Genomic DNA, 144,179 nt, shown 5'->3' with positions numbered 1-144,179 from the left:
GAGCCAGATCTGGCCCGTGGGGTGCTTAGGGCCACCCTGGAAACAGCAAAGGACTGGCCTGCGATGCCTCTGCCAGGGAAAATGAAGCTCGGGAGGGCTGCTGGCAGAATGCTCGGGCCACCACAGTAGCCCCCAACATGAATGACGTCAAGCTGGCCATGTCCATGCTGCCCACGTCACCCAGCCCCTGAGGTCAAACACAACCCTGATGTGGCCCTCAATGAAATCGAGTTTGACATCCCTGCAGTAGGGTATGATTTTTTTCCAGAGCATTTCTTTTGATGACAACCAATGTGTCATCCATATAGTGGTGCCAAAATGTAGGTGTGTCGCTTTGAAATTCACAGTGTTCTAATCCACAAAGGATTGCTTCTGCAATGACCTGATGTTACTCTGACTATTGTCCTTCAAGCAAACTTATATATGCTAAGCTTGCTGAACAGGTCACTGAACAATATTGTTTTTGTGCCATTTTGTGGCAGGCCTCTTGAATGCCAAAACTAGACTGCAAAAAAAAAAAAAAACAAGATTACCATAAACTGGCAATTGAAGAGTTATAGCTTTCTGCTACTCTTTGCTACCACTTAATGCTAATCTGGATTTTTCCTTGAGGAAACTGGTAATGTTAACCCAAGCAATTTCCCCTCATCCAGTATATCAGTGGTGGGTTACGACCAGGGCCGGATTTTCCTATAAGCTAACTAGGCTTCAGCCTAGGGCCTCAAGATCAAGAGGGGCCTACATTCAAATTGTTAGCAAAATTAAAATTACACTATTCTAAAAACACTGAACCGAAAATAAGGAGAAATTCTACGCATATGACTAATAAACAAACATAAAAATGTATTGGTTAAGATCGTTCCAGCGCCGCAGCAGTTGGGGAGCCCGCCCACGTTCCCGGCACCGGCGGTCGGGCGAGAGGCACAGCCGCTCCCAGTAGCCGCTCCGTCGACGCGGAGCCCACCAGCGGCCAGGCAGGTGAGGGCGAGGGGGCCGAGCTGGGCAGCTGAGCGCAGCAGGGGAGGCGGCTGGCCTCGCTGCCTTTGCCGCAGAGCAGAGCCGCCCTCCGTCGGGAGGCCAGCTATATATATTGATATATATTGATATATACCACAGTAATGATGTATTTTATTGTCTCTCATGTAATTTACAAACTTAAAAATGGGAGGTGAAAGGGCCTCATAAGTGGAATAGCCTAGGGCCTCTTTTCATCTAAATCCGGCCCTGGTTACGACTGGTATGCCCCAGTACGGGCATACCGGTGCCATTCTGATATGGTGCTCACCAGGGTAGCCATGCTCCTTGAGCTCTTTAGCGCTTTTGCGCACGGAGAATACGGCTCCTGCACGACGCTCTGCCGAACAGCTGGAGCATCGCGGAGGTGCCGTGGAGGCGTTGCAGAGCATCGCAGGAGGTAAAGATGCACGTGCGTGCTGCGCATCTGACCGTGCGCACTGCATGTTTTCATGTGGAGGACGCCGGGCCCCCGTTGCACTGTACCAGTTGCACTGGGATCCAGAACCCACCACTGCAGTATATTCTAAATCTATAAAGCAAGAACAAAAGATCCACTCATAATTACGCTACTTACACACAGGATAGGATTTATGATGGCTTGTTTATATTGGCACTCATTCCAAAGAACTATAGAAGTTATTTGACAAGCAGATCAGGCTTAAATATTAATGTCATCTACAGTCAAGGATAGCATTTCCCCAACCCAGTTGGAATATTCTGTTTGAAAGCCACTCTCTTTTGTGCTTCTGTTGCTGGAAAATTATTAGAAGAAATATATTTACCTTTTTAAAACATACATCAGTGCAATATACTTTGAAATGTTTAATTTATGTTGCACTACTTGCATTAAATATAAATCAGTTGGTTTGAAGATTCTGTCTTTATTTCTCTGCCCTTATGGTAAAAGCTCTTAAATAAAGCTCAGACTTAAGTGAAGAAAAGAAAGGGATCGGGCCAAATGATGCTCACTTGATGTATTTAAGGATTTTATTTTGCTTTTTAGGATCCATCCTTCTGACATATTATTCTTGCCAGATACATGGATATCCAAGTATAAAATACATCTAAATGACATCAGCTGTGAATAGCATATGTGCATTTTAACCTCTTGATCGGTGCATCTGGAGATAATCACGAAAGTGTCCTTTATTGAAAAGATAAACAAAATTCATTTTACGTACAGTATATTAAAAAAAAAAATCTTCTGTGTTTCATTCATTCATCCGATTCCTAAGTGGCGTACAAGAGCCATAAACTCTTTTATTTAGATTAACATATGCAGATGCTTTTTTGTTTAGGCCAACTATAATAAACTATCATTAGCTGATTTGTTAGATATTGAATTTAGATATTAGAGAATGATTAAAATCAACTGAGTCCAATGGAATTTACTCCTAATTAAGTAAATACACAGGGACGCAGTGGCTCAGTGGCTGAGCTTTTTGATAAGAAAAGTCAGCAGTTCGGAGGTTCGAATCCCTAGTGCCATGTAACAGGGTAAGCTCCCGTTACTTGTCTCAGCTTCTGCCAACCTAGCAGTTCGAAAGCATGTAAAAATGCAAGTAGAAAAATAGGGACCACTTTGGTGGGAAGGTAACAACATTCTGTGCGCCTTCAGTATTTAATCATGCCAGCCACATGGCCATGGAGATGTCTTCAGATAGCTCTGGCTCTTCGGCTTTGAAACGGAGATGAGCACCGCGGGGGTGGGTTGCTGTCGACATTACTGCTGGTTAGGTACACCCAAAAATTTTGTGCGGGTGTGGTTGCCAGATGCATGTTCTATGCGCATACACATCTGCACATATCTAGGTCTGTGCATGTGCAAAATGCTAAAAAATGGGAGGGGGGAATAAATGTGTGCAATGAAAATTGTTCTGCGCATGTCCAGAACTGAAAATCAAGATGGCACTGCCGTAGGAGAACCAGTTCAGGGGCGTGGCAGGCCTGGGTCACTGCCAGTCCCAATGACCCATGTCATCAAACCACTACTGGTTCGGCCAAACCGCACCTAACCGGTAGGAACCCACCTCTGGAGCACCGCTCCTAGAGTTGGGAACGACTAGCACATATGTGCGAGGGGAACCATTACCTTTATCTAAGTAAATGCACACTATATGATTACAGCTTACTGTAATAGTAGTTTTGCCTACTTCCTTTCTCTTTTTCCTCTTTACATATTCTCTAAATTTACTGGAAAGAGTTCAGGATCTTCAAGAGCAAGTATAGGGAGTATAGGGACCAAATGAGATAGGAAAACTCTCTGGTAAGAGTCTAATAATGAAATGCCAGATTAAAATTCTAATCCACAGATATGCAACTTGCAGTTCAGAACAAAATAATGGAATATAATGGAATAACAGAGTTGGAAGGCAGCTTGGAGGTCTTCTAACCCTCTGATCAAGTAGGAGACCTTATACCACTTTAGACCAATGTCGGATCTCTTCCCAAAAACCTTCAGTAATGTAGCACCTAAATCTTCTGAAGGCAACTGGTTCCATTGATTAATTGTTTTCACTGTCAGGAAATTTCTTCTTAGTTTTAGGTTGGGTCACTCTTTCATAAGTTTCCATCTGTTACTTGCCTTCGGATACTTTAGAGAACAGGTTGTCCCCAGGGGTGGTGTTGTGGCCCGGCAGGAGCCGTTGGCCACCAGGTGGTGGCAGAGCATTGGATCAGAGGGAGTGTTCAGGGAAACACTTGGGAGTTGTTGCAGGATGCACCCCATCAAAGGGTTACTCGACGGAAGGAGCAACTGAGTATTTACAGGAGATGGTTGCGAGCAGCTGTTGCTCATTGGCATCCTCTCCTGAGTATAAAGAGACTGCTGGTGCCACGCCCTGGTTGCAGAAGTCAACGTTCCGTTCCTGTTCTAGTGATTGTTCTTGTTCGCGTTCACAAACCGAGAGAAGCCAACTTGGATAAGTGGTTTTGAGATAAGAGAAGCCGGGTTTGCATTGTGTTGTGAGTTATAGGACTTTCTGCCGGAGCTATTATCTTTGTTTATTTGGGCTTGCAGCCAACAAGAGCTTGGACTGATTAAAAGAAACCTTTTTAGTTAAGTGGCTTTTGGCTATCATTCCTGGACGGAAAAGGGGGGTCAGAACAGGTGGGTTCCGACATTTGCTACTGCTGGTTCGCTCAGGGATGTGCTTTCGGTGCATGGGCGCGCTTGATGGGCACTTGATGTCCGCTATGCGTGCATGTGCAGTAGTAACTAATGTTTCTACGCATGCACAGAAGCAAAAAACAATAAATGATAGAACCGGTTCAGGGGCGTGGCAGGCCGAGTTACTAACCCACCTCTCATTGTCCCCCTTTTTTTGTGACAGCCCCTCAAATACTGGAACACTGCTATCATGTTACCCCTAGGTGAACTTTATGAAACGACCACCATTCTAATTTCTGGGATTCATCCTTCTTCAGAAGTTTAAAACTGTAATCTAAAAATTTAACAAGATTATTCCCGATGTCACTTTGCAGTAAATTGACAGGGGAGGTTGGGGTTTTGTTTTCGTTTTGCAGCAACATTGATCTGTTAATCAATAGCCAGTGTGGGAACCATCTCAGGATTACACAGTGTCAATTACAACTTGGAAAGAATGCGTTGCAAGCAGCTAAACAACTGCTAAAATTAGAAACTTCTTGGAAAGGCGTTTTCTCCTTCCTGTGCACCAGTGGTGGGATTCACTTACCGTCGCTACCAGTTCATAAACGTGAGCACGCTCAAGGGAGATAGAAGTACAGCAGCTGAAAAGAAAGATGGATAGCGAGCAAGAGAAATTAGACATGTCTTTCACAATTGCAATGCAGACAGGGAAGCAATGGCACAAGCCAAAAAGGTTTGCTGAATATAGATATATTTTATCACAAGTGACTTCAGAGCAGTGGAGGGGAAGACTAACAAAATACCTCTGACTTAAATCAAATAAATATTTCATATATTGTTATTTCCATATTACAATATTACATATTGCTTAGCACTTGGGAAGTGGCCAAACCATAAATGCAGGGATGAAATTCAACAGGTTCTGACAAGTTCTGGAGCCGAGGTGGCGCAGTGGTTAGGGTGCAGTACTGCAGGCCACTTCAGCTGACTGTTATCTGCAGTTCAGCGGTTCTAATCTCACCGGCTCAAGGTTGACTCAGCCTTCCATCCTTCCGAGGTGGGTGAAATGAGGACCCAGACTGTGGGGGCAATATGCTGACTCTGTAAACCGCTTAGAGAGGGCTGAAAGCCCTATGAAGCGGTATATAAGTCTAACTGCTATTGCTATTGCTATTGCTAGAACCGGTAGCAGAAATTTTGAGTAGTTTGGAGAATCGGCAAATATCACCTCTGGCTGGCCCCAGAGTGGGGTGGGCATGGAGATTTTGCAGTATTCTTCCCCTGGAGTGGGGTGAGGATGGAGATTTTACAATAACCTTCCCCTGGAGTGGGGTGGGGATGGAGATTTGGCAGTATCCTTCCCCTGCCACATCCACCAAGCCACGGTAGTAAAAAAAAAATATCGAATTTCACCACTGCATAAATGTACTGTATATACTCAAGTATAAGCCTAGTTTTTCAGCCCACTTTTTGGGCTGAAAAAAGCCACCTCGGCTTATACTCGATTCAGTGAAAAATTTGCCCGAAATGGAGGAGAAAAAGGGGCGGGGCCATGCCGCTGGGTGACACTCGTGAATGGCCCAGTGCCCCTGTGAGTTTCCCCTCCCTCTGTGTCAGTTTGCCGCGCAGCGCGCACCGCACCATCCCCCCTCCTCACGTTCTAATGTAATGCAGGGCTGTCTTACGATTCCCCTTCCTCCCCCTCCTGCCGCTCTGCAACGATGTCCCACCTCCTCCTTGTTATGGCAAGCAGCCACATAGCGATGTCCCACCTCCTCTGGTACAGTGATCCAATGAGAGGAATCACTGTGCCGTGTGTCATAGGAGGCGGGACATCGCTCCCGCGGCTGCACGGGACATCATCATCACAGCGGGACATCAGCATCATGAGGTGAGTGAAGTATTTCATTGAATACACCGCTAGTTTACTGTTTTTCTTTGAAATAAATATTCAAAAACATTATTGGTATCTATTTTTATTTTTGAAATTTACCGGTAGCTGCTGCATTTCCCACCCTAGGCTTATACTCGAGTCAATAACTTTTCCAGTTTTTTGTGGTAAAATTTGGTGCCTCGGCTTATATTCGGGTCGGCCTATACTCGAGTATATACGGTATGTTTTGTCCATCTTTTCTAATAAACCTCATCAATGTTTTCACTGCTTCAGCAGAGGATTCCTGTGATATTTAATACAGGCAGTCCTTGACTTACAACAGTTCATGTAGTGACTGTCCGTTGTTACAACAGCACTAAAAAGGGAGTTGTGACCATTTTTCACACTTATGACCATTGTAGTCATGTGATTTACATTCATATGCTTAACAACTAATTCATATTTATGATATTTGCAGTGTCCTGGGATCATGTGATCCCTGCTTTTGACCTTCTGACAAGGAAAGTTAATGGGGAACCCAGATTCACTTAACAGCTGTGTTACTAATTTAACAACTGCAGTGATTCACTTAAAAGTAGCAAAAATGTTGTAAAACGGGGCAAAACTCACTTAACAAATTTCTCACTTAGCAACATAAATTTTGGGCTCAGTTGTCGTTGTACAGTTGAGGACTACCTGTACTCAATAGATTGTCTCCAGGCAGCCCAAGAGCTTCTCAATTGGACTTTAATATCTGCATTATAATAAAAATGCCATTGTTCTCTTACAATGTGATATCATAAATGTACATAAAAGTAAATCTTACAAAATTTAATGGAGGTGACTCAATGGTGCAGTGTTGCATTTGTAAGTTGGACAAAATCAAACATTAGGCAAAAGAAAGCATCCCTGGTGGAAGCTTTTTGATATATATTGGTGGCATCTTGAAAAATGTTTTATTTATTATATATTTTTTCCATAATTGGTTGGTCACTTTAAGGATCAGACTGGTTTTAGCAACTCCAGCTATTAATAAAATGTCTGAAAAACCTACCGTGTTTCCCCGAAAATACAACTAAGAAACTAAGGCATTGCCACATTTTTCGTGTGGGCAAAAATATAAGCCCCCCCCCAAAAAATAAGCCCCCTGGACAACCCCCCCTGCGGCCAGACAGAGCACCGCTCACTGACCTAGCGGTATCCCGAAGGTGCCAAGCCGCGGGAGGGGGGGAAAGGCGCTCACGTTGCTTGGCGCCTTCGGGATACTCCCTAGGTCAGTGAATGGCGCTCTGCCTGGCTGGAGAGGGGTTTTGCTGGATGGCTGCTCGTGAGCGTGCGTCGCCCCTGAGGCTGTGCCCGACTCTTCAGGAGCCCGCTTGCAAGGGAGCAGCCGCCCGGCAATCCCAAAACAATAAGCCCTCCCCTGATAATAAGAACCAAGCCATATTTTGTGAGTGAAAAGAAAATGAGACCCTGTCTTATTTTTGGGGAAACACAGTAATAATCATTTCTACGTTTAAGGATTGAGCTTATCAAAACAAACTTAGCCTGCTTAAACAATTTTGTATTTTTAAAAAAATTAAAGTACCTTAATTTGTTTCACATGAATGGAAATAGGCCCGATACAAAAAAAGCCTATCATCTTGAACCTCATAATAGAAATTGAAAATAGGTTTCCTAAAACCATACAAATGTGATTTGTCAATTTGGGCTCAGGGTGTTTTTAATCAACACAGAAATTGACTTAAGGCCTTTGAAATCCCTGTGCGTGTATTTCTCATTAAACAGATATTCTGTTCAGTACATTGTTGCTTTGGCATATATGAATGCAAAGTGGACTTTCATATCTATTGCCTTTTTCCACAGCTATTGCCTTTGATTGTAAGGAAACAGGATTTTCAGAAGAAAATAGGTACTAAAAACTTTTGAAATTATTCCTGTAGCTGTAGAGATGTAGATGGTTCAGGGAAAAAGGGCCTTTTGGTGCAGATGACATAAAGCTGAAATCCCCTGCCGTAAAGCTGAAATCCAGTTTCAAACAAACTCGGTTAGGGACATCCCCACTGAAAACTTCAGAATATTTTGCCATATTGCACACTGGATGAAGGGTACCTGCTGATTTTTAAATTGTTCCAAGATGAATAGAATGAAATAGAATGGAATGGAATGGAACGGATCGGAACAGAACAGAACAAAACAGAACAGAAAAGAATTAAAACAAAACAAATAGAATGGAATGGAATAGAATTAAAACAGAAGCAAATAGAATAGAATAGAATGGAATGAAATGGAATAGAATTAAAACAAAATGAATAGAATTGAATGGAACAGAATTAAAACAGAAACAAATTAGAATAGAATAGAATGGCATGGCATGGCATGGCATGGCATGGCACGGCATGGCACGGCATGGCACGGCATGGAACGAAACAGAACGGAAAGAACAGAATTAAAACAAAACGAATAGACTGGAATGGAACAGAATTAAAACAAAACGAATAGACTGGAATGGAACAGAATTAAAACAGAAACAAATAGCATAGCATAGGATAGAATACTTTATTTGTGATAAGACATACAAGGAATTTTTCTCTGCATTCTCTCTGTATGGGATATGGATCGTTCACGATATCCCATATAGAGAGAGTCTTGCTGTATTTTTTCTCTGAAGCTATTCCATAGTTTTAACATTTTCTGGACATTTCACAAAATGTATAATATTAATATGCAGTAAATGAATGCAAATAACAGAAAAATAAAGGGCAATTAAAACACAGATTTTAATTTGAGATAGATATTTTCAGATGGCTCTGAAGAATTATAAAAATGATCCCAAATAAATCTCTCTTGAAAGACTGATTTACTTAATGTTTACCTTCCTCACTTTATTTCAAAGGCATATAGAACAGGATAATCTGCTGAACAGCAGGTAATGCAAAAACAGCTTGAACGTGAAACTCAATTATAGATGCTAGCTTGCAAACCTTGCTCTACATAGCATATTAATAAATTTATGACTACTTTTTTATGAAATGAGGTAGATTTATATATAGTTCTATATCACTGATGGGATTCAAACATTTTTACTACCGGTTCTGTGGGCGTGGCTTGGTGGGCGTGGCAGGGGAAGGATACTGTAAAATTGCCATTCCCTCCCCACTCCAGGGGAAGGTTACTGCAAAATCCCCATTTCCTCCCGATCAGCTGGGACTCGGGAGGCAGAGAATAGATGGGAGCAGGGCCAGTCAGCGGTGATATTTACCGGTTCTCCGAACTATTCAAAATTTCCACTACTGGTTCTCCAGAACTGGTCAGAACCTGCTGAATACTACCTCTGCTCTATATTGCGTAGAATATTATAGAATATAAGAACAATCCTATAGGCTACCTCTGCTTCTATGGCATTCCTCCTCAATGTCTTCCCATAAAGGACACTCAGATTGGTCAGATGGCAATGGACATAAATGGTGCTTCTGTGACTTTAATCTTGGAAATATGGGATTATCTCAAAAGCAAGGAAGCTTTTAAGCTTTTAAGACCTTCAGGGAGCTAATGTGTCTCACTACAGTGCCAACTTCTCTTATATCTCACTGTGAAGACTCCTTGAACTCAAGAGTTGCCTGGATTGTGTGTGGCTTGCAAGCCACACCTGATGTTTTTCAAGACTGGGGAATGCAGGCATCTCAAGCAAAATTTGTGCCAACCCTAAATAATAAAGTTACCATATGTTTGTTTGCTTCCTGCTTGTAGAAATCGAAAGCTCCAGCAAAGCCTCTTAAATATGTAGAGATGACTGTCTGGAAACTAGGGAATTGCAATCAACCAAGGTAGCATTTTGGAGATGATGGGAAGGAGGCTACCTGTCAACTAATCAGGTGTAACAGACGTTTTGTTGTTTTCTCTAAGCCGAAAAATAGAAAAACTAGACAAGCCAAAGCAGTTGAAATATTGTAGCATGAGTCATGAAGCAATCTCCATGCCTATCACATAGTGTATCACGTACGAGTCTTAGAACCTGCTGTTACAGATGTCATAACTGGCAAAAAGAACTCTAAGAATATCTGAAGGCAGCAACTCTTCTTAAGAGAGCAAAATATGAGCAAATATAAACGGCCTTTGTTATCACAGCTTCACAAATCTACCTCCCATGTGTCAAGAAATCTTAATAATTAGTTTTGGCATCAGCTATCCAAATTTCCAGATCCAGCTGCAGCAAGGAGAACTCCTACTTTTTGACTTGATCCTAATGGCGTTCAATAATGTTTTCTGTGAAGGTGTTTCAACGTGGTTGGAAAAATATACATTTGAATCTGGAAGGTTCTCAAAGAAGTATACAGAAGGCAGGATATAGGCCCATGATGGCAAACACATGAGACGGCACATGAGCTGCCACCCAGCTCAGCTCTACCGTGCATACATGCATGCATGGCGCCTCCCGCCAGCCAGCTGTTTTTTGGGGACTCTGCTGCACATGCGCAACTGATGGGGTACATGGGGGCTGTGTGCACATGCACAGGGGAGTGCATGTAGGGGTCAGGGTGCATGCATAGGGGGGTGAGGGAGCATGGGGGGATCATGTGCATATGCACGGGGGGCAGGGGGAGCACAGGAGATCATACGTACATGTGGGGGAGGGGCACATGGGTGTGTGTGTGTCATGTATGCATTGCATTATGGGTGTGCATGGGTGCTTTCGGCACACAACGAAAAGGTTAGCCATCACTGATATAGGCAGAACACACAGATATTAGAAACAGTCACTCTTTTAGTGATAGCATCCAAAATAAATACATTCCAGAAATATGACAGTATTAAATCACCTCTAGACATTGATTCCATTCATACAGCAAAATTTGTTATATATAGCAACCTACAAGCAAAGAAAGAATCTTCTTGAGTATTTGAGTGGACTGGTTAATGACAAACACTGCATCCAACCTGATAGCCTTAATTAAATCTCATTATTTAGATATTTATTTTTGTGTGCAATTAGTGCATTTTGTTTGCTGAATCATATTTGTATATATTTCTTTTCCTTACTTTCTCTCTCTCTCTCTTTTTCTCTCTTTTCTTTTTTGCACCTTTACTTTTTATTCTTCTATTTTTTACTTTGCATTAATCTTTGCTACTCTAATTAGAATCTTTAATTAAATTATTATTAAAAAGAAAGTAGCATCACAAAAGAAATGAGCATTAGAACTTAGAATAGTGTAATAGATCTTCTTTGAAAGATCTATTACACTATTATCAAAGTTCTTTTTTAAAAAAGTGTTCATCTTCACAACAACAGATTTGTGGGAAGCACAAGGACGTTTTCTTCCTCAGCAAGAATGCAAATAATAATAATTTCTTTTTTTTGGACTCCAAAAGGCTCCAGTAAAGCCTATAAACACCAGTAATGGCAGTACTTACAGTACCGTGAGAATTTCAATCAAAAGGATTGTAGAAGTGGGAGAAAGAGAGTTCCCATTCTCCTGGGAGGCAGAAGATCACGGACAAAGAAGCCCCTGATAATTTCCTCTCAAGAATCTCTCCCTCACCTGCACCCGGTTAGCATGACAGCTGCCAGAAATCAGAGAATGTTAGGAAGAATCTCATGGAAACCTCTTATCACTTTAGATTGGGGTGTTTTTGCTGACTTCCATCACTCCTTCCAGTGTAGCCTGCACTAATGGTTAGTAAAATAAATAATAGCTAATGTAAGACAATTTCTACTCTAGTCCTTTGGCAAATATTTTGATGATGAGATTATTAGGTACGAGCACATTACTGCAAATTCCCTTTCTGCCATCCCCGGCATGCAACGTACAGTACATCTTTGCAATAATGCGACGAAGCGTGTCTTTTATCAGTTTCACATCACAATCCTAATTCTCCCATTTTTAGAAGCTTTTAAAAGACCATATTGTATGAAAGCATTGCTTCCAATGTTTTGCCTCGGTCGTTTGGCTGTTGTGTTCATTTGCTTGTTTATCTTCTTGTCAGAGCCAGCTGCCTGGCCCTGTCTGATAATAAACTGAAGGATGGATTTTGTGTGGCTATCAAATTTTAGCTTCCTTGAAATACTATATATCAGCATCTGCCTGCTCTATCATGCTTGAGAACCACAAAGAAAAGACATCTGTATGTAGATTACTCTGGTTTGGATAAATTATTATTCGCCTTGGAACCTGGCCATGTTTGGCTTTGAATAAGTTGACTTTCAGACAAAAATGTGTTACCTAGAATAACCTTTGTCTTAAATACACCAAAGGGAAGCTGTATTTTTAAGTAGAACATAGAATCATATGGTTGGAAGGGACCTCAGAGTTTTTCTAGCCCAACCTCCGACCTAAGGCAGGAGACCTTATACTTTATACTATATTGAATGTTCAGTCTACTTTTGAAAACCTCCAGTGATGAAGCAGTCACAACTTCTAGATTGTATTTCTCTTTAGCAAGTGTCCACCCGTTGCTTCCTGTTCTGCAATCTGGTGCTTTGACAATAGGCAAATCCAATCATCTCTTCTTTGTGACAGCCCCTCAAATACTGGAAGACAGTCATCATGTCCCCTTAATCCTTCTCTTGGATAGGCTAGATGTACTATTTGCCCTCAATTGTTCATAATATGATGTAGCCTCTAGCCCCTTTATCATGTCTTGAGTGCAGCGGTCAGCCAGTTGCAAATCCACCTGGTGGTAGTTCTGTCTATCCCACATTGTTCTACCCTATTAAGAAATAGGCTGTGATCTACTTTGTCAAATGCCTAACTGGAGTCCAAGAATACAATGTCCATAGCATTTTGCAGGTCCAGTAATTTAGTCAACTTATCAAATAAGGCAATAAGGTTTGTCTGATATGATCTGTTTTTAACAAACACGTGCCAGCTTCTAGAAATCACCTTGTTCATTTCTAAGTACTCACAGATCCTCCACGGGATTATTCTCTGATATTTCTTATGCTACAGGAGATTTGAAAGATTGCATTCAATGGCTCTGATATTTCTGCCTGCTACTTCAGAATCCTGGGATGTAAACCATCTGTTCCAAGTGATTTGTGCTTGTCCAGAGTGGATAGGTATTCTCATACTAAATTCTTGCCTGGTTTGACTTCTATTTCTGTTCTATCTCCCTCAGTGCGGCTTTTGATAGCTTGGGCTGTTTCTTCCTTTTGTGTAAAAACAGATGCAAACAAGAAATTAAGCAGTTCTTGAGCTTGTTTGGAGGTTCTAGCAGGGGAGCGCAGCTATCGTATACCCTAGACCGAAGATCGGTACACTCCTTCTATCTGGGATGGTCGTCCTCTTCCACTGAGCGCGCAGCTTCGGGAGGGACGCACATGGAGCGGTGAGGGAGGAAGGGGACCCCCGCCTAGCCAGCCAGATCAGCCGAATCAACCCTGGCGATCAATGGGGTGACAGATGTCGCAGCCAGATTGCCCTCACATCCTGCTCAATTGATTCTGGCCCTTAGCTTTCCTGACTACATCCATGCAGATTTGGGCTATTTGCTAGTATTCTGTTTTAGCTCTTTCCATTTTTTTAATATGTGACATTTTTGTCCCACAATTTGCAGAGATGTCTTTGTGCACCATGCTGGTCTTGTCTGCTATTTTTGGGGTTTTCTTTCTCTCTTGTACTGTTTTTGTTTGGGCCTTCATTACAGGTGAAACTTGAAAAATTAGAATATCGTGCAAAAGTTAATTTATTTCAGTAATGCAACTTAAAAGGTGAAACTAATATATGGGATAGACTCATTACATGCAAAGCAAGATAGTTCAAGCCGTGATTTGTCATAATTGTGATGATTATGGCTTACAGGTCATGAAAACCCCAAATCAACCATCTCAGAAAATTAGAATATTACATGCAATCAATCAAACAAGGATTGTACATAGAACAATATCGGACCTCTGAAAAGGATAAGCATGCATATGTACTCAGTACTTGGTTTGGGCCCCTTTTGCAGCAAGTACTGCCTCAATGTAGCGTGGCATGGAAGCTATCAGCCTGTGGCACTGCTGAGGTGTTATGGAAGACCAGGATGCTTCAATAGCGGCCTTCAGCTCTTCTGCATGGTTTGGACTCATGTCTCTCATCTTTCTCTTAGAAATGCCCCATAGATTCTCTATGGGGTTCAGGTCAGGCAAGTTTGCTGGCCAATCAAGCACAGTAATTCCACGGTCATTGAACCAGGTTTTGGTGCTTTTGGCAGTGTGGGCAGGTGCCAGGTCCTGCTGGAAAATGAAGTCAGCATCCCCATAAAGCTTGTCTGCGGAAGGAAGCAAAAAGTGCTCCAAAATCTCCTGGTAGATGGCTGTGTTGACCCTGGACTTAATGAAGCACAATGGACCAACACCAGCAGATGACATGGCTCCCCAAATCAACGCAGACTAAGGAAACTTCACACTGGACTTCAAGCATCTTGCAATGTGTGCCTCTCCATTCTTCCTCCATACTCTGGGTCCTTGGTTTCCAAATGTGATGCAAAAGTTGCTCTCAGCAGAAAAGAGAAATTTGGACCACTGAGCAACAGACCAGGTCTGTTTTTCTTTAGCCCAGGTAAGATGCTTCTGACATTGTTTGTTGTTCAGGAGGGGCTTGACAAGAGGAATACGACATTTGAAGCCCATGTCCAGGATCTGTCTGTGTGTGGTGGCTCTTGATGCACTGACTCCAGCCTCAGTCCACTTCTTGTGAAAGTCCCCAACACTTTTGAATGGCCTTTTCCTGACAATCCTCTCCAGGCTGCGGTCATCCCTGCTGCTTGTGCACCTTTTTCTTCCACACTTTCCCCTTCCACATAACTTTCTATTAATGTGCTTTGATACAGCACTTTGGAAACATCCAACGTCTTTTTGCAATTACCTTTTGAGGCTTTCCCTCCTTATGGAGGGTATCAATGATGGTTTTCTGCTCAACTGTCAGGTCGGCAGTCTTTCCCATGATTGTGATTCCTACTGAACCAGACTGAGAGACCATTTAAAACCTCAGGAACCCTTTGCAGGTGTTATGGCTTAATTAGCTGATTAGAGTGGGACACTTTGAGCCTAGAATATTGCACCTTTTCACAATATCCTAATTTTCTGAGATTGTGGATTTGGGGTTTTCATGAGCTGTAAGCCATAATCATCACAATTATGACAAATCATGGCTTGAACTATCTTGCTTTGCATGTAATGAGTCTATCACATATATTAGTTTCACCTTTTAAGTTGCATTACTGAAATAAATGAACTTTTGCACAATATTCTATTTTTTTGAGTTTCGCCTGTCTGTCATTTTTCTAGTGTTTCCCAAACGTCTTGCACTGTTTTTGTTTTAGAACTAATCTGATTTGGTTTCATTACCTGGGTGCCTTATAATGAATTCAAGAATGGCATGATCACTCTCACCCCAAATTTCTATATCTTCTACTGCCACAACCATTTCATTTCTATTGGTAAGAATGAAGTCAAGTATAGCAGACCCCCCAGTTCTCTCCTCTATCTTTTATATGATAAAGTTGTCAAGTAGGCACATCAAGAACCTGTTTGATCTTCCACTTGCTGCAGAATTTGTTTTCCAGTTGATGTCAGAATAGTTAAAGTCCCCATTACTGCAGTGGTGTGTGTTCTGCATATGTCAGCTAAATGGTTAACAAAGAATTCATATATTTCCTCTCATTGGTTGGGTAGTCTATAGCAAAGTCATTTCTTTTTCCTCTAATATTTACCCCAATACTTTCAAGAAGACTTCCATCCCTTGTATTGTGTATTCCTCATTTTCCATTGAAAAATGTGGTGTTAAATGTGCCATGTTCATTTAGAGAACAATTGGCTGGAAATTTCTTTTGAACAAATCTCATGGAAACAGTTGAGGGCTGCAACAGAATACCTTGCTGTTATTTCTGGAGAATGTGTTTCTTAATATATACAACATATTAACTTTCTAACTGGAAAAATACACGATTTTGCTTTCGGGGGGGGGGGGGGTGTCTCAAAAGTATATTGTATATTCTGCTCCGTATAATCTGACTTAATCGTTGAAATTTTTCTCTTGCCACCTTGTCAAATTACATTTCTTATAGTTGACTGTAAACATACAGCGACATATTTATAAAATGCATGAAGTCTATTCCCATTTGAAGCATAACTAACAGGTCACTGCAAAACTGCCAAAATTGCTCTGTGCTACAGAGGCCGTGCTGTTGCTTCATTGAGATGCTGTGTTCAACTTTCCCTGAAGAGGCTGATGGACAGCTATTGTTCAGCCTAAAAATGCAGAAATTCAAAGAAACATGGCCATGTTACTGTTGAGTAGTTGCAAGCAACACTGTGCAATTGGTGAATTGGTTTTGAAATCCTTCGCTCCAAAGATCACCAAGCAAAGGCTCTTTTTTCAGAGTTTTGCATAGCTCCAATAGTTCAGCTATTTAAAGTGACCCGAAAGCTACCATGTTGCTAAAAAAATAATAATATCAAAATCTAAGATAAAAGATTCAGAAAGCTCATGACAGACTAGAGATGCAGTTCAGTGGTGAGAAAAGTAAGCTCCTGCACTTAGTCAGGAAGAACCAAATGCACAGGAATAGAATAGGCACAGGAACAGAGTAGTAATTGTGAAAGAGATCTTGGTGTCACCAACCTTTGGGGCCTCAGGGACCACTAAATTCATATTTTTAAATCCCACGGACCACTAATATGATCTACATAATGACCAGCTGGGTGGACGTGGCTAGGTGGCCAAGTGACTCGATGGGCGTGGGCAACTTGATGTCACTCACATCGAGGGGGCACCTTGACGACCTCTCATTGCCCCTCCCTTCCCAGCCACTCCTCGTCTGCCCATCTGGGCTCCAGATAGCAGTTGTTGGAGCTAAGCAGCCACCATGAGAAAGAATTGGCAAAACAGCTGTCTCCGTCCAAATGGGATCTGACCGAGAAGGAAGCTCAGCAGAAGCACCTCACTGAGGACTACGAGCACAGGCTTTCCAAGCAGAGGGAAGACCTGCGGGAACGCAAGGCCAGGTACCGGTGCCTGGAGGTTCAGTGGGCTGAGATGGTCAGCAAGTTCCAAGTCATGATGCAGCCTCAATGGAGCGAGGTTCTTCTAAACTAAACTATAGTCTTAATCTTTAAATTGGAGTCCAACAGAGGTGACCATAGGAGATGGGGGGGAAATCAAGATGGTTGCTGTGATAATGAGACCAAACATTTGCCAGGTTTCGTTATATATCTCAGTGTGCTATGCACATAAAAAACAGACAGGGGAAAAAAAGACATAACTCCTGGATATATCACACAAGATATGAGAGCCAGTAATCCCAGGAGATATTTACTTCACTGTGGTCATATCTGAAGCACCTTGAATTTTGTGTTTCCACGCCTGAGAAAATTATAGTGTAATAGATTATAGACATGCATTCGTTTTTTTATTTTTCTTAATTATCACAATTATTATCAGTAATAGTAACAATAAAAATAGCACTATCTTATTGATGTAGTATTGAATATTTTCTATTATTCATGACCGCCCATACTTCAATTACAGTAATTTCTTTGACAATAAATAGTACAGAACATTACTTCTGCTTCTACAGACAGAGGCAAGCGGTATCTCTCTCTCTCTCTCTCTCTCTGTCTCTCTGTGTGTCTCTTCTACTCCACCCCCATCCCCGTGTGTGTCTGTATGTATGTGTAGAGATATAGCAAGCACATTACCCACATCAAGCCAGAAGAGAGATTAAGCAATCAGGAGACAATTAAAGCCAATTTAGAACAATTTTGCAGCTGTGAAAGGGGGACCTTTTTGTTATAGGGATTTTGAACTTATGTCATTTGTAATGAGAAGCTTGTGACTAAGAAAGGAATTAAGTCCCCCCCGACTACAGAGAAGTACTAAAAATAGACATGTTTTCCCATTTTTCATTCTCATCACATGGTAAAATATTACTGTTTTTAAAAAATTGCAGCTAGGCATTTTAGTCATACATTCTCATTCCATCAGTCACCCAAACACAATAAAATACTCTGTTCACAGTAAGGCAATGCAGTTAAATCTAATTAAACATTCTTTATGAACTAAATTCCAATAGAATATATTAAGTACTTGAATATAGACACACTTAAGCCCACCAAAGTGAATGGACTTAATGCATCTGAATAGGATTGTGGCCACTTTGTCTAGTTAAAGAATGTGGGCTGCAAATCTGTTGTGTACCTTCAAATCTTTCTGTGTCCTTTATTATATGGGTACTTAAACATGCTGAACCAAATATATGATAGTGGTAACATTTAAATAAAAGATCTACTTAGCAGAGAAGTATTTCCATAGAAACATTCACTCAGCTTACTTCCGCGTGGAACTGGATTATAGACTAATTTATGAAATCATTTTCACTCTTGACAATTTCGTTTCCGTAGAATTATCACATGCAAATTTCAGTGATAATATGTAATGCTGACAACTGGACCTTCACAGCTGAGTCTTTCAACCCTCCCACTAGGGCAAACTATATTCTCTTTCTATTGTTGTCTATCATAGTGATCTCTATGATTTCCACTGATACTATGGTAAAGTGGGGTGAAATAAGACACCTCAAAAATGAAATGGTATTTTCTATACAGCTAAGAGGTTCTACAAAAGGGCTGTCAAACTCTCAGCCCGAGGGCCGGATCTGTCGTGCGCTGGCCACGCCCATACTCAGTTTAGCAAAGGGGAAAATAGTCCCGATATGTCACATGATGCCACCATGATAACGTAGTTTGACACCTCTGTTCTCCAAGTAAATAGACCACAGACTGTTTCTTCATAAGATTGAACAATGTGTGATAGACAATATCCCCACCAAATGGATTACAATTGGCTCACCAACTGTACTCAGCATGTAGCACTCAATGGAACTACAGCTACATGGAGGGAAGCATGCAGTGGGGTGATTCAAGATTCTGTCTTGGGCCTAGTGCCCTTCATAAATGATCTTGAGATGATAAGATAAAAGGAGACCCCCACCAAATTTGCAGATGGCACCAAGCTGCAGGGAATGCTTTGCAAAATAGACTTGAGATTCAGAAGGATCTTGACAGACTAGAGTAGGGCTGTCAAACTCAAATTCATTGCGGGATGCATCAGGGCTGTGGTTGACCTTGGGGGCTAGGTGGGTGTGGCTGACTGGGTGGGTGTGGCTAGCTTGAAACCACTCCCCAAACTGGTCCCAGTGTCTTAGACTTTAAAAGAGTTGATTACAGCAAACGTAGATAAATCTTGGAAAGGATTTTATGGGTGAAAATCCAAAAGAGGAAAAGAATTCAAGAAGCTTGGGAAACTCTGGAAAATGTTATTATAAAAGCCCAGTCCAGCACAAGACAACAGAAAAAGAAAAAAATCTAAGAAGAAATCAGCATGGTTGCATAAAGAACTATCCGATAAACTGAAAGATAAAAAGAATAAGTATAAAAAATGTAAAGAGGACACATAACTAAGGCAGAATACCAGCATATAGCCCGAATATGCAAAGGTGAAATCTAAAGTCAGAATGAACTAAGACTTGCAACAAATGTCAAAAATAATACAACAAAGTTTATTTCAACATGTGAAAAGCAAGAAAAAAAGTCTGGCCAGTAATGGGAAAAGATGGCAAAGAAGAACTCATGCAATGAAAATAAAGATTCATCCCCTTAAAAAAATTAAATGAAACTTCAGTAGAAACTGAATAAACTTGGGTTTCCAGAAGTCTTGAATGTTGAATGTCAGGGAGAACTGAAAAAAGTAACAGGGCAGAAGGATGTGACGAAGGGCATGCTTGAATCCCTAATAAACTATAGTATTGTGATCAAGATTTACTCTGACAACTGTAATCCTGAACATAAGCCAAGTGTTCTTTGGGAATTGCCCTGAAAAAAGAAAAAAGAAAAGGCTGCAAGTGGCATTGTGATGAGATAATGACATTCCCCAATGGCACAAGGCTATATTTTTCAGGTATTCAGGGTAAAGGCCAGGTATTTCAGGGTGTATGCATATGAACTTCTCTAATTGCAAAATAGACTTGTGAAGTCTTAACAGGACTGCTTTCATCCTTGTTGTTAGTTGCGAAGTCATGTCCGACCCATCACCACCACACGGACAACGTTCCTCCAGGCCTTCCTATCCTCTACCATCCTCCGGAGTCCATTTAAGCTCACATCCACTGCTTCAGTGACTCCATCCAGCCACCTCATTCTCTCTCGTCCCGTTCTTCTTTTGCGCTCAATCTTTCCCAGCATTAGGCTCTTCTCCAGTGAGTCCTTCCTTCTCATTAAGTGGCCAAAGTATTTGAGTTTCATCTTCAGGATCTGGCCTTCTAAAGAGCAGTCTGGGTTGATCTACTCTAGGGCTGACCGGTTTGATCGCCTTGCAGTCCAAGGGACTCAATGCAGGAGTCTTCTCCAGCACCATAGTTCAAAGGTCCCAATACTTTGGTGCTCAGCCTTTCTTATGGTCCATCTTTCAAGCCATCCATTGCAACTGCGAAAACCATAGCCTTGACTATATACAGTTTTGTTGGCGGGGTGATGTCTCTGCTTTTTAGTATGCTGTCTAGATTTGCCATAGCTTTCCTCCCCAGGAGCAAGCCTCTTTTAATTTCTTGGCTGCAGTCCCTATCTGCGATGATCTTGATCCTTACTGCTACCAAAACCGTGAGTAAAAGCCACACTACTACATTTCAGCAACATCAAGTTGGTGAGCTTTGAAGACTGTGCACCCAGAGCTGGGAGATATAGGCAATCCTCGACGTACGACCACAATTGAGCCCAAAATTTCTATTAAGTGAGACGTTTGTTAAGTGAGTTTTGCCCCATTTTACGAGCTTTCTTGCCACAATTGTTAAGTGAATCACAGCAGTTGTTAAGTTAGTAACCTGGTTGTTAAGTGACTCTGGCTTCCCCATTGACTTTGCTTGTCAGGAGGTCGCAAAAGCGGATCATGTGATCTTTTGGGACACAGCAATGGTCAGATATATGAAAAAATTGCCAAGCATCTGAATTTTGATCACATGATCATGGGGATGCTGCAAAGCTCATCACTGTGAAATACAGTCATAACTCACATTTTTCAGTGCCGTTGTAAAACTTTGAACAGTCACTAAATGAACTGTTGTAAGTCAAGGACTATCTATACCTCTTTTTTTCCCAGGGTTTTTTCTGGAACTTTTCACATGCAGCAAAGGCCCTTCACTTTCAACAACGTGCCAAAAAAGAAGCATAATTGGCAAGAAAACTGCATGTTGTAGATCAATTGCATTGTAGGGAGTCAGGGGAAAACATCCGCTTGGGGATTTTATACTCAAGAGTTAGATCAATTCAATTCAAACCTTTATTGCCAGAGTACAACATGTGTACAATGAGATTGGCTGAGCAGCTGTGGGTAATGGTCTATTAGTGAAGATGTCTGGGCAGGAGTGAGTCAGAAAGATTAATATGTCAGTCATGGATGCATTTCCCCCCCTGTCTTTTTTACGTCAGGGGAAACAGGCAATACTTAAATGCCCATTTAAAAAAAAAACAATATAACCAAAAAAGGCAAATTCCTATTTTCCAGATGTTTGGCGTACACTTTCTGCAGTTCATTGCAGGGGTGAAATTCAGCAGGTTCTGGAGAAATTTTGAGTAGTTAGGAGAACCGGCAAATACCACCTCTGGCTGGCCCCAGAGTGGGGTGGGAACTGAGATTTTGCAATATCCTCCCCCCAGGAGTGGGGTGGGAATGGAGATTTTGCAGTATCCTTCCCCTGCCACGCCCACCAAACCACAGCTAGAGAACAGGTAGTAAAGAAAATTTGAATTTCACCACTGGTCCATTGCTATAGGCAATCTTAGGTGAGACTAACAGAAGTTATTAAAATATCTACATTTGAAAGTAATAAAATTAACCTCAATAGTTAAGTATACGTTTAATAGTTTATTTCATTAACTGAACTTAGGAGCAAATGGAGAGATATCATTACTTTAATGCCATATATGTGAGACAGTAAATTAAGCTTTTTTAAATTTTTGTTGTGCTTCAATTTTAAAGCCCAACGTATTTTGTAATCTATACATGTGTTATACTAATTCAGTTCTATTAGCCTCTTACAAATAATTCTGTTGAATTATAGTTTGTGAGATACAGAAAAGTTTATGGTAAATTTCTTAAAATACCTACTTAGCGTTTATAATATAGGAATGATGTTTCTTTTTAACAAGTCATTGCCATATTTAATAAATAAAAGTTTTGAAGCCATAATATGCTTTATGAATATTCGTATTAGTGGCTGTAATAATTGCTCTTGATTTGCCATGTCTAGACATATTTTGAACTATAGATATCACTTTTGTGAGTAAATTACAAAACTTAAAATATTAACCAGGATTCTTTTAAAAAAAAAGCAGAACAGAATTATCTTTACATTCTCCTTCCATTCCATAAATGGATTTTCCCCCTCTATCTTACCTCTATGTCACTACTCCTTGAAATATGCTATACTAAAAATATTCTAGAAAAAATATACAGAATGAGTTGTGGGAAATGTAGATCAGAGGACATAAAGTATTTTGAAGCTTTCCTGAATATTGTGCTCTGTATAATTCACTTTGGGAACTGAGCAATAAGATATATTTTAAAAAATTGAACTCTGTTTAATACACTGAAATAAGATAACATAACCTTTATTATCACTTTTCTGTGTACACAATGGCACACATTAAAAAGAAATTCTGATGCCCACTCTCAAAAGAAACATATAACCAACTAATTAGTTGATATAGACCAGAGATGGCTAACCTTTTTCTAAAGGTGTGCCAAAACTGTGAGTATGTGTGCCCACCCAACTGCGCATGTGCAATGACTGCCCCGCCTGCGCATGCCTGAGTGACCTCCATTTTTTGCCCTCCCCAGTCTCTGGAGCCCAGGGAGGGTAAAAAACAGGGCCAATGCACCAACTGGAAATTCGTTCCATTGGGCCTGTTTTTCGCCTTCTCTAGACTCTGGAGGCTTTTCTGAAGCCTGGGGAGGGCGAAAATGGCCCTCTGGAAGGCCGAAAATGAGCTGAGAGCTGCCATCCTGGCATATATGGCTCCGTGTGCCACCTGTGGCATGCTTGCCATAGGTTCGCCATCATGGATATAGACACTATCTTCACAATGGATGCAAAAGCTACAAGTGGTGCAAAGGGCCATGGAAAGATACATGCTCAACATTACAAGACAAGATAGAAAGACCTTCGCATGGATTAGAGAATAAACAAAAGTATACAATATCATCAAGAGAATATGGAATGGAAATGGCTGGTCACTTAGCAAGAAGAACTGATGGCAGGTGGACCAAGGTAGTCATAGAATGGATCCCAGTTGATTAAAAAACATCCATGAAAAAGACCTAAAACAAGATGGATCAATGACATCAGCATGTATTGTGGGCCCAATTGGTAAAAGGAAGCTCAGGACCGCATAGGTTGGAAACATGTGAAAGAGGCCTTCATCCTGCAGTGGATAGACAATGGCTAAAATTATATATACATACACATATACTGTATATAGAGTTTAGAGTTTTTAGAGTTTAGAGTTTTATTTCATTTGTATGCCGCCCTTTTCCCTAAGGGGACTCAGGACGGCTCACAACTCAAAAAGGGAAGGGGGGGATACAAACAGTTTAACAAGAACACAAAACTATACATAGTTAAAAAGCACAACAATCATACCATTCGAGATAGGGGCAGCGAATCTTTAGCCCCAGGACTGTCGGAACAGCCAGGTTTTAAGGGCTATGTGGAAGGCCTGGAGGGTGGTGAGGGTACGAATCTCCACGGGGAGTTCGTTCCAGAGGGTCGGAGCAGCCACAGAGAAGGCTCTCCTCCGGGTAGTCGCCAGTCGACACTGGCCGGCGGATGGAATTCGGAGGAGGCCTAGTCTGTGGGATCTAATTGGTCTAGTGGAGGTAATTGGCAGTAGGTGGTCTCTCTCAAGTACTGTATATTGCATATACACATATATACACATGTATAATAAGGTAAAAGTAAAGGTTCCCCTCACACATATGTGCTAGTCATTCCTGACTCTAGGGGGCGGTGCTCATCTCCGTTTTGAAGCCGAAGAGCCAGCATTGTCCGAAGATGACTCCGTGGTCATGTAGCTGGCATGACTAAATGCCGAAGGCGCATTGAATGCTATAATCTTCCCACCAAATATAGTCCCTATTTTTCTACTTGAATTTTTTACCTGCTTTCGAACTGCTAGGTTGGCAGAAGCTGGGACAAATAACAGGAGCTCACTCTGTTACATGGCTCTAGCCTAGGGATTCGAACCTCTGACTTTCTGATTGACAAGCTCAGTGTCTTAGCACTGAGCCACCACAACGTTATTATATTGTATAATATGTATATATTAATCTCAGTCCATTTTAAATACCTAGCAGAAAAAAAGTCTTGAGAGTTAACAAGATTGATATTATACAGCACAGAGCTATTGTAGTTTATTCCTTCATGATTTAGAGTATTGCTCTTATAGTTGATAACAATAAGAATAATAGAAAATTCCAATTATAAGTGGAATTAAACTACTGAATAATAGACCTATGAAAATGTTTTGAACTAATCATTATTTCATCTCTTTAATGTCTGTGTGAAATCAAGAGTTTGGAACTTGTTATTTCCAACATAGCACCTATTTTATGAATAAGCACCCATCGGAACAGCTGTTTTTGTGAATATCTACCACATTTTCTGAAACTGACCATTTGTTGGCCTCTTTTTGATCAGCTACCGCAAGTAATTTTTTTAAAAATAGAAATGGAAACTTGAGATGACCAGAGACTTCTGAGCATTAGCATTATAAAATAATGGAAAAAGCATTCTCCAAATATCACTACAACTTCCTTTTTTGTCTTCTTCCATTAAATAAGTGTTTTGAAGATATTTATGTATTTATTTGGTAGGTAGGTAGATTGGTTAGTTGGTTAGTTATTGGGAGTGCAAAGATTGAGTCATGTAAATTTTCTTTTTCTTGAATTGTACTAATTATTGACCTAGAAGGGGAACCCCGCCCCCCCCAGAGATAGTTAAAAAGGGAATAAGTAATGTTTGAATCCTATGGCAATCAGGTTCAATCTTCAATGTACCAATATTTGATTATAATTTATTTAATGCTATAAATTTTATTTTTCTACACTGAATAGACCGCTTCTAATTTGTACTGAATTAAATTCCTTTTCTTAAACTTTGTGTGACAAATACTAGTAGATTAGTAAGAATGAGTAAGAATGCTTTAAGTTTCAACAGAAGATTAAATATTTCTATCTCATTTGTCATTTCAATTTTGGCTGGAAGCTCTTTCATTATGTTGTGTCACAGCTATTGCTTCACGTTGCAGTTCACGACTCCTTTGTAGGATGAGCTCATGGTATATTAAATAGGGAGGAGCTGCAGTATAGACTGCTCCTACAGTTCCTCTTTCAATAATATAAATTTGCACTTTGCACAAGCTTTTGCAATCGCAGTAGGGCAGCAAAACAAGAAGTTAGTATCATTCTTTACTATTGTAGTCCAGTGTTATGAGGATGTGGATATTTATGTTTTTCAAATAATCACATTCCGTATTCCATCATGTCATGTTTTATAATGCTTTACCATTTTATTTATTTAATAAAGATTTATAATGCCCTTTATAACATTATCTGTAAGTCTTATTTAGTGCACACAACTGGGACCAGCAAGTCAGTTGTTAAGCAAAGTCGCCGCTAAGTGAAACTGCAACTGTGTTTATGATCTTCAGCTTTCCTCTCCTACAAAGCATCTAGGACAACGCTCTGCAGCCAGCTCGGCCACCTCACCGCTGCCAGCTCGCCAAAGCCAAGTCAATTCTGCCAACTCATCATTGCCAAGCTGTTGCAGGAGAACTCAACATGGCCAAGTCAATATGGAGACAACTTGCCCCAGGCAGCTGGAAGGATGGCAGGGCAGGTGGGCAGATGGGCAGACAAGTAAGCAAATGGGCAGAGCGCAGAGTAGCGGTGGTGGTCAGGCACTTCCTGTTTTCAACCCCCCCTCCCCCACTGCCGCTACAATGTCAAGCTTCAGGCTGCTCAGAGTTTGGAATACTTGGCAGCAGTGAAAAGGTGGCAGCAGAGTGCATCACATTTTCACCCCCTGCCTCCGCTATTGAACTCAGCTCCAGGGGCTCTGGGAGCGCCAGGAGCTTGTTGTGGTGGCAGCAGCAGGGATGTGAAAAGGGGACATACCTGGGCGCCCGCCCTGCCTGTTGTTGCCACCAAATGGCCCGAACTCCAAACGGCCTTGAACTCAGTGTGATGGTAGCAATGGCAGTAGGGAATGTGAAAATGGGGTGCACCTGGCCGCTGCCACCTTATATATCTTCAGAGCATAATACAGTAATAAATATGCTCTTAGTTATTAAGAAATAATTAATAGCAAATGATAAGGCTTAATGCTCCATATTTATATTTTATTCAAATATTCATGAAATTGCATTGACTCGTTTCTTCTCACTTGCGTTTAAAATATCCATCATTATATAGGGATCACGTATTAATAAAGGTTCAAAAGGAAAAAGCATCTAAACAATAAAACAATTGCAGCATTTTCAGTTTCCTTTGCATTTTCTATTGACACAACAAACTAAAACTAAAAAATAAAAACATTTTGATGGCCGCAAACCCTTATTTACCACTTTTTAAAATAGTAACTGACATCTGAAATATGTAATGATAAACATTTCTGGAAGCACTGATTTAGACTGTTTGGATTTAATACAGTTGAAACTAGACTTTATTTCTGCATGCAATATTAACAAATGGTAGAACTGATCTTATTTCAGCGTTTTTAAATTAAATCTCTGCAGACAAATCCCCATTATTAATGATTAGAGAGAACAACTGTCTCCTGCAACTGAAGCCCATCAATTATTGGGAGTAATTCCAACCCTGTTAGGCTTGCCAAACTCAAGAAACATGCGGCAATCAAATGCAATAGTTGTAATTATGGGAAAGAGCTAGAGAGGAGGTACTGTAGCTTTGAAATGAATTTGAAATGGCAGCTGGAGATGCTGTGATCTGTGTGGACTTTGGAGAATGTACTGATTTGGCCCACTAAAGGTTCTGTATTTTAGTATTTGCTTCAAAACTATTTCAATTATTGACTCCATTTGTGTGTGTAAAGAAAAAAAATTACAACATGCTATAACTAAGCCCTGCATTCTGGTAGCAGTTCTGCCAACTAGCGCAGCTTGTTTGGGGCTTCTATGTGTGTGAATAAATTGGGATAAATGGGAGTCCTATAATTCCTTATTATGCCATGATTTAACATAATGGTTTCATGAGATTTTTTTTTTACAGTCCAGAGCATGCAGGAATTTGTTTATTCTAATTAGTTACCTACGAAAGTTTTTTGACTCTTGCTTACAATCTTGCAAGGTCTTCTTGTGAAATGAAATACTAGGCAGAAAGCATTAGGTTTACAAGCCTTGGAAAATAATGGTGTTTCATTTGGAATGTAATATTAATGAATGTTAACTCAAGTTTTAAAAGCAAAAGAGGTCCAGCTGATTGCATCCCCTGATGTTGATGGGCTGATCTAATGTGATGGCTTGGTTTTAAGTGCTGAAGGAATTAACAGTTTGCAGTTCCATTTCTATCAGGTTGGAAATATTGTATTCAGTGGTGGGATCCTGCCGATTTAACCACCAGTTCGGTGATCACGCGCTTTGCACGCACGCGTACCTGATGCGCACTGCACACCATTTTAAGAAAACTTACTTTCCGCATTACTGTTGGAGAGTAACACAGCTGAGGTGCGGCAATCTGCTCTGCCACATGAATCAGCTGAGAAGATATAGGTTAGTAAAGCGCAGGGGTGGGCAGGAGGGCCCACCTGATCATTGGAGCAAACTGGTTCGCTTCCAGCTAATCGTCAGAGCTACCGGTTCATCCGAACGGTAGAATCCAACTCCTGATTGTATTGAGTAGGCATAGGACAGGGGGAAAAAATAGTGGACTTAAGGAAACTGTGAGAAAGGAAACCCAAAGACAACAATGAAAGAGCAGACAGTATCAATGAAAAAGGAAATGTAGTGGAAAATGAGATTTTTGGCTAGCCTGTGGAGGTAAAAGTAACTGAAGCAAGGAACAGCTAGTAAATGAACTGAAGAACCTCATGGTGAGAGAGAGACAAGAATGCTACAAAGGCTGCCCCAGAAATAGTTCCCAAAGAAAGCCAATCAAATATAGTGATGACTTGAAGGGAAACAGAGATGAAAGATAAATGGTCTGGGAGCTGCATACTACTGATGTGAGTGGTGGACAAGGAAAGGAGACATACTCTAGGTATCTCAGTAGAGTGTAGCAACTATGGAATGTTGTGGTTGTAGGTTCTTTGCAGCACTGAAGGCAAATCTGGACCCAAAATCTGCACAGAAGTGCATTTAGAGTTTAGAATTGATCAAGTAATATGGCCTGGGCTTTAAGGATAATCGTGAGATCTGAAATAAAAACCTTATAATGTAGAATATCTCCATTCAAGGTTCCAAATAGTCCATAGACCTTATTTTCCTTCACAATTCCTTATTTTGGGCTGGGTAACTCTCAACCAGACAGTCTCTATCAGCCTATTCCATCGAAATGGGAGGGAGGAGAGTTAGATATGTTCAGCTTCTTGAAGAAAAATGATAAAGCTGGGACATATTTCAGATTCTGCAAATCCTTATGCTTCTCTTTTTTGTACATGCATGGTGTTATTTTCGCTACACAAAGATTTGCACTCACATATTCCAGAAAGAATGAGGACAAGCTTCACTCCAGAGTGATGAGAACTGAAGCAGCAATCATATGCACAGTTCCTGGAAAGTATATTATATTGAGCTCAGGAGACTTATTTCTAAGAAGTAATGCACAGAAACGTTATATTTTTGCTGTACACAAGGAGCAGCAGCATTATCCTCTCCAATTCCTATTTCATCAACTCTGTTAAAGGATCAAATGTCAGTCATATGATGAGATATTCATTAACTTGCTCATTTGCTAATGGGATGTGTGCTGCCATCTCAACCCAATCCAAAAGAGGAAAAAGAAAAAGAAATAGACCACTTTCTGGCATCAATATTCAAAAATCAGTAGGGAAGTACTGAATCATCTAGGAAACTCATCACTGATTTACAGATTGCAAAGGCTATTAAGGCTAATTTGTTTGAGAAATAAGCTGGACTGAAATTTTATTAGGAAACTTAATATTTCTCAGAGAATAAAAAAATTCCAAGGTTTCTTATGACATTATCTGGAGTAAATTCGATAATGCAAAATGTCTGTGTGTATCTGTTTTGTAAATGCTAGGTATTGATCAATATCTTTCTCCATGGCTCCATTTCCACTACTCACTCTCTGTTAACATTCAGTGTCTCTGATTAAATAAACTGTAGTCTACAAAAGCTAAAGCTACACTTAAATTTTAGTCTTTAAAAGTCATTTTTTATGATCTCTGCAGGTTGACTCTTCCCAAACTTGGGCTGATTATCTGAGAACATCTGAAGTTTGACCCCTTTGGTGTTTGAGGACTGAAGGGGTTTAGTTTGTTTCAGAAAAGAAAGAGTGAACCCAAGAGCACTTAATAGCATTCTGGGAAGGGTTTTGCAACTAGTGTAAAGGTGTATCCAGCTATTTAAGTAGAGCATGTTGCTCTGTTTCAATGCATTTGAGAAGTCATGCAGCAATTTCCCTTTCCCTCTTTAGGAAGAAATATAAGAATTTGTGTCCATCAAGGAACAAATTACAGTACACTCTTGTCATGGCCATCCCAGGAAACACCTGGGAGTTTTTGTGGGCAATTGCTTCAGAGTTGTCCTGCCATCCAGAGCCAAGAATGTAAGGTTCTTCTCTTTAAAGGTTTGAATACAATTTTCTCCCCTCTTCTTAAAAAAAAAAACTGAATCAAACGACGATGCTAAAAAAGAAAGCAGTAAGGATCCTGATGGCGGTTGTGTATTTATACTTATAACATTTCATGGACTATTTATATACTCTACACTCATTTGGTAAGCCTAAACTGACTCATTCACGTTAGGCGTGGAAGCAACAGTCGTTCCTCCTTTTTTTTCTGGATAGACCTTTTGTGAGTGTCACCGGGGAATGTCACCTCCTTTTTTCCCTGGAAAGAGAAAAGACCCCTTAGCAACTTCCCCACAGCGGAACTTTCCCCACAACTCCGCGGATCCGGAGAAGGGTCGGTTGCCCTTTTGTAGGAGAGCTTTGGAAAAAGGGTCTATTATTGCCGGCGGCGACGTCGGTTCACATCCCGAGTTTATATGCCTCCCTTGTGCTGCATGAAGAGGCGGATGTTTTCCCGAGCAACTCGGACAAGGGAGAGGGTCAGAAGGGGCAGCCGCCGCGGGTTTTCGTTGGGGGCTGCTTCGGATGGCAGCTTCCAATCCGCCGGTCGCGAGGAAATACGTTTCACGGACCCGATTAACTTGTGGTCGTTTTGTCACTTGGAAGCACAGGGCAACCTCTTAAAAGTCATAGGTTCCCTGCTGTGAACCGCCTGGCGGGTTCGCGTCACAAACACTCCCGCCCTCTTTCCGGATTGCACAACGCAGGAATTTCACATCCCACGAACTTTCACCATGTTGTGTGGGGAAGAGAAGGGCCCGGTGCTAACCAGAGCGTCACGGCGGGTCAGGAAAACCACTGACGCGCACACCGTCCAAGATTTCTCGCACCCAACCCACCCGGGGGATCGTGAGGTGGGTGGCTCCCGTCTTGGCTGTCGGCCCATAGGGTTGAGGAAAGCCCAACACCCAGCAGGATCTGAGTGGGGAGAAAAACCCGGCTTAATCACCGCAACCAGGGTGGACTTCGCCTCGTAGCCTAAATAAACCGCAATGACTATGTGAATGTTCACTAGTAATACTAGTTCACTAGTAGCCTTAAGGAAAGCCGCGACGTGGGGATGGGTTGAGAGGTTTGTTAACTCGTTGGTTTCTTGTGACTGTTTTAGGGTTTTTTTTTAATTAAACTTTCCCTCAGTGTCAAGTGCCTCGCTGAGTCACGTCTGCCACGTAGTACAAACAATACTTGAACTTTGCGGGAAACGCGCATCTTCACCTCATCCGGAGATTCCTTCTCTTCCCCCCCCCCCCCCCCCCCCCCCCGCTTCTCGCCGCCTCAAGAAACAGAGCAAAAAACGGCTTCGCGCCAAATTCCAACCGCCAAGTGGGAGACCCCCCCCCCACTCCTCCCGCATACCCAGGGGAAAGAGGGGGGGCACGTTCACGCACGTCTCCCGAAGGCGGTGACGTCACGAACCCACTCCGTTCCCTCGCGCCTGCTGTCCCTTCCAGGCAGTCCGCGTTCGGCGTTCGCAGACCCGCGCGCCTCACCAAGCCGCTCCGTCCCTCCTCCGCCTCCTCCCCGCCCCTCTCCGCAGCTTGCGCTCTGTGCCTGCCCGCTAAATTCCGTTAGCACCACCTTCTCCCCCCCCCACGCCTCGCCCCGCCTTTTGGCCCCACATGTTCGGTCCGGAAAAACTGTTGGGGCAGCTGCCCAAGCTGGAGAGCTACGGGAATATGGCGTCCGTGGGGGATTTTAACGCGGTGAGCGCCAACGTCCCGGCCACCCGGGTGGAGATCTCCGTGTCTTGCAGGTGAGGCGAAGGAGGAGAGGAAAAGGGGGGGTTGTGAGGTGCGTTTCTCTGGAGGCGTTTCATGTTCCTGGACGGGACAAAAGGGTCGGGGGAGTGGACCCACCACGCGTTTCTGTGGGGCGAGCGAACGTGTGAACGGAAAATCTGCTTTTGCCTAGCTGGCCGCTTGGGAGGGTCGCAACCGTCGGAGTAGCGTCTTTTTTTTCCTTTTCCCCTCAGATCCTGCTGGGTGTTGGGCTTTCCTCAACCCCACGACAGCCAAGACGGGAGCCACCCGCCCCACGAATCCCCCGAGTGGGTTGAGTGCGGGAGGTTCCTCGACGCAGACTTTTTTCTGCGTGTGTCGGTGATTTTCCTGACCCGCCGTGACGCTCCGGTTGGCATCGGCCCCTCCCTCCCCACAGAGACACACACAACCTGGTGAAAGTTCGTGGGGTGTGAAATTCCTGCGCTGTACAATCCGGAAAGAGGGTGGGGGTGTATGTAACGCGCACACCCGCCAGGCGGTTCACAGCAGGAGACTTGTGGCTTAAGGGTTTCCCTGTGCTTCTCAGTGTCAAAAGGTCCACAAGGCCACTAACAATCAAATACGGGAGAGTGGAGAGGGGAAAAGGGTGGGGTGCTAAATTTAAAAGGAAGGCTACTCTTGGGCTTGATATCGGGTATTTGGAGTAGGAAATGCTTCTGGCATCCGTCTTTGTTTAGGATTTCCTATTTCGACATCCAGCAAAGGGTTTTACTTCCTTCATGCTGAAAAGTTGTTAAATTTGTTCAGCTCTACCAGGCTGATAACAAATGCACATTTCCATCCTCCTTTTCACTCAGTTGATCTGGTTGGCACTGTACCTGTAACTAAAGTCTGTGTGAACCTTTTCTTGGTAAAATAGAACAGAGTAGAATAGAATTCTTTATTGGCCAAGTGTGATTGGGCACACAAGGAATTTGTCTTTGGTACCTATGCTCACAGTGTACATAAGGAGAATAAAATACATTCCTCAAGAATAAAAAGATACAACACTTAGTGATAGCCAAGGTTACTCTAGCTATCAAATTGTATTAGGAAACAAATAAAAACAATATAAATTGAAAGATACAAGCAACATGGTTATAGTCATAAGTGGGAGAGATAGATACTAGGAAGGAAGAGAAGAATAATAGTAATGCAGTCTTAGTAAATTATTGACAGTGCTGTGGGAATTAGTAGTTAAGCAGAGTGATGGCATTCAGGGAAAAAAACTATTCTTGTGTCTAGTAGTAGTTCTGGCGTGCAGTGCCCTATACCGTCATTTTGAGGGTAGAAGTTGAAACAATTTATATCCAGGATGTGAGGGGTCAAAACATGCAGAAGATATAAAAGCCCCCTTTATCTTAAGCTCCATATTATTGATGTTTACAATGTGCTAACAAGTGGAACATACTGACTTTATTATCTCTGGCCAAACCTGCCAATAGTAATGCATATTCCAATTTTCCTTTGGAGCTCGATCGATCAAACTATATATATATATCTTCTATGTATCTTCAAGAGAATTGTTTGAAATTCTCTTACTAGAAAAGGAGTAATCAGATTTCCCCTCCATTCTACTCACTCTGCTTCTTCCTGCATGGTGATTAAGGAGACGAGAAAATTGGTATTGTGCATTATGAAACCAATATTCATTGCCTTTAATGTTGTTTCCTTCCTTATATTTTATTAGGAAATTTTAGATATACATGTTCTGAAGTTTTAATAAAGAATTGTAACGTGTATTAAAGCTAGCAGTTGAAGGAAGAAAATGGTCACTTCTTATGGTTTAAAAATTTAGAGAAAAGATTTCATATTTTTGTTTCCAGAATGTCTTGGCTTCTTTTAAGATATTATGCCAGTATGGTTATCTCGTTTTCAGAGGCCTTTATAATGAATAAAATTAAATGGGAATTGAATTGTTTTTTTTCTCATTTCTGAATACTTGTAAAAAAATTTGCACTAGTTTCATTTTGCACTAGACACAGAATGGCATTATTCTGCTGTTTGCAATATAGGTAATCAGGTTTGGTTCTTTTGTATAAGCAAGAGAATGCAGCAACCAGTTTATGATGTTGGGAAAATGTGATTCCAGATTTTGGAAAAGCTCTGAAATCAGACTTCATTTGTTGTAGCAGTTAATTTTCAACCATTCTTTCATTATAGATATATAACTTCCTCCAATTGTTTGGGGAAATGGCCTTTCTTTGGAGGAATTCGTGATAGCTATAAATGGAAGAACACAAAACAGAAATTTTACATTCAAGCTTATGTGACATTGAATAAGCTATTCACTATGATGGCATTTCCACATTGGAAATGTGGAAACAATTTCCTTTAATATCTTTAAAACTGGTACAGAAGAATTTGAAGGAATAGTTCATTGTCAATGGCTTTAGTAAATGTTGCTATTTAAAAGATGATGGGACACATGTTAATAAAGAGCATTAGAAATAGACTTATATAGCAAATCAATACCAATTTGGAGGATGTAGAAAAATTATGTGATCCATAATGTTTGATAGATTCAGCATGTTTTAACATTCACATTCTAATTAATTGTCGGATGCATTTCATGGCAGCCTTCTTCTTAGATCAAAATATGATGCCCTTTAAAAACATTATTTGTTCATTTTTATTATTTGGTTTTTCTATTCCTTCCTCCAAGAAAAGATATACATATATAGATAGCCCTTGACTTACGACCAGAATTTATGTTATTAAATGAGACAGTTGAGTTTTGCCCCTTTTTATGTGGAACCTTACTTGTCACAGTTGTTAAGTGAATCACTGTAGTTGTTAAATTAGTAAATGTAGTTTACTAATAGTAACACTGTAGTTGTTACAACTAGTAAAACAGTTGTAAAGTTAACCTGCTTTTCCCACTGATTTTGCTCATTAGAAGATCACAAAAGTGAATGCATGATCTCCAGACACTGCAACTGTCATAAATATAAACCAGTTGCCAAGCATCTGAATTTTAATCATGGAACCATGTGGATGCTGTAATAGTTAAAAGTGTGTTAAAAGGTACAGTAAAAGTCAATGTCACTTTTTTCAGTGCTGTTGCTACTTTGATTGGTTACAAATAAATGGTTGTAAGTCTAGCATAGTATTGTATTTTCTCTGCTTTTGTGTACATAATCTATAGAGTTAACTAATTAGATCAAACTAATCTGTTTGATTTATTAACCCCTTTTGATGAGTTACACCAAAAGCTATCAGTAAATTATCTCTGCCCTCTTTCTATCCCTGGCTTCCGTGATTTCTAATTCTCATTTGAAAGGTTGTGGGATCCTACAAAGGAGATTTTGGTTGTGCCTAAAAGATTCTTACTACACAGGAGCTGATTCTTAGAAAGTGGAAAAGAGCTGATCTGTCTCTGCATGGTAGAACTTTCAGAATTCGCTTGTGTAGCACTTAAGTTTACGTGAAAAATGAAAATTAGAAAACTGTTTTTTTTAAGCTTGTTGTGAGTGGGTATATTCAGAGGATGCAAATGTAATGTCAGAGCTAAAAACCTATCCTTGTGATAGTAATTCCTAGTAAATGTCCCACCATAGCCAATCTGTTTAGAAAAAATTTGTCCAATTGCTGTATTATTGGGGATTGGGGTATCCAAAGAGCTATTAAATGAGGGATTGAATCAGTATTTTATACATAGTGTGATACACCATTCCCTTCTTTTTCTGCGTAGCAAAATGTGGCAACTTGATTGGAAAGAATATACAGGTTGTCCTCGACCACAATTGGGCGCAAAATTTTGGTTGCTAAGTAAGACAGTTGTTAACTGAATTATGCCCCATTTTAGCATAGTTGTTCCATGATTGTTAAGTGAATCACTAGAGTGAATCACATGATTGTTAAGAGAATTAGGTTTCCCTCATTGACTTTGCTTGTCAGAAGCTCCCTAGGACTACAAGATGTTGCAATTATCATAAATACATGCTGGTTGCCAAGTACCTGAAGTTTGATCATGTGACCGGGGATGATGCTGCAACAGTTATAAGTGGTCATAAAGTCACTTTTTTCAATGCCACTGTAACTTTGAGCAATCATTAAACAAATGATTGTAAGTCAAGGACTACATGTAGTGGAATGTTTTTGACCTTTTCTGTTTTGGAGAGAGGAAATCTACATTGTGGGAATGAGTACAGAGCATTTTATACACACTCTGACATTTAGAGTCTCTACATGCTTCTAGATCATTTTGTTTTCAGTAATGCATTTAATAGCAAAGCATGTACCAGGTTTTTTAGCATGTCTCTCTCAAAATAGGAAATGTGAAATATGCTCTAGGAGTGTAAAATATTTTTTGCATCAGATAGAAAGGCAAACATTGGTCTATACACATTTAGAGGTGTCTTGATTTCAAGGAAAGAGATACTTTACCTTTGTTTTTTTAAACTTAGATTTTTCTTATGTTTATAACATAGGAGATGGAATGATACCACTGTGAAATAAAGTCAAAAGATTGTATAGGATGTTGGACAATGGCCATTTCCTGGTTTTTCATGCAGGGTAGTTGAAACAAGTCTAAAGACTGAAAGTAGAGGAGGAAATTTCCAAGTAGTTTTCTGTATGGCTGCAGAAATCAAGTTACATTTATCAGTACACAAGCCTGTGTTGTAGCTCTCTACTTATTGTTAAATATTTAATTTTGTCCAGTGGTTTGTCATTTTACTAATATTGTCTTTGTAGGGGCAGCTGTACTTTGTTTGCAAACAGTTCTAAGTTCCTAAAACTGTAGATTAGACTAGAAAGTAAAAAAGAAGAAAAGTCAGTGACAAACCCCCTTTTTATTGTTACCAAGAATGTTTATGTTATCATCAAAAGTTTAGGTGCTTGCATAATCCTAAAACGGATTAAGACTTTCACTTTAGTATCAAACATAGGTAAAGTTTTATCATGAGTAAATCTTGCTCTGAGATGAGATGGCTAGATTGCTTAACCTATGACAGTATGCTCTCTTTTGTAGTTAAATTGCTGCTTTTATAGTATAATGTGATGGATATTTATTATGTGTATAATTCTGTATTATAAATGATTTGATTCCATTCACATTCATTCACTGTTATAAGTTAACATGATTTTAACATGTCTTTCTGAAAATCATTTGGAGGCTTCCTTGTTGAATTATTTTTATTGCTCACTCAGTAAGCAGGCTGGCCATTATAATGTCTTTATGTGCCCTATTGAATAATCAGTTACGCACTATAAAGCTGAAGTCTGCCTGAGGAAATACTAATATGCTTTGCCTGGTGCTAGGTTTAATAATCTGGCTTTCAGCACCAGCCCTTACTTCTTTAACCTACAGTATCTTGCATGTTTATTATGACTATATATGATTTTATATAATATTTTTGATTTTCACTCTCATTTTCAATTGAAAATCAAATCAATGTGTTGCATCTCAGGTTCTGTGTATATTATATTGAGCTTTCTGCTCTAGAATGTTTTATACACTTGAATATAAGGATTTTGAGAATGTATTATTTCAGTAGAGGGAAAGCATCCTGACCAGTAGAGTCTATGACAGAATCATTAAGTAGTTTGGTTTTCTGATTAAGTGTTCATGAATGAAATAGTTAATAGAACAAATAATATTACCAGTTTTATTGTTCATGTGTACAGATAACTTACAAATTCAGTGACCATTCAAAGTTATAATGGCACTGAAAAAAGTGACTTATGACCATTTTTCATACTTAACAACTGTTACAGCATTCTTATGGTCATGTGATAGAAATTCAGACACTTGGCAACTGGTATGTATTGATAATGGTTGAAATGTCCTGGGTTCATGTAATCTCCCTTTGCAACCTTCTGACAAGCAAAATCAATGGGGAAGCCTTATTTTATTAACAACTATGTTACTGATTTAACAACTGCAGTGATTCGCTTAATAACTAATAGCAAGAAGGGTAATAAAATGGGGCAAAATTTACTTAACAACAGCCTTGTTTAGCAATAGAAATTTGGAGCTCAATTGTGGATGTATGTCAAGAACTATTTCTCCTCCCTGGTGTGTGTGTGTGTGTGTGTGTGTGTGTGCGTGTGTGTACATACGTATACATGTATGTGTGTGTGTTATTCAGATTTAACTTTCAGAGATGAATTAGAGAGGCTGAAATTAGACCTAGGAATATTCATATTTCTGAGTATTTAACATTTTTAACAGAGTAACTCCATAGCAAGATGGGCGGTAAATTAGCAAATCAATAAATAAATGTAGCAAATTAGTATATGAATGCCATAATAAATAGTTCATTGGAATTTTGTTAAACCATGTAGTTAGTATTTATTTATTAAGAATGCATACCTTTTGTTTTTTCTTCTAAAAATCTGTTCCATAGGAACAGCAGAGACAATAAGGCTGATTATTGCTTAGAACATAGAACATAAATAAAAGAGTTGAAATAGATCTTGGAGATTTTGTAGTTCAATCCCCTGCTTGAACAGGAGACTCTATATCATTTCAGACAAATGGCTGTCCAGTCTCTTCTTAAAAGTCTCCAACACCCACAACTCCTGAAGGCAAGCCATTCCACTGGTTAATTGTTCTCACCATTAGGAAATTTCTCCTTAGTTTTAGGTTGCTTCTCTCCTTGTTTAGTTTCCATCCATTGTTTCTTGTGTTTCCTTATGCTGCTTTGAAAAATAAGCTGACCCTCTCCTCTTTGTGGCAGCCCATCAAATATTGAAACAATGCTATCATGTCTCCCCTACACCTTCTTTTCACTAGACATACCTACCATATTTTTCAGAGTATAAAGCACACCTTTTTTCCTCAAAAAAGAGGCTGAAAATCTGGGTGCGTCTTATACACGGAATACAACATTTTTTGCCTCCTGAAGCCCTGCCTCCTTCACCAAAAAGGCCATGCATAGCCTTATGGAGGCTTTCAGAGGGCTCCTGGGGCCTGGGGAAGGCAGAAATGAGTGAAAAACGAGCTGTTTTTTTGCTCAATTCCCCCACCCCCAGGAACACTCCATAAGACTATGCATGCAATTTCTTTTGACAAAACACGGGCTCATTTTAGCAAAAAACAGGGTGGTTTTTTTGCTCATTTGGGGGGGGCACTCCCCCAGGAGTACTCTGCAACCCCCCTCCCCAAGGCTATTCATGCCTTTTTTGGGGGGGAAAAACAGGCCCATTTTTGCGAAAAACTTGCTGTTTTGGGGAGGTTTGAAGAGTGCAAAAACTTTTTTTTTCCCTTTTGGAAAGCTCCTTAGAGTGATTGATGAGAATTACATTGATTAAGTGCTATGCCAGCAGAAACAAAATCTTAGGTGCTGCAGATTGTCAGCGATTTCTTTCATGGATAAATACACCTGGAAACATCTACCTACCTACCTACCTAATCTCTCTCCCTACCTATCTACTGTATTCCTCTCTCTCCCTCTATCTACCTACTTACCTACTCTCCCTATCTAACTGTATTTCTCTCTCTTTCTCTCTTTCTCTCTATCCCTCTACTTACAAACCTGTTCTGACCCCCTCTTCCGTTCAGTAACGAAAGCTGAGACAAGCATAAAATGGAATGTCCTTTAATTAGCAAGCCCAGACTCTCGGTGTCTGAAAGTCAAATAAACAAACCAATAAGGATTTTGGCAGCAAGTCCGAGAAACCTTGGCAGTAATGCAAACAAACTCTGGCAGCAATCCAGCCTGCCAAGTTCGTTTCTCTTTAGTCCCAAACGTTGACTTCTGCAAGGAGGGTGTGGCACAAGCAGTCTCTTTTATAGTCTGGGAGAGGAGCTTAATGACCATCAGCTGAACGTAATTACCTCCTGTAATTACATAGTTGTTCTTGCTGCGAGTAGCCCTTTGACGGCGTGCATCCCGGAACAACTCACAGTTGGTTTCTGGATCACTCTGTCTTGTCTCCTCCCCACTGATTCAAGGCTCAGGCGCCACCTGGTGGCCAACCAATCTCTCTGCGCCCTGCTTGGAGTCGGAACCCTGTCCAGGGTCCTCCACATCCTCCAGGGCTGACTCATAGGGTCCCTCGCTGTCGGAGTCTGGTGGCAGCTCCAACGGCTCCTGCCAGGCCACAACACTAACCTACTTACTTTCTCTCTCCCTACCTATCTACTGTATTTCTCTCTCTCTCTATTTCTCTCTCTCTATCCCTCTACTACCTACCTACTCTCTCTCCCTACCTACCTAGTGTATTTCTCTATCTCTATCTCTCTCTTCCCCTTTATCTACCAATCTACCTAACTACTCTCTCTCTCTCTCCCTATCTACCTACTGTATTTTTCTCTCTTTCGCTCCCTCTCTATCCCTCTATCTACGTTTTTTTAATTTACCTCTTCAAAACCTTGGTGTGTCTTATACTCTGGGGCAACGTATACTCCAAAAAATACGGTAATTCCTGCAACCATTCTTCGTATGTTTTAACCTCCAACCCCCTAATCATCTTTGTTGCTGTTCTCTGCACTCTTTCCAGAATCTCAACATCTTTTTTATATTATGGTGACCAAAACTGGATGCAGTATTCCAAGTGTGGCCTTACCAAGGCTTTATAAAGTGATACTAATACTTTATGTGTTCTTGATTCTACCCCTCTGTAGTGTTGCTTTGGCCTCTGTGACTTCTGCTGCATACTACTGGCTCATATTTAAGTGATTGTCCACTAGGACTCCAAGATCCCTCACATTTATTGCACTTGAGCCAGGTTTCACCTAATCTGTACCCATACAATTGGTTTTTCTTGCCTAAGTGTAAATCTTACTTTTCTCTAAATTGAATTTCATTTTGTTAGATAGGCCCCAGTCTTCAGGTCTGATGAAATCCATCTTGAGCCTATCTTCTGGAGCGTTGGCTATTCCTGCCAGCTTAGTGTCATCTGCAAATTTGATGAGTTCCCCCTTTATTCCCTCATCTAAATCATTTATGAAGATATAAAAGAGTACTGGGCCTAAAATAGAACCTTGGGGTACTCCATTGGTTACTCCTTCCATGTCGATGTAATTCCGTTAAGGGCTACATGTTGTCAGTTACAAATCCATCTGGTGATGGTGTTGCCCATCCCATATTTTTCTATCTTACCAAACAGTAGGTTGTGGTCTTTGTCAAATGCCTTACTGAAATTCAAATATACTATGTCCAGAGCATTTCACTGGTTCACTAGTTTACTCACTTTGTCAAAGAATGAAATAAGATTTGTTTGGCATAATCTGTTTTTGACGAGGCCATGTTGGTTTTCAGTTATAATTTTGCTTGCTTTAGGTGTTTGCAGATTTGTTGCTTGATTAATTTTTCCAGGAACTTTCTAGATATTGTGTCAGATTGATTGATCTGTAGTTTCCTGGTTCTGGGGTCTCCCCCCCCCTTTTTTTTTTTAAGATGGGAACCACATCAGCTCTTTTCCAGTCCTCAGATAAGTTCCCTGGTGCTCCAAGAACTTTGAAAGATATGGTACAATGGTTCTGAGGTCACACATCTCCCCATTCCTTCAGAACTCTGGAATGTAATCCATCAGTACTTGGTGATTTGAATCCATCTAGAGAGGTCAGGTATTCTCTTATCTTTTTCTTGCTCATTTTAATTTGTATTTCTAGTATGTCTTTTATAGCTTTGTTTTGGGTAAGTTGGGTTGTATTTTCTTTTTGTGTGAAGACAGATGCAAATAATTAAGCAGTTCTGCTTTCTCTCTAATACCGATTACTTCCTTGCCATCTTCTCCCATTAGTGGATTGAGTGTTTCCTTGACTTTTTTCCTTGCTTTTTTATGTGTGGAAGGAAACTTTTAAAAATTATTTTTGACATTTGTTGCAACTTCATTCTAAGCCTTAGTTTTCCTGACTTCATCTTTGCAGTTTTGAGCTAGTTGTTGGTATTCTGTCCTAGATATGTGTCCCTCTTTCCATTTACTATTACTATTATTAATTAATAATCACTATTAAATATAGGGATTTTCTCATGTAAAGTGAAATAATTAATTCATGTCTTTGGTTCTTGCTGTGGGTTAAAACCTCTCCCTCAGTATATTCCCATTGCAAACTGTTCTCCATGATATCGACGGAAGAATCCAAGATGGATTATTCTAGCCTGCTAGCTCATTGACTGAATTGAAATTCTGAAGACACGCCTCCCTGGTAATGGTCCCCAGTCTTTAAATTCAGTCTCAGCTCGCAGGACTGGCTATCTTGAGCGCCTGTTCCTCAGCTTTTTTCTTGTGTTCCTAAGATTTATGTAGTTTGATAATAATTCTGACCTTATTTTTTCCCATATCATTGATTTGGACTATTTCTGATAGAAAAATGAATATTAGCATAGGGCTTAGGACTTGAATTTCCAGATTGTAACTTAAGGGCAACAACACACCCTATTTTCATTTTTTTAATTTAAAAATAAATATACTTTAAAAAATTCAAATGCACTCCCTATCCTAAACATTTGCGACACTTGTCCCTAGAAGATAATATGCCATTATACTTAAATTTTTGTTAACCTTAGATGTAATAACCTTAATGTTCAAATACATAGAGTAATTTACTATTTTACTATTTACATCAATGGAGGCTTCCAGATAGGTACAGTGTCATCTTTAAATGAAGGAATTGTATATGGGTTCCAAAATTTATAGGGGATGATATTACAGCAATAGTTTCCTAATCATATAAAATAATTTTTCTGGGCAGTAACTAAAAGGTACAGTATTAACTAGCAAAGGAACATTCGAAATATTCCAAGCTATTTTCAGTCAACCTCATAGAGATTTTCATAGGTGGATTCTAATCATCTCCTGATCTGATTTATTTTTCATGGATGCTCTGAACTTTAATAATGAAGCAATAATGAAAAGAATCAGAAGTGATAATATCAAGGATCCATTTTATATTGTCATTCTATATCAAGACTAAGCCTCACTATAGTTGTTCAGCTTGTCTTTTTGAAAATTACCCCAACGCTTTCAGTAATCTTGTGAATTCTATGTTTCTTAAACTATTTTAATTAACTCCTTACTCCAGCAACTTGGACAACTTGGCTGCTTGTTGAAGTGGTTTAGGGTGACAATGGATTAATAATAGCATCTTTCCCATCTCAACTCCCCTACATTTTTATTGTATTCGCTATCACTTTTCACATTGTGTAGTCAAATGTGAATAAATGTGACTCATGAATAATGTACTTATTTGGCATACAAGCCATGAAGTCACAAACTGGCACTGAGAAATCCCTGGCATAGATTTTATCATGTCTTTATTGTATCAAAACTGATCTTATTTTTCTTTCTTGCAGTTTATATGCATTAGATTGAATATCTATGGCATATTTGTCAGTTTTCCTATTTCACTGAAATTGCAGTTTTACTCAGCATAAATTTGGCAGTTTTCTCTTGAAGCGGAATAGCTGTTGAATATATAGTCAACACAATTTTTAGGTTATCTAAAAATGTGTTATTTAGTGAAGCCAGGTCCCCATTTATAGTATGTATTTGTTAGCCCTTTAATCTAAATCCTTCCTATCTCTTGCAAATTCTAATCTTGTAGTCGTTTAGCCTTCCTAATTACCATCATTTCTGCTCAGTGGGTGAATTTTCAGTCCTTTGAATAAATTTTACCTTACTGATTTTCATTCCCAAGTAAACTCTAAAGCATTTGCATGATCTTGGGTTATTGTGTTTATATTACAAAAAAGGATTTCCATATATATGGCAATATTTTATGGGAGGTATTCATACAATATCCTCATGCAAAATTCTTTTCCTGATGATATTCTTTGTTTCTTAAGCTGCTGTGTAGCAGCCTCAGGGAACTGAGAGAAAAAGCAAAAGCTTGATATGTAAATATGCAGATAGTAGAGGAAGGCTTCTCACAAATGTCATTCTTAGCCATGGAACATTTCTGAATGGCATATTTAAGTGCAACTGGGTTTTTCTGTTCTGCCTATTCCACAGTTTTCTTAAGTAGGTAAGAAAATTATTTTCTTAAATAGTTCTTAACTATTGCTTGAATTGTTAAGCACATTATCTGTCTCTGTTTTTGGTAGAGTATCCTGAGTAAATAGTAAAGGAGGTTAAAAATGAAAGCCTGCATAATGGCACTTTTTCTGAAGCTGCATGTTAATTTGCTATTAGTATATGCAGCACATAAGAAATTTTGTGAAACCTGGCCTGGCCTATTGGCTAAGACACTAAAGACCTATCTGTTTCCATGAGCAGTGAGTGAATATAGTATGCTGGCTGGTGTCCTCAGTTACCAATCTGATATTTGCTTTTGATTAGTATTGTTTTTATAATTGATTTTAAATTTGTAACTTTTAAATTTACATATTTTTGAATTTCTGAGCTGCCTAGAGCGGTTTGCAAGTTGGGTAACTATAGAGGCTGAATAAATAACCAAGCATCTTTATTGCTTAAAATGTTTGCACATGAGATAGTCCTGAGAGGATCGTACCAAAAAATTACAATATAATTACTTAGAAGAAAATTGTATTGTATTGTGTTCAAAGGCTTATGGTTCAAAATGTAAATTGAAAAAAGCATTATACTCCCAGCAGTCTCTCCTTTTCATTAATATAAGTATTATACTTAATTTATTTACTTGCTCTAGGAGATAAATGACATAAAAACACCTAAAGCAATGCTAGTATAATTATAATATATAGTAATTATGGATAAGTATGGATATAAATCAGTATTTACTTTTTTTTTTTAAAGGTTTAATTGGCTGCCCTGGGCAGCTCACAAAAACAATAATAAAAAACAAAGAAAAGTAATAAAACCAATGTCCAAATAAAATAAATAAAATCCCAGCTTCTAAACAACATTCAGTACATCAACATTTACAATCACTCAGCTCCAGCTTCACCCCATCCAATTCTTAGGGGAAGAACCAGAAAAGTAACTAAAAAAGTTACGGCCTGCTGAAACTCAGGTTTGACTATATACTGTGACAGTAAGAGTGACAAGCATCCATATTTTTTATGTTCTTTTCATGACTGCAAAATACCATCCAGTAATACCATGTTTCCCTGAAAATAGGACCTGTCCTGAAACTAAAGCCTTGCCACATTTTTTGCGTGGGCAAAAATATAAGCCCACCCCCCCGAAAATAAGCCCCCTGGACAATCCCCCCCTCCGGCCAGGCAGAGCACCGCTTGCCGACCTAGTGGTATCCCAAAGGCGCCAAGCCATGGGAACGAGGTTGGGGGCAAAGGCGCTTGCTTTGCTTGGTGCTTTCGGGGTACCTCTTAAGTCGGTCAGTGGTGCTGTGCTCAGCTGATGAGTGGGGAGGTTGCCGGGCAGCTGCTCTCTTGTGAGCGGGCTCCTGAAGAGCCGGGCACAACCTCAGGGTTGAATGGCTGTGTTGTGCTGTCGCAGCAGCAACACAGCAGCCATAAGGTGACCACACTTGCAAGCAGCCGCCCGGCAACCCCCCTTTCCAGCCGGGTACAGCACCACTGACCGATATAGCAGTACCCGGAGGGCACCAAGCAATGCGTGCGCCTGTTCACCGCCCTCTGCCTCCCGCGACTCGGCGCCTTCGGAATGCCCCTAGGTGAGTGAATGGGCTCTGCATGGCTGGAGATGGGGATTGCGCAAGCGGCTTTTCCATTCCCTGCATGTGCGACTCGCAGGCTCACGATGCCCTTGGCTAACTCTACAGTACCTGCAGAGCCAGGGCATCTCTGTTGCTAGCGCCGCTCGCCACTTGTTTTTTTTTTTTTTTCCTGGCTTTCAAAGCATGGAGGACGGATGCCGCTTTGGAAGTACGCTCTATGGTAGCGTACAACCATAGAGCGTACTCCCAGAGCAGTAGCCTACCTCCGTGCTTTGGAAGCCGCAACGGAGGACGAATGCCGCTCTGGGAGTACGCTCTATGGTTGTATGCTCTGCAGCCCACAACCATGGAGTGTACTCCCAGAGCAGCATCCATCCTCCGTGCTTTGAAAGCCAAAAAAAAAAAAAAAAAGCAAGCGGTGGGCAGCACCAGCAGCAGAGATGTCCTGGCTCTGCAGGTACTGTAGAGTTAGCCAAGGGCATCGTGAGCCTGCAAGTCACTCAAGAGGGGAGTGGAAAAGCCGCTCACGCACACACACCCCTCTCCAGCCATGCAGAGCCCATTCACTCACCTAGGGGCATTCTGAAGGTGCCAAGCGGCGGGAGGCGGAGGGCAGTGAACAGGCGCTCGCGTTGCTTGATGCCTTCCGGATACTGCTAGATCGATCATCAGCGCTGTTCCTGGCTGGGAAGGGGGGTTGCCAGGTGACTGCTTGCGAGTGCGGTCACCTCATGGCTGCTGTGTTGCTGCTGCGACAGCACAACACAGCCATTCGACCCTGAGGCTGTGCCCGGCTCTTCAGGAGCCCGCTCATAAGGGAGCAGCTGCCCGGCAACCGAAAAACAATAAGCCCTCCCCTTTAATAAGCCTAAGGCCATATTTCGTGGGTCAAAAAAATATAAGAACCAGTCGTATTTTTGGGGAAACACGGTAATAACCCTATTAATGAATGACAAAATGAATCATTGGCTAGCAACTGTGACCTTTTTTACTAGATATTTTATAGAGGAAAATCATTCATAATTTTATCTAAGTTAGATGGTGGTTAGTCAAAGTTCAGTTAAGGGACACATCTTCCAATGAAAGATTTATTTGAGGTGGTAGATTCTGATGAAGTGGGCAGTATTTTATATGAACTGGATTCTTGTCTCTTTTAACCTAATCAAATTGCCAAGAAGGGGATAGAGATTTGATGGGGAAGTGGTGAATTCTTTGAGAAAGGGAAGGAAATGGTTGTATGCCCTGTCCACAAGAGGGAAATTTGAATCTTGAAATCACCAACGACGGACATTTTCCGCCCCATCAAGCAGCTATATCAACTGGGAGATAAACTCTGCACCAATTGGTAGATCAAACAAGATCCTGACATGTCTAGTTGACAATTTTGTCAACCAAAAGGTAGAGAAGGAAATAGAGGATGAGCTATCCTGGACTTCATACTTACTAATAGGGATGTAATGATTGAAAGGGTAGAAGAATTTTGGGGGAAGAGTCACTATGTCATATTAGAATTCAACATAATGTAGGCACAGATAATCTAACAAAGTCAATCCATTGTTTTAGATTTAAAGAAAGCTGGCTTCAACAAACTATGAGATTAGGATGGAAATCTTAAAGGGAAAAACAATTCAGGATGTTTGGGAGACACTGAAAAATGAGATTATAAAAAAACCAATCAAACACAATACCATAGAGGGAAAAAAGAGACACAAGATGAAACCAGCCTGGTTGCACAAAAAACTATCTTAAGAAACTGAGGGACAAAAAGAGCAAGTATAAAAAATAAAATGTGGGGTACATAACTAAAACAGAATACCAACAAATAGTTCAAATCTACAAAGATGATGTCAAGAAAGCTAAGGCTCACCTAGTCTTGCAACAAATGCCAAAAATAACAAAAAAAGTTTCTTTAAGTATGTAAAGAATAAGAAGAAACTCAAAGAAATGATCAGTTCACTAATGTGAGAAAATCGTAAGATGGTAGCAGGCAGCAGGGAGAAAGTGGAACTACTTAATTTCTTCTTTGCATTTGTTACAAAAGAGGGAAAAAGTCCAATCTATCAAAAGTAGCAAAGATAGAACAGGAATGCAGTTCAAAAGAGGCAAAAAAATTAGTAAGATAACATCTATCCACTCTAGACAAATTCAGATCTCCAGGACCAGATGGTTAACATCTCAGGGTTCTGAAGGAGATGGCAGATGTGATCTCTGAATCACTGAACAAAATCTTTCCTGGAGCATGCGGGAACTGACAGAGGATTGGAAACGAGCTGATGTGATTCTCCAATTTTAAAAAAGGAGAACATGTGGAACCAGGAAACCACAGATCAATCAGCTTGACATTAATACCTGGGAAAATCCAAGAAAAGATAATCAGGCACAGGATTTGAATAAGGCAATTACTGGAAGTCAGCAATCGGTTTGTTAAAAACAGATCATGCTAAACAAATCTTATTACCTTCTTCGATAAATGACTAAATTACTGAATCAAGGAAATGCTGTGAATATAGAATACATGGACTCTTCAGTAAGGCATTTATCAAAGTAGATCACAGCCTATATCAGCACCACTACCAGATGAATTCACAGTGTGAATAGAACTACCGTATTTTTTGGACTATAAGAGGTACCAAGACCAGTCTATAAGACGCACCAAGATTTCGACGTTTTTTTCTTCCCCAGCCCCTATGAGCACTCTACAGGTTTGAGCAGAGTTGAGATAAGGCAAAAACTCCCCCATTTTTCACCAAAACAGGGGCATTTTTCCTTTCTCCCAATCCTGCTGAAGCCTGCAGAGTGCTTCTGGGGGGTGGGGAGGAGGCAAAAACACTCCCATTTTGCTGACAAACTGCCGGTTTTTCACAAAAATGGATGCGGGATGGTGCTTCAGGAGGCCAAAAGGGCTGTATTTGGTGTATAAGACGCAACAACATTTCCACGCTCTTTTAGAGGGGAAAAAGATGCATCTTATACTCCGAAAAATACGGTACATCTACAAGGAGGGAAGCATGCAATGGATACCCCAAGGTTCTGTCTTGGCCAAATGCTCATATGCACACTATATAAACATATGCAGTCCTTTAAATTTAAACACAACTGTATTAATTTATGATACTTGTGATACATTTAAGAGTTTTAAGACATTGCTGACTAGACAGTCAAGGTTATGTTTTCTTCCACTGCCTGGAGCCATTATGCCTTGCTTCACTACACTGAATTTAAGCTGGAGGCTATGGCCAGAATTGAAGACCTTCTCTTCAGAAAGGACAGATTAATAAGACTGGTAACACCTAATATGGGGTTCTGAACTTCCTGCTAGCTATTTCATTTCACAACTTCGTTTCATTTAACTGCAATCTGTACTCCCACTAATCTTGATAAAAGTCCACCAATCTTAAAGACTACACTGTTCTATAGCTGTGAGGATTGCCAGACATCAAGTTCATCTACATGGCTAGCATAATACAGTTGTAGACCCTAGCCTCAAGACTGTTGGCAGCCTAATTGACTTTAATATCCTCCCCATGTTGTCTACTTGCCTATTTTTAAGGACGTTGCTTTCCATGCCACAATGAAAGTATAATCTGCTGATTCAGAAGAATCAGCATTCTTCTGCAGGAAAACCATATATAGTTCTGGAGTTAACATCAAATCATTCTGCTATTTCTAATATGCCTCCAGATTTACGTCCGAAATCATTTTCTGTAAAAAGGATTATGAAGAGCATCATTTTGGAGGATTGTGCTCTTGCCTTCTTTTCTAGATATTTTATCTTTCAAGAGCATCCCCCTCCCCTCCCCCAAGAGAGGATGGCATCCTCTCTTCTAGGATTCCAGAAAACCTTGAGACCATTTTATTGATTGAACATCCGGGGGACATAACCAAGTCTTCACTGCCTTGCAAAAGGCCAACAATCATCCTGTTATCTGGAGGGAAGAATATTCCAGGGGTCAGAGGTAACAGTATAGAAGGCAAGTCTCCTGGTTCCCACCCTCTGACATTCCTTGGCTGATGGGCGTACAATGTGGCCAACCTGCCTGCCTGAGTTGAATGTATAGAAATGACTGGCAGAAAGTGGTCTTTTAAGATAACCTTGCCCCAAGCCCTGAAGGACTTTAAAAGTGATCATCAGCTACATGAATTGCACTCAGAAACACTCTGGCATCTAGTGCAACTCATGAGGCAGTGCTGTTACACATGTCAGATTTCTGACACCCTTTTGGATCTATGCAGCTGCATTCTGTACCAGTTGAACATTCTGAATATTCTACAGGGAGGCCCCATATAGAGCACATTGCAGTAGTTTAGACAAGAGGTCACAAGGGTCCAATCCAGGATTGAGCAAAGCTTCCCAATCCAGGAATGGATGTAACTGGCACACCACCCTAAAGTGTGCAAAGGCCCTCCTGGCCACAGTTGCCACATGCTCTTCTAGAAAAGCCATGAGTCCAAGAGCTCCACTAGAGTGAATATGAGCGACTTAATCTGCATGTTCCTAGCACTGAACCTGCATGTGGAAAACAATCTTACTCCCACCGAGGAGGGACTGGGTTACCAAAATAGGGCCGCTAGGCAAATCTTTGTGGATTTATTAATGGCACAGAAATAATCCCCTTTTCGAGGGCGGGGAAGTGAGCTAACGTCGCGATGACACGACGTTCAATCTTGGAGCTCCAAGATCGCAGTTAATATTTCTGCCACTGTACGGTCTTTTGGACCTAAACCATCTCGCAGAGTTGGTGATAGAAAAGAGTACGTCCTGCTGATCTCAGGGACGCTGCAAAGTCCCTGATTGATCCAGGAGAAGCTCTTATTCCGACGACAGAAACACAGCCTTTGAAGCTGCTGAAGTTGTGAAAGCTCCAGAATGGAAAGAAAGCGGAAAGAGAAAGTGTGTCGAATTGGTGAGGAAATTTTATTATTAGAAAAGAGACTATCCCCCCTAAAAAAAGCTAAATTAAAATTGAAGACAGAAGAGAGAAAGCGGCGAAATTAAGCCACATTCAACTAAGTGTGTTATCTTTTTTTATCTTTTTCTTTTCACGGATGGATTTTTTGCAATGTTCCCTATTTTTTAAAACTGAATGGATTAGTTTTTCTTCTATTTTTTATTCTTCTTATATCTATGGATTAAAATTCTCTTTTTCTTTTTTATAAAGATTGATTGGATTGTTTTTCTTTGTCCATTTAAGCATTTTTTTAAATAAGTTTGGCATATAAAGAAGATATAAAGAGGAATATAAAGAGGGCTGTAACAATAGAGGGAAAAGAAGTAACACTGCCACTTAGAGGCTGGAGGCTTGGAAATATTGTTTTTCTTTTACTGCACTATTACTGGAAATCTACAGGCTGATGCAATGCAAACGTATAATTAAAAATTAAGTTAAACAGTTAAATTTAGAGTATTACGTATAAAATGAAGTGATAATAGTTATAGTCAAATAAATGATTAATAATGATAGTAATGCATATATATATATATATATATGCACATATATGCATATATATGCATATATATGCATATATATGCATATATATATATATATATATATATATATATATATATATATATATATATATATATATATATACACATACACGTGTTGTGACTCAGCAGAAGTTTGCTGTGAGTTGAGTCGGGATGCAGGAATAACAATGCAGTTGCGGCTCGTTAGTGTCGTCTTCTGGAGATAAAAGGACTGATGGTGCCACACCCTGGTTGCAGACGTCAACATTCATCGTTCATTCGTGGTTCGTCGTTCGTTTATGGAGAATTCAGTTCCGTTCCTGTTTGAGTTTGTGAGACACTTGGAGAAGTGATTTTGCTTCTTGAAAACTTGGTGCTGTAAGAGTTTTGTTTCTGCATTCTGCCGCGTAACCTTTGTTTGCAAGAGACTTTATCTATGTTTATTTTGGGCTCGCAGCCAGCCTGAGCCGAGACTGATAAAGGCTTTCTTTTGGCAAGCTTTGTGTGACTTTAGTTTTGGAACAGGCTAAGTGGGGGACAGAACATGTATGTATGTATGTATGTATGTATGTATGTATGTATGTATGTATGTTGTGGCCCAGCAGGAGCTGCTGGAGATGCAAACAGACTCTGACAGCGAGGGGCTTTATGAGTTGGCTCTGGAAGAAGAGTGGAGGACCTGGACAAGGTTCCGACTCCGAGCAGCGCGCAGAGAGACTGGTTGGCCACCAGGTGGCGCCTGAGCCTTGAATCAGTGGGGAGGAGACAAGAAAGAGTGATCCAGAAACCAACTGTGAGTTGGCGACCAGGAGGCACCTGAGACATGGAGAAGTGGTGAGAGCCGAAGGGAGTGTGCTCATGACGTCAGGCCTCAGGCCACTTTCCTATCATTGCTATATGCTTCAAGCATATACGTTCTCCTCAACAAGACCCCGTATCATTATCCAACTGCTGGACCATATGGTAGCTGCAATTTAAGTGTATTTTGCCTTTATTTTAACCTTGACAGGCATGATACTTCCACTCTGCTTTTCTGGGTATGGATGTAAAACAGCTCTTTTTCTTTGTAACAGTAACAGAGTTGGAAAGTATCTTGGAGGTCATCTAGTCCAAGCATTTCCAACCCCTGGGCTGTGGTCTGTTCAGAACCAGACCATGCAAGTGGTGAGTGAGCGCACTTGCGCAAGTGGCGCACACACACCTGCCTCTGACATGGAACTATCCCTTCTTCCTCCCTGCCAGTCCACCAAACCAGAAAGGTTGGGAACCGCTGATGTAGTCCAACCCCTTCCCCCCCGGCTCTCAGGAGACCTATACTGTTTCTGATAAAGTGTTATCCAGTCTCTTCTTAAAAGCCTCCAGTCTTAAGCAGTTTGAGTAAAATGTTTTTTTAAAAAATAATATTCAATTTTGTTTTATTAATAGGAACCTTTTGGATAGAGATACATTTTCAAAATCTGATCCAAGTAAGTATTATTTTGGTATTTCACTTTTGGAATAAAGCAATGAAGAAATGAAATTGTAAATTTACTGTTGTTTCCTTATCACATCTGGCTATATTGCTAAGATTATTTTAACTACTAGTTTAGCTATTCTTTGTTTAGTTTGAGTTATTCCAGGAACTAGCTGAAAATCCTTTCTTATGTATACTGTAGTACTCCGGAATAGTGAAAATGAGATACACTACTTTTTTTGCAAGTTTCTCCTTACCCTAATATTATATATTTTAAAAAATCTACAAAACTTTCTATACAACAAATATTCTTGTCCTTATTTTTAAATTTACAAGAAGAATCGGCAGAGAACAAAGTAATGTAACCCCAATTCAAATTTTATTTTATTTACATGACACAAGTAAAATATCAAGATTTTAAAAAATTAAACTCTTTGCATAAAATATGAGTTTCCTCAGCAGCTAATTCAAATTATACTTCCAAATAAGAAGCTAAAGGCTCTTTGTATTATAATAATAGTAATAACAACAACAACAATAATAATAATAATAATAATAATCGCGCAGACTGATTATAAATTGCGGCACAATTCAGTAGCACAAATGATCCATTGGAATTTGTGCAAAAATTATAATATTAAAACAGCAACAAACTGGTGGGAACATCAGCCTGAAAAAGTCACCGAAAATCAGATGGTCAAGATCTTGTGGGATTTTCACATACAGACAAAATACTATCGCATAATACACCAGACATCACATTGGTTGAGAAAAATAAGGTCACAATCATAGACATTGCAATACCAGGTGATAGCAGGGTCGCTGAGAAGGAACATGAAAAAATCGCAAAATACCAAGACTTAAAAATTGAAATTCAACGACTATGGCACAAACCAGCAGTGGTAATTCCAGTGGTAATTGGCACACTGGGTGCTATTCCAAAAGCACTGGAATTACATTTAAAACAGTTAAAAATTGACAAAATCACCATCAGTCAAATGCAAAAAGCCGCACTGCTTGGATCTGCACGCATATTACGAAAATACGTTACGACGTCCTAGGCCCCTGGGTGGGGCCTGACTAGTAACCAATGCCAAATCCGGCGAAACAACTGGCCGCTGTGATACAATTGTATAATAATAATAGTAATAGTTACCACCACCTTGTCGTGATGGAGGGGCTTGCGTGCTCTAATGATCCTAAGGGCTATGCTGAACAGGTGCAACTATATCAGGCAGGTCTCAGGTGAAGGGCCAGACAAAATTTGCTCCACAACCCATTCAAATATGGTGAATACAAAAAAAGAATGAAATTTATGCCGGCTGAACCGTCGCCCGGATTAACAAGGGTTCCATTGGATGCTATGGCTCCTGGGCATTCTGTGCAAAATGAGCTACAGGGCTCAACTCCCTCTGCTAGGCAACCAGGGCATGGAGCTGACAAGCTACTGGAAGAAAAAGCGAAAAATCTGGACTAGGGAAGAAAACATCTCTATTATCAAAGCTTACTATCAGTCTGAGCCAGCAAAATGTGGATTTCAAAAACGAAGGCATCAGATTTGGAAGATGAACCACACGGATTGTGAGATCAGTGAACAAAGGCTAATGGACCAACGATGTGTAATTCGAAGCCACAAATTTTTCACTACAGCAGAATTAATAGGAATTGAAGAGAAAGCAACTAATGGTCTGAATATACCAACAAAGAAGAGTAACATCAAGAATGATCTGCAAACTCAAAAGCAAACTGAGGAAGAAAGGGAGGAAGAGGATGCTGAAATGGATGAAGATAAAGAACAAAGAAACACTAAAGAACAAACACCAACAGATATTGCTCAATTAGCTGAGAAAATAAAGGATCAAATGAAAGAACACGTTTGCCAAAGCTGAACCAAGTGGACCGGAAAGAATTGAGAAAGGTACTAAAAAAGCTCAATGAGGCTATACAAACCTTTCAAATCACTGCATTAGCTGAAACAAACCAGCTGATGTATGCAGCAGCCTTCATACCCATCAAAGAATTGGGTTTGAATATACAAAAGAACCAAAGAGGCAAGAAGAGGAAGCCTAAATGGAAAATTCGGTTGGAATTGAAGATCAAAAAATTTCATGGAGACTTGAGCAGCTTGAAGAACCTAAGGCAAGGTCAGCTAAAGAACAAACAGGTCAAGAGCAGCCTGGAAGTAAGATATGATTTGGAGAATAAGGAGATTGTGGTAGTAATTGAAGAGCTGAAGCAGAAGATTATTGCTGTTGCTGAAAAGATTAAAAGGTATGAAAACCAAGTAACTCAGTTCAAGGAAAACTCACAGTTCAGAGCAAATCAGCACCAGTTTTATAAAAGCTTAGAAAGTGGAGATGGAGTAACAACAAATGAAAAGCCTGATAAAGAGAAAGCTCTGGAATTCTGGAAGAATTGTGGGAAAACAACAAGCACAACAGAAATGCAAAATGGATCAAACAGATTAAAGGGCATAAAATGGAAGATGTGAAAATAACAAAAGAAATGGTGCAAAGATAGTCAAGAAAAGTGAAAAATTGGAGTGCACCTGGACTAGATGAGTTACATGGCTTCTGGTTAAAGGCACTTATAGGTGTGCACAAATGAACCAGAACTTAAAAACACCTGAAAATGATGAATGGATGACAACTGGAAGGACATTTTTGATACAAAAAGATAAAGAAAAAGAAAAGGACCCTGGAAACTATAGGCCAATCACCTGTTTGCCAACAACATATAAGCTCCTTACTGGTATCATTGCAAACCAAATCTATGAATCCTTGGAAAGAAATAACTTGCTTCCTGTAGAGCAGAAAAGATGCTGCAAAAATTCAAGAGAAACAAAGGACCAACTGATGATGGACAAGTTAATCCTAAAGAATTCAAAGAAAAGACAAACCAACCTGTTCATGGCTTGGATAGACTATAAGAAAGCGTTTGATTCAGTTCCCCATAGCTAGATCAAGAAATGCCTGAAAATCTTTGACATCAGCAGCAACATAGAAAAATTCATGGAAACTTCAATGAACCTCTGGAAAACGAAGCTTCTAGCTAATGAAGAAGAACTGTGGTTGAAATTAAATGAGGCATTTTCCAGGGTGATTCCCTTTCACCCCTACTTTTTATACTCTCAATGCTACCACTGACAATCATTTTGAAGAAGATGAACTGTGGATATGAACTTGCAAAGAAAGGACTGGAAATTTCGCACTTGGTGTACATGGATGATTTGAAGCTGTTTGGTAAAACAAAAGCTGAACTTAATTTATTAATTGAAAGCACAAAAGAATTATCCAAGACATTGGTATGCAGTTTGGAATTGACAAATGTGTAACAATGGCAACCAAAGCAGGGAAGGTCATAGAAGATGATGGAATAGAACTTGAGAATGAAGAAATGATAAAGGCAGTAAAACCAGAAGAAGGCTACAAGTACTTGGGGATTTTAGAGCCCTCTGACTTAATGCATAATAAAGTCAAGGAATTAAGTCAAGCCAAATACATTCGATGAATTTGCAAGATATTAAAGTCCAAATTGAATGGAGGAAACATCATAAAAGCCATAAATACCTGGGCTATACCTGTGATTTGATACTCTGCAGGAATAATTGACTGGACCCAGATGGAGTTGGACAATTTGGACAGAAAAACAAGGAAGCTTATGACAATGAATCATGCTTTGCACCCTAAAAGTGATGTTGACCGATTATATCTACCAAGAGCAGAGGGTGGTCGAGGACTCCTACAAGTAAAACAGACTGTGGAAGAAGAAAAACACAGCTTGAATGATTACATCCAGAAAAGTGAAGAACCAATGATTAAGGAAGTAAATAAAGGAGGCCTTTTAAAGACAACTAAGTCAAAAGCTGAATATAAGAAAGAAGTAATTGAGAAGCAAGATGAAAATTGGAAAAAACAAAGCTATGCATAGCCAATACTTGAAAAGTATTGAAGGCAAAGCTGACCAAAAGCTAACTTGGACCTGGTTAAGATCAGGAGCACTGAAAAAAGAAACAGAAGGTTTTATTTTGGCAGCTCAAGAACAAGCCTTAGCCACAAACTACATGAAGGCAAAAATTCAACATGTTACCACCAATAGCAAATGTCGCCTCTGTAATAAGAAAGATGAGACAGTCGACCACTTGATCAGTGGGTGCAGCAAAATTTCACAAACTGACTATCTACAATGGCATGACCGCGTTGCTAAGATCATTCACTGGAAATTGTGTCAAAAGTTTGGATTTGAGTACAGCAAAAACCACTGGAACCATCAGGTTGAGAAGGTTTTAGAGAATGAGAAAGTCAAGATCTTGTGGGACTTCAGAATCCAGATTGACAGGCACTTGGCCCGCAACACACCTGACATAACAATAGTTGAAAAGAAAAAAGTATGGTTCATTGACATTGCAATACCTGGAGATGCACAAATTGAAGATAAACAGCAAGAAAAAAATCACAAAGTACTGGGACTTGCAAATTGAAGTTGAGGAACTGTGGAAAAAGAAATCATATGTTGTCCTGATTGTAATTGGAGCCCTTGGTGCAATACCCAAAGGGCTACCTCGCTATTTGGAAATTTTAAATTTATCAGACTTGAACATTTTGATTCTACAAAAAACCACCCTACTTGGAACAGCTTATATCCTTCGACGTTACCTTAACACTTCCTAGGTCCTTGGTTAGGACTCGAGCTGTTGAACTACCAACTAACCCCAAAGGCTGTGAATCTATCAAAGATTAACCACGCAATAATAATAATGCAATAGCTCCTTTCAAAGCTTCTTCATGATAGGTTTTAGAAACAGAATATAAAAATCTTTAACTAATGCCTTCATAAAGTAGGTAAATTTTTTGGGAACTCTGTTTAGGAGACGTCAGATGTAATGGGCAGAATTGTATCTCAGGCTTTACTCCAAATAGTAAGCAAAGCCTGTTATTTCCAAAGCAGTTCAGACAATTGATATAATTTATGTAATTTGTTTCAATGTATGAAACAATAATACCCCATAATGATGCAGTTGTACAAATAACACATTTATAAAAAATATATTAAAATTAATTGCATCATTATGCAAATACTGTACATAAATATTTACATAAATAATGTAAATTAATTGCATAAATATTGTACATTACAATGGTAGAATTTTAGATACCCCTTTTCCCAAATGTTCTGTTGAATTGAGATGTTACTGTGGGAATTTTAAAGCAAGGTGTTGATCAGTTGAACACTATTTGAATGTAGTTTTGAGGTAGGCTGTGTTTAGAGATATGAAAGCTTGGGGGAAAATGTAGATATTTTGTGCCCGTTTTTCCAAGGCCTATTTTGTCTTTTGTTTCCAAAAATTGATAAACTGGGCTATAAAACATTTTTTTTTATTTTTAATATGTGACATTCAAGATGTTAAAAATAGAGATGCTTGTCAAGAGGCAAATCTCAGTAGAAGCATGAATTCTATTACACTCAGCCTTAAAATTAATATGCCCACTGTTTTCTTCTTTTTTTCTGTTGTACAATAAAATATATTACATTTTTATAATAGGCAATAATTTTTATGGCTGACTGTAGTTGGACATATGTGGTGGGAAAGGGATAAAATAAAAAAGCCAAGATTATGACTTCCCCCTTTATCTCCCAGTGCAATGCACAAATATTGAACTTTGAATTTTTCTGCAATAAAACTATTTCCCGTGAAACTTGGGGTGGGGACCTTGTTCTCTCTGTTTGCTCTTCCTTGGGGGAGGTATACAGCCTGTGTGTTGTATACTCAGATGTAAGTTAATAGGAATGGATTTCTGGTAAATTTGAGTCTTTTTAGTATACATTAAACGCTGACTCAGATGCCTGTTTTTTTAAAATACAATTATCTGTTACATTTTTTAAAAAAATAAACAAACAAAACACCATATACAAATATTCAAATTCCAGATATTAATTCTAGTTCATTAGCTCTTAAATATAATTTGTGTTATATCGCTTTAAAATCTGCCTAATATTATAGCTTAAATATTAGTCTATACTGGAATATTAATTTACATACATTTGTGATATTGATTGCCTTTTTTTTCTCTTCTGCAGTTTGTGTTTTGTATACCCAAGGGATGGGAAATAAAGAATGGAGAGAGGTAATGTTATATATATATAGCAGTTGAGTACTGTCATATAAAAGTAATATGTACTGGTATGAGAATTTTTTGCTTTCTAAGAACTGGCAAGGACCAGCATAGCAAATCTATCCATAAATGCTTTATTACAACTTCCCCAATAATATGCTATTGATTTGGGTTAAGTCTACTCTTCTAAGTTTTGCAAGCTGTTGTTGCCATGTAAATGTCTTGAATCCTTTATATTCAGTCTCTATCACTCAATTCAAATAAAAGACTCAAAATCTATGAAGAAGCATACCACCTTTGCCTTTTTTCCAAATGCTCTTCAACTAGTTGCAATGAGGTGTGGCCCTTTTCTTGTTGCTACCAAGTCCAGGCAAAACTCCAAGCAGGACTCCCACCAGGATATGATGCTCACTGCAGTTTGTGGTCCTGGCATTTGGCTTGCTATTTGAAATAGCTGCCAATAGAACATAGAATCATAGGGCTGGAAGAGACCTTGGGGGTCTTCTAGTCGAACTTGAGCAGGAAACCAGGAGATTAGCCATGCCAGCCAAATGGTTGTCCAATCTATTAGAGAAAACCTGCACAATTCCGGGTGGCAAGTTGCTTAATTGCTCTCACTGTCAGGAAATTTCTCCTTAGCTGTATCTCTCTTTAAGCTTCCACCAATTACTTCTTGTCCTGGACTCTGGTGCTTTGGAGAATAAGTTAATCTCTTCTTTGGGACAAACCTGAAGTACTGGAAGATTATCACATCACACCTAGTGGATACAGTATTGGAAGTGTGAAGTCATCAGTGCAGCAAAAAGTGATACTATCACTTCATATGAAATTGATACTATTTCTCTTGTTGATGCAGCTCAGGACTGCATCAGCATTTTTAGCAGGTGCAGCACACTGCTGGCTCATATTTAAGGGGTAGTCCACTAGGACACCTAGATGTCTTCCGCAGTTACTACTTCTGAACCAGGTATCACCTATTCTGTACCTGTGCATCTGGTTTTTCCTGCCTAAGTGCAGGACAATACATTTCTCACCATGAACTGCATCTTATTGAAAACAACCCAATGCTCAAGTCTGTCAGGATCCTTCTGAATCTTGAATCTTGTCTTCCAAAGTATTAGCTGTGTCCCCCATCCCCACTAGCTTGGTGTTCTTTGCAAATTTGGTACATTTCCCTTCTATCCCCTCATCTAAATCATTCATGAAGATGCTTAAGAGTACTGGGCCCTTTTTGCAATTCCTTTCCTCCTACATCCCTTTTTTCCTATTCTGTCTTAGCATTTCCATTTATAAGCTAAGAGTAGGGTAGGGGATGTCAATCTGCTTCTGGATGTTGGCAAGTCCTTGAAAATGCAGGGTGTGGCTCAGTTATCATAGGCAGTTGGAGCACTAGCTTGTAGGCTTGTGAGTAAAGTTGTCAGTATATGACTGCATGAGGGAAGTAGAGGTGGGAAATATTTCTGCCTGGCAGCAAAGCACAAATCCCAGCCATTCCTCATCACTGGCTCTATTTATATATCCTATACAACAAGATTTGAGCATGAGGTTGAAAGCTGGAAAAAGTTAAGTATTGTACATGTTACCCTACCTTCAGATGCACTTGCCCAGGGGATGCAAAAGGTGTTCTTCTGGCACACCATGCCCAGAAATGTCTTTGGACAATTTTGGCAGGCTTACCAATTGTGCCTAGAAGCTTCAGAATGCAACTGCTTGCTGAATAACGTAAGAACTTATAGAATAAGTTCAACTTATTCTATTAAGTGCTGAACTGATTACTGATAGATTTATGGGACTAATTCAAGGTATCCAGTTCTGTTTACCTTGATACAAAAGGGATGCCAATACCCTAAAAAGTTCACAGAGAAGAGCAACATAGATGCTAAGAGGTCTGTGGGCTAAATCATGAGGAACAATTAAGGGAACTAAGTATATCTAACTTAACAAAGATAAATACTAGGTGTGATGTGCTGTAAATGATTTGGGTCCGGGCTCTCCAGAAGATAGAAATTACCCATGGTGCCTGGGGGGCAATGCTATAGATCTGAACCCCTAGAGAGATCAGAGAGTAGGAACCTAGACAATAGCATTTCTCAAGCAGGAGACCCTATATTATTCTGGAAAAATGGTTGTCCAATCTCTTTTTGAAAACCTCAAGCAATGAGCCACCAGAAGCTGTAGAGGCAAGCCATTCCAACGATTAATTGTTCTCAATGATAGGAAATTTCTCTTTAATTCTAGGTATAATAATTTTCCTTTGGATATGCTTCCATCCATTACTTCTTGTCCCTCCCTCAGTTTCTTTGGAGAATAACTTGACCTCCTATTCTCTGTGACAACCCTACAAATATTGAAAGACTGTTATCATGTTATGTCTAGTCCTTCTCTTTGTTAGACTAGACTTTCCTAGAAAGAAAAAAGGGAAGCTTTTTGCTTTCCTGTTTCATTCTGGATATGGGCTGAAACTCCTTCCAGTTTTGCTGACAAAAAAATGACTTTTTCCTCTCCCAGAAGAAGAGTAGGATATTTATGGAAATGATGTTATGCATATGAGTGTAGGAAGTGATTTTGTTTGTGTACATACTCTATATCCAAACATCTGTAGTGACTGCAGAGCCAAAAATCTTAACCTACTCATGGCTTATATAATAAAGTAGTGATAGACTGGGAAAATGGCTTCTTAATGAAATCTGAGTATATAACGAAAGCATAATTTGAAGCAAATTGGACTACGACTTTTTTTATTATATCCTTTTGTAGTCAATTTTGGATTTATTAAGTAGAATAATAATAACATATTACGTAGATCAGATATTCTGAGAATACTTATGTCTGTAAGGACTGAAAGTTTTTGTACCAGTACTTAATTTTAATTAAAGTGTCTCATTTCTTCCTTTATCTCCTTTAAACTGGCCTATGATTTGTTCACATGTGTTCATATTTTTTAATTTGATATTTTTATTTGATGTGTGTACAGATATTTATATACTGATGCATTTTCTTAAAATATTCTTTTATAGTTTGGAAGAACAGAAGTAATTGACAATACTTTGAACCCAGATTTTGTAAGAAAATTTATAATGGATTACTTTTTTGAGGAGAGACAAAACCTGCGATTTGATTTGTAAGTTTACTAATAAATTTGGATTTTGATAATATAAGTGAATTGATCTTTCATAATAGTACAGATAGATATTTCATCAGTAAACTACTTGCATTAGATCACATATTTTATTATAGCAGTTTAAATTGTAATGAAGTGCTGAATTGGTTTTGAAAAACACTGCAATAAAAATCATAAGTGAAAAAATATTTTCTAAAATCCTATTTTCACTATTTTATAGTCTATTTCCAGGTTAAGACAGTGTAAAAACTGTCCTGTGCTGCAAGCAGGTCAGGATGTATCAATTTATCAGGAATTAACTTAAATAACAGCAGAAATTATTTCTTATATCTCTCAAAAATGTAGCAGATACATACATGAAATCATATTGACACAATCTGTTGTTTCTTCTGCCAGAAGATAAAGATAATTTAAGTAATGAGAGTCAGAAAAGAACTCCATGATCTTATTGCCCAATGCTTACACAGATTTGCAGAATTAAACTCAGAAAAATTTCCAATATCTTTTTTTATAAAATCAGTTTTGGCAGAATATGTTTCCCAAATTGAAAAATTGAATACAATAGTATTATTTGAGGGGATCATGTAGGAGTCGCAGTGGCACAGTGGTTAGAGTGCAATAGTGCAGGCTACTTCTGCTGACAGCCAGCTGTCTGAAATTTGGCATTGATTGCTTTGCCATGAAGAGCTGTGGTGGTGCAGTGGTTAGAATAAAGTATTGCAGGTTAATTCTGCTGATTGCCAACTGCAAGTAGGTGAGTAGTTCGAGTCTCACCAGGGTCGAGTTTGACTCAATCTTCCATCCTTCTGAGGTCAAAATGAGGACCCTGATTGTTGGGGGCAATATGCTGACTCTGTAAACCATATACACAGGGCTGTAAAGCACTGTGAAGTGGTATGTAAGTCTTAAGTGCTTTGCTATTGTTATCTTGTTAATAGTGCCCACCATCTGGAGCAGCATTCCCCCAGTATTTCAAATTGCTCCATGCGTCCTCTTCTTTAATCAAGACTTGAAAATCTGACTATTTCCAATAGGTGTCCAGTGAGGGAGAAGTCAGAATTTTATCTATGCATTTGTGTTTTAGTCCCTGGATTTTTAATATGTTTGGGTTTCTTGCTGTTTTGAAAGCTGTTGTTAACTTGTACACTGTCTAGAGTCACAAAAAGATGCATGGCTTATAAATAAACAATGTTTGTAAGTGACATATGCAATAAATTCTTCAGAGTGATATGCATATTTTTTGTAAATGTATATAAGCATTTTTCAATACAGATGTGCAATAAATACCACATGTGGGCCGTATGTGGCCAGTGATCACCCCTCTCATACATAAAGAGCCCAGGCCCTTTCTCCCGATTCAATAGAATTTTGTTTTGTTTTGGCATTTTGAGGGGTAGTTGAGCAAAATGGGTGGCATAATATTTGTAGAGACAAATTTATAAGGCAACATTTTATCCCTTGTAAAATACTAAAAACTTGAGATCCTAACCCCATCCAGCTTTTTTTTAAGCTTTTATATTTTTTAATGCATTTCCAGTGATTTTGTAATAAAGTTGTGAAGCAACGCTTAAATAGATATTATAATCTTAGAAGAATACAAATCAGAAGACAAAAAATAACTTCATAATTATACCATTTATATTCTGTCAAATGCACTGGAATGCCAGTTAGAATCAGGGATTTCTGCTTACTTCCTATGTGTGCTATGCATGCTGTCTATCATTTTTTGTTTGTTGGCTGGTTTTCCATTTTGGAGATACATAATTGATTTAGCAAAGTTGAGCTAAACTTGAAAAGCAGTTTCCTCACGTAGTAGGTTTTATCTTGTTTATTGTCTCTCTACTAGCTTTAGAAAACAACTCCAAAATGTCCTTGAATATGTTTGCTTGGAAATTTGAAATCTATCATTTCTTTATAGGTACGATGTTGATTCTAAGAGTCCAAACCTTTCAAAGCATGTAAGTGTGTTAATTTAATGTTACAAATTTATCCATACAATATTTTCTATTTGTCAATCTGAGAGCCAGTTGGATATAGTGATTAAGGCACCAGACTACAAATTAGTCTCAACTTAGGCACAAAGGTATCTGGGTAACTTTGAGTCAGTCATCCTCTCTCAGCTACACGAAGAAGACAATGATGAACCACTTCCAAAAATGTTGCCAAGATAACTTGCCCAGGCAGCCTCCAGGAGTCAATACTGAATGAAAACTGGAATGAAGTTCCCAAGAAAGTTTATGAGGTGGGGATGAAGTGAGATATTGGAGCAAGTATTTGTTTAAAGCTTGCCACTTTATGTGTCTTTTTAAAAAGCAGCTATACCTATTTTCTTTTCAGATAAAGTGTAGTAATATGTTCCATTCAAATTAGTAATATCTGTAGCAAATTTCAGAAACATAGTTGGAAAGGATTGAGAGTAATGAGTATGTATAATGAGCTCTTGACTTACCTATGGTCATTCTGTACTCATAAACTAATTCTTGCATCCAGACATAATTTGTCACTCACTTTTGAAGTGATCCTGAGTGGCTTAATTTAATTATTCCTGATTATAATTTGATAACTAAATTGTTCATAAGTATTTCATTTCCTGTGCTGATCAATGTAGCGAATATGGATATAATTCTGCAGGTGGAACAAGGTCTAAGCTCCGTAACTTTGTGTGATTTTCAGGATTTCTTGGGACAAGTGTTCTGTACATTAGGAGAGATCGTTGGATCACAAGGAAGCAGATTAGAAAAACCCGTTATGTAAGCATATTTTAATGATATAAATTTAGTAGCGCTATGTTGTTGCAAGCCCAATGTTGTTTTCATAATATTTTGATAATGTTTATTTGTTGTCACAATGTTGATCTGAAACTGATAGAACATTTTTAGCTCAGGGTTAAATTGTAGAGTCCTTGGTGCTCTCTGAACTTGATGGTTTTCTTGCAGATGTTTTATTACCAAACTAGGCAACATCATCAGCACTGAAAATAACCAAGCTCAGGTAGCACCAAGGACTCCACTGATCTGAAATTACAGGTAATCATTATACCCCAACAAGGTCATTGTTTGAGATAATTGTTTTCTCACTCAAAAAGAAGGGACTTCTTCATTTCCAACCCTTCATTTCCAATATAGAATTTCCTTCCAACATATGTATATATTTTTTCCTCTCCACTTAAATTCAATTGTTGAGTTGTTTTTGAATGTATGATACCTTTGTATTGATTTTTTAAATTATATTGTAAAATAGAAGTGCCTGAAATATACTCACATGAAGAATTTAAATACCTTAAATGAAATCAAACATTTAAAAATAAGTTCTGTTTGTCATATATTACATACACATAGCATTATATAAATGTATATAATGTCAAAAGATCAGAAACCAGAGTACTTCTCCCTAGATAAAAAATACATTCCTATTGCTATGAAATAAGTGTTTTATATGTCCATGAATTGTAAAAATAAGATATCTGTTTGGCAGATCGAAACTTCCTTGGTGGAACCTGGCTGCCAAAGCAAAAATGGCTGATCGAAGTAGCCTGCAGAAGTGTGTATTTGTTGTTGGAGGGAGAGTAGCTGCTGCTGTCTTTTGGAATGACTATTGTTGCATACATTATGCTTTGGTTTGGCATTATACATTGTTGTGAGACTGTGTGTGATACCTTTATTTATTTATTACATTTATATATGCTGCCCATCTCATTCTGCAAAGTGACTCTGATACATATTGCTGCTTATAATGAATGCTTATAATTTATAGTCATTTATAGTGGCTTTTCAAGGGCTGTGCAGATAGTCCTCATTTAGTGATTGACTCATTTAGTGCCCAATGGAATTGTAATCAAAAAGTAACTTTGCAGCCAGACCTTTGCAGATCTCGGTAGAGCAAAGGAGAGCTGAAGTACTGGTAGTCTTGGACTTTATGACCATTGGTACTTCTGGGTGTAGATTATAACTTCCTTCGTTCACCAAATGAAGGGAGTTACAACCTGTGCCCAAAGGTATAGTCTTTGCAACAGCCCCATACACATGTAATTAAAATTTGGGCGCTTGACATTTGTGCCCCACTTAATCAAGCTGCAACTCACCCCACCTGCTTATCTTTCTCCCATCTCAGCCACCCACCAGCATGCATAAAGTTGTTATGTATCTGGAGGCCTCACCATGCTCACTGGCTACTTCTTCCTACCTCATCACGCCTGGGAAGCCAGCCCCTCTCACTGCCCCCCATGCCCTGGAGGCCTGGGCCTTGTCCCCACCCAATCACACCTGGCTCCATTTATGTTTGACTTTTTCTGCAGCTGTGGCTGGGCTCAGCCACTGCAAGGTTAGAAAGCTAGCAGTTGGGATCTTTGTGAAGGCTAAAAAGACACTTTCCTACTCTTTAGCGTCCAAAGAGATCACGTTCACGAGGTTTCTAGCTACACCTCCATTGGCCGGATGCGCCTGTTAGAAGCTGCAGAAAAAAAACAATGTAAGTGGACCTGGTATAGTGAGGTGGGTAAAAGACACTGGTCTCCTCGCATGAAGTAGATTTCTGCATGCTGGTGGATCCCATAGTCAGCCAAGGCCTCCTAGCCCATGCAAGTTTCCACACACCAGTAAGCGCTGGACTTCCCAGGTCTCCCCTACCTCCTGAAGTTGTTGAGTGAAGTCACAGTGTCTTATTTAACAACCACTTCACTCAACAACTGAGATTCCAATCCTAATTGTAGTAATAAATTAAATTAATTAAATCTATAAGATTATAAGCACAGTCTTATAATGACTGACTTGCCAGTCCCAATTGTGGTTGCTAAATGAAGACTATCTATACCGTAATGCCTAGCTTAATGCTTATATGTACTGGGCTCTTGCATGTTGTCAGCATGTAGAAAGTCTTTGTTGGCTATCTGTATTTGCATATACTGCTTACCTGCCCATCCTTATTTCCTATGCTTTCGTGCTACTTTTATGCAGCATGTTTTCATACGGTTGCAGTGTTTGTATATACAACTTATACACAGTGTACATAATAATCTCAATGCAGTTTTCCCTTGTTTACTGCCACATTGTAATCTTAATCTCAATTTGCCTGCGGCATGCTCCTCAATTTTGCTTTGTATATTTTCATAGGATGTTCTTCTCCATTTTATTGTTGTTATTGCTTTTTTTGCTTGTTGTATGCTTGGGATATATCTGAAAGAAGGATTGGACTTGTGTTAATTTTCAGTTTTTGAATGGCACCCCTTTGTGCTGCTTACATCTCTTCTGAGACCACTGCTTATATTCAGTTGCCTTGTAGCCGTTATGATAATAGATTATATGGCAGAGTTACTGAAAATCTCTTCTCAGCCTTAACCACAGAAATGTCTTCGGATAGCTGGCTCAATGGCCTTGAAACGGAGATGAGCACCACCCCTATAGTCAGCAATGACTAGTGGAATAAAATCCTCAGGGACTCCTTTATCTTTACTTTTAATGTATCACACATCTGCTACACATGAGGATGTGTTGTGGTCATTCAAGTTCTCACATCTACTGTGAGTTAAGTGCATTACTATATTTATATATTTGCACTCTTCCTTAATTGAAGAACATTTTCTCTGACTCTGCTTTATGTGAGTAGGAAAGACTGTTTGGTGTAATCACATTATCATTACCTTTGGTTTTGGTTTTATTTAAAATTTTCTTTCATAGTAATTTGAATGTAAATAAGCACTTCTGATATGTTAACACAGTGTAAGTCGTGGACATTGTGAACAGTATTCAACCTAATACATCCTCCCACTTTTAAAAAAATTAGTTGTGTTGTTTTTAAAGAAAAAAATCTTCACTTTAAAGAAAAGACACTTTGTACCCCACAAAGCAAAAAAAAATGGTAAATTAACATCCATTATTTCTCTGCCATATAAGGTGTGGACCTACCCTACTAAGTTTGCTTGCAACTTCTCTGTGAGCCTATCTTAGTTGATTAGCTTCAAATACTCCTTTTTGAAGCCTGGAGAAAAAATTAAATTCAAGGAACTGTAGGTCACTATTGCATTGGCTTTCTGTTTTCTTTCCTATCCTTTCAACTAGGGAAAAAGTGCATGTGTTAGTACTATTGAACCGTGTATGAAAGAGTAAACAAGTGTGATAGAAATTCTATTTGGAAACTTTATATTTATATTTCAGTTACCTATATGATTTTTTTTAACAGAGGAATTCCTGGGAGGAAATGTGGTACCATAATATTGACAGCAGAGGAACTGAACTGTTGCCGGGTAAATTACATTTTTTGGTTCACTATGTAGCATGACCAGTCATTCTCTTATCAGCTCAACCTTACATCACAGGATTGTTGTAGGGAAAAGTAGAAGGAAGTTGCATGGTACACAATTCCTTGAGCTAATAGATGAAAGGTAGGGAGTGAAGGAAAATGTTCTCTAATAGTTAACTGGAATCAATAAAATCACTTTCCCCTTTGACTATAATTCATTACAGAAGCAACCAATTCCCTAAAAAGATGATGGCTCTCTAAAATTGAAAAGATTCAAGAGAGGAGATTAGTAGAACAGGGGTGTCAAACTCAGTTTCATTGAGGGCCACATCAGGTTCCTCTGGCAATGACAACGGTAATGGTAGGATGACCACTGGCTAGTTCAGTGAAGAAGGTTGCAACTTCAGATGCTTTTCTTAAATTAGAATTTTAGGGCATATAGCAACATGTTCACTCCATTTTCAGTATCAAAACACTCCAATGTTTTCCTTCAACTATCTTTATTTCTGAGAATGAACAGGGAATATCATAATTCAGTTTATTATTTGCCAAGCTACTCAAAAGAGAGTTCTGAAATTCAACTCTTGCCCCTCTCAGCTGCCATAGATCCAGAACCACTGACTCTGATATTTTATTTTATTTTTCCATCTCACTTGTAACTTTTCCCTCTTGCTGCTACCTTAAATTTTTCTGCTACAATTTTTATTATAATTAGTGTATTCTCTTAACATCTATTTCCATTCGTAGATGATACCACAGGAGAGCAAGATAAAAACTGAAAAAATAAAATGATACTTTCTAGTGTGGTAAAATGAGTATAATGGTATATATATAAACTGATAGGAGGAAAGGAATCATTTCTCCTCATTAGTAGTTTGGTAGTGAAAATAGTGGCCCTGGGCTTAAAATGTATGATACCATATCCATTTAGTATTAAAAATCCAGGAACTAATAAATGTTTTAAAGACATTTTTCTTTATTAACTTTATTGTTTATTCTAACTTTATTCTAAGCTATTAGAACATTTTAAAAAATGTGCATATTGTATGTAAATTGTCCTCCATGTGATTTATGAATTAATATTTCTATTATCCCTTTATTTTTTAGGAAGCTGTTTTGATGCAATTTTGTGCAAACAAATTAGACAAGAAAGATTTTTTTGGGAAATCTGATCCCTTCCTGGTATTTTTTCGTAGCAATGAAGATGGCAGGTAGATGTTTTCATTTGTTCTGCTAAATATTCAGTCTTAGCTGCTTTAATAGTGATTGCTGAATTATTTTAGTAGTCTATGAAAAGTTTCTCCTTACTTTCATAGCATTATCAGTTTTTCTTTATGGATCAGTGTCCCTCTAAAATATCCATGTAAAACATTGGTGTCCAATGGACCACGACTTCAGTATGAGCAAGCAGTGTGCTGCAGCTGCCAAAAAAGTCAGTGCAGTCTTGGGCTGCATCCACTGAGGTATAGCATCAAGATAATGAGAAGTTATAATACCACTTTATACTACACTATTAAGGCCACACTTGGAATATTGTGCCCAGTTCTGAATTATCACAATACAAAAAAGATGCTGAGACTCTAGAAAATGTGCAGAGAAGAGCAACAAAAACAATAAATTGTCTAGAGACTAAATCATAGGATAGTATGATAGCTAGTATGTCTGGCCTATTAAAGAGAAGGATTAGGGGGACATGATAACTGTCTTCTAGTACTTGGGAGGCTTTCATAAAGAAGGGGGGATTGGCTTATTTGCCAAAGCAATAGAGAGCAGAACAAGAAGTAATGAGTAGAACCTTGTTCAAGAGAGATCCAATCTAGAAGCAATGAGAAATTAATTAATTAATGGGACAGCTTGCTTCCTGGAGTTGTGGGTGCTCTATCGTTGGAGATTTCAGAAATAGACCTGGACAACCATTTGCCCAGAATGGTATATCTCTTTCGATGGGCAGGGGATTGATTAGAAGATTGCTGAGGTCATTTACCAACCTTATAATTCTATGTTCTCTGTAATTTAAACTTGTTGATTATGAAAGAACATGTAATTCTCCAGTGATAAGTTATGATGTTAAGTAGAGGGAACAGTTGTTATTAGATGCCATCTCCAAAGCTATAAAAAACATAAAGTTATCACAATCTTCTGCTCTGCGTGCTTTGACTTCTATTATATTTATCTTCTGCGCTGATCATGGTTTTTTTTAATTTACAAATGTTCATTCAAACTATGAGACATCAGATCTTTCAGAATTTGTTCTCTGATGGCAGACACTGAATAAATACAAAGTAAAAAATACTTTTTTGTTTTAGTTTCACAATCTGCCACAAGACAGAAGTTATAAAGAACACTTTAAATCCAGTATGGCAGGCATTCAAAATATCAATCAGAGCACTTTGTAATGGAGATTATGACCGGTAAGTGAAGCCATTTTTGTTTAAATGTGTCAAAATGCTTATAAGATCATTCATGTTAGTTGAATCCTTTTAAAAACCTTTTAAAATCCTTTTATACGTTTAGAATTCATAATAAATATTAATATTTTATTACATTAAATGTGAATGTTTGATGACCCAGTCTGAGGTACATGTTTACTTAGATGTAAACTCCAATAATCCCATATAATGTTATTAAGTTACTGTTCATAAGACTACAGCCTAAATGAAATAGAGAACATTTTTAGTACAACAATAGGCACTATTCTTTCTACAGATGATTGACAAGCAGATAAAAAGCAAAATGCCAGGAAATAAGAAGTTACTGCTGCTAGTAAACTAAGATATTACTGCTCTGTGTTATTAAAAAGTAAACATTGATGATGATGCTTTCCTCAAGCCAAACTCTTTATTAAATTTTATGGAAATGTCTTCTTGCTTAAAATAGATTGGATAAAAATAAGACTAAGAAGCTTCAACAGAATACATGGTACTCTCATTCATTTCATAACCTCTATCATATCAAGAGATATGAATCTTGAATACATTCAGTGCTTCTTTTAAATAAACTCGATTTAGGTGATTGCCAACATTACTGATACAATCGCTACTTCAACTGATCTATCTTCTCTTCCCCCTTTGCCACCTTCAGTGTGAAACTTCAGGCTACATTATAAGCCACAGAATGGAGGAGGAAAGTTTCAGAGCAGTCTGTCAAGGTATTCTGAACTAAACCAAGTGAAGAAAAAATAGCATTTGCAGTTGACAAAATGAGTTACATGTTTGCATAGAAAATCTGCTGGCTTTCCTTTTCTTCATTTCACTGTCAGCATAAAGAAAGATAAATTAATTATAATATATTTTCAATGCAGAAATGCTGAATTATATAAATTAACCTTAATATTTTTTTAAACAATAACAACAAATACTTAGGAGACTTGTTTAGTCTCACATATATGCCAGACTTCTGATTCCTTAAAAAGACACAGCATTTTCACTAGCCAGTTTTCTTTGCTTTTTATGAATGCCATCCATTGATGGAATGCAAACTATTAATCTAGTGCACAAACAAAAATCACTAATTTGAAATTATGAGTTGTTTGTGTGCATTTTATGAGGTAATACTTATATCAATATTTATCTAGACAAGTACTAATTATTATAAATGATATTATTTAAATAGTCTAGTTTTTGCATGGAAATTAGTTGTGAGCCCCAACCAATTTTCAGGTGAAACAAAACTGAAAAAAGTTATATCTGTAATATAAAGCCATTGATTTTGGAGATCTGATAGCAATGATTATTCTTAACAGACTTAATATATTGCTTAAAATATATAACTTTAAAGAAAATGGAGAACTACAATTTAACTTGCCATGAAATAAGCACTAAAATATTTCTTTTTGAAAGAAGGCACTTTAATTAAAATTATGACTAAGTTCAAATTGACATGGACTAGAAAGAGTATTTTTACCCAAAATGGTAATATATTCTATGATTTGAAATATATAGCTTTCTGCACCGTTAATTTGTGCTACTTTGAATGTTAAATTTATGGATAAATATGGTTAACCATATATATATATATAGACAACATTTAACATTAGTGACTCAAAGTAACTAGACGTAATTCCTCAGAAGCAGCTTCATTAATTTATTGTATATCTAAGCTGCCTTCCTCAGTAAATTCTGAAGAAAGCGACAATAAGTGACTCCAAATGATCTATTGATGTTTAAGAACCCAATCTGGACAAGCTGATAGGCTTCATCTGACTTGGAAATGAGAAAGAGGTAAAAGCAGTTTTTAAAAACATTGATTTCTTTATTCATGATGCAAATTCAATGAAACATTCCTTCAGGAAAACATTCTTTCATCTTATCAAAGTAATAGTAGTAGTATAGGCTACCTCTTATGAAGAGATCTACAAAGCTAAGATCTTTATTAGAATTACAAGATGAATGTAATTTATAAACTGTGGCTTCCCATTAAGCAAGATAGTTAATGTTGTATGATATCCATTCTTGTGAATGATTGCTATCACGAAAAATTTGTTCCTGCCCCCGAAATATTTCTCTGAGAGTAGATCCAACATATTTCCAATAGAATGTTATTTTAGTATTTTCTAAAATATTATACGGATAGTTGTATATACTCTAGCAGCAGTATCTGCCTCTTTGCTACATCTGCCTGTCAGTCATCTATAGAATGAGAAGTTGGGATAACTGGACCTACCCTCAGAGAAATGTGTTTTTCAGGTAGGGAAAAATCTTAATTATTTTCATTTATATTTATAAAAAATATTTTGTTTCATTACATTTATGTAGTTTTGATCATCTGCCATTTTTTTACATTATATATCTGTAGATCCTTTTACATTCTACACATCCTTATCTCTTGATAAGTCATAAAAATAGTAGAATGACTGCTAAAAGTTACCAAATAAATAAGAAGAGATATTGAATGCTTTGTGCCGATGACTGAAAATTTGGTTGTTCCTTATCCATGTATTAAGTTATTTGTTTAATTAAAAAGTTTAGTATTTTAGTTTTTTCAAAATAAAATATGAAATATTTATAGTAGCTCATTTCTTCATGGCAATAAAATCTAATTTACATAGACCAGTTTGGGGGGTGGGGGGGATAGTTATGTTAAAGCCAAGTGTTCATTAAATTTGTATTTATATCAGTCCAGTCAACTGATTTATGTAATTTATGTCATTTGCATCAGTTTACTTCAGTTATTTTTTAACATTTGTATTATATATATAACTTTATGTAAATTATGTGAATTACATAATTATATAAATGGTATAAATAGATGTAAATGACATATATTAAGGCAGTTGCCAAGATTGTTTTGAGAACAGTGGATTTTATTATTTGGAAATTAAGTCTCTGAAATTCTGTCTGTTGTAATCTGAAATCTGCTGAAGATGAGTCTACAAAATTGAGGTTTTACTATATCTTCTTTGCTGTGGAATTTTATATTTGGATACCCACTTTTGGAATATCACACAGGTTAAATAAGATTTATGTTTTTCTCAGTCAAATAAAGAAAAATTGGCTAGAGTTTTGAGTAACTAGTTGGACTTCAAAGGTTTTTATAATGATCTTAAAATTCAGTGTACATCATCTTAATATTTGCTCTTGAAAGGATATCTTGAGACTTCTATAAATGAATTACGTTGCCCTTTAAATTTAAGCAAAATGATTGGCAGTGAAAGCACAGTTTAAATATTTATAGAATATTTTCTTTATTTTTTTACAGAACAATTAAGGTAGAAGTATATGATTGGGATAGAGATGGAAGGTGAGTATTATCTGCACTTCACAAAATGTACAGACAATATAGCATTACTTATATATGGTATCTATGTGGGAGTGTTATGAGGTTTCATTTATCAATTCATTTTACTGAAATCTGGGAATATGCATATTAAGAGAAAAGACATGAATCTTAGCAACTCTTACTGCTTGCCGTTTCCTTACTTTTGGTATCATTTATACACACATACACAAATACAAACACACATGTACATACCCTGTACTTCTACACCGAGCATACTGGTTTATAGAAAAAATTCTGATAAAATGCATTTGCCACTTCACTTTTCAGAGACATGCTTTGTATTTTTATTTCTTCTAGCACATGTAACCCCAACCTTTGAGGCATCAGGGACCAGTTTCATGGAAGACAATTTTTCCACAGACCAGGGGGAGGTGGGAGATAATTTGGCTTTGCTCACTCACCCATCACTTATCTCCATTTGTGTGGCCCAGTTTCTAATAGGCCATGGACCCAGGGTTGGAGATCCCGGTTTTAGCAAAAAAAGAAAAGTTAATTTTTGAAAAGTGCCTGACGTGATATTTTTATCAAGAATCAAACTCTTATTTCTTTGATGCTTTTGACCCTTCTTTAAAGAAAAAATAATGACTTAACAACCAAACGTTTGGCTCCTTCATTTAAATATATATTCACTCCACAGCACTTTGCTTCCCTGTCCAATTAGTTGGCTATTCCCCAAGCTAAGCATTTTATGGGTCACTGCCTTAATTGTTTCTTGGCCAGCAGGCCTCTAAAATTTGTTACTTTAAACATTAGCACTGCATTGCTATACAGAAACTTTAATTTCTGTTAACAGTGTGATGTTAGAGAAGATCAACTAGTGGCCAAGTGCAAACCATTGAGAATACGAACATTGCAAAGAGCTTGCTGTTATTATTAAATTTATAGAAATTTGAAATACTCAAATTGATGTCATTGTATTGCAATGCTTGGTTATACTGATGTGAATATTTCTTTGTTTTTTTTCTAGCCATGATTTTATTGGAGAATTCACCACAAGCTATAGGGAATTGTCTAGAGGACAGTCACAATTTAATGTATATGAGGTAAATTGAAAGAGTTATCTATCTATCTATCTATCTATCTATCTATCTATCTATCTATCTATCTATCTATCTATCTATCTATCTTTCCTTATTTTAAGAAATTAATATTTATTACCTCAAACCTTTACTTAAAGTTTATTAGCGAAATTGAGAAAATGTAAAAACAGTCTTTGGAACCTGACTACTTTTTTCTTCTCCCGTTACTCAGGCATATTAATTTAACTACAAAGATAAATTTGTTCACTACAAAAAATCAGTATTTTATAGAATTAAAATTAATTTCTTTTTAAACCCTTTATACTTCACTAATTAAGACTTATTATTTAAAGTATGATGTATTATCCATTTAATTTTAAACCATAAGAATCTCTTAAATTCAGCATTATATATTGCTCTTATGTTAAATATAACAAGTACTTTTAAATGTCTACACCAGAATCCCCCAAAGTGGTCATTATCAATCCCCAGGACAATGGGGCTATCCATTGTTGGTTTGTTATTATTCTTTGCATTATTATTAGTTAAATACTATTTATTAAATTATTTTTATATAATAAACATTTGGAGTCGGGGAACAATCTAAAACTTCTTGAAGAAGTTTTCTTGTTGAAGAATTGGGGGTGGGGGATGGCCTATAGTTTGAGAGAAATGTTTGGGACAGTGTCCCTTTTTGTCTTGGAATTGCTCTTAACATCTGTCTCAATAATCAACGTGGTGAAAATCTACAGGTGAACTCCACAAAAATGTCCCAAAAGTGCTTTTTCCAAAAGGCAATTGGGCTTCCTTGATTTTTTCTTTGTAAACATTTTTCTTTTTTACCCAAGAAGCTTAGATGAATCTTGCTATTGTGCTACTATGAGTTACTAGTCAACATATTTACATAGTACTAAGATTAAAATAGGAGGTAGCACAGAATCAAAAACAGATTATGTAACAGATCTTATTAGTTGCATTATTTGACAAAGTGATTAAATTAGTGGACCAGCAAAAGTTAGCAGCCAAGGAGCCGTAGCAAATTCATATTTGCTTTTGAAAACCTAGATGTTTGGGGAAGTGTGTATAATGGATGTTAAAGGGATATAGTTGAATTCTAAAGGTGTATGAAGCAAGAAAAAACTTGCATTAATATTGAATGTATTTTATTTACTTCCTAGGTAATAAATCCAAAGAAAAAAGCAAAAAAGAAAAAGTATGTTAATTCAGGAACAGTTAAGTGCCTGGTTTTTATTACTTTATTTCCATCCTTTGTATGTATCCTGAAGTAGGTTATGGGTCATCCAGATGTTCAGACTGGATTTGGCCTTTTTGTTCGCTTAACAAGTCCTTCCCAAGGACCTGGGATAGGCAGATATGGATGTTTTATGGAGTTACAGATATCATTGCAAGATGTAAGCTGTTCTGAGCAATTGTCTGGTGGTGAATTTGTCACTATTATTATTTATTAAATTTGCTTGCCACCCACACCTGCCAGAAGTGACCCAGGGCCGCTTACAACATTAAAATGAAAGCATAAATATATAAAATCTATATAATATATAAATTATATAAAAAAATTTATATAATATATAAATATATTAAAATTATTGCAGTTAAATTCTGGAAGCATTTGCGTAAGGAACCTCCAAAATTTATCATCACTGTTTAAGATTGCTCAAAATATTAAAAAATAGTGAATAGGACTTGGTCTGATACAGTTTTGAGATTTTCACTTAAGACTTAACATAGTCTGGTTAAAATGCTCAGAGATAAATATAAAGCCTGAATAATTTTCTGTTCTAGGAAATAGTGATTAAATTGTCAGTAATAAAAGTCATATGTGAAAGTTTGTAGGTCTTTTAATAAATGTATCATTTAGCAGAGGCCAATAAGTTCTTCCAAAACATTTCAGAAATTAAATATAAATGGCTCAATTATTCTGGGGAAACAAAGACAGATAATTGTACCACTGTTCTTATTCACACATATGAAGTGAAACTAAGAATAATAATCTTGCACTTTGAAAGTTTTGTCTCTCCATGGTTTGTTTCACTATTTACAGAGTTGGAAATCATTAATGCTAGATCAAGCAGTATTTTTAAAACATTAATTTAGGAGGTAATGCCGGTGATTTCTGAGTTGGACAGACAGAAACATTATTTCAGTCATTGACCAATAAAATTAAATTCATTAAAATGAACACTATAAAAAGTATGCCCTAACAAGAACGATTAGCAACCTTTTGTGGACAGAGCTTACACATAAATGTAGTAAAATGTTGCTACTTTTAGGGAACTAAATTTATTTTAATTGTTTAACGGATAGTGCAAACCAAAGATTGAGAACCTTGAAAATTTAAATATTAGAAGCGTAATCTATGATTGTCCCTGTAGAATGTGGCAATACAGAAGAACATGGGCTGTGGTTTCTATGGGGCAATACTGTGTTTCATATGGGATTTTCCTATATTTCCCTTTCAAGACAGCTGGGTGGAGAGTACTAAATCTAGTTAAAATAAGGGTCACCTAAATTTGGGGACAGTAATTGATATAAATATGAGGTTGGTTTAGGTACTCCTTGTGTTATTTGCAATTATATTATTAAAGAAAGTACGGTAGCAATTTCTGTTGACCTTCTGTATCTACCTTTGCCATAGTATTGATCTAGTTTGATCTCACTCTAAGGTTAAGATGGCATCTTTGGAGAAACTATAGAGACTCAGTTTCTTTTGGAACACTATTTCCCAGGAAGTTTGAGGTTTGCCAATATTACATGGATCAGAGGCATACCGTCTGAGTCCCCTTCCTTGCATTATAGGAATTGGGAGGAGAAATCTTCCAAACAGCTGTCAATATGGAAATGACAGGACTTTTCTCAATAGTTGTGGATTTTGTAAAGTGGAGAAAAAAGTCGTTACTGATACATACCAGGATCACACAAAATGTTTCACTTAATGTATAATAGAAAGTTTTAAATAAATATAAACTTTTCTAATTTAAAACAATGTTTCAGTATTCTAAAAATAGATGTTCTTTATATGGCTGTTTTGAAAATTAATGTTCATTACTTCTTACATATTATTTGTTCTCAGGTAACACTGCTTTCCTTCCTAGTGGAAACAGAAGTTTCATTTCTTGACTATATTAAAGGAGGGTAAGTAAATACTCCAGAAAACTGATTAAAAACAAGATTTTATTTGCATTAAGAATAAAATAAGATGAATAGCTATTATTTGTAATAGTTTCTTACAGACCCAGTTTTAGGTATAGTTGTCAGGCCTCTGTTAAATGTCAAGGCATAATACTACTAGAATATGTTTATCAGGACATGAAAAATCAGAAATAACAGTTTTATTATAGCAAACCTATAAAGCCTTTATAAAGAATTTCAATGACTTCTGTATCAAACGAAAATTCTGTATATACTACAAGTGTTCAAATTTCTTCTGCCTCTTTCTCCTACTGCTCTTTATAGAAGGGCTAAAAGCAATTACTTGTGGTACCAGCCTGATGTATGTACCAGTCTTCAAATCATGTGAGACCTAACTTTCAAACAGTATAAAAGAATATCACAACTTAGGAGTTTGGATTGTTATTATAAATATTTTATAATTATATTAAGAATATTAAATAAATAATATAGGCTGTGTGATGCTCTGTGAGCTTTGTTGTTTTCCTGCAGATGTTTCATTATCAAACAAGGTAACATCATCAGTGCTAGAAGGGAGTGGGGTTTATTAAGTTATATTAATACAGGAGAATGCAGTTCAGAAAAGCAACTAAATCAATAAATTATCAGCACCCTGATAGATTTAAATGTTAAAATGTCCGCACACATAAAAATATGTAGCAAAAAACTGAAAAAAGTCAAGGTCTCAAAATTAATTTATAATAAGTAATACTAAGTAAGTAATAGTAAAGCACAGCTTATCATTTTCAGAATATGCTATTATGTCCTAATTGAACTCTTCATATGTGGATCTGGTTCATGCCTAACAGTACTCCATTTTAAATCTTTCAGAAATTTACAAACTACTAGGATTATTATACTGTTGTTTTGTTTTGGTTTCTTTTGCATGATTGTTTAGCATGTAATCTAAACAAGGCTTTTGAAACCTGAAAGCCTGTTTTTGCTTTTTGACATTTAAATTAAAAATATTAGATATTTAGCATATGGTTTGTCTTAATATATGTACTATCCAGGTGAGGATTGATCTGTAATAGGCCTCTACATTTTTTTAGTGAAATAATGTACTTTTCACTTTTGGATTAATTTTTAATAGCTGTATTAAAATATATTTTAATATATACATACCTACAATGTATTTGTCTCAAGTCACGTGGATTAATCCTTTGTAGGGGGGTTATACTTTTAATTGTAATCATCTGCCTAAATTTATATGATCAATGCAGCTTGAAATTTATATATGGGAACATTTGTAATTAACTATATTTTTATTATATTCCTCATATACTAAACCTCAGTCTTAAACAATCTGTATCATTTATGCTTTCTTTCAATAGGACTCAAATCAATTTCACCGTGGCTATTGATTTTACAGCTTCAAATGGTAAGAGTTTATTCACTTAGTTGAGCATACCATTCGGTTTTCTAAACATTTCAATTGTGGGAAATATGTTGATGCTTTATGCTTTCATTTTGGCTTAATGTATTCCAAAAGCTTAATGCAAATAAATTACAGTGGTTTGGAAGCAAAAGTTCTTTTCTCCAAATAGAAAAGTACTAACAATTTCATTCTGCATATTCCCACGTTATGCTAAGGATATCCCAATTTTAATAGGCATTGCTTCAGGAGGCACTGAATGATGAAGCAAGAAGGGAGGAAATAAAGTCCTTTTATTGGAGACATTTCTATCTATAGAAATGTGGATCTAAGCCAGTACATTCAAACTGAGAATGCATTATTAAGCACTTTAGAAAGAGTTCTTTGTTTTGTTTGCTGTGAAAAATGTTGTGCTGTATTTCAGTAACCTAGCATTCACTGCCTAAATTCCTTTCTGATATATTATTAGAAAAAGATGGGAAGCTTTGTTTTTCTGAAAGCTTTTAATTATCTTATCCATGAGGGGCTATTAAAATTCTATTTGTTTTTGGCATTGTATGCTTATATTCATTTTTATTTACAGTAAAAAATCGAGTCTAAATCTAGGTTTGCATATATCTATACAATATTTGTATGCAATTTATGGTACTAATTTATACATACAAACACACAGAGATGGCTCCTTAGGCTTGTTTTATAAAACTATGGTTTGATATGATTAAAAAAGACATGAATGAATCTAGATCTTAGAATCACATGATGCCTCCTTTCTTTCTATCAATATGGCTGGAAGGAATAGTTTTATTAATTACACTTGCCACATACTGTATTATGAAATATTAACTGTACTCAATTTTAATTATTTTTAATTAACTTGAAGGCAGCTTTTATTGCTTATTTTTGTTTTCAAAATCAAATGAGCTCATGAAGCCTAGGAGAAAACTAAAGAAATCAAGTGGTTGGTCCTTTCTAGCCCTATGATTCTATGATTCTTCACATAAACCTAGGAAGTTCAAAATAATCCACAGGATCAAGTGCTTACAGTGAAATATGGACATCTGTTATGGACGTGATTATGTAAAATTTTAGATTCTTTTCATAAAGACATTTTAAAAAGGTTCTCTTAATTTTAGAACCTGAAGCAGGTTTATCTGAAGCCGTTGATTTAGAGATAAGTTAGTCTCTCAATCTCCATTTCTCTATTTTGGTGACTATACTAGACTATTTCTTTAGAATGATTGTTGCACAATTTTCAAATTTAGCAAAATTGAAATTGCCGTGATTGAATATAATTTTAAAAATTACCAAAGCAGTATACCTCTTTGCCCATTTAGCCCATTATATACTTAAATTGAATAAAGTAAAAACATACTTGAAGAAATACTTAACTTTGCTATACCACTTTTTGGAAAAGTTTTCATCACTAACAAATTTATTGTCTAAGTCTGTTTTATTCACTTGGAAAAGAAGGAAGCCTTTGATGAAATAATAGGGATTCAGTTCCGTGTGGGAAGAAGGTAATAAATTTAATAATAAAGGCAGAGATAATCAGAAATATCTATTGATAGTACAAATAATGTCTGTTAAGAAAGTAGAAATTAGAGAGATTTTGCTCATAGAGTCATACCTTGGTCCTTGACTGCTTTGAAACTCGTCACATTTGGTACTCGAACATATTTTGATAAGAAAATTTTGCCTCAGTAGTCCATTTGTTTGGTATTCAACATGCAAGCTACATCTTGTCAGTGATGGTTGCTTCGTAACTTGCTACCCTTTCCAGCCGAAACAAAGGGTCATGCATTAGTCAAACAGTAGCTGTTGCCCCGTCCACATCCCCTGGCGGTCTGGTCTTAGTTTGTGGTCATTTTTGGTATTTTTGTGCTTTTTCTCTCTCACCAGTACAATACAAGTAAAGTGAAATTTTATTTTATTTAATCTAGCTATTTATGTTTAGGTTTATTTTTATGTAAATTAATAATATACAACTCTGTACCACTTTTTAATATTTTGCCTTAAAAGTGTGCATTGTATTTGGTTTGGGAACACATTTAATTTAATTACATTATTTATTCCTTATGGAAAAAAATTATTTTGGTACTTATCATTTTTAGTACTCGCTGTGTCTCCCAGGACCAGTTAATAACAAGTACCAAGGTAGCACTGTATAGAGAACCATATAAACTTACATATAAAGTCATATCTACTAAACATCCTCTACATATTTTTTAAAACAGGTAACCCTGCACATCCAACCTCACTTCACTACATGAATCCATACCAACTGAATGCGTATGGCATGGCATTAAGAGCAGTGGGTGAAATCATTCAAGACTATGATAGTGACAAAATGTTTCCAGCTCTAGGTTTTGGTGCAAAACTGCCCCCGGATGGAAGAATATCTCATGAGTTTGCCTTGGTAAGAAATGTATTTGTTTGTTTGTGGCCATGTTGTCCCCTCCCCTCCAAGCCTCTGATAAAATTGCAGCTTTTAATTTTTGGAATTGTACATCTACTTCAGTTGCTAAACCCATATCCCCGATTTATCAATATCATTCTCATCATGACTTAAAAGCAACATTCCTCCTAACTTAAAACAGCAGTTCCTTTCAGAGACATTACACGGTTACACGGCCCATCTAATAGAAGATGCTGAATTATATTTACTTTACTTTTCCCAAATCATAATGAAATGAAATGCCTCACAAATTACTAAAATAAGCACTTTGGTGAAGGGGGGTGATTATGATTTACAGACTTGTAATTGCAGGTTGCCTTTTAAAAAAATGGTCTTGGGATAACTAAGTGAATTTAAAAAGAAAAAGGCTAGAAGTGAAGGATGTATGACCAAGGAAGCACATGTGGATTATCAAGATTCCTATCATAGTTTCCATAATCTTGTAGCCTCACCTCCTTATCCGGATTTGGAGATTTTGAGTGGATAATGGGCAAAATGGGCAACTTAAGTTTTGCAATTAATTAAGGAACCGCTTCATCCCTTAAAACTCCTGAAGCCTATCTTAAAATATAGTTTGCCTACTTTTTTAAAATCTTAGACAGCCCATGCAATGCTTGGTGTGACCTTTGTCAGTCATAATACTATTTTATAAATAAGATTCTCAGTAATTAATATATTTTCCTGGTTTTAACTTACAGAATGGAAATCCACAAAATCCTTATTGCAATGGCATTGATGGTGTAATGGAAGCATATTATTTGAGTTTAAAATCTGTGCAGCTTTATGGACCAACCAACTTTGCTCCTGTTATTAATCATGTAGCAAGGTAATGAATATGTTTAATATCCAGAACCGAAACTTTATATAATAATAATCAAGATTTTTAATGTAGTCAAACCTAGCAGACAACTTTGTTTTCCAAAAAGTAGAGAAGGGAACAAGGGGATCAGCCATATTGGACTTACTTCTCACTAACAGAGAAGAAATGATAGAAGGTGTTGAAGCCACAGGAACCCTGGCAGCAAGTGACCATGCAATATTGGAATTCAACATTATGCAAACACAAGTAGAAGAACAAATTCAAACTAGAGTCTTGGAGTTTAAGAGAGCTAATTTCAATAAACCTAGAGACAGCTTGGGAAGAATTCCATGGATGAGAATCCTCAAGGGGGAAAACAACTCAAGAAGCTTGGGAAATTTTGAAAAATAAGATTACAAAAGCCCTGTCTAGCACAATATGAATGAAGAAGAAGAAAAATAACAGCTCCCAAAAGAAACCAGCATGGCTGCATAAAGAACTCTCTGAGAAATTGAGAGAGAAAAAAGATAAGTATAAAAAGTGGAAGGGCGGGGACATAACTAAGGCAGAATATCAGCAAATAGCCCGAGTCTGTAAAGATGAAGTGAGAAAAGCTAAGGCTCACAATGAAGAAAGGCTTGCCACAAAAGTAAAAAATAAGAAAAAAAGCTTCTTCCAACATGTTAAAAACAAGAAAAAGGTTAAGAAAACAATTTGTCCATTGCTGGGAGAAAGTGGCAAGAAGATGACAAGTAACAGGGAGAAAGCAGAACTATTTAACTCTTTTTTTGCATCTGTCTTTACACAAAGGGATAAAACAATCCAACCTATCAAAAACAGCACCACAAAAATCAGATTAGGAACACAAGTTGAAATAGGGAAGAAAATGGTAAGTGAACACCTGTCTACCTAGATGAATTCAAATCACCAGGACCTGATGTATTACACCCCAGGGTTCTGAAGGAACTGGCAGACGAGATCTCAGAACCACTGAACTATATCTTTCAGAGATCCTGGAGCACCGGGGAACTGCCAGAGGACTGGAAAAGAGCTGATGTGGTTCCCATCTTCAAAAAAGGGGAAAAAATAGATCCAGGAAACTAAAGACCTATCAGCCTGACCTCAATACCATGAAAGATTCTGGAAAAGATAATCAAGCAACGAATTAGCAAACACCTAGAAGTAAACAAAGTAATAGCCAAATCTATCAAAAACAGATCATGCCAAACTAATCATATTGCATTTTTTAACAAAGTGACAAAATTAGTGGACCAGAGGAATGCCGTCGATATAGTTTACTTGGACTTCAGTAAGGCATTTGATAAGGTAGATCATAACCTACTACTAGATAAAGTAGAAGAATGTGGGTTAGACAGCATCACCACCAGATGGATTCGCAACTGGCTGACCAACCGCACTCAACATGTAGTCCTCAATGGAACTGCATCTGTACATGGAGGGAGGTATGCAATAGAGTACCCCAAGGCTCTGTTTTAGGCCCAGTACTCTTCAACATCTTCATCAATGATTTGGATGAGGGAATAAATGGGGAACTCATCAAATTTGCAGATGACACCAAGCTGGCAGGAATAGCCAACACTCCAGAAGATCGGCTTAAGATACAGAAGGATCTTGACAAACGTGAACATTAGGCACAATCTAATAAAATGAAATCCAATGGTGAAAAGAGTAAGGTTCTACATTTAGGCAAGAAAAACAAAACACACAGGTACAGTATAGATGGTATCTTGCTCAACAGTAGTAACTGTGAGAGGGATCTTGGAGTCCTAGTGGACAAGCATTTAAATATGAGCCAGAGGTATGCAGCAGCTGCCAAAAAAGCCAACATAGTTCCAGGATACATAAACAGAGGGATTGAATCAAGATCACGTGAAGTGTTAATACCACTTTATAATGCCTTGGTAAGGCCACACTTGGAATATTGCATTCAGTTTTGGTCGCCACGATATAGAAAAGATGTGGAGACTCTAGAAAGAGTGCAGAGAAGAACAACAAAGATGATTAGGGGACTGGAGACTAAAACACATGAAGAACGGTTGCAGGAACTGGGTATGTCTAGTTTAATGAAAAGAAGGACTGGGGAGACATGATAGCAGTTTTCCAATATCTCAGGGGTTGCCACAAAGAAGAGGGAGTCATACTATTCTCCAAGGCACCTGAGGGTAGAACAAGAAGCAATGGGTGGAAACTAATCAAGGAGAGAAGCAACTTAGAACTGAGGAGAAATTTCCTGACAGTTAGAACAATTAATCAGTGGAAAGCTTGCCTCCAGAACTTGTAAATGCCCCAACACTGAAAGTCTTTAAGAAGATGTTGGATAGCCATTTGTCTGAAATGGTATAGGGTTTCCTGCCTAGGCAGGGGGTTGGACTAGAAGACCTCCAAGATCCCTTCCCACTCTGCTTTTGTATTGTATTATTACCAATATAAATCACAAATCTCCTATCTTTAGGCAAGCTTTTCCAAGACCAGAACACAAATAGACACAGTTCAGTTCAATTACAAAACAGGAATTAAGGCAAATGCAGCAATTCATTGCCCATTGCCACTGTGGGAATACAAGGCAGTGGTGAAATTCATTTTTTTTTACTACCGGTTCTATGGGTGTGGCTTGGTGGGCGTGGCAGGGGAAGGATACTGCAGAATCCCCATTTCTTCCCTGGGACTTGGGAGGCAGAGAATAGATGGGGGCTGGGCCAGCCAGAGGTGGTGTTTGACGGTTCTCCGAACTACTCAAAATTTCTACTACTGGTTCTCCAGAACCTGCTGAATTTCACCCCTGATACAAGGGCCTCATAAAGCTAGAGTGTTTCAGACCCGTAGCTTTTTCTTCACATAAATTAGCCATCTCTGCACAGCACTGGATGGCCTTGAAGCTGAGTCATTGTTGAGTGTTTACATGACTGCCAACTCTAGCTTGAGAATTGCTAATTTTCTATTTTATAAATATAAAGGATCAGTATAAAAATGGAAAGAGGGACATATAACTAAGGCAGAATACCAGCATATAGGAAGAATCTGCAGAGATGAAGTCCGGAAAGCTAAGGCTCAGAATAAACTAAGACTTGCAAAAAATGTTTTTTTAAAAAGTGTTAAACTTTTTTTTCAACATGTAAAAAACAAGAAAAAAGTCAAAGAAACAATTAGTCCACTAATGGGAGAAGATGACAAGGATGGGCAGCAGGGAGAAAGCAGAGCTGCCTATTCAATCTTCTTCAGGAAGGAAAGAAACCCCAACCTACCAAAAGCAGAACTATAAAAGACAGCCTAGGAATATAAATTAAAACAGGCAAGAAAATGGTAAGAGATCACCTGTCCATCCTAGACAAGTTGAAATCACCAGGACCAGGGGGATTACCGTATATACTCGAGTATAGGCCGACCCGAATATAAGCCGAAGCACCTAATTTTACCACAAAAAACTGGAAAAGTTATTGACTCGAGTATAAGCCTAGGGTGGGAAATGCAGCAGCTACCGGTAAATTTCAAAAATAAAAATAGATACCAATAATGTTTTTGAATATTTATTTCAAAGAAAAACAGTAAACTAGCGGTGTATTCAATGAAATACTTCACTCACCTCATGATGTTGATGTCCCGCTGTGATGATGATGTCCCGTGCAGCCGCGGGAGCGATGTCCCGCCTCCTATGACACACGGCACAGTGATTCCTATCATTGGATCACTGTACCAGAGGAGGTGGGACATCGCTATGTGGCTGCTTGCCATAACAAGGAGGAGGTGGGACATCGTTGCAGAGCGGCAGGAGGGGGAGGAAGGGGAATCGTAAGACAGCCCTGCATTACATTAGAACGTGAGGAGGGGGGATGGTGCAGTGCGCGCTGCGCGGCAAACTGACACAGAGGGAGGGGAAACTCACAGGGGCACTGGGCCATTCACGAGTGTCACCCAGCGGCATGGCCCCGCCCCTTTTTCTCCTCCATTTCGGGCAAATTTTTCACTGACTCGAGTATAAGCCGAGGCGGCTTTTTTCAGCCCAAAAAGTGGGCTGAAAAACTAGGCTTATACTCGAGTATATACAGTACATCCCAGAGTTCTGAAGGAGCTGGCAGACATGATCAAGATAATCAAGCAACAGACCTAAGAACAACTAGAACTCCATGAGTTGTAAGCCGCCCTGAGTCCCCTCAGGGAAAAGGGCGGCCTATAAGTGACAATAAATACAAATACAAATACAAATAGAAGGAAAGTGTGAAATCGAACAGGTTCCTGATCAACTTTGTTATCCAAAAGGTAGAGGAGAGAACTAGAGAGACAGATATATGGAACCTCATTCTTACTAACAGAGAAGTGATAGAGGTGGTTGAAGTTGCCCAAACTTTGTGGGAAGGTGACCATCTCGTCATATTAGAATTCAGTGTAATACAAACACCATCAATAGAATATAATCAAACCAGCATCTTAGACTTTAAAAGAACTGATTTTAACAAACTTAAAGTGAGCTTGGGAAGGACTCCATGGATGAAAATCTTAAAGGAGAATCCAACTAAAGAAGCTTGATAAAACTCTGAAAAACATGGATATGGCCCAGTCCAGATCAATACCACTGAAAAAGAAAAAGAAATCCAGGGAGAAACCATCTTGGTTATGTAAAGAACTCTGATAAACTGAAAGACAAAAAGGATAAGTACAAAAAATGGAAAAAGAGATGCATTATTAAGGTAGAACCCCAACAAATAGCCCAAACTTGTGAAAATGATCAGGAAGCCAAAGGCTCAGAATAAAGTAAAACTTCCAGCAAATGTCAAAAATAATTTTAAAAGTTTCTTTCAACATGTAGAAAACAAGAAAAAAGTCAAGGAAACAATTGGTCCACTGATGAGAAAAGACGGCAAGGAAGTGATGGGCAGTAGAGAGAAAGCAGAGCTACTTAATTCATTATTTGCATCTGTCTTCACGCAAAAAGATAATATAGTCCAACCTACCAAAAACATAACCATAAAAGATAGACTAGGAACACAGAGCCATTTGATTTTTTTTAAAAAAAATAATTGGATGATTGACTGTTTCAGTGTTAATTAAATTCAGATTTAGAAGCATTCCAAATAATGTTTTAATATTAAAGTGTGAGAGCTTCTTTTTTTGTTTTTTAGATATGCTGCCTCAATAAAAGATGGCTCCCAGTATTTTGTTCTTCTCATTGTTACAGATGGAGTCATTTCTGATATGGCTCAGGCAAAGGAATCCATAGTGAATGTAAGTTACGTTTTGTGACAGACTCTTTTTTTTGAAAAATGGTATAGACCACAAACAAGAAGCAAATTTTCTCTTCCTTTGTGAAAGGGGAGGATTTATAGTACTCAAGTAATTTTTTTTCAAACAAAAATGAGCATGTCCTTCCATTTTCTAAATCTTATGTCTCTGTATGTCAGTTCCTAAATCTTAATTACTTGTATCTAATTCTATGGGTCTTTCTTTACATGTATTTATTATTTTGATAAGTTTCCATAAAAATTTCCGCCCCTCTCCCTCTTTTATAGGCTTGCGTGAATTGCCCATGTCTGTATTAATTATTAGGGCTTAGTTAGCCCTTAGCCTCTCTCCCAGGTATGGAATGTGGAAAATGTGGAATAACTTTATTCCCTATTCAGCCTTAGATCTCATCCCATTTTAGTCATCATAGGCTGACTGGCTGACATTTTGTAGGTTTTTTAGACAATTATACTTTGCCTCTGGCCAGAGCTGTTGCTAGGACTTTGGTGTCATATGTTAGTGTGACTGTTGTGCTTCACAATAGTTCTTACCCTTCTTGACTGCAGGCCCTCTGAAAAAATTGCCACCTCATCATGTCTCCAGTTCACCCTCTGGATACTGGCTCTGGTCCTGCATACTTACCAAGCTGGCTTTGTTCTGGGAATCATTTGATTTGCTCAGCTGTGTCCCCCATCTCCTAGTCATTGAGCTGGAGCACAGGCAGGATCTGGCCAATTTTGGCTGCTTCCAAGTCCCTGAGGAGAGGAAAAGAAAAAGGGAAGGAAATGTCCTCACAGATTACAATGAGGCTATCTTCCACATATTGAAATCTAAGTTAATTAACATGTAAGATACAGTTTTTAAATGATGTATGTTGAATCTTTAAAATATCAGAGGTCAACAGAATAATTATAAATGTCATAGAAGTACCCACATTTTGCTATGTTTCAAGAACTAACTGGCCTTTGGAATATATGAGTTTTTATATTTTTACCTTTGAAAATCTGGGTGATGGGAAGCAGTGAGAGAAGACTGAGATTCTAATTTTCCTCTGTGCTTTTAAATAATTTAGTTTTCTTGTATGAAACTATTATTCATTTCCTTATGAAAACTTGAAAATACATTTCAGGTTGGTTAATTGATTCAAAAGTAAATAATGCTTGATGAAAATAAAACAAATATTTTATTTAGCTATTTTACTAATGTGTGCTTTTTAATATTAAGGAATAAAATGTATATTTAAAGTATTTTCCTCTAATATCTAAAAATGATGTAACTTTTCATGTGTTCTTCTTTTGAAGGCCGCAAAACTCCCAATGTCAATAATAATAGTGGGTGTTGGACCTGCAGAATTTGATGGTGAGGACCTCAATGAATATAGCTCCTGTTATCTAAAGAGAAGTCTTATACAAATTAGTAGGACAAATTCTGTACTTTTTTATTTAATAATTTGTTATATCTTTCATGTAATAAATTCTTTGACAAAGTGATTAGTTAGTGGACCAGAAAAATGCTGTGAACATAATACTTTTGTACTTCATTGAGGCATTTGACAAAGTAGACTACAACCTATTACTTGTTAAGATAGAAAAATGTACACCAGATGGATTCACAATGGGCTAAGCAACCACACCCAATCTGTACTGCTTAATGGAACTACATCCATCCTTGCTTTACTTGACTTCTCGGTGACCTTTGTTGACCATCGTATCCTTTTGGGAGTGACTTCAGAGGTTGGTAGTGGGAGCCTCTGTGCTATCCTTCCTTTCTCTGTGGCCACTCTGAGTCCATGTTGATAGGAAGTGAGAGATCCAGCCCTCATTCACTGCTTTTCACATTTTATATCAGGTTGGCTGCATTGATTAATTTCAAATAGTGAAATAATGGGAATATTTTATCTTTTAAGCCATGGAAGAATTGGATGGTGATGAAGTAAGGGTTTCATCAAGAGGAGTTTATGCGGAAAGAGATATAGTACAGGTAAGACAAAAATATTAATGTATAGATTCATTTAAAAGATTTCTATAGCCCCTACCTTAAGCAATATTACCATAGATGGCTCACAAATGACAGTAAAAATAATAAAAACAGTTTTTTTAAAAAAGAGGGAAATTCTCAGTTTCACCAATCACAGCACATCCCCAAAGAGCACAGTGGTTAAATGCAGCACTGCAGGCTACTTCAGCTGACTGCAGTTCTGCAGTTTGGCTGTTCAAACCTCACTGGCTCAGGGTTGACTCAGCCTTCCATCCTTTCGAGGTGGGTAAAATGAGGACCCGGCTTGTTGTTGGGGGCAATATGCTGACTCTGTAAACCGCTTAGAGAGGGCTGAAAGCCCTATGAAGCGGTATATAAGTCTAACTGCTATTGCTATTGCTATTTTTTGGGCTCCATAATCAGATAAGTGAGCATGATAAGTAGAGAAACAAGGCTGGGTTATTTTATGGTATCATGTGAAATCTGTGATCCACATTGTTTTGCTGCTGGTGGTATTTTTGTGTGTGCATTTGATCAGATCTTTGGTGAGAAGTAACTTTTCCCGAATTGTCTTTTAGACATTACGGTTGTGGTTTTGATTATTATTATTTTTATTTGTTTCTTGTTGCTTTTTCCTGCATTTATCTCCAAGTATTTTATTTCCTGTTTTAGATTTCATTCTGTAAGACACCACAAAAGCAACACTTAAACTCCCCCCCCCCTTTCATTTCAGTTTGTACCATTTCGGGATTACATTGACAGATCTGGAAACCACATATTAAGTATGGCCCGACTTGCAAGAGATGTCTTAGCTGAGATCCCAGACCAGTTTCTTTCGTACATGAGGGTCAGAGGAATCAAGCCATCTCCGGCACCACCTCCGTATACGCCACCTAATCACGTGGTGCAGACTCAGATATGAGCACTTTGAATATTGAATACTTTTCAAAATTATACAGTGCTGCCAAGAAAGAGTTCCAGTACAGTGATGCACTTTTAAGAGCCAGCAAGCTCTTTGTATGCAGTATGTAGAATTTTCTAGTGGGCTTGGGAAAAGAAAGAAATAAGTTAATTTCATATACCAAAATGTTCAAACTTGTTGCACGTGCAACTGAACAGCTTTTATTTACAAGAAGCAAAATGGTGAAGTTGTTTCTAAGTGTTACTGTTTCTAACAGAAAATACTTGTTAATATGGGGGTGGGATGAGGGGTGAAGAAAGCACAAGACCACGGGTTCTATTCAAAAGTCTTTGTCTTTCTGACCTAATATGTATATGTATGTGTATATATATTGAATGCAAATCCTCTGTATCACTGTTTACATGTTACTACTTTTGAAATTTAACTACTTTTTATAGTTATTCTTAAACATTTGTCTTCTATCTTGCAATAGTAAAAATCCACAAGAGAAGCAATATCTCTTTGAATGATTGTCCAGACGAATTAGGTGCAAAGCTAAGAATAGAAAGTGGGGACAAATGCATTCATAGGTCTCAATAATGGAAACACCTCACTAAAAACTCAGTAAAGTATCAACCTGATATATCTGAGAATAAGCTTCCAAGATGTGAATAGTGTAAGAAAACATATTTTTGCAAGATACTCCAATCCTGAAATAACTTGTGTTTACATTTTTTTAAGATTGATTATGCTGGCATAATAAATGATAACAACAGTATCATGCACTTCTAAGAACTTTTAAGCCCTGTGTTTCCTCATGTAAGGTGTGAAATCTGTAAAGTACAGTATCTTGCATTGAATAACAGTACACCTTTGGCGTTATATTGCTTTCTGAAGGTGAATATCTTACTATGATTGACAGTTGCTATGAAGTTTGTCTAGATTGGCTATTCAAAAAGGGGAGCGGGGCGGCTGATTTTGAGTTGGCTGAGACACAGTCATATTGCCATGGAGGGCACATAAATCGTGAATCTTATTTAACTTGATTAAAACTGCACAACTGTATTGTTTTGTGCACAACTTTGTGTATAGAACTACTCAAGTGTTTTATGATATGCCTGTTCTTATCTCAATTATCCAGTGTTTTTGCATGTACAGTTTTTACAAGAAATTCACATTTTTCTGGGTATTTGTGTCAAAATTTTACAGTAGAACAAATGGCCTTAAATCTCACAGATATCTTGGAAATGATTGTGAATTGCCTTTTACTTTTCTGTCAAAACTCTGTAATTGCCTTGTAATGTGTAACGCTCTTTTTGGACACATAACTGTTTGGTACTTTCTTTCCATATGGTACTATTCTTACCATATATGTTACACTGAATAATATGAAATTAAGGTGCGTTTTTAAAGCATGAAAGGGATTTCTTCTGGAAAAGCAAATACATATAGCATCAATAGTACATAATCCTATGTAATACAAAATCTTACATTTTAAAATACAGTATATTAAAGGTCCTTAAAGTACTACCTTATTGGAAAATGCTTCTCTGAATAGTATGAAGAACAATTAAATTATTCAAAATATTTTAAATAATACTACAGATAATAACTTCTACTTCAAAAATTGAAATTGCCAACCTAGATACAATTTGATACTATTTAGATAGGTATATTCAGAATTTTGAAACACTTCATAACTTATTTGATTAAACCAAACAGTGAAAAAATATGGTTGTTGTTTTTTTAAAAAAGAAAGTTGCCAAACACTTAAGAACTAAATATTTCTCTTATTTACATTTGCCAAATAACAACTAATGCAGTAATGTTTCCTTATTGCTTATTGTTAAAAAATTTTCCAAAACAGTTTCTTTAGATTCTATTTTTTTCTGTTTTACAGTTGTGTTATATTGAAATAAAAAAGGCAATTTCTGAATGTGTCCATTAGAATTTTTTTCTCTGGTGAGCTGAATGTTAATATAAAATAAAAGCTGCAAAAATTCTCATTTATTCCTTACGCTTTGAATAATTAATTATTTCAAAATTGATCTTATAAAAGCTTCCTTGCTTTAAGTTGCATCTAATTTCTTGTGAAATCTTGTATCCAGTTAATCTAAACCATTTTTTTTCAAACTTGGCAACTTTAAGACATTGCCAATTTCCAGAATGCAGTTTGAAAAGCACTAATATGAAATGTTGCTCATTTTTATCACTTCTTGACCAAATTTAAAATTATTGTAAGATGTCTTTTTCTGGGCAGCAGATTATAAGAGATATAACAAGTAAAATGAAATGCTTTTTAATTCCCTTATTTGATAGATTCTCAGTGGTAAGTATATATGACCCAAACAGAAAATCTTACTCTAGAACTTGAAATGAAAGACATGACAAGACTATAAGGAGGGGAACAAAACAGCAAAAATTTTGGTTAATGGGAGAAGATAACCAGGAAGTGACAGGTCGCAGGGAGAAAGCAGAGCTGCTCTTTGTATCTGTCTTCACACAAAAGGAAAAAAAATAGCCCAATCGACCACAAACAGAAGTGTAAGATTAGGAATACAAATTAAAATAGACAACAAAACAGTAGGAGAACATCTGTCCACCCTAGATGAGTTCAATTCACCAGGACCAGATGGATTACATCCATTACTAATTCTATTGCAGGTAGACCTCAAGTCATGACTGTAAGGGATCCTGTTAATTGGGGTCGGAGTTTGGGACAAACAAATGAACTGCCTCAATTAACAAACAGCCTTCCCTGCTGTCTCCAGTGTATTTATTAAACAAATGTAAATGTTATTAAGGGAAGTATAAGATGTTTCAGGGCTGAATGGGACAATTGGCTGTGGCCACTTCACCCCACCCCAGTTGACTCACCGTGGGTGTTTGTCCCTGATTGCCTCTCTTCTGGTGCTTCTCAGCTGCCAGTATGTCATTCAGGGGGATCCGTGCTCGGTCAGCCCTGCCCTCCACTCTCTTGCTCATGTGAAAGAAAATGGAATTCAAAAGAAATACTCGCTTAGATTTCCGAAAACACTCTACACCTGGGAACAAGTCATACTCCCATCTTTGCTAACTATGTCTAGCATTTAGCTGTGCTGAATGCCATGACAGTTGACAACTAGCTGATGAGAAATCCCCCAGCTAGACAAAATTTCCAGGAGTTCGGAGAGCTGAGTCATTTTTCTAGTCTGTGATAGAAAAATAATAGCATGTTTCTCCTTGCTTTTTTTTTTAAAAAAAAAAAAGGTTTATTTTAAGAACAAGATAAGAATCATCTTCAGAATCCTAAAAACAGAAAGTCTCTCACTGACAATGGCAATTAAATTATTTGAGAGAAGACTTGATGACTTACAGAATGTAGATTAATATTGAACATTGACATATTCCTCCAAAAGAAAGGATCAGCTACGTATCTCCCTTCCCAAATTCCATGAATGCTTGAGCAGCATTGATTTTTATTGCCGCCCTGAGTGTTTTCCTGAAATAAAACTTCCCAAAGATACTTAAAAATTCTGTTGCAACAGTTATGTCACAATAAATCAGAATGATAAATTGTGAGTTATGTACATGGCTTTGGGCCACCTGAATGGATATTACTCGATTCATATACCTTGAATCAGGATGACTCCTCTAAGAGTCTATGGTTAATGCTGATCTACCATGTAGAAAACTGCTGTCAACCACATAATGGTTCTTGGCCCTAAGGATAAATGCCAACAGTTGAAGTCAAGTGTAGTTTTATGGAAACCGGATGTTCCACTTAACATTTGAGGAGGAGGAAAGGTAAGTAGGGAGTTATGCAAAATGAGCAAGACTATTTCTCACACATGGAAGGGGTCACTTTTCCTATTGTTCTGACCTAGGCTTCACAAAATCACGGAACAGACTCCTTGTCCCAACAAAACCCCTTTTTATTAAGCTAATGTGAATTCCTCTCATGCACATCCAGCAAAGTCCCGGCAAACAGTCTTTCAAGGGTGAATTTACAACCACAGACCTTATCAGGCTTGGAGAGCTGCCAATATCTTCCATAGGCAATGCTGGACAAGAAAATAATTGGCATGAACAAACCAATTGACTCCTGCAAACTCCACTCCCCTTTTGCTCCTCTTTATTCCCTATGGGAGGCACCATTCACCCTCCATCTGTGCCTTTACTTCCGAATCATCCCTTGTTCCTTAGCTGTTACCTTCTCCTGGCAGCTCTGTGCATGTGCACATCAGGAACAGGCTCCAGCTGTTCTGCCCCACTGATCTCAACTCTGAAGGGAGCTGATAACTGTTGGACAGCCTTGGCCCCATCTCTGCCTCCGACACAGACCACTGGCCCATGTTCCTCCCCAACCTCCTCTACTGGCCGCTAGCAGGCCACAACACCTATGGTTTGAGAAATAGAAATTCTGTTATAGGATTTAAGCTGCAGGATTCATGTACTTTCCATCCCAAACTAGCAGCAAACACTACCACTTTGGTGCAAAAGTGCTTATAGGGAACTTATATAACTCTTCTAACAACTCTAGAGACTCAAATTGTGCTCTGATTGTGGTGCGAAATTGGCAGTTTCCTAGATCTTTCTCTTGATATATCTTGCAAAGCATTTACATTGCCTTCATTACATAGGGCAAGCATCACGTATGATAACTGTTACCAGAAAGGTATTTTTTTTAAAAAACAGGCATTTTCACGGCTCAAAAGTCAGTTGATGGTGATTAGCCATAATGACCATTATATGCTTAAGTGTGTCTTGGAGATTTCTGGATGATTCCGGTGAAAAGCAAAACATTGTAAATTTATGCTGTAAATTACATCCAGCAATGTTCTTTCCATGGTTAATATTTTTCTGCTTCCTTAGGTTTTGGTATGTCGCTGCTAAGTGTTCTTTGGTTGAGGATTCTGGGAAACGTAATCTAATACATCCAAAGAGTATCAGTTTAAAATAAAAGATTATTCTACTGTGGTTGACCCAGGGACTCTAGGAACAATTAAGGGCCATTCATTCTCAGCCCACCTTCCCTCCAAGAGAGTGAAATAAGGGAAGTCACACACCCTCCTTCCCTGGTGAACTGCCTTCAGTTTTGAGAATATAAATGCTGTAACTAAATAAATAAATAGTACTGACATTTGAGAAGGCTCCTTTTTCCTGTTTTCCTGTGGCATTTGAAGACACCAGGTAATAAGTGCATATCCCTCCCCTCCCCCCCATGGCCTTTAGAAGATCATTGGAGACAGTTTAATTTCACCAAGCCTTCAACCCAAGTTTGTTATTTGCATTCAACGTTGATAACGTTATCATTGTTTTAAATTTGTTTATACGTTGTAACCTCCCCAGAGTCTTTTCCTTCTGGGAACTATGAAAACTGAAATAAATCCACAAATAAATTGTGTATTTATTCAAGAGGAATGATACAAATGTGACCATAACTTGCTCAGGGTTAAAATTCTGACTAGGCTACCTGCCACACTTGGGGAAGGGAGGGGAGGGGACAATTCCACGGAATGGCAGAAGCCTCAAATGGATGGTGCTAAACAATGAAGACTAAAAGAATTGACCCAACGTTTGAAAAAGTTGGCCTTTTGTGGCCTTCTTTGCCGGTTCAAAGGAGAAGGAAGAAGAATAGGTGCTGTTCCAGAAAAGAGCAATCCCCTTTTTCCTGGAAGGCCAATTCAATTCTAATGCCTGCATAGAAAGCAAATTAAAAAGATGGAACTTAATGTCCCTTAGAGGATGGCTTCAAGCAATGATCTGTGGAATATGGAAAATGAATCAATACCACTTTATAATGCCTTGCTAAGGCCACACTTGGAATACTGCATTCAGTTTTGGTCGCCACGATGTAAAAAAGATGTGGAGACTCTAGAAAGAGTGCAGAGAAGAGCAACAAAGATGATTAGGGGACTGGAGGCTAAAACATATGAAGAACGGTTGCAGGAACTGGGTATGTCTAGTTTAACGAAAAGAAAGACTAGGGGAGACATGATAGCAGTCTTCCAATATCTCAGGGGTTGCCACAAAGAGGGAGTCAAGCTATTCTCCAAAGCACCTGAGGTTAGAACAAGAAGCAATGGGTGGAAACTAATCAAGGAGAGAAGCAACTTAGAACTCAGGAGAAATTTCCTGACAGAACAGTTAACCAATGGAACAGCTTGCCTCCAGAAGTTGTGAATGCTCCAAGACTGGAAGCTTTTAAAAAGATATTGGATAACCATTTGCTGAAGTGGTATAGGGTTTCCTACTTAGGCAGGGGGTTGGACTAGAAGACTTCCAAGCTATTCTATTCTACTGCTGAGTGGAGATTCCGTGTGTAGGAGATAGAACCATAGAGTTAGAAGAAGCAGAGGGTTACTAAATTTCTGTTTCTCAATCTTGGCAACTTTAGGTTGTGTGAACTTCAGTTCTCAGAATTCCCCAGCCGAAATGCTGCATTTACAGGGCTGTAAAGCACTGTAAAGTGGTATATAAGTCTAAGTGCTATTGCTATTTAGCAAAATAGAACTCTTCACCTCCCCATGTAAGTGGTTCCACTTTCAATTAGAAAGGATTTTCTCCCCTAAATAAATCAAAATTTGCCTTCCTATAATTTAAATTCTGTGTCCTGAGCACTTACTTGAGGTTTGATACGCTGTTTATTATACTTCGTACAACTTCTATAAGAAAAAAGGGTTTCACTATTAAATTCCAGTAAGTGAGAAAGTTAAGCTGAACTCTGCATATGACCTTCCTTTCTCCCTCCCTTTCTTCCACATTTGCTATAATAATAGAATAGTTTGAAATAACTGGGAAGCATTTGACATGTTCTGTATGGGATTTTAACAGCAGAATTTGTGAAATTGTAATGCCATTCCTAAAGCCTGTTCTTTTGCTGATTATTCTCTTTGCACCAATCTTCATACAGTATGTCTATAATGGTTTCTAAATTCTGACAGTTGAGTATTTTCTAGAAAAAAGATTGCTTTCAGAAAGTAAACATCAACAGATGGATGGGTTTCGTTTCAAAGCTTGATGTGTGAGTTTTGACATTGCCCACTAATTATCAGCTCAGAATAGGAGAAGAACTGTGTTATGCCTATGGAGCCAAAACCACCAGCAAACCACTACTTATTTTTGCAACTAACAATATACTAGTGCAGGGATGGTGAACCTTTTCGGCACCGAGTGCCCAAACCAGAACGTGCATGCATGTGTGTGCATGTGCGTGTGCCCGAGCGCCAAAAGTTGAAGACCAACTGGCTGATGCATGCATGCCTGTTTTTTGGCCGTTTTTCGGGTTGTTTTCAGATGGGTTTTGGGCAATGGTGGGTTTCAAATTTTTTTAGAACCTCTTCTGTGAATGTGGCCTGCTTTGTGGGAGTGGCTTGCTGGCCATGTGACCCAGTAGGAGTGGCTTGCTGGCCATGTGACCAGGCGGGAGTAGCTTGCTGGCCATGTGACCGGGTGGGAGTGGCTTGCCGGCCATGTGACTGGGTGGGCATGGCCAACTTGTAAAATGTGGTGAAACTCACTTAACAATGCTCTTTCTTAGCAACCAAAATGTTGGCTCAGAAACTCTGGCATTTGAAGCACGCAAGTCTTAAAGCTGTCAAGTTACAAGACCTTGCACCCCTAACCCTTTGGGAAAAAAAACCCCAGGGGTGTTCAAACTTGACAGCTTTAAGACTTGTGGACTTCAACTCCCAGAATTCCTCCTCTCACTCTTCATCTTGATGATGTGCAGATGGGCAGGGGGAGGGAGCTGGAACCAGTTCTAAACAGCACTGTAGATTTGTGGAACCTCTTCTATAGAAGAGGTTAGAACTGGCAGGAACCCACCCCTGGCTTTGGGACTGTTTTCAGACTGATTTTCAGTCTGTTTTCAGGCCATTTGGGGGGTGTTTTTCAGCCTGAAAACAGTCTGAAAAACAGGCCAAAAAAGGCCTGAAAACAGCCCCAACAGCCTGTTTTTTTAAACCAGATGAGCAGCGGGCAACAGCACATGTGCCCACAGAGAGGACTCTGGTGCCACCTCTGGCACACGTGCCATAGGTTTGCCATCATGGTACTAGTGGTTTCAACATAAGTAAGAGGGATGAGTCTATTGGAAAGGAAGAAGAGAGTTACCATGTTTAGCTGCATAGGCATGTAAACATATAATGAGCTCTTCTTATTTTTAGCCCTTTTTGCCAATGCAGGAAGTAGCATTTTTCTTCTCCAGATTTGTAACTGCTCCATGTCATTGTTTAGTGAAGTATTGACAAATATTACAAAGGGGGCGTGCATAAGTGCACCAGCGTGCCTACCATCCCTGTCCCACTGTCCCCATTTATTTGTATTCATTTCTTTCGTTCATATCCATGTTTATAACTATACCTGCTATCTTGTATATGTTTGACAAACTAATAAAAACAAATACAAATAAAGAGATTTTTATTTGGGGTCAAAAAATGTTCAGGTACTTTATAGGTGCTTATGATCCCACCACTCTAGAGTATGTTAATATTTGATCAGTGTGTATTTAGAGAATCTCCAGCTTTCCATTCCTTTCTCAGAACAATGTATGGCAATTTTCCAGACCTCAAAGATCAGTAAATAGTTTTTCTTTAAATGTCAGCAGTCATTTATTTTCTTTAAATAACAGTCTTAAAGATGGAGCCCAAGGAAGGTCGAGGAACTTTTTGCCCTCAAAGGTTTCTGAACTACATCTCCACCAACAGTCATGAGGGATGCTTGACGTGATCTTTCAAGTCTTCGAGGGAAATGGATGGTTTAGAAGTATAAATAAATAAGTAAATGAACATTTGCAGAGATTCGAGCTTTCCATTCCAAGTACAGACTCCACACTTTCTTACAAGATAAAATAAATACATTGGAGGCAATGCCTTTTCATTTTCATACATGACCACAGATTTTCAGTTACCTTTTCTTTTATTAAAGGCTCCTGCCATTGCTGCATCTAAGAGCCGAGGTGGCACAGTGGTTAGGGTGCAGTACTGCAGGCCACTTCAGCTGACTGCTAACTGCAGTTCGGCGGTTCAAATCTCACCGGCTCAAGGTTGACTCAGCCTTCCATCCTTCCGAGGTGGGTGAAATGAGGACCCAGACTGTGGGGGCGATATGCTGACTCTGTAAACCGCTTAGAGAGGGCTGAAAGCCCTATGAAGCGGTATATAAGTCTAACTGCTATTGCTATTGCTATTTATTTAAAAGAAAAGAAAAAGAATGTTTTTCTCCTTCCTTTGAAGCAGTGGTAGGTTCCGACTTGTTCGGATTCGTTCGGCCAAACCTGCAGTGGTTTGGAACCGGTAGCAACCCAGGCTTGCCACACCTCCCAAACCGGTTATCTGGGCAGCACCGTAGGCGCCGGCATCTTATTTTTTGCTTCTGCGCATGCGCAGAACAATTTTCATTGTTTGTCTTGTATTTGTGTGTTCCCTTTCCCACTTGAGTTGTTTGCTGCCCTGAATCCCTTTTGGGAATAGGGCGGCATATAAATAAAACAAACCTCAACCTCAACCCCATTGTACTATGCATGAGCGCCCAGCGTGCCCACAAGCAAACCGGCAGCAGTGCCTGCCAGAATTCACCCCTGCTTTGAAAGTGATGGCCTTAAATGATTTTATAGAGTCTATTTTACTGGGTATGTGGCAGTGGTGGGTTTCGGATCCCGTTGCAATTGGTATGGTGTAACGGGGCCTGGTGTCCACCACATGAACGCGTGTAGCATGCACATGTGTACTTACGGCCCGCGTTGCTCTGTGACGCCTCCACGATGCTCCAGCTGCTCGGTGGAGTGTCGTACATGTGCCATGTGCTCCATGCGCGGAAGCCCCGAAAACCTCAAATACCGGTAAGGAGTGCGGGCAGGCAGGTGGGCCCTCTGGAGCACCGTACCAGAACGGTACCTGATGCTCCCGGCAGGCACCGGTATGCCCGTACTGGGGCATACCGGTTGTAACCCACCAATGGTATGTGGAAAATATTTCAACCTCTGAACAGTCTGATTCATGATGATAGTTTTGCCTTCAAAATCAAACACTTGCAAGGAGTCAAGCATTTCCCATCAAGTTCATTTGATTTTCCCTATCTGCTGCTTTATTTGAATAAGAAGTGGCCATTTTGAGGGTGGGGGGAAAAGGATCAAGCAAGGTGAGTCACATTACAGATGAACCTTCTCCTCCACAATCCCTCGTCGAAGGCTGAAAAAGGAAATGCTCCTTCTTGCCATTTCTTCTGCTGCGCTGCACTCTTATTATAGTGACACGGTTGCATCACTGTGATCTGGGCACCCCCTGTGGCTCTGGAGGTTGGGTCAGCCTCAAAGGCCTTTAGTCATCCCACTGAAAAAGAAGCCTAGCAGATCTGTATGTCACAGCTTGTCTGTGTGGGCTGTGAATGCCAAACAAAGGCATTGATACGTATTCTCTTTTGGCCTTAGCATTCTATTTCTCCGCCCCGCAGTGCTCAAATCATTACATAAAGAACTCTATTCATCCTGTGGACAATCTCTTCTAAGAAGTAGAGGAAAACAATGACTCCCTTCCTCTCTCCAACCTGCACACATGAACACATGCACAAATACCTCTCAGTCGAATCCATCAGAGAAAATAAATAAGTAAGGGCAACAACAGAAAGGAGGGGGGGATGAGGAGGGAAAAGAAGAAAGGGTAAAACAGAGAAAGTAAGGGTGGGGAATTAAGAGTAGGAGAGAGGGTAAGAAAGAGAAGGGAGGAGGAGAGGGGAAAGAGAGGGGAAGAAGAAAGGAGGAAGGAGAGGAGGAAAGAAGAAGGCAGAGAAGGGAGGTTGAGAAGATGGAAGGAGTAAGGTTCTTGCAAAATAAAATGGAGGAATGGGGTGGCAAGAAAGTGACCCAAACTGTATTATATACATGTGTGTGTAAAAATGAGTACAGAGACTAATGATGGACAGACAAATGTTAAATAGCAATTATAAGAATCTATATCTATGAAGGAATTTGAAAGGGAAAAATAAGAAACTTTTTTTTTTAAATAAACACCTCTTGGTCTTGGGGAGGAAAAAAAACTTTAGTATAATTGACAGTACTTAAAGGCAAACCCAGCAGGATAATGAACAAGCTGCAGTTGAAATCTATAGTGTAGAATGTATAAGGTAAAGATAAAGATTCCCCTGACATATGTGCTAATCGTTCCCAACTCTAAGGGGCTGTGCTCATCTCCAATTCAAAGCCGAAGAGCCAGTGCTATCCGAAGACGTCTCCGTGGTCATGTGGCCAGCATGACTAAATGCCGAAGGCACATGGAATGCTGTAACCTTCCCAACAAAGGTGGTTCCTATTTTTCTACTTGCATTTTTACATGCTTTCGAACTGCTAGGTTGGCAGAAGCTGGGATAAGTAATGGGAGCTCACTCCATTACGCGGTGCTAGGGATTTGAACCACCGAACTGCCAACCTTTCTGATTGACAAGCTCAGTGTCTTAGCCACTGAGCCACTGTGTCCCTTGAGCCACCTCTCAAATATACCATGTATACAGAAGAGATCAACTAAGAGAAGAGATCAACTAAGTGAAATGGAAGCCCAGAGATTTGGCCCAGATTTACCTCTTTAGAAAACCCCACCATCAAATCAAAATGACTTGGTTTCTTGCTGTTTTACTCATAGCTAAACCAGCCTGAAGAACCAACATGCCAAGAACATAGAAAATAGTCCAGCTGCAGCAGAATGCCCTGTACTGTTTGTTCCCCGATTAACTGCTTTCTTCAGCTGTGGCTCTTGTTCAAAACTCACCCAGAAAATTTGCAAAGTGACTTGCATGCATAATTGGACCAAAGGTCCATTTCATTCAAAAAGTCTGTTTCCAACAGTAGTTAAGAAGACAAATTGGGAATTCACAACAAGAAGACTTTGCCGTTAAGCAGAATAAGTCAATTGCCTCAAGCAGCTAATTCTGACATTAGGAAAGAACAACAAATGTTTGGTTGCAAATTATTTTTATTGTTATTATAAGAATAAGTCACTGGTTGGTTTTTTTAGTTTTTATTTTTGCACAGAGACTCCAGTTGACTTCAAGAAACAGGCACTTGGTCTACTGCGTCAGGTAACTAAATGTTTAGGTTGTTCCTATTCCCATGATCTGCTTCTTTGGGGATTTTGCCTCAGAGTGAATATTTTGCTGAGGTAACGAAAAACTAGTTTGCATGTGCTTAATAGAAATGTGACACCATTTGGGTTAATCAGGAACCTAACTTGTTATAGAAGAGCTTTTTGGGCCATTGGTGATTATGACAATTCTGATTATACTAAATAACAGCATACTAAAAAGCAGAAATATGACCCTGCCAACAAAAGTGTGTATAGCCAAGGCTATGGTTTTCCCAGTTGCAATGTATGTCTATGAAAGCTGGACCATAAGAAAGGCTGAGCGCCAAAGAATTGAGGCCTTTGAACTCAGGTGCTGGAGAAGATTCCTGTAAATCCCTTGGATTGCAAGGCGATCAAACTGGTCAGTCCTAGAGGAGATCAGCCCTGACTGCTCTTTAGAAGACCAGATCCTGAAGATGAAACTCAATTACTTTGGCCACCTAATGAGAAGGAAGGACTCACAGGAGAAGAGCCTCATGCTGGGAACGATTGAGGGCAAAAGAAGGGGCAAGAGTAAGGTGACCAGACGTCCCGCTTTTGGCGGGACACACCCGCTTTCCAATGCACTTTCCCGCGTCCCGCCCGCCTTTTTAAAAGGCACGCTTTTTTTGGCGCTCGCAGCTCCCGCCCATCAGCTGCTAGCTTGCTGGGCTGGCTCATCGTTCTGTTCTCTATCCTACCAGATGAGCCAGCCCAGCAAGCTAGCAGCTGATGGGCGGGAGCTGCGAGCGCCAAAAAAAGCGTGCTTTTAGCCTTTTACCTACTACCTACAAATTTAAGCCAGCCCAGCCTCCCGCTCACTGATTGGATTGGCCTGGACTCCAGCCAATCAGTGAGCTGGCTGGGATGGGAAATTTTCAGCACGCTTGCGCGAGTTTCCATTTCCTTTCTACAAAAGACGAAAGAGGTTGCAGCTGCCCTGACTGGTGAGTAATCTAATTCTAATCGAATTTTCCGCTCGCCGCGGCAGGAGGAGAGGGTGGGGGCAGCTGCAGCCGCCCGCGGCCGGTTCAGGGGCTCCCGCCGCCCGGCAGAAGCCCCTGAACCGCGTGCAGGCGGCTGCCCCCTCCTCCTCCCTGTCCTCCTGCGGCCGCGAGGAGTAGTCCGTTCGTGCAGAAATTGATTGCCCGCCCCGGCTGAGTGAATTGGGATCGCCTGCGGCTGTGAGGAGTCCTCGCGGCCGCAGGCGATCCCAATTGAATTCACTCAGCCGGGGCGGGCAATTTCTGCACGAACGGACTATTCCTCATGGCCGCAGGCGATCCCAATTCACTCAGCCAGGGCGGGCAATTCGTGCAGAAATTGCCCGCCCTGGCTGAGTGAATTGGGATCGCCTGCGGCCGCGAGGAATACTCTGTTTGTGCAGGAGTCCTCGCGGCCGCAGGCGATCCCAATTGAATTCACTCTGTGCGGGCGGCTCGGCTGCCCCCTCCTCCTCCCTGTCCTCCTGCGGCCGCGAGGAGTAGTCCGTTCGTGCAGAAATTGCCCACCCCGGCTGAGTGAATTGGGATCGCCTGCGGCCGCGAGGAGTCCATTTGTGCAGGGGTCCTCGCGGCCGCAGGCGATCCCAATTAAATTCACTCTGTGCGGGCGGCAGGTGCTGCGCCCACGAGGAGCTGCCTCTTCGTGAATGGGATCGCCGCTTCCGAGAGCATGGGCGCAGTGGCTGCCGCCCGCACAGAACGTCGTGCGGGGGTCCCGCCGCCCGGAAAGTTATGGAAAGTTATCTGCGGGCGGCGTCCGTTCGTGATTGGGATTGATCGCCGGGGCAGCCTCTCGCTTCCGGAACTTCCTCTCTCACTTCCGGGGGTCCCGCCGCCCGGCATAAGCCCCTGAACCGCCACGGAATCCGTTCGTGAATCAAAATGGATCCGCGCGGCAGGAGGAGAGGTTGGGGCGCTGCCAGCTGCCCGCAGACAATTTCCTCTCGCTTTCGGGGGTCCCGCCGCCTGGCAAAAGCCCCTGAATCGCGTGGAAGTTATCTGCTGGCGGCGTCCGTTCGTGATTGGGATCCATCGCTGCCTCCGAGAGGGTATACAGAACACTATTTACCTAAAAGTGCATATATACAGTTTAGTATTTTAGCATTTATTTTTGAAAAAAATCAAACTCCTAAATCATGGTGTATAGCTTATTGCTCCTATCTTGGACATATTTTTTCTGATCAAACATTTGTGTTTACTGGGGTAGTGCATAAAGCTGAAAAGAGTTATTGTTTGTAATTTTTCTACATTATTTTGCTGTTAAAGAAGAGTTTTCTTCTTGGGGATAGATATTGATGGAGATTTCTTGTGCCATTAGGAATTGTTGCAAAGAAAAGATAAAGAATCTTATGGTGTGATATTGGTGAATTTTTAAAAAAAATAGTCTGTGTTGTCTTTCTGTCCCAAATAGTTAAATATAATTTCATTATGAACATCTGCAGGGTTTATGGGATTCCCATAATATGGGAGATTCATGCCTTTGTAGGTCATATTTGCCCATTTGTGGTTTTCTGTCTCATCTGTGAAATTCACAACCTTTTATTTGTTATGTTCTGAATTTTTATCTTTTTAGAAAGTGATAAGAAATCTACCTGCAATTTAATCTTGACCAGGCATCCTGACTTTTAAGAAGTCACTGACATGCCAGTTTTAAAATTGTTTTTTTTCTTGATAGTTAAGGTCAAAAATTTAAACTTGCTGTCACAACTTTGAGCAGGATGTGAGATTGTTGATGTCCATTTTACTGTCTTTCAATAACTGTATAATGTTCCAATCAAGCCTCAAATTAAGATGTTACCAACTAGTATGTGAACTACTGGAAAGATTGTGTGCCTATAGAGTTAAGAGTAAGAGTTTCATTTCATGCATCAGAAGGCTGTATAGTGTAGAGAGAAAAATATGTTCAAAACATTACAGTTGTATGTGTTAGCCGCCTGAATCTATATTACTGTCTTTGTTTTAAAAATTTTCTCTCAGGATCCCAAAATGGTATTTGTTTGTATGGGTTATATTTATCAATATGTATTGCATTAAATATTGAAATCTAAGTATTCACTGCTACTGTGGATTCTCACAATTGTTTGATGGGATTTCAACATAGGCTGGCAAATTTGAATTTTGAGTACCCTTGATTGGGTCTGACCCTCTGGACTCCAAGGAGAGATTTTAAGAAACACTGATTTCTTTTGCCAGGTAATATGTAATAGGTTGCCACTGCAAGTGTATTTGAAAAAGATAGCTTACTCTATGGTGTTGTTTTTTTATTTTTATACTGGAATTCTTCATGAAAAAATCCAAAAGGATTTACAAAAGAATAATAAAATATCTCTTCAAGAAAACAATAAAACTAACAGTGTCAGTGAAGATAATATAGAAAAGCAAGGCATAATTCATTTTTAAAAAGCAGTCTAAGAGGGAGGTTGTCCTGAAGCACATGTTACTCTAGAATTGCCTTGGGTGAACAGGCTTGATTTCAGCTGTTCAAACAAACCAATGTGTAGAAAACAGCTACACATTTCCTAATTTATTATTAAATAATTTGTATTCTATCAGGGGCTTTCAGCAGTTTACAGCAACAAAAATGCCAAATAAAATTATATTATTATAAAATCATTGTAACAATTCCACAAAAACAATAAAAAGAAAATCCAGTGATAAAACCATATTAAATCCCAATGGCTCTAGATTCTAGAAGACAGAATAATTTGTACAGCCTTCCTGAATGGACAGCAGGTTAGGGCTCCCTGCTCTGGAGGAGGTTTCCAAAGGATGGGCACAAGCTGAGACCTTCCTCCTGAGAAAGCCCTACCTTTGTCATGAATGGGATTACTAGCAGGGCCTCCCCAGAAGATATTTAAAGCTCTGGTAAGATAGCTTTGAGGGGGGTGGTCTTTAAATATTTGGACTTTAAGCTGATTTTGGAAAATCTGTAAATTTTAAAGCACAAAACTGCTATTGGCTTGTTTCCAGATGAGTCATTTACTGTAAGGAGTATAGGCTCAATGTATTTTAAAATAATATTTTATTTATTGTGCATATGATTTTTTAAAATAGTGGTATTCTGTGTTGATTCTTTTTTTAAATTGTCTTAGACTATTTAAAAAAAGATTCTATCCAAAATAAATTGAAACAAGCCATTTTAAAAATTTCTATGCACAATACTTTGAAATGGACTCAGGAGTCATGATTGACACTGAGTGAATTTGCACTTTTAATAATCAGGAAGATACAATGGCATTGAAAAAAGTGACTGATGACCATTTTTCACACTTAGCGACCATTTTCACACTTAGCGACCGTTGTGGCATCCTCATGGTTACGCGATCAAAATGTTGATGTTTGGCAACAGATTCGTATTTCTGATGGTCGCTAAGTGAGGAGTCTCGAGGAGGGGGAAAACATTTAGTGACCAAAGTTACAATGGCATTGAAAAAAGTGACTGATGACCATTTTTCACACTTAGCGACCGTTGCGACCATTTTTCACACTTAGCGACCGTTGCAGAATCCTCATGGTCACGTGATCAAAATTTTGTTTGGCAACAGATTTGTATTTATGCTGGTTTCAGTGTCCTGGGGTGACCTTTTGACAAAAAAAATTTTTTTTAATCAAGCCCCCCCCCCCCCCCCCCCCCCCGGTCAAGGGTGTCCCTCTTTTCCAATCTGAAAATCTGGTCACCTTAGGCAAGAGAGAATGAGGTGGCTGGTTGGAGTCACTGAAGCAATAGGCATGAGCTTAAATGGACTTCAGAGGATGGAAGAGGACAGGAAGGACTGGAGGAAAGTTGTCCCTGGGGTTCCAATGGGTCGGACCCAACTTTGCAACTAACAACAGCAAAAATTTCTAGTTTGCCTTAACCGTTGACTAAGCTAGCTCTCTCTTCATTGATTAATAGATTAATAGGCACGTTAATCTCATTTAGGTTAATTTAAGACAGCAAAATCAGATCCTTACTGTTTCCCTCTTTTTGACAAAAGAGGAAAACAGTACGGATTTGATTCTGTTGTCTTGAATTAAACTAAATTAATGAACAAAATGATGTGATGATCAAAAGTGCTGAACAAAAAAAAAACCCACCGCCACTCCCTTAATTAAATGCAAATTCAGAATGGCATAAATCAGGTACAACTGCCTTCCTCCAGATGAACCACTGATTTTAAATTTTAACATTTAAAATAGATTGGCCAAATAATCATGATTAACAATTAAGTGGTAATTAAATATTATCCTCTAGTGATAATTCTGTATGAAGGAGGTATTAGTTTCTCCAGAATTCTCCAGGGAATCCCAGGTTACAGTGGCAAGCCCCCTCTATATTCTTCCCAGGAAAAAAAAAATCCACAGATTTTCCTATCAAATTCCCAGAAACTAAGCTCATCTCAGAGTTGTTAATTATTGCAGATTGCTCCTTTGAATTTTTGACTACCTTTCCCTCGTATTTATTTACTTCTTCTACCTTGTTTCCTATTGTAAACCATCATAAGTGACACAGAGGTTAACATGATGAAAATGAAGCTGTTTCCATGAAGAAAAGGTCAGCTGCCTAGAACAAGAGGGGAAAAAATCTAATGTACTCTAGACATATAAATATCACGGCTCAATTATATCTGCAATCAGGTTCAAAAAATAGCTCATGATAATGGATAAAGACGTGGCTAATTCAAATGGAAGGCCAAAAGTTCAGGCCACTAAGTGAAAGAAGGAAGTGAGGCTTCCTCTTCTGCTTGATTGGACAGGTTTAACTTTTTCAAAGCTTTTGCCGATAAAAAACACTAGCAGACTGGTAGCTCAGCGGTTGGATCTGGCCCAGCGTTCTTTTTGGGTCATCTTTTAATTCATGGTTTTGTTTTGTTTTTCATTTTTTAAATAATTTATTATAATTTCATAATTGCTTTTCAACTTCATTTCCTTCTGAACTCTAAACCACAAATGACAATGCTATCATGTCTTTTGTTTATTAGCTTAGGGAGACTTAGAGAGTACCGTAAAGCGCTGTGGAGTGATCTCAATGGTGGGATTCAAATAATTTAACAACCGGTTCTCTGCCCTAATGACCAGCTGGGTAGGTGTGGCTCGGTGGTCATGTGACTGGGTGGGCATGGCCAACTCAACGTCATTCACGTTGATGAGCACTTCACCTTAACTGTTATAATGTAATAAGGGTTAACCGGAGAGGCAGTTTCTGTAAGCAGGGCAATAAAGGTTAGGCTAGAAACAACACCAGAATGTTTCCTTCCTGCCTTCCTTACAGGATTAGCCCTTTAAAGTGGAAAGAAACAAAATGAGATTTCTTCCAACAACCGGTTCTCGGAATTGCTTAGAAAGTTGACAACCAGTTCTCCCAAATAGGTGCGAACCAGCTGAATCCCACCACTGAACGGTCTGTAACTCTAAGTGCTATTGCTATTGAGGAATCTGGTAAGAAAATATCTGTGAAATGATGGATTCTTTGTTGCCTTTATACCATGGGTATCAAACTCGATCATGTCACATAACGCATCATGACGTATCACAACATTCTTTGCCTTTGCGGAACTGGGGTGGGCGTGGCCTGTGCGTGACGCATCCAGTTTGACAGGTCTGCTTTATGTCTTCCTTAAAGCAGAATAGAGAATGGCTTGTATTTTATAAGGTCTTAACGATCTCCTTTTCCCGCTGACCATTGAATCAGAAACATTTCTGACCCCATCCTATATGATTATCTTATTTTTGGTTTTCCTTCAGTGGATGTGGTCTGTTGCTTTAACTTTATGCCATCCTGAGACATTTTTGAAAGATCAGTTATGCAAACTGATCAAATAAAATGAAGGGCTGAGTAGATGGAAATGGATTTCCATACACAACTGCATTACAACACTGACAACTTGATAAAAAGGACAATGGAATTATCGCTAAACAACGTGTACATATATATGACTAATCTGCCTCAATAAAAATATATCTGTACTAGAGAGGTATGACATGACCATTTAAAAACAACTCACATAATTACAACTAGGATGTAAAATCTTAAATATAGAACCAATGACTAAAATGCTTAATTACTGTGGGTGCGATGGGTTGGGTAGGAACTAGCAGTGTTGGGATTTATTCTGGATTTATAATCGTGCTTTAAAAAATGTGCTCACTTTGCATTTATGGTTTGGTATGCTACCAAATAATAAAAAGGCTGATGAATATTATTTTCTGTGGCCAAAGGGTAATTATTTATTAAAAATAAGGCAGAATTAAATATTTTGAATGTGATGGTTAGGGGGTATGACCTTGTTTTTGTTTCTTCTTTGCATAAACATATTACAAATGATTGCTGTAAATATATTATGGGGAACTATGAATTTTGAACATTCAACTACAGCAGCAAGATACAATTTTCTTTTAATAAAAGGAGTTCAATCAAGACTTTTTAAAACATTAATATAAACCACACCAAGACTCAATTACTTGGTCACTTTTAATCATGAGATTAAAAGAGACAAGATTTTATTTCTTTGACAATGAAAATATTTGTATGTATAAACCTCCAAAGTAGGTCATTAAATGCAGTTGAAGTTTCACCTTTTTCAATACGCAACTTGGAGGTCTTCTAGTCCAACCCCCTGATCAAGCAGGAGATCCTATACCATTCCAGACCAGTCATTGTCCAGTCTCTTATTAAGAGCCTTATTAATGCATCATCCACAACTTCTGAAGGCAAGCTATTCCAATGGTTAATTGTTCTCACTGTTAGAAAATTTCCCCTTAGTTCTCGGTTGCTTCTCTCCTTGAGTAGTTTCATCCATTATTTCTTGACTTGCCTTCTGGTGCTTTGAAAAATAAGTTGACACCCCCCCCCCCCCCCCGCCTTTGTGGCGGCCCCTCAAATACTGGAAAAGTGCTATAACATGGTTCACCGACAAATGCACGATAGACATATGCACGCCGACAAAACCGCGATGGACAAATGAGCGCCGTCAAAATCGCTACTCGGTTTTCGACAATAGCATGCCGACAAATGCGCGACAACAAAATCGCGGGCTGGGCCTTTAACATAGTGGAACGCTCTATCAAGACGTCTTGCTGCAATTCTTCCTACATATGATCGTACGGACTATCTGCGTGCCATATGTCATAATATTGACATCTAAATTGATTTAAATTTTTTAGTGACATAATAAATTTTTACTGCTGAGTTTTTAAATTATCTAGTGACATAATAAATTTTTACTGCTCAGTTTTTAAATTATTTACTGACATAAATTTCTACTGCTATTTAAATGGTGTGCTGTTTTCAAACTTCTACTACTTTTAAAATGCGGTTGTCATCATCGCGCTTTTGTCGTCGCGATTTTATCATCGCAAATTTGTCGGCGCCTTTTTGATGTCGCGTTTTAATCGGCACTATTTTGTTGGCACGCAAATGTCTATCGCGCATTTGTCGGGTCACGCTATAACATCACTCCTAGACCTTTTTTTTCACTAGACTAGACAAACCCAAATCCTACAACTGCTCTTCATATGTTTTAGCCTTCAGCCCTCACACCTTCTTTGTTGCTTTTTTCTGCAATCTTTCCAGAGTCTCAACCTCTTTTTTATAATATGGTGACCAAAACTGGATGCAGTATTCTAAGTGTGCTCTTACTAAGGCTTTATAAAGCACTACTAATACTTCACGTGGTCTTGAGTCTATCCTTCTGTTAATGCAGCTTAGGATTGTGCTGGCTTTCTTGGTGGCTGCCACACTCTGCTGTCTCCTATTTAAGTGATTGTCCACTAGGACTCCAAGACCCCTCTCGCACTTACTACTATTGAGCCAAGATTTACCTAATCTGAACTTGTAGATTTGGTTTGTCTTGCCTAAGTGTAGAGCCTTATTTTTTGTCCATTGAATTTCATTTTGTTGGATAGGCCCAGTGTTTAAGGTCATTCTGGATCTTGAGCCTATTTTGGGGGGTATTAGTTATTCCTGACAGCTTAGTGTCACTTGCAAATTTGATGAGTTCCCCTTCTATTCTCTCACCTAGATTGTTTATGAAGATATTGAAGAATACTAGGACTAAAACAGAACCTTGGGGGTACCCCTCTGCTTACTTCCCTCCATGTAGATATACTACCATTAAGGACTACATGTTGAGTACAGTTTGCCAGCCAATTACAAATCCATCTGGTGGTGTTGCTGTCTACCCCTCAATTTTTTAGCTTATCAAGAAGTAGGTTGTGGTCTACTTTGTCAGATGCCTTACTGTCATCCAAGTATGCTATGTCCACAGCATTTCACTGAACTAATTTAGTCACTATGTCAAAAAATGAAATAAGATTTGTTTGGCATGATCTGTTTTGGACAAATCTGTATTGGCTTCTGCTTATAACTTTTCTTGCTTCTAGTTGTTCACAGAACTGTTTTTTGAGTATCATTTCCAGGATCTTCCCAGGTATTGATATGAACCTAATTGGACTGTAGTTTCCTGGGTCTGTTTTTCCCCCTTTTTTTGAAGATGGGAACTATAGCTGCTCTTTCCCAGTCCTCTCATAGTTTCCTGGTGCTCCAGGATCTTTGGAAGATAGGGTTCGATGTTTCCAAGATCACATCTGCCAGCTCAACTACATCCCAACTCTGGGATGTAATCCCTAAAGTCCCAGTTGTTTGAATTCATCTGGAGAGGACAGGTGTTCTCTCACCATTCTCTTGCTTATTTTAATGAGATTGTCACCATGAACAGGACAGAACAATAAACTATGATTATGCAAATATGGATCAATGCAATGTGTAAACCCCATCAGAGAGTCAACCCTAAATGACCCTTTCAAACCTCTCTCTTTTTTAAAAAACTATTTTTATTTGTTTTTAAACAAGGACAAACACACACACACACACACACACACACACACACACACACACACACATATCTTCCATTTCAAATTGTAGAAAGTGCGTCAGTTGGTTACAGTATTTTCATGCATCTCTTCCATAGTCACCACCTGCTTTTCATATCAAATCGCATATTTTAAATTCACCTATATTCATGTATGTCACAATTATTATATCTCAACCTTAATTTGACTATAATTGTTTTTACATCCTTTTATATATAATATTCAAAATCTAGAATAGGATTATATGATAATATTTCATTAAATCATCCTAAAATCATCCAATCACAATACATCTTTATAACAGACCGTTCAGTGGTGGGATTCAGCTGGTTCGCACCTATTTGGGAGAACTGGTTGTCAACTTTCTAAGCAATTCTGAGAACCGGTTGTTGGAAGAAATCTCATTTTCTTTTTTTCCACTTTAAAGGGCTAATCCTGTAAGGAAGGCAGGAAGGAAACATTCTGGTGTTGTTTCTAGCCTAACCTTTATTGCTTTGCTTACAGAAACTGCCTCTCCAGTGTGGGAAGTTATCATCCAGCCCTCTCCCAGAAAAATGAAATATCCTAGGAAATATTGAAAAGGCAGAATATTTCTCTGGATGTGAAAAGAAAGAAACATGTTTTAAAAGACAGAATAGTTGCCTGTAGCTTCCTGCCCATTCCCACTGTTAATGGGCCATTGAGATGGCAAGGCTAGCCCACTTTACATAATAAAGACTTCACCAGCAGCTACAGAAAGGCATGATAATATACTCAACTGACCCCAAGGCATCTGAGAACTCATCACAGCCTAGAGAGTAGCCCCCTGCATGGCCCCATGGGAGTCTGACAACCAATCAGAATACATTTCTTACACAGGAACAGGAAACAGAGAGGTGGGACTAAACAGGGTATAAAAAGCCTAGCAAGCCCCTCCCTCAGCCCTTCTCTTCTTCTCCACCTACATCGAAGCATGTGATCACCTTTTCTGGTCAGGGCTCAAGCCATGTGGCCCTGTCCAACAATAAACCATCTTTCCAAGCAGCCTCCATGTCTCCAGTGTCTTTTTCCCCACTTGGAGCCGAACCCAGAAGGACATTTCTTTCATCAATACATTTTCATTGCAAAACCTTGATTTTAGATCCGTTGAGTGCTATGATTTCTTTTCAATTCACTTGACAGCTACGGTTGTTGCATAAAACGAAGGTGTTTCTTTCAGGAACAGTACTCAGTGTAACATGAAAACAAGGCTTCATTTGCATTAAATATTGGGATGAACACCATGGAGGGACAGAAACACACATAAAGGCCTGTGAAAGGGGAACTCGTTACAATTCCGTAGCAAGGAACATTTTCCTCTCTACATATTCACTTCAATGCTGCTTTAGAGTCTCCCCCCCCCCTGCTCCCCTATCAGCTCTTCAAGCAGCTATTAGCCCCTCTCTTACACCAGCGGAATCACACAAGTTAATTGCAGGTCTGCTGCTCGAGATTTACATGAAAGTGCCACCCACAGACATGATACAACTAAAATGCAATCGCCTTGCGTGATTAAAAATAATATTGCAACTAGTGTGACTTTTAAAAGAACTCTTCCCATTCTCCAGATACCTCCAGACTGGTGCCCACCAGTTGAGATTGTTGTGAATTACGGGAGTGAAGTCCCAAAGGTGATTTTTTGGGAGACTTCCTTGTTTTTCACTCTACAGACTTTTATCTCTACAGACTTTTAGCGATTGGGATGAAGGCCCTTTAAATGGTGTGGGAGTAGGAATGGATTTCCAGAGAGAGGAAAAATTAAGCCTCCAAATCCTTCAATGGCCCTCTAAAAGGATGCAAATGATTGCAAGGAATAATAAATCCTTCCATTTCCCACTATCCTGTCAGAGCTGAAGAAGCTTCTTGGATGAGAAGCAAAATGTCTTCAAAAGAAAAAATGAGCAAGTCCAGTTGCCTCCTGAAAAAGCACCTTTGGGACAGCCATAACCTGAATGACTATGAATCCCAATAGATTTTTATGGGAGTGAAGGCATCAGTTTGAGAAGTGTGTGTGTGTGTGTGTCTGTCTGTCTGTCTGTCTGTCTGTGTGTCCGTGCTTCCACACTCCTCACTTCCTCCATAAAAAAGTACATTAGAATCTAGTGCAAACACACACACACACACACACACACACAGTTCTTAGTTTAGGTTAAATGTATGTGTCTGGTTATACACAAACTAACAAATTAAATGGTTATGCAGAGAACTACCAAACTTTTAAGGCAGGGGTCCCCAACCCCTGGTCTGTGGACTGGCACTGGGCCACAGCATGTCAGGAACTGGGCCCAAGCCCCATCCATGGGATACTGGCAGCATAAGAAACTGCACCCTTCTGATCCGCGTAAAAATATATCTCCACAGAACCGGGCCCTGGTACCCAAAAGGTTGGGGTCTGCTGTGTTAACCCACTTTTGGAAGAAATGTCCATCTGGGTTCAGTTCCAAATGAGGAGAAAGACACTGGAAATATGGAGGCTGCTTGGAAAGATGGTTTTAATGGTGGACAGGACCACATGGTTCGAGATGCTGGGCAAAAAGGGAAGGGATGCTGAGAGTGCCTGGGTTTTATGCCGTCTCTGGGCTTTTGAACTTAAGCTTGTGCTCTGATTGGTTGTCAGACTCCCATGGGGCCATGCAGGGATATAACTTTGTAGGTTGTCTGTGTCCCAGGCTTGGTTGAGCCTTGCTGGATGATGATGTAATAAAGGAGCTTTGGGCAATTCCTCCTATGGCTCTGCTGAAGGGAGTAGATCTTTGATATGTGGAATGTTCCTCAAGACCTTCCTGTCCTCTACCATCCTCTGGAGTCCATTTAAGCTCATGCCTACTGCTTCAGTGACTCCATCCAGCCACCTCATTCTTTGTCATCCCCTTCTTCTTTTGCCTTCCATCTTCCACAGCATCAGGTTCTTCTCCAGTGAGTCCTTCCTTCTCATTAGATGGCCAAAGTATTTGAGTTTCATCTTCAGGATCTGGCCTTCTAAAGAGCAGTCAGGATTGATCTCCTCGAGGACTGACCGGTTGGATTGCCTTGCAGTCCAAGGGACTTGCAGGACATAGCAATAACAATAGCAGTTAGATTTATATATCGCTTCATAGGGTTTTCAGCCCTCTCTAAGTGGTTTACAGAGTCAGCATATTGCCCCCACATTCTGGGTCCTCATTTTACCCACCTCGGAAGGATGGAAGGCTGAGTCCACCTTGGCGCGGTGAGATTTGAACCGCCGAACTGCAGCTTAGCAGTCAGCTGAAGTGGCTGCAGTACTGCACTCTAACCACTGCACCACCTCGGACATCCTGTAGAAGCACTTCTTTTTGCTTAATTACTATTTTTTAAAAATGGACTAAGTCTTTTAAGATTGGGCACATATCAAAAGCAGCTTTCTGAAAGCCAACCCTGTTCTTGCTATCCTGTTTCCCTGAAAATAAGACCTCCCTGGATAATAAGACCAATCGGGCTTTTGAGCACATGCACTAATATAAGCTCTCCCCTGAAAATAAGCCCTACCCAAAAATATTGCAACACCGCAGCAGCCACAAGGTGACCACACTCGCTGCCTTCTGCACCTCAAAAATAATAAGACCTCCCTGGAAATAAGGCTAAGCGCTTATTTCGAGGATGAAAAGAAAATAAGACCCTGTCTTATTTTCAGGGAAGCACAAGACTTCATCTCCATTGTGAGACAGAAGTTTCTAAAAGATGCTGATGGAGCATGACTGGAATCTGCTGGCTCTTTGATCACGATGTGAACAGCTCAGTAGCTATTCTGAAGAAGAAATTGCTTCTGAGGCTGACTGAGCATCCAGCCCCAGGCATTGCGCAAAGGAAAATGACTGCCAAAAGCAACTGGGAAAAAAATAGAATATTCCATTAATTGCTTACCATATAATCTTTCTGATTACTTGTGCAAGTGTCAATAGATGTATGTTTAAAACACTGTTAACAAGAAAAGGTTCTCCCCTGTCTAATCCGATCCTTTAATAATTGGAGCTGAAGCAGATGGAAGAGAAAAGCCAGCTGCAATTATTCCAGTAATTTTGCAGTGTAAGGGTTATCCCAGGCGGGAGGGGGGAATTCAAATTATTTTACTACCGGCTCTCTGAGCATGGCTTGATGGGAGTGATTTGGTTTGGTGGGCGTGGCTTGGTGGGTGTGGCTTGGTGGGTGTGGCAGAGCAATGATACTGTAAAATCTCCATTCCCACCCCACTCTGAATCCAGCCAGAAGTGGCATTTGCTGGTTCTCCAAACTACTCAAAATTTTCGCTACCGGTTCTCCAGAACCTGTGAGAACCTGCTGGATTTCACTCCTGGATTATCCTTATGGCCATAAATCAAAGCAAAGGAAGCTGCTCCTCTTGAGTCTGGGGAGGGAAGTAAACACGCCTAACTCGCTTTAACATTAGTGAACCCAGTGGCCCTTTCCAATAGTAGTAATAGTAATTATAACAACAATAACAATTGGTTTGAACTTCATGTGAAAAATGTTGCAAAATGTACTGTGCAGAAATAAACTCACGAGGCAGAGACTCGGAGACAGATATCCGTAACATGTGGCCTTGATGTGAGGATAGCATCCTTGGCAGGGGTGGTATTCACTTATTTTCCCTACCGGTTCGCAAATGTGAGCGCCCAAGCATCCACGCATGCGCTTGGCCATCAGCGCATGGACTTTGATTGCAGGCCCACCTGCGATTTCCACAACTGGTTTGGGTGAACTGGTCCAAACCGGCTGAACACCACCTCTGATCCTTGGTGGAAAGGCACTGTATTTGTAAGTACAAATACTGCAATGCGCTCTACATGGGGCAGCCTTTGAAGAGTATTCGGAGACTTCAACTCGTCCAGAATGCAGCCGCGCGAGCGATCGTGGGTGCACCTCGGTACACCCACGTTACACCTATCCTCCGCGAGCTGCACTGGCTACCGATCGGTCTCCGGATACGCTTTAAAGTGCTAGTCGTAACTTATAAAGCCCTTCATGGTATTGGACCTGGGTACTTGAGAGACCGCCTGCTGCCAATTACCTCCCAAAGACCCGTCAGATCTCACAGGGTCGGCCTCCTCCGGGTTCCGTCCACCAGCCAATGCCATCTGGCTACTACCCGGGGGAGGGCCTTCTCTGTAGCAGCTCCGGCCCTTTGGAATGAACTCCCCGCGGAGATCCGGACCCTCACCTCTCTCCAGGCATTCCGGAAAGCCGTCAAAACCTGGCTGTGCTGGCAGGCCTGGGATTGATGAGTTCCCCTCCCCTCTCGACTGGTATGGCTGTGTGATTTTTGTGTATTTTAATTATGTGTACTGTTGTTTATGTTCCCTTTCCCCCCTGAGTTGTTCGCTGCCCTGAGTCCCTCCTGGAGAAGGGCGGCATACAAATAAACCAAATACAAAATACAAGTGACATCATCAGGCTTCTATTTCTGGGAGGGCTCAGTTGAGACATCTCTGGTGGAAGACCCGGTGGTATTGGTGTCAAACTATGGTGGAGAAACTAAAGACCCTGGGAAAACTCTGTGAGAAAGCATTACACACTAGAAAGGATAAGTGTAACAGGCAGAGGTGGGCTTCAAAAGTTTCAGCAGTGGGTTCTCTGCCAGTTGCAGGGCAGGCGGGGCCATGGGGTGTGTGGCCTAATCGTCCTTCTGCAACATGGCAGCAGGGCTGTTTTTGCCTTCCCCAGGCTCCGGAGGCTTTCCTTGAGCCTCTGAGAGGGCATAAAGTACCTCCCTCAAGCTCCGGAGGACCTCCGGGCATCAGAAATGGGCCACTTTCTGTCATCCCAGAACTTCTAGGATGCCCGTTTTCCCTCTCCCCAAGAGGGTGCAAGAGTCTAGAAAAGTCATCTTACAATAAAGTTAGAGCTGACTTAGGACTCCTGGTTGTACTCTGATCCAGGGGTGGGTTGCTGCCGGCATTACTGCCAGTTCAGCACGCAAAATTTTTGCTAGCCATTTGCATTAACTATCTCCTTTCCGCCACCGGTCCACGAAGCCGGAAACATTGGGGAACTCTGACATAATGTACAGTGTTTTGGCCCGCCAGTGCCTAGCGGAGCTGGCAGCAGAGTCAGACAGTGAGGAGGTTGGGGGGGAACATGGGCCAGTCCTGGAGTCTGAGGAAGGCTGGGACGAGGGCTCTGCATCAGAGGCAGAGGTGGGGCCAAGACCATCTGGCGGTTTTCAGATGCCTTTGGAGCTAGATAGCAGTGAGGCAGAGGAACAGCTGGAGCCTATTCCCAGTGTGCACATGCTCAGAGTTGCAGGAAGAAAAGAAGAGCTAAGAAATCAGGGTTGACTTGGGAGTAAAGACACAAGTAGACGGAGAATGGCTCCTCCCATAGGAAATAAAAGAAGAGCGAAAGGGGAGTGGGCTTTTGCAGGAAACATTTCGTTTGTTCATTTGTTCGTTCATTTCAGGAGTGTGAAGATCTGTCTGTGAATCTCAGAGACTCTGTGCCAAGTCTTTCCTTGCACTGCACTGCGTTTGGAAAATATTTACATGGCACCTTTCCAAGCTTTGCTGAATGTGAATGAGAGGAATTCACATTCGTTTAATAAAAGGGGTTTTGTCGGGACAAAGAATCTGCTTTGTACTTTTGGGGGAAGTCTAGGTCAGATCATACATGCATTTTTTTTTGTTAAATAATACAATGAATTATATACTCCCAGAATTCTCAGCAGTTGCAATACTGAGTAGGGGAGTCAGGGAATTAAAATCCAGATTGCCGAGATAAGGAAAGTTGCACTTGAAACCTCATAACCTACTAATGCCTATATAACGCAGGTGTGCAAAATGTGGTCTTCACGCTTCCAGACTGGAGCAAGGAGAAAATGAGTGAGCCTGAAAAGCAAAACAATCAGAAAGGAAATGGGAACTTTGTTGTTAATGAATGAAAGGGTATTCCAATGTTTTTCTCCCACCTATTATTTTGCCTGTTTCTCTTTTGTTATCATCATTTGGCTGAACACGACTTGGCCCTTTCTTTGGAAACAAACACAAAATACCCTCAAAATACAGATCTGGGTTTCCAATCCAAGTCCAAGAGCTTCTAGTGGTAATTGCAGAGGTCCTTGTTTAGAAAAGCTTTGCATTTGGGGCTTGTCTTTGTTTTCATTGGCACTCTCTGCCATACCAACTGCCAAATGCAAACTCTTTATTTGATACACAGCTTGTTAGAAATACGGTTGATTTATCAGAAAAGGCAGCTTATGTGTTTATATCAGGGGTGAAATTCAGCAGGTTCTGACAGGTTCAGGAGAACCGGTAGCGGAGAGTTTGAGTAGTTTGGAGAACCGGTAGCGGAAATTTTGAGTAGTTCAGAGAATCGGTATTGGAAATTTTGAGTAGTTCAGAGAATCGGTGTTGGAAATTTTCACTAGTTCAGAGAATCGGTGTTGGAAATTTTCACTAGTTCAGGGAACCAGCAAATGCCACTTCTGGCTGGCCCCAGAGTGGGGTGGAATGGAGATTTTGCAGTATCCTTCCCCTGCCACACCCACCAAGCCATGCCCACAGAACCGGTAGTAAAAAAAAATTGAATTTCACCACTAGTGTATATGCCTTTACTTGCTAGCAATAAGCTTCCGGGTACAATTCTAAAGCTACTTTTAAGATTGCCACATCCAAGTTGCTTGGCATCAGGTTACCCTCAGGACTATGGTCCCGTGTAGAGATGACCTTGGAGAAGTTACATGATGACCACTGGTTGAATTCAATTTTTTTTACTACTGGTTCTGTGGAATTGTAATAGGATATAAATATAGGTAAAGGTAAAGGTTCCCCTTCTGAAAGGCTATCAAAACCTGGCTATTCTGGCAGGCCTGGGGCTGTTGACCTCATGGCTGAGGTCCAGCCCCGACCAGATTGGGTGCATGATGTGGTTTTAATCTGTTTCCTCTGTTTTTTTAATTCTTTTTAAAAATTTACTTCTGTAAGCCGCCCGGAGTCCTTCGGGATTGGGCGGCCTATAAATCTATTAAATACAAATACAATACAAATACAAATGTGCTAGTCATTCCTGACTCTAGGGGACAGTGCTCATCTCCATTTAAAAGCTGAAGAGCTAGCGCAGTCAGAAGACGTCTCCGTGGTCATGTGTCTGGTATGACTAAATGCTGAAGATGCACAGAACACTGTTACCTTCCCACCAAAGGTGGTTCCTCTTTTTCTACTTGCATTTTTTACGTGCTTTCGAACTGCTAGCTTGGCAGAAGCTGGGACAAGTAACAGGAGCTCAATCCATTACACGGCGCTAGGGATTCGAACCGCAGAACTGCCGACCTTTCTGATCAACAAGCTCAGCGTCTTAGCCACTGAGCCACCATGTCCCATAAATATAGTAAATAAATATATGACCAATGATAATATTTTGTTTGTCATAAGAGCCTTATTAATGATTTATAACAACATCAGACCATCACCCAGCAATCACTGAAATTATAAACCTATTTGTATCATTGTTATTTTGGAAAAATGAGTATTGGATAGGCCTTGGAAAAGCCTTTGCTGGTGGAGACCTGACTTTCCCTGCTGCATTGGGACCACAACAATATATTACACAAGTCAGATTTCGGGATTTTATCTTCTAAGCCACGCACATACATGGAGCCAAGATACATAAGATCTAGTTGCAAGCAAGTGTAAGTGAGACAAATGAAAGATATATATTCAGAACTGTGTGTTTTCTTTGACACTTTCGTAGTACTGCTGTGCTGCACGAATCCCAAAACTGCATGCGATCTGGATCACACATTTCCCAAGTTAAGTCTTGTGATTAAGTCTTGTAATTAAGGTTTCTCTGCTGCCTTTCCTCCTGTAGTGGAAGAAATCAATTCTAGGGCTTCCTTAGCAGAAATCATGGAAGGCAGCTCTAGGAGGATCTGGTGAAAAGATGACCATTTCTCTGAATGGTCCAGTGGGTTTTCCTCCCCTCATATACACAGGAATTGGCTTGATCTTTTGAAAGCGATGTCCTGCTATATCACGGGTGTCAAACTTGATTGGATTGAGGGCCACATCAGGGTTGTGTTGCACCTCAGGGGGCTGTGGGGGGGCGTGGCCAGGGGGCATGACCAGCACGACACCATTTGTTGAAGGTCCATTTTCAGCTGCAATGGCCTCCAGCCCTTTGCCAGCAAAAAGCTGGGGGGTGGGCTGTGCGTCGCCCACCCGGGCTCTGTTTTCGGCCGCAATGGCTTTCTGCAGCCCCTTGCCAGCAAAAACGGAGCCCGGGCAGCCACATGCGGCCTCCCCGACTTCCATTTTTGGTGGCAGAGGCACCGCAAGTCAATCCTTCGTTGTTCCCAGGGTGGCCCAACAGGCCGGATTTAAGTATCCCACAGGCCAGATCCAGCTCACAAGCCTTGAGTTTGACACCCCTGTTGTATATCAACAGATTATTATCTTTTTGTGGATAGCGCTATGCTAACTGTATAACTGCTGTTACTTCTGTGTCAATTTATTAACATCTTTTTTTCTTAAGTTTTTTTTAAATTTTTTTGTTCTCTATATACAATTATAAATATACATTCACATAGTTATTATTCTTTTTTACATTTATCATTCTTATACATTTGTCATTCCATTAACAGGGTTATAGCATACTGTTTGGGTTGCTTTGTTTACCATCCCTTCCGCCTGTCGTAATACCACCTTATTTTGCCTTTCTTTTCTCCCTCCCTTCTCTACTTTCTTCCTTCCTCCTCTCCTTTCCCTTCCTTCTTCCCTTACCTCTCCCCTGCTCCTGTCTTCGTCTTCCTCTTCTTACCCTCCCTCCTTCTCTCCTTCTCCCTTCCATCTTCCTCTCCTTCCCTCTATCTTCCTTCCCTCCTCTGAATTTCATCTCTTCTCCTCCTCTCTTCCTTTCCTTCTTTTTCTGTTGTTGTAGGTGTCTCTTTCAAATCTCAGTTTATGTTTTCTCGGGATGGTATTTCCACAAACCCAAATATAATTTTGTATCATTTCTTATTCACTAATTTATCCAACTATATTTTTCACCCTTTATATCTCACTCTTGAATATATACTTGTATATTTAATATTTTCTTTTCTGTTTTCCCCTTCTTCCCTCCCTCCCCTTTTCCGTTTAATAGTACCTCGTCTGAGTTCTGTATCTTCTCCTTACTTTCTTTTCTAGGTTCCTTTCTCTAGCCAGTCATAAAATCTTCCTCATGTCTTGAAGTACACTGATTCCTCTTTCTCCTTTATTTTCAGTATCAACCTATTCATCTCTGCACAATCCAGTATCTTTTGAAAATGTTGAATTTTAAAAAAATACTACAAAAAAGAAAGTGATTTTCTAACTCACAAAGTGGCTTCTGCTGCTGGTGTCCTGGCTCGAATCTGCCTAGTAGAGTCGGGCTTTTGTGCAAAAGTTTTTTAAGAGCCCCAAAAAGCATAGAAGAGAGAAAGAAAAAGAGAGAAGATGGCAATGAAGTGACAGGCAGCAGAGAGAAAGCAGAACTGCTTAACTCATTCTTTGCATCAGTCTTTTTTTTCCTAATATATTTTTATTATTTTTACATTTAAAACAATGCAGTACCGTGAGATCGGAGTGACTATACGTTCACATTATATATAGCTAGTCACAACTATTGACAATTAGCCTACTTAATACATTATCAATCCTTCTGCCCAATCACAATATATACAGTTTGTTCCAGTCTTGTTACCTTGTCTTATACCAGTCATAAAATTTATTCCAGACTTCAAAATATTCTGATTCCCCTTTGTTTTTAAGTTCAAGAGTGAGCCTATCTGCTTCCGCACAGGCTTTTCACTTTTCTGATTATATCTAGCTCTGATGGTGTATTTTCTTTTTTCCAATATTGTGCATAAGTTATGCGCGCCACAGTTAGTACATGAATAATTAAATAAAGTATATCTTTCTTATACCCCTCTGGTATTATACCTAGGACAAAAATTTTGGGTTTTGAGTCAGTCTTCATGTAAAAGGAAACTGTAGCCCAACCTACCAAAAGCATAGCTGTAAAAGACAGATTCAAAATAAAAATTAAAATAAGAAAGAGATTGGTAAGAGAGCACCTATCTGATCTTGACGAATATAAATCACTGGGACCTGACAGGTTATATCCAAGAGTTCTGAAGAAATTGGCAGATGTTATCTCTGATCCATTGTACCATACCTTCCAAAAATCCTGCAGCACCGGGGAACTACCTGAGGATTGAAAAAGAGCGGATGTGATCCCCATCTTCAAAAATGGGGGGAAAACAGATCCTGGAAACTACAGACCAATCAGCCTAGTATCAATACCTGGGAAGATATTGGAAAAGGTAACCAGAAAACAGATCTGCAAACACTTAGAAACAAATAGATTAGATTAGATTAGATTAGATTAGATTAGATTTGTTTTATTTATATGCCGCCCTATTCCCAGGGGGACTCAGGGCAGCGAACAACTCAAGGGGGAAAGGGAACACAAAGTACAATACAAGTAGTTAAAATAGCCAAGAGTCACACAGCCACACAAGTCGAGAGGGGAAGGGAACTCATCAACCCCAGGCCTGCCGGCACAGCCAGGTTTTAACAGCTTTTCGGAAGGCCTGGAGAGAGGTGAGGGTCCGAATCTCCGCAGGGAGTTCGTTCCAAAGGGCCGGAGCTGCCACAGAGAAGGCCCTCCCCCGGGTAGTAGCCAGATGGCATTGGCTGGTAGACGGAACCCGGAGGAGGCCGACCCTGTGTGATCTAATGGGTCTTTGGGAGGTAATTGGCAGCAGGCGGTCTCTCAAGTACCCAGGTCCAATACCATGAAGGGCTTTATAAGTTACGACTAGCACCTTGAAGCGTATCCGGAGACCGATCGGTAACCAGTGCAGCTCGCGAATTATAGCTAGAAATCTAGCTATAATTCTGTTGCATATTCATGAGTCCTGTTGCATATGTAATGTTAGTTCTGAACCTTGCTCAAGGCTGGCAACAGCCTGCTGCTTCCTGATTGGCCAGGACGCAGCAGGAGCTGTTGCTAGCCGACAAGACCTGTTGATTGGCTGAGGGACTTGTCAGAGAGTTACTGCCAAGTCCCGGCTTCCTATTGGTTAGATACTTTGTTACTTTGGAATATAAATACCTTGGCGCGGACAGCACCCTTTTGAATCGCTGTCACCGTTGTTCGATGTCTGTTAATAAAGAAGTTCTTGTTCGGAGACTCTGGCTGTCGCATCCCTCATTCGAGTCTTCAATAAATTCTATAGCTAGAATTATAACTAGAAGCCAGCATGGGTTTGTTAAAAACAGATCATGCCAAACCAAACTTATTTCATTCTTTGACAAAGTGACTAAATTAGTAGACCATAGATATGCCACGGATGTAGGGTTGCAGCCTAGAGACAAAAACACGAAGAACAGTTGCAGGAATTGGATATGGCCAGTCTAGAGAAAAGAATGACTAGGGATGACATGATAGCAGTACTCCAGTATTTGAGGGGGCCACCACAAAGAAGAAAGTGTCAACTTTTTTTTCCAAAGCACTAGAAAGCAAGACAAGAAATAATGGATTGAAACTAATCAAAGAGAGAAGCTGGAATTAAGGAGAAACTACCTAATAGTGAAAACAATTAACCAGTGGAACAGAAGTTGCCTTCAGAAGTTCTGAGTGTTTCATCACTGGAGGTTTTTAAGACTAATTATTTTAAGCAATAATGAAAATGAAATTCTATTGCCCACCTTTTAAGTTACCTCTAACCTAAGAGTAAAATTATTTCCCTATAGATCATTATCAAATAATAGTCTGTGAAAGGAGGCATTTATGTCTGTATGTCATCAACAAATCTTAACAGAGAAAATGTTTAAAAAAGGAAGAAAGGGGAAAAGAGTTACATTAGTAGACTAAAGAGAACAGCAGTAAGATTGTTATTGTTATGTAACTAATTAAGAAATAAAGAAATGATAGTATATTTTAATGGTAGAAAAAATTGAAAATAATGCTCTCTGTGCTTAAATTGAATTAGAGGAGGTATGCTGTTTATAGCAAAATATAGCAATGGAGAAAATAAGAAAGGAAAATTTGGTGTAACTTTGAAGGGACAATTGATGGTATTGTTTATATATTAAGAAAAAATAACTATAAAGATGGGAAATAATGGAAGAGAGTAATTTGGCTGAAAATGAAAACAAAACTTTTAAGTATTGACGGAGGGACGACGCGGCAGCCAGGGTTCAACAAGTAAACTACTTTATTCTAAGCTGACAGCGATTCCAAGAACACAACGCGCGCCAAAGGTATTTATACGAACAGTTTAACCAATCACCGGCCGGGGACTTGGCAGCAACCGCTGACGTCAGTCCCTCAGCCAATCAACTATAACTCTTGGCCGGCAACACCCTCTGTAGCTTTCAGCCAATCAGAAAGCAAGAGGCTGTTGCTGGCATCATGAATATTAATGAATACTTAACACCCCTTCCCCCCAGTTCTGCGCATGCCCGAAACGGAGCATGCGTAGTCTTGAAGGTATGCTGGGCGGCGCCGGACCCGCCCAGATCTTCTCATTGCAGGGGCAGTCGTCGGCGGAGGAGGACCTCCTCGTGGTAGCTCCTCCCCAAAGGGAGTGGAGCTCCGAGGCACGCCATTTTGAAAAGGCCCAGAAGGCGGGCTCAACTGCAAAGGTAGGTTTGGCCGTGGGGGCGCGTCACAAGGCGTAGGAGGAACCCTCTGAAGAGTGTTCTCGGGAAAGTGATTGTAGGCCTGCGAGTTTCCTAGGACGGGTTGAGATGTTGGTTCAGCGTCCCTGCAGGTGGCGCTCTGGTAGGTAGGGCCTGGTGTGGCGAAGGCCCTTGTTTGCGGTCCCTCGGCTTGAGTGTTTTGCGGTTGGCACAGGTGGAGGCCTGGAGTGGCGAAGGCTTCCCAGGGCAACCCCGGTATTGCGGTGTTGTCATTCGGGGACTCGCGGCAACCGGCCTGCGACGGGAGACGCCTCCTTAGCTGATCCAGGTGGCGTCTCCATTGGGATCCGTCAGCCAATCGGATCCTAAAAGAACATGGGCCGGTCAGGGCAACGATAGAAGCTGGAACCCATCTCGGCTCCCCCGCAAAGGAACGGGCCCACACGGAATCCCCTAACTTAAACGAACGGGGAGGGAGGACCCCCAGATTGCTCGGCTGATCCCCTGAATAGAGCGGGTGAAGCCTATCCAGGGGAGTCCGCAGGCGCCGGCCCATCAAGAGCTCCGCGGGGCTTTTGTTGGTGGTTGGGCAGGGGGTGGAATGTTGGCTTAGCAGGTAAGCCGCCACCCTCGCCTGCCAGTCGCCCCGGTCCATGCGGCCCAGCGCCTCCTTCGCTGAGCGGACCGCCCGCTCCGCCCGGCCATTGCTGGCGGGGTGGTACGGGGCTACGGGCGCGTGCCGGATCCCTTGCTCGGCCAAGAATTCCTGGAAAATGGTGGACGTGAACTGGGGCCCGTTGTCCGACACTATCACATCGGGCAACCCATGGGTTGCGAACAACCTCCGTAAGGCCCTAACCGTGCTCTCGGCTGTGGTAGAGCCCATCAGGACCAGCTCCACCCACCGGGAGTAGGCGTCCACCACAACCAGGAAGTTCTGGCCGTGGAAGGGACCAGCGAAGTCGATGTGGAGGCGGGACCATGGGCCTCTCGGAGCCTCCCACTCGCGAGCAGGCCCGGCGGGGGGGTTGGGCCTGGACACTTGACAAGTCGTGCAGCGGCCTACATAGGCCGCTATCTCTGTGTCCAACAAGGGCCACCAGACATAGCTGCGGGCCAATGCCTTCATTCGCGCTATGCCCGGGTGGTCCTTGTGGAGCAGATCCAGAACTTGTGGCCGAAGCGTGGCGGGGATCAGCACCCGATCCCCCCAGACGAGACACCCCCCCGTGGAGAGAGATTTCCGCCTGGCGATTTTTAAAGGGCCGAAAGCCCTCTGCCACTTTGTCTGTTGGCCATCCCCTCAAAACCCAGGAAGCGACCTGGGAGAGGATTGGATCGGCCTTCGTGTGGGCTGCAACGTCTGCTGCCGAGATTGGAAACCCGGAGGAGGCAATGGAGAGGACGGATAGGGCTGGCACGGGGGCAGTGTCCGTCTCCGGCAGCGGGCAACGGCTTAGGGCATCCGCATGCCCCAGCTGTTTGCCAGGACGGTAGAGCAGCGTATAGGAATACGCTGCGAGGAACTCCGTCCAGCGAGTCATTCGGGGGGACAAGATGGCAGGGGTCGGCTTGTCACCCGCCAAAAGCCCAAGGAGTGGCTTATGGTCGGTGACAAGAGTAAAGTGCCGACCGTAGAGATAGTCATGGAACCTTTTAATCCCGGACACTGCAGCCAGAGCCTCCTTGTCGATCTGGCTGTAGTTCCGCTCCGCCGAGGAGAGTGTCCGGGAATAAAAGGCCACAGGGGCCTCTGAGCCATTCGGGAGGACATGGCTCAGGACCGCCCCTAGACCAAATGGGGAGGCGTCACACGCCAATGTCAGAGGCATCCCGTCATGATACTGAATCAGGACTGCCGATGACGTCAGCGTCTCTTTGACAGCCGCGAACGCATGCGCTTCGCGGCCGCCCCAGCGCCAGGCCGCGGATCGGTCGAGCAACCGATGCAGCGGCTCGGCTAGTGACGCCTTGTGAGGAATAAAGGGGGCGTAGAAATTGAGCAGCCCTAGGAACGCCTGTAGCTCCGCCCTGGAGGTGGGAGCGGGGGCGTTCCTAATGGCAGCAATTTTAGACGGTGTAGGGTGAATGCCTTGGGCGTCTATTAAGAAGCCCAAAAATTCCACCCTAGGGACAGCAAATGAGCATTTGCTGCTTTTTAATTTTAATCCCGCGCCCCTGAAACGACTGAGGACCTTCCGCAATACATCGATGAGTTCTGAGCAGCTGGCTGCAGCGATCAGAACATCATCGAAATATGGCACAACCCCCGGTAGCCCGTGGAGCAGGCGCTCCATGAGGCTTTGGAAGATCCCCGGGGCGACGGACACGCCGAATTGCAGGCGGCGGCAACGGAAAGCCCCACGATGGGTGACGATGGTTTGGGCAGCCGCCGCATCGTCATCCACCGGGAGCTGTTGATAGGCCTGCGCCATATCCAGTTTGGCAAATATGCAACCCTGCCCCAAGGAGTGGAGCAGGTGTTGCACGACAGGGACTGGATAGGGGTTTGCCTGAAGGGCCAAGTTGATCGTTGACTTGTAGTCGGCGCAGATTCTCACCGAGCCATCCGGCTTGACCGGAATGACTATGGGAGTCTCCCAGGGAGCGTGATCTACTGGCTCGATGACTCCCTGCGCCAAGAGCTTGTCAAGCTCGGCGTCAACCTTGGCCCTTAAGGCAAAAGGCACCCTGCGGGCTTTCAGCCTAATGGGAGCAATCTGAGGATCTAAACTAAGGGAGATGGGGGTTCCCTTGTAGCACCCGAGCTGGCCATCGAAAACGTCAGCGAAGTCCTTTAAGACGTCTTCCACTGAAGGGGAAATCACCCAGTACACCCCCCCAATGGACAACCCCAGGGCCGGAAACCAGTCAAGGCCGAGAAGGGCCGGCAGGGCGTTTTTTACAATAATGATTGGCAGCTCCCCATTAAAGGTGCCGTAACTAACTGGAATAGGGAAAGACCCCAGGATGGGAATCAATTTCCCCTGGTAGTCCCTCAGAAGCAAACGGGATGGGGCTAACTTCGTTTGGGGCACAGTAGGGCAGAGGCGGGAGAACATGGCCCAGGACAGCAACGAACGGGAGGAACCGGAGTCCACCTCCATTTGGCACGGCTGACCTGCCAGGTGGACATTGGCTGTTATTTTTCGGGCTCCGGCGGAGGCTTGGTTGATTGAACTCTCCACTTCCCGCGGTGAGGACACATTGTGGCAGTCGTCTCCCCTGCGCGTTGGCCGCGGGGGCTGGCGGCGCGGCTGCGATTTGGGTCTTTCGTTGGCTTGGAAGAAGGCAGGGGCCGGCAAGGACGCTCAGCAGACTTGTGCAATGTGCCCCTGCCTCTGGCAACGGCGGCAGATAGCGTTCCGGAACTGACAGGTCTGGCGGTTGTGGCGGCCGCCGCAACTAAGGCAAGACACCTTGGAGGTTTGCGGCGCGGCCGCTGATGTAGGCAGTTGTCTTTGCCGGGGTTGAGCTCGTACTTGGCCGACGTTGTCGGGCCCCGGTTCCTCGGGAGGCGGAAAGTCATCAAAGTCAATGTCATGGATCTGGGAGGCCGGCGGAGTGAATGGAACGTGTCCTTGAGTCTGTGATGACAGTTGTAGCCGCTCCAGATCAGCGGTGGACTGCTCAGAGAGCTCGGCTGCTCTGGCAATTTCCACCGCTTGTAGGAGGGTAATATCGTGGTAGCGGAACATGCGGCTTCTTAGATGGACGTCCCGCACTCCGCACACGAATTGCTCTACTAAATTTTCCTCAAGATTTGAGAAATCACACTGGGACGCTACCGTGCGTAGGGCTTCTAGGAACTGGCTAATTGACTCTCCCGGCTTTTGCACTCGTCGGCGGAACGCAAAGCTGCGGGCAATTTTAGAAGGCGTCGGGGCATAGTGTCCCTTCAGTTTAGCCATCAGGTTGTCCCAACCTAATTTATAAGCGGGTCTGGGAGCAGCCATAGCTCTGGCTGAGGCGAACATGGAAGGTTCGCAGCAGGATAAAAAGAAACTACATTTCTCCTCATCGGTTTGAGCCTGGTTCTTTGTAGCTATGAGGTATGTCTCAAACCGCTCCATGAACCCTTCCCAGGATTCACCGGCGGAGCCGAACGGAGCGAAGGGCGGCAAAGGATTCATGTTGGCCGGAGTTAGTAGCAGGCTGAGGAGAGGAGGTTGTGACAGGAAAATTTTTTCCCTCAGCGTTCGGTGCCGGCGCGACTTGCGGCTTGTGGCAGCTGGCTGATGGAACCTCTCTCTCTACCCTAGGCTACGCGGAATCGCGATCCCACCCTCGTCGCCAGTTTTAAGTATTGACGGAGGGACGACGCGGCAGCCAGGGTTCAACAAGTAAACTACTTTATTCTAAGCTGACAGCGATTCCAAGAACACAACGCGCGCCAAAGGTATTTATACGAACAGTTTAACCAATCACCGGCCGGGGACTTGGCAGCAACCGCTGACGTCAGTCCCTCAGCCAATCAACTATAACTCTTGGCCGGCAACACCCTCTGTAGCTTTCAGCCAATCAGAAAGCAAGAGGCTGTTGCTGGCATCATGAATATTAATGAATACTTAACAAAAACTATGATGTAAAAAGGACTGTGTAATTGAGAGGATGTAAAAGAAAACACCCATACAATTCTTTGTTCCTATAATATGTATAATTTGTATTAAAAAATAAAAAAAACTTGAATGGAAAAAAACCCCCCAAATCTTAACATTTCTGATGCTCTTTACTCTCAAATGCTCTTAAGCCATTTGGGAAATACTTTTGAAAATTGTATTTAAAACACCATGGGGTCCAGAGGTGCCATTGGAACAATTACAGTGATAATAGTTCTTTATACTTTTTCAACTGAAATTATTGTTAAATGCTACTCATTAAAGAGGAGAGTTAAAAAAAAAGGTGTTGATTCCTATATTAAAAATATATCTCCTGTAACTTCATAGCTTATTCCCTGATAAAAACCCTAAATCCAGAAATTGCTTGAAACAATCTTCAGATATGGGTTTTCATGGGAATTTCTCTCCAGATGTATTTTTAAAAACAAACTTTAAAGGAATTTGAAATCAAATAGATGTATTAAATTGCTTTTTGGTTGAACCGCTAAAGAGTTCTGATCTGTCCAAAAGAGATCTTTCCCATAAGATTTAGGAATATTTTTCCTAAACTAGAATAAAATAAGCAAAGTAATAATCTATTGAAATCTGTGGAACGAATCAATGATGTCAGCAGAGGGGATCTAAAATTTTGATCATGTATGTATGTATGTATGTATGTATGTATGTATGTATGTATCTATCTATCTATCTATCTATCTATCTATCTATCTATCTATCTATCTATGTTGGATCAGTGGTGAAATTAAATTTTTTTACTACCGGTTCTGTGGGTGTGGCTTGGGGGGTGTGGCAGGTAAAGGATACTGCAAAATCCCCATTTCCACCCCACTCACGGGGGAAGGATATTGCAAAATCCCCATTTCCACCCCACTCTGGAGTCAGCCAGAGGTGGTATTTGCCAGTTCTCCAACCTACTCAAAATTTCCACTACTGGTTCTCCAGAACCTGTCACAACCTGCTGAATTTCACCCCTGAGTTGGATGTTCATTCAACCCAACTCAACACTGCATGCGTGTTATAAAGCAGGGGTGTCAAACTCGATTTAATTGAGGGCTGCATCAGGATTGTGTTTGACCTCAGGGGGCCGGGGTGGATGTGGCCAGCGTGCCATGGCCAGCTTGATGCCACTCATGTCAGAGGTGCCTGTGATGGCCCAAGCAATCTGCCAGTGAAAACGGGCTCCCGAGCTCCCCTTTTGGCTGCGATAATCTTCTGCAACTCTCTGCCAGCGAAAAAGGAGCTTGGGAGAGCTGACCGTAGCTCTCCCAAGCTCTGTTTTTGCTGGCAGAGGCACCGCAGGCCGGTCCTTCACTGTTTCCAGGGTAACCCTGCGCACCCCATGGGCCGGACCCTTAAGTTTGACACCCCTGTTATAAAGGAAGTGTTTACAGTCCTCATGATAGTATTGATCTCTTAAATACCAGAATTAGATAATGGAATAAAACACTATGTTCGGTCTCCAAAACAAATCCCTAGAATATTTGAAATGTTAAACACTTTTGTTTCGTATCTCAGCAGCATGCCCCTTTAAGCTGCAAGTCTTTGTAATTTTGCAAATAACTCATGGTGTCTCTTTTCTAACTAAATAAATATAGTTTTTCCTCCCTTCCTAGTTCACTGTTACTTGTTGGTATCCCTACCAGTGTTGCTGTCATAATGTATTAATCCCTAGAGTTTAAAAGGAAACGTGTAACATTTCCAATGCTTGCAATGATTCCAGAAGCCAGTGGCTTGCAACCACTTAATATTTCAAGATTTTAAAAAGAACAAATAAGCTAAACTTCAGTGCATTATTTGAAACAAAAACAGTTCTAGGCTGTTCCATTTCCACCTGTTATACTATCAAGCTTCTGTGAGGTCCAGCTTGAAAATAGTTGATAGGACTAAGCACAAATATATATATTTCAAATTAAAGAGACTCCAAATAGGCACTGGGGTGTCCTCCAGAACCTTTGAACTACAATTCTACATTCCTTGACTGTTCTGTCTTACCTGAAGTAAGTTGGTCCCAAACTTCTGCAGAACATGAGCTAGATCCATAGGAGCAATTCTTATTAGAAATAGCCATTCGTTTGCTTCATTTTCTGGATGAGAAGACAAAGTGCCAGATTCATGCTTAAAGCTTCATGAATCCTACCCTGAAATAGCAATAGCAATAGTTAGACTTATATACCGCTTCATAGGGCTTTCAGCCCTCTCTAAGCGGTTTACAGAGTCAGCATATTGCCCCCAACAACAATCCGGGTCCTCATTTTACCCACCTTGGAAGGATGGAAGGCTGAGTCAACCTTGAGCCTGGTGGGATTTGAACAGCCGAACTGCTGAACTGCAGTCAGCTGAAGTAGCCTGCAGTGCTGCATTTAACCACTGTGCCACCTTGGGAAAACATCCTCCTTCTATCTAAATCAGTGATGGCTAACCTTTTTGTTGTTGCATGCCAAAAGCGATGACAAAATGCAATATGTGTGCGACACCTCCCGTGCACCCTTCCTCCCTGCGCATGCGCACATGTCCCCCCTGTGCCCCATTTTCAGCCTAGCAGGCCTCCCTGAAGCTTCCTGGGATCAAAAACAGGGCACTGGGGGACACACCACACCCCCATGCTCCTATCCACCCCATATACATGCATGCGCAAACCTCTGCCCATGCGCATGCACGCACATCTCCCGCATGCACCCCACCCCCGTGCATGCGTGGCAGGGACCTGAAAATCAGCTGGCCGGTGTGAGGCACATGCATATGCACAGTGAAGCTCAGCTGGGGCAATGGCTTGCATGCCCACAGAGAGGGCTCCGTGTGCCACCTGTGGCACGCATGTCAGAGGTTCTCCATGGATTTAGATCATCATACTTTGAAACCACAGCCTATCTGTAACTTGATCATATTAATTTTAACTTCAATAAGTCACAATTCATTGTGCAAGGGGGTCATGAGAAATTGGTTATTTTACAACAAAAATGGATGCTTCGTTCCTGGAGCATTCTGGTCCATTTAAGAAGTAATCCATGTTCTTCTTGAACATGACTCCTGAATTAGAGTACACTCTATGCCCTAGAACAGTGTTTCTCAACTTTGGCAGTTTAAAGTTGTTTGGACTTTAACTCCCAGAATCCCCCATTAGCCAGTCCACACATCTAGATGCTGCCAAGTTTGGGAAATACTGCTCTAGAAAAATAAGAGTAGAGATCAAGTCTAGAAAAAGCAGCAAGAAGGACTATGGAATGATGAAATCCAGATAAGGTAATACTTACCTGAACATTGTTCTGTTTTGTAGGCATACCTCTGAGATTCAAATTCTTTATTTTGCTTTTCACACCTTCACCAAGCCAGTTCTTGTGGCTTGGCTAAGTGAGTTGCAATCTTTAAAACAGAAATCAAATGAATTCATATAAAAATTGGTCTAAGGTACTGTTCCCCCCCCCCCCACACACACACACGAGATCATATTATGTTGTGATAAAGTAAAGGGTTAAATTCACTCGTTCCAAAATAATTAAAACATTTGAAAAATGTATAATTTCCATTTGAGGACCATTTCTTTGCTCTTCTTCATATTGGATTATTATTATCATTTTGCTTTTTATTAATGGAGTAGTTGATTAGAATGGTTGATAACGGAATGTTCTCAAATTTTTAAATGAAAACTGGAAAGTTAGCCATCTAATTTATCTCATAACTGAGAGCTATTGTGCACAGTCATGTAAAATAAATAACTTAAAGCTAAAGTGCAGATTGGAAGTAAGCAATTTAGATTAATGACATTAAAGATTTTTTTCCCCCGACTGACACAGTTGCATAAATCGCTGCTGAATAATGGAAGAAGGCTATCAGAAAAGCAGATATCCAAAATATTTTTCATCAACTGAGATTCAAATTTTTTTACTACCAGTTCTGTAGGCGTGGCTTGGTGGGCATGGCAGGGGAAGGATACTGCAAAATCCCCAGTTCCTCCCCACTCCAGGGGAAGGATACTGCAAAATCCCCATTTCCTCCTGATCAGCTGGGACTCAGGAGGCAGGAGGGACGTGCAGTCAGGGGAGGTGGGGCCTCACCAGTGCCATGAAGAAAAGAAAAGAATTTTTAAAATAATTAAAAAGGCTAAGGTAGTTGCTGCCAGACTCCAGAGTCACAGTGACTTTGAGACTGCTTAGTGCTAACTGTAGAGGGAGGCGAGAGAACTATGGGCCTCCTTTGCATAAGGAATTTTTCGCCTTTTAACCCTTGCTCAGAGTTAAGCAAGGGTTAAAAGGGAAAAATTCCTTATGCAAAGGAGGCATGTGATTCTCCCGCCTCCTGATCTGGGAGCAGCAAATCGTACCTGTTGCTTTTTTATTTAATTTTTTACATTTTCATCATGGCGGGCGGACAATAGGAGGCTTCGGCGGGGCTTTCGCGCTTGCCTCACCGGCCATAAAGCTCACCGCACGTCACTGGGAGGCAGAGAATAGATGGGGGCGGGGCCAGCCAGAGGTGGTATTTACCGGTTCTCTGAACTACTCAAAATTTCTGCTACCAGTTCTCCAGAACTGGTCTGAACCTGCTGAATACCACCTCTGCACTGATTGGGTAAAACCCAAAGCAATGTGAACAATGATTCCAGTTCAGTGATAAAATCATTTAAAATGTAAAGAACTGTTAACCTTTTGTTTTCTATCAAACCGGGCATGGCATGAATAAGAGCAAAATTCTGAAAGGAACTAAATGAATGTGGAGCTGTTTTCTGGCAGGACTCCATATGGGGTTTCAATATGACTAAATTGCGCTACCAAAAAAAAAACAGGATGAAAAGGCTTAGGTCTCCCTGTTGTGTTATTTCTGTATAAAGAAAATGTTGCATTTTAGGGCAAAAATTGATTGAGAGAGAGATCTGAAGTGTATAAAAGAGAGAACTCAATTGGTTTTGACTGACTCTAGAAGAGTGTTTCTCAACCTTGGCGACTTTAAGTCCTGTGGACTTCAACTCCCAGAATCCCCCAGCCAGCACAGCTGGCTGGGGGATTCTGGGAGTTGAAGTCCACAGGACTTAAAGTCGCCAAGGTTGAGAAACACTGCTCTAGAATCAAGAGAAGTCTCCCCACAGATAAATGGGAATGCCATGGAACTAATTGGTGTGGCATTTGGATGTCAGAATAAAAGAATAATGAAGTCAAAGGGATCTTAAAATCCTTCAGTATTGTGGAGCACCCACAACTCTCATCCCTAACATTTTGGGTATCAGTTGGCCATTTTGAAGGCTGCTGAAAGAAGATGATCTGGAAAACATTTTACAGTTATTCAAAAGCTTTCTGATATATGGAAAATAGACTACAGTACCAGACTACACTATAGACTACACTGAGCAGTGGCTCAGTGGCTAAATCGCTCAGCTTGTCGATCAGAAAGATTGGCAGTTTGGTGGTTCGAATCCCTAGTGCCACGTAATGGAGTGAGCTCCCATTATTTATCCCAGCTTCCGCCAATCTAGCAGTTTGAAAGCATGTAAAAAATGCAAGTAGAAAATACAGGAATCACCTTTGGTGGGAAGGTAACAGTGTTCCATGCTCTTTTGGCGTTTAGTCATGCCGGCCACATGACCACAGAGATGTCTTCTGACAGCACTGGCTCTTTGGCTTTGAAACAGAGATGAGCACCGCCCCCTAGAGTTGGGAACAATTTGCACAGATGTGCGAAGGGAATCTTTACCTTTACCTTTTTACCAGACAGGCAAAACTGATAAAGGAAAACTGAGTGACTCATATGTTCACCTTTGAATCACAGAAAGCAATTTACTTGGTATTTCCAAACAGTGGTGGAGAGTGGGAGGGAGATGAAACTTATAATATCGGTTGTTCTTCCATCTTTGTTGATTTTATCTCATTTGAGAAGGCATATTTGAAGAGCTTTGGTGAAATGAAAGAGGATTTCTGTCTGTTTATGTATTGAGAACTTCCTGATTAATTATCCTAACCCCTAATCTCTTCCAATCAATTCTTACTCCAGTAAGTCTATTCCTAAAATGTCCAAGCTATCGTTTATTTCACAAGGATGGCACACACATAGCATTGACAAAGACAATAAAATAAGAAGGTGGAATCTCTCAGAAAGGCATCATTCAGCTTTGATAGTTTGGAGCCAGTTTTATCATCTCCTCAGGTTCCCTGCATCTACGTTCCAGCTGCATCTCCCATACCTAATGAAGCGAGATAGCATGATCAATAACATCCAAACTGCCAACACAGTGGTGGGTTCTGGATCCTGTTGCAACAGGTACGCTGCAATGGAGCCCAGCATCCACCACATGCATGTACGTAGCAATAGCAATAGCAATAGCAATAGCAATAGCAATAGCAATAGCAATAGCAATAGCAATAGCAATAGCAATAGCAATAGCAATAGCAATAGCAATAGCAATAGCAATAGCAGTTAGACTTATATACCGCTTCAGAGGGCTTTCAGCCCTCTCTAAGCGGTTTACAGAGTCAGCATATTGCCCCCAACAACAATCAGGGTTCTCATTTTACCCACCTCGGAAGGATGGAAGGCTGAGTCAACCCTGAGCCGGTGAGATTTGAACAGCCGAACTGCAGAACTGCAGTCAGCTGAAGTGGCTGCAGTACAGCACTCTAACCACTGCGCCACCTCGGCTCAGTAGCATGCGTAGCATGCACGCAGCATGTGAATATGTACTTACCACCCATGATGCTCCAGCTACTCAGCGGAGTGTTGCACAGGTGCCATACACTCTGTGCGCATGCACGAAAGCCCCAATCGGCTCAAATACAGGTAAGGAGGGTGGGCAGGTGGGCCCTCCGGAGCACAGTACTGAAACAGTACCTGGTGCTCCCAGCAGGCACTGGTACGCCCATACTGTGCCAACAAGTCTTATTCTCAAAAGGGGCCATTCATTAGTATGACTAGCACTGTTTCAATGCCCTTTCCTAGACTAAGAGTGTCAAACTCAATTTTATTGAGGGCTGCATCAGGATTATGTTTGACCTTGGGGGGCATGGTGTGTGTGTGTGTGTGTAGCCAGGAAGCGTGGCCAGATCAACATGTAGTGGTCCGAGTGCTCTGCCAGCCAAAACAGGCTCCCGAGCTCCGTTTCCAGCTGCAGAGGCCTCCTGCATCCACTAAAACTCCAATTTCACTAGGAGAAGGTTGCAGGAGGCCTCTGCAGCCGGAAACAGAGCTTGGGAGCCCATTTTCGCTGGCAGAAACACCGTGGGCTGGTCCTTCATTGTTTCCAGGGCGGCTCCGCAGGCCACATCTAAGTACCCCGCGGGTCAGATTTGACTCACGGGCCTTGAGTTTGACAGCCCTCCCATAGACCAAACCTGGATTGAAGTTATAGACCAGCTTTTGATTCAAAGGCTTCAAACCAGGACTATATCTTTCTTCCAGAGGAGATATTTGTGAATCCAGAGAAGATTTGTTTAGTCTTTTTAAGGGATATAATCACATCTCCCTCCTTTGAGTTGGCCACAATCATTCCCTTTCCCAGTGAGGCATCTATAAGCTTGGAGCCTACCTTGTCAGTTCTGTTCAGTTTGTTGAACAAAGAGAGACTGAGTCATAGTCAGAAAATATCTAATGATAAGTTGCTCTTTCAAAATATGTCTTCCTGTTTCTTTCAAGCAAACATTCCAACAAAGGTATGGCTGTAGGTTTTTGTTTAAAAGTTGCTTCTACATTTACCGGTGCATCTTGACAGACATTATATTCATAGGGTTGTGCCCAGTGGTGAACTGCTGGAGGTTTGCAGGGGTTCAGGAGAACCTCTAGCTAAGATTCTGTGCAGTTTGGAGAACCCTCAAATCCCACTCCTGGCTGGCCACACCCACCTTGCCCCTCTGGTCCCAGGAGTCCCCACAGGGCCCGTTTCAGATGCAGGTAAGTGCAGGATGCACATGGAGGTTTGGGGAAGGTGAAAAATGGACCTACTGGAGGTTCTGGAAAGGGGCCTCCAGAGCCTGGGGGAAGAGTTCAGCACCTGGGGTGAGCAAAATACACCGTGGTGCAGGATGCTGACTAGGCCACGCCCACCCAGCAATGGGACAGCAAACCCATTAGGGAACTTTTGAAGCCTACCCCTGCTAGTACGGTATAGTAAAGAAAGATCGTACTGTCAAATGTATGTGAAATGAGTTCTCTATGGGGAAGCTAAATGAAAAGTGGTGGGGTTAATCCCAAACATTTTGGTTTTTTTTTTATAAAGGTGGAAAAAAGATGTGATCTAACAGGGTAAGCTAAGTGTCATTTTTTCTTTCTAATGTAGCCCTCCATGGGGACTCTAATCTGTGAGGAATTTCACCATTTATGCCATTCTAATGATTGGAAAGGATAGCTTTATTATGCTTTCTTCCCACTAGGTTTGCTTAATAAAACGGGCACTTGGGAAGCAATCAATCATTGTCAGACAATGAGCGTGAGCAGTTATAATTTAGGAATCATATTAATCATACAGTAAGTGTTAATGCTAAAAGGAGACAGAGCAAGGAGCTCCCACTGCGTCTTATCAAGCAGCCTCCCAGCACCGAGTTTTGCACCGATTTGCTAAACCGTTGCAAGCGCATTTGTGCTGTGTTGCTTTTTGAGATAAGGTGATGCAATTAGAAGAAGAAAAGGAAAGGAAAATTATTTAATCTTTTAGAGGTTCAGAAGGGAGCCTCCATTCTTACCCAGCCAACATAATGTCATCGCTTTCCCATGATAAAAATATCACATCTGCCGTCTGCCGGTCAATGTCCGCTGGCGACTCCCCGGGGGAGAGCCTTCTCTGTAGCTGCTCCGGCCCTATGGAATGATCTCCCCGTGGAGATCCGAACCCTTACTACCCTTCCGGTCTTCCGCAAAGCGACCAAGACCTGGCTGTTCCGGCAGGCCTGGGGCTGTTGATTTATCCAGCCCCATCCAAAGCTATGAATGTTGTGGAATTTTAATGTTGTTTTCTTATTTTTGTATGTTCCGCCTTCCTTTCTGTCTGTAAGCCGCCCTGAGTCTCTCGAGAGTGGGCGGCATACAAACCCTATAAATAAATAAATAAATAAATAAATAAATAAATAAATAAATACATACATACATACATACATACATGCATACATATATACATACATACATACATACATACATACATACATACATACATACATCAACAGGTTTGAAAGCAATTCAAGGTTTGGACAAGGAAATAGACTTTTGGAACAAACGAGGCACCATCTAGAGCAGGGGTGTCAAACTCATGTCATCACGCCATCATCTCGTGACATATCATGACCTTTTCCCCTTTGCTAAATTGGGTGTGTGCATGGCCAGTGTGTGATGCACCCAGCCCACAGGCTGCAAGTTTGACAGCCCTGATCTACAGCAGGGGTAGGTTCTGGCCACCATTACTACTGGTTTAGTAGTAAAAAAATTACATTTCTAAAATGAAGATTGTTCTGCGCATGTGCAGAACAGAAAATCAAGCTGGCGTCACCAAGGATAGAACTGTGTTGTGACTCGGCTAGAGCCTTGGGAACTGTTATCAGACTCTGGCAGTGAGGGGGCTTTTGAGTCATGTTTCGAAGAGGAGGAGGGTTCTGGACAGGGGTCTGCCTCCGAGCAGGGCTCAGAGAGACTAGCTGGTCCCCAGGTAATGGCTGAGCCTTGGGCCAGTGGGGAGGACATAAGAGAGACTGAGCCTTGGAGCAGTGGAGAGGAGACAAGAGAGGCTGAGCAAGAACCCTTCTGTGAGTATTTTCAGGATGCACGTAGGAGATGAGCTGACCGATGTAAGGCACAACAGAGGACTCCGAGGAGGTGATTGCAACCAGATGTGCCTCGTTAGAGGCTTCCCTTAGGGATAAAAGGACTGGTGGTGCCACACGCTGCTCGCAGAAGTCAACGTTCCTTGATCCTGGAGTGTGGTTTCTTTGCTGTGCACTTCGAAAAGTGGTTTGACTTCTGTAACCCTGATGTGTAGAGACTTTGGGAAGAAGGGCTTTGCTTCCATTTGGATTCTTCTTGTATTTACCATAAGAAAGATTTATGTTTGAGTCCGTTTATCTTCTGGCAGAGACTTTAATTAGTTTAGTTTGGCTCGCAGCCATTTTGAAACTGAGAACTGATAAAGAGAATTCCCTTTCCTTTTATTTGCCTGTCGTCTGTTAACAAGTGAAGGAGGGGGGAACAGAACAGAACTGGTATGGTCACGTGTCTGCCAGAATTACTACCTATTCGGTTGAACCAGACCAAATCAGGAGGAACCCACCTCTGATGTAGAGGATGAAAAGTGGAAGGAACAGTGGTGGGATTCAAATAATTTAACAACTGGTTCTCTGCCCTAATGATTTCTTTCAACAACCAGTTCACCAAACTGCTCAGAGAGTTAACAACCGGTTCTCCCGAAGAGGTGCGAACTGGCTGAATCCCACCACTGAGTTACTAGAATGAAATGTCATAAACTGGCTGGACAGTTTACTTTCATTTCCCAAGAATCTCCCGCACTAGTAACTTATAACATCTTCAGAGCATCACAGAAGCCTCACTTGAATTAATATAAAACCTGTTCACATTGGCATGATTGAGATTTAATAAAAATTGGATGTTTCTGGAAGAATCTAGAATACTCGTACAGGTAGCCTTGGCTTGTGAGGGCAATTAGGACTAGGATCAGGGGTAAAATTCAGCAGGTTCTGACAGGTTCTGGAGAACCGGTAGTGGAAATTTTGAGTAGTTTGGAGAAATGGAAAATACCAACTCCTGGTGGTACCACCTGGCCCCAGAGTGGGGAGGGGAGATTTTGTAGTATCCTTCCCCTGCCATGCCCACCAAGCCACACCCACAGAACCGGTAGTAAAAAAAAATGAATTTCACCACTGACAAGGATTGCTGTACTAAGCAATGCAATTTATAAAATGTGAGGTCATATGGCTTCATCTCTTAGGGCTAGCAATCTCAGCACTCCTGATTGCCATTGAAACCCCATGATGCACAGAGGATGGGGGATGCCAAGGTAGCCCTTGGGAGACCCCATGCAGGCCATGTTGAGTGCAGGAAGCTTGGGGGCGGGGTGGGTGGGTTAGATGATGCAGTGCAGCATGAATTCAGATAACCTGAACTGGCTGGATGGTATGGTAGAGTACAAGCACTGAATGGCCAGGGAGATTTACCAGAATGACTTGCGACAACTTCCTCATTGACTTTGCTTATGGTGGTCTCATGATTGTAGGATACTGTAACAGTCTTACTGTAAGTACAAGCCACTTATCAAGTGTCCAAATCATAATCACACAACTGCAGGGCAGTGGTGAGTTCCGGGCGGTACAGCCCGGTACGGGCTTACTGGTGGCAGCTGGGAGCAGCGGCCAATGTACCGGAATGGTAGTTCATTGGTCCCACCCGTCTGCCTGTGTTCCTTAACACTTTTTGAGCAAAACGGGCCAATTGCACACACGGGCACAATGTACGGTGCCTGCACTAACTCACCAAGGAGCTGGGGCATCACAGGGTGATGGCGTGTGCACACATGCGCAGGACGTGTCCCCGAGGTGGATGTCCGGGCCCATCGCAGCATACCAGTTGCAACGGGATCCAGAACCCACCACTGCTGCAGGGGTGCTGTGACAGCCAGAACTTTGACAATTAACCATTCTGAACAGTCACTGAAAAGTGATGGCCAAGCAAGATGAAGCAAGAAGTGATGGCCAAGCAAGCCAACTCCATGTCCAGTGACTGAAGGCATTTGAAAGTTTTCATGGTTCTTATGCCTTTAGGTTGAAATTAAACCCTTTCCCTTTGCAGGGTCTATATTATTTATGGTACTTTGGGGCAAGGTAAATCAGTAATACTTTTCCTAAGTCACTTTGGTGCCAGTTTGTTTCTCTCTACTCCATTGTTGGGTAACCTGCAATCCAGAGTCTTGGTGGAGACATTCTCCATGTCCATCCAATCATTGCTGCATGTTACACTCGTGCAGAATCACAGTTCAAATATTGGGCTAATAGCAACTGGCAGCTGTCAAGATTGGGCCTCACATCTTTAAGGATCAAACAGAGGAAAGAGAAAATTAATCTGTCTTTCATCTCCACTTCTTCGCCTCTGTTCTAACATTTCCTTGATTTGACATCATTGTCTAAAGAAAATTGCCAGAAAAGTTCTAAGAGAAAGTTTGACTCACTTTTTAGCTGTCAAAAAAAAAAGACATTATGTCAATACACATTTTCTGGTTTTGGACATTTTCTTCATATCACCTTTAAAAATTATGGCAACGTATGGCATATCCATACATTATTAATAACATACTGAACAAGGAGGACATTAATATTTAAGCACAACATAAGACACTATGCATGCCGTACAATTAACATTTCTGCTTCATTCTTCTGAAGAGTAAAATTCTTCAGAATAAAGATAAAAATATCTTCCATTAGAAAGTCCCTGCCAGTTCTTTATTACTTAAGGATAAGGATATAATTTTTTCTGCCGTGTCCCATGAAGTTGCCTTTATTTCATTTGCCAGCCCAAGAGAGACATGTTTAATTCATCCTCAGCTGTTCTAATGTTAAAGAAGTGCTTTCCCCTTAAAGAAGCAGGATCAAAGGTGTAAGGTGAGCAAAATCCTTTCCACCCCAGTTCCATTCATATCGGAGGTGAAATGTCCAGATGTCCAGTAGAGAGAAGAATTAGGTACTTGTTGAGTGTTTCAGGATGATGTGGCCATACTCTCTCTCAGCCAGTCCTGTCTGCTCCTGTCATCCTAAAGAATTAGATGCCGCAATGCTATGCTGAGGGCATTAAGAACAGTGGTGGGATTCAACTTTTTTTTTACTACCAGTTCTGTGGGCGTGGCTTGGTGGTCATGGCATAGCTTGGTGGGCATGGCTTGGTGAGCATGGCAGCAGAAGGATACTGTAAAATCTCCATTCCCTTAGAAAGGGCTGGAAAGCACTATGAAGCAGTATATGTCTAAGTGCTATTGCTATTGCTATGTATGGCTGTCCTTCAGTCTATTGCTGCTTAGCTTACTCCAGCAAAGTACTGTACAACTTACCATATTTTTTGGAGTATAAGATGCACCTGAGTGTAAGACGCATCAAGGTTTTGAAGAGGCAATTTTTTAAAAAAACTGTTTTTGCACTCTCCAGACCTCCCCAAAACGGCCCATTTTTTGCGAAAACAGGCCTGGGTTTGTTTTTTTAAGGGTATGAATAGCCTTTAGGAAGCTTATTGAGTGCTCCTGGGGCGTGGGGGGGCAAAAACGAACAAAAATGGCCCATTTTCCACGAAAACAGGCCCGTTATTTGTCAAAAAAAGGACATGCCTAGCCTTTAGGAGGCTTTTAGAATGCTTGGGGGTGGGGGGGAATTGAGCAAAAAACGACCCATTTCTGCCCTCCCCAGCCCCCAGGAGCACTCTGAAAGCCTCTTAAATGGCTCTGCTTGGCCATTTTGTGATGGGGGCAGGGTTTCAGGAGGCCAAAATTGCTCTATTTAGTGTATAAGAGGCACCCAGATTTTCAGCCTCTTTTTTGAGGGGAAAAGGTGCATCTTATACTCCGAAAAATACGGTAAGCAAGAGCCAGATTCAGGTTAAATTATCACTGTAGGTACTCTAGAGGAAAGATAGACTAAGCAATATCTTTAACATCAAAAAGAATTTCCTTCAAAAGTGCTGAATTCTCTGTGTGAGCATGTATCTATGAAAAATTGCCAAGTTAAAATAGATGAAGCTATCGCTTTTCAGGCGATGAAGTCAGGAATAATAATGGCAACAATATACTGTATCCTGGGA

The 144,179-nt window shown here is 40.2% G+C and overlaps 1 protein-coding gene across 4 annotated transcripts; it reads left to right on the top strand.

Annotated features, from left to right (window-relative positions):
- The first annotated feature begins 31,183 nt into the window (after nucleotides 1-31,183).
- CPNE8 (copine 8) lies at nucleotides 31,184-92,189 on the top strand. Of its 4 annotated transcripts, XM_032220862.1 has the most exons (21): nucleotides 31,184-31,613; nucleotides 52,026-52,066; nucleotides 58,132-58,178; nucleotides 61,184-61,287; nucleotides 63,206-63,245; nucleotides 63,961-64,037; nucleotides 64,762-64,827; nucleotides 67,462-67,525; nucleotides 68,629-68,732; nucleotides 69,828-69,932; nucleotides 73,219-73,260; nucleotides 74,267-74,342; nucleotides 75,497-75,550; nucleotides 77,410-77,471; nucleotides 78,842-78,888; nucleotides 81,117-81,298; nucleotides 82,036-82,163; nucleotides 87,272-87,374; nucleotides 88,673-88,730; nucleotides 89,278-89,351; nucleotides 90,082-92,189. In XM_032220862.1, exons 1-21 carry the CDS (start codon nucleotides 31,480-31,482, stop codon nucleotides 90,268-90,270), a joined length of 1,797 nt encoding a protein of 598 aa, XP_032076753.1. In that variant the 5' UTR covers nucleotides 31,184-31,479; the 3' UTR covers nucleotides 90,271-92,189. The 4 variants fall into 4 exon arrangements, with proteins under 4 accessions (XP_032076753.1, XP_032076754.1, XP_032076755.1 ...); XM_032220863.1 differs by lacking the exon at nucleotides 75,497-75,550 and having other exon boundaries at nucleotides 31,185-31,613; XM_032220864.1 differs by lacking the exon at nucleotides 64,762-64,827 and having other exon boundaries at nucleotides 31,188-31,613.
- Nucleotides 92,190-144,179: the final 51,990 nt, after the last annotated feature.

This window comes from Thamnophis elegans, chromosome 7 (assembly GCF_009769535.1).
Source record: "Thamnophis elegans isolate rThaEle1 chromosome 7, rThaEle1.pri, whole genome shotgun sequence".
NCBI lineage: Eukaryota > Metazoa > Chordata > Lepidosauria > Squamata > Colubridae > Thamnophis > Thamnophis elegans.
Note: the sequence above shows the minus strand (reverse complement) of the source record. Positions and strands in the feature narration are given on the sequence as shown.

Excerpts from the sequence above, each read along its gene's own strand:
- CPNE8 (XM_032220862.1), top strand. The coding sequence starts at position 31,480 with ATGTTCGGTCCGGAAAAACTGTTGGGGCAGCTGCCCAAGCTGGAGAGC. Across the intron at positions 31,614-52,025 it reads GAGATCTCCGTGTCTTGCAG|GAACCTTTTGGATAGAGATA; the intron begins GTGAGGCGAAGG and ends TTTTATTAATAG. Across the intron at positions 67,526-68,628 it reads AGGAACTGAACTGTTGCCGG|GAAGCTGTTTTGATGCAATT; the intron begins GTAAATTACATT and ends TTTATTTTTTAG.